At 35.3% G+C, this 144,179-nt stretch overlaps 2 protein-coding genes across 2 annotated transcripts; both read left to right on the top strand.

The window, feature by feature from the left end:
* Positions 1–5,879: 5,879 nt before the first annotated feature.
* On the top strand, positions 5,880–12,139 carry LOC132133199 (mitochondrial glutamate carrier 1-like). Its single transcript, XM_059545961.1, has 10 exons — positions 5,880–5,919; positions 6,062–6,187; positions 6,273–6,328; positions 6,416–6,506; positions 7,470–7,527; positions 9,061–9,121; positions 9,950–10,088; positions 10,165–10,319; positions 11,678–11,753; positions 11,860–12,139. The coding sequence occupies exons 1-10, from the start codon at positions 5,900–5,902 to the stop codon at positions 12,011–12,013; spliced, it is 936 nt and encodes a 311-aa protein (XP_059401944.1). The 5' UTR covers positions 5,880–5,899; the 3' UTR covers positions 12,014–12,139.
* A 12,336-nt stretch (positions 12,140–24,475) lies between these two features.
* On the top strand, positions 24,476–133,327 carry LOC132133358 (synaptotagmin-7-like). Its single transcript, XM_059546144.1, has 9 exons — positions 24,476–24,674; positions 66,114–66,217; positions 90,132–90,211; positions 128,077–128,188; positions 129,337–129,604; positions 129,742–129,911; positions 130,041–130,155; positions 130,247–130,446; positions 131,740–133,327. Exons 1-9 carry the CDS (start codon positions 24,641–24,643, stop codon positions 131,842–131,844), a joined length of 1,188 nt encoding a protein of 395 aa, XP_059402127.1. The 5' UTR covers positions 24,476–24,640; the 3' UTR covers positions 131,845–133,327.
* Positions 133,328–144,179: the final 10,852 nt, after the last annotated feature.

Below are 144,179 nucleotides of genomic sequence, written 5' to 3'. Positions count from 1 at the left end.
GGGACAAAGCTGCAGGATCCGGTATGTAGCGCGGTTACGCGCTTATTTCTTTGACTAGCATTTGTGTGTCATATTAATATTTAAATTTGTTTAGCAGAAAGCTGATACAATAGAATCATTATGATCTAAACGGTCTCCGTGTTAAAGATTATGTCAGTTCGCAGAATAAACGGAAATAACGGTAACGTTACAGTGGTTCTTACAATGTAATGCGACGGATCGTTTCTCTTTATGTGGCAAAATACGATTCCCCATCGCGAGAAGGCGTCTGAAATCAAACATGACTGATCAAACTGGCAAACGGTAACGTTATTTAGGACAGAAGCGAGAAAGAGCGTCTTTGACAGCTTCATTCATTCTAACGGTCGCGTTCCGCGCGCGAACATCTGTTTCGCGTAATACAGCGGCGCGCGTTTCGTCTGCGCGTTACTGTACCGTCCGTCCGTTATGCCCGCGGGATTAACCGGCCGCGGAATCCGCTCCAGGGCCATTAAAGACGGACGTTATGTCTTTGGGGATCTGCAGCGGATCATCAGCAGCCAGCAACATCAGGGCACCGCGGCGCGCGCGTTCTCGATGCGCCGTGCGCGCTCTCGAGCCTCTCGGGATTGACACAATCAGCGACCTCTTTAACATACTGCACATATTTCTTCTCTCTTCTACATATTCTAGCAGGTTTTCCCCCATGATTAAGTAATTGCGTCCTTGGACTAAAATAAAACAACCTTTACAGAAAAAGTGCTACAGAATCATGGTATTTTGGACATGTTACCCTGAAATACCATGTAAATACCGCAATACATGACTTTTAGGACTCTGGTGTATTTCAAAATAGATGTACAAATGAGTTTAATAAAACCATTACAAATTAGACATTAAGACCCCTGTATTAACTAACAATAGTCTTTATGTTATTAATATTTGTCCGCTCCTGATTCTTCTCGGTATCACTGTTATATTTGCTCACTGGGATTCTGAGACCAGCTGAATGCAGTATATGATTGTTCAATTTCACTCTCTGTCATGTGTGGTGATTATAAACACTCAACACTGATAATAATCAGAAATGTTTCTTGAGCAGCAAATCAGTATATTATCATGATTTCTGAAGATTATGTGACACTGAAGACTGGAGGAATGATGCTGAAAATACAGCTGCAGATCACAGACATAAATTATATTGTAAAATATATTTTAATAGAAAACAGTTATATTAGACTTTAATAATATGTCACATTATTACAGTTTTTACTGTATTTTTGATCAAAAAATGCAGCCTCAGTGAGCAGAAGATACTTATTTCAGAAACATTAAAAATTCTTAACAACCTGAAACCTTTGAACATTAGTGTATATTTTTTTTTAGAAACGAATAGTGTTTTTTAGAGCTTGATGCTGTAAATCAGTAAAATTATTATTTTTTGGACAAGAAATATTCTTCTAAACTCATGTGAAACGACATAAGGAATACAGGTAGCTCTGACTATCTTAACCCAGATGATCTTCCAGGTTGAAACCATTGGTAGATCAGCTGAAGATCATACATTTGGGAATAGAATTATTTTCCAGAATGAAACAGTGGCGTGTCCAGAGTGACTTGTGATTGTGAAGTTCTTGGCTTCATCAGCTGCTTGTGATCTCAGGTCGGCTTCACCTCCTCTTTCCCTCCCTCCCTCCATCTTCTCTCTCCTCCCACCCAGCTGTCTCCCTTTACAGCTCTCTCTTCTCTCTCTCTTTACACTCCTCCATCCTCACTGATTCTCTGCATCCCTCCATTTGGCAGCACAACAACATGTTAATGGATGTATTTTATAGTTGACATCTGTGTTTATATTTTGCTTAAAGAAAAGTACCAGTACCAGTTTTTTTTTTTTTTGGAGGGGGGGGGGGCAGTACTATAGTAATACAATGGAAACATGAGTTTTACTACACAAAAACACCCAATTTTTTTTTTTTTAATTAACTAATTCTTTAATTTTTATTTTTTGTGTGTAGTAAAATTAATGTTTGGGGTCTGTAAGAATTATTTAATTTTTAAAGAAGTCTATTCTACTCATCAAAGCTGCATTTATTTGAATGGTGAAATGTTAATTCAATTTTAAAGTGATGTTTATATTTTAATGCATTTTAAAATGTAATTTATTTCTGTGATGCAGCGCTGTATTTTCAGCATCATTCCTCCAGTCTTCAGTGTCACATGATCCTTCAGAAATCATTCTGATATACTGATTCTTATTATCATCAAATGTTGAAAAAAGTTGTGATGCTTCATATTTTTGTGAAAACTGCCATACATTTTCAGGATTCTTTGATGAATAGAATATTCAAAAGAACAGAATTTATTTGAAATAGAAATTTTGTAACATTATAAATCATTTTACTGATCACTTTAACGCATCCTTGCTGAATAAAAGTGTTAGATTCTTTAAAAAAAAAAAAATCCCCAAACCTTTGAACAGTAGCGTATGTAAGACAATACATGAGTGATGAATGTCTTACTATTGACTGTTAGTCAGCACAGGTGTGTGTATGAACACATGAGCGCTTTACGTTCAGTACTCACACACACACACACACACACAAACGACGGGGCTGAAATCTGCTGTAAGACATGTGGAAATCTCTGGCACTCAATCATAGGATTTCATAGCCTTTTCAGTCCATTTCCATGGAAACTATCTCATTTCTGTTGTGTAGAAATATTCAGACTCGCCCTTGCTGGAGAAGCTTGAAGATCAGAGCAGCTGGTGCATGCTGGGAGCACAAGACCAAACCACTGATAGCACAAAAACACCGTTCTCAGCTCCTGTTCCTCTGTGAACTGAAACAGAAAGCTGAACAGTAAACGTCCATCGCTCAGATGTTGCTCTTTCTTTGCTCGGAAGACTTGATTTACATCTACAGATGTTTCATGTGTTAAAGTTGAAGACGTGCACAAAAGTATAGAGCAGTGTTATTTTAGGATTATTTATATACTAATATAGCATTTATCAATAATTAGCTTTTTTATATTTTAATATTTCTTTTTGTTTTGTCATTTTTATTAGTTGTTTTTAGTATTTATTTTTAGCTTTAATTTATTAAACTTATTATTTGTAATTTTAGTACTTGAGCTTAAAGCGTAAATATTTCAGCTAGTTTCCAAGTCAACATTTAGAATTTGTACAAGTTTAAAGCTTCTTAATTTTTTTTAAAAAGTATTTCTATTTTATCTCAATGCTTTTTAAATGCAATATTCTATTATTTATTAATATTTTGAATGAGCTAAAAATAATTTTCATTTTCATTTTACCATATGTTTTTGTTGCATGCTTTTGCCATTTTATTAGTTTTTGTTGTTTGTTATTATTATTTAACTTTATTTTTTTAAGTTTATTATTATTTTTAGTTTTAGTAAATTTGGTAATCAAGCTTAAACTTAGTTACAAATGCAACATTTAACATTTTTAAACGTTTCTTAAAGGTTGTTTTTATTAAGTTTATTTTTTATTTGATATTTATATTTTATTTCAATTACCTAAATATATATCTATAATATTATATTATTTATTAATATATTTGATTAGTTAATTTTTTTAATTTAATTTAAGTTAAAGTTTTAGTAATTTTGTAATTGACATTTTATTAAGTTTATTAGCTTAATTTTATTTCAGTTTGTTATTGTTGTTACAGTCATTTTAATACTTCAGCTTATACTTCTGTTAGTTGCCATGTTATGTAGAATTTTTTTAAATACTATATCCATATTTTATTTTATTTCTTCTTTTTTTTAATGTTTTAGCTTCAGTTGTATTGTCCCATAAATTGAACAGAAATGTGGATAGCATCTCAGATCATTTGATCTTGTGGATTTAATGAGAAATGTCTGAGGTCATGTTGAGATCTTTGACTTTAAGTTGAGACTTTGGCACAATTTGAGACATTGAGATCTTTTCTGAAACTCTACAGGAGTCTTTTCTCAGGAGAAACATCTGCGAAGCAGGAGATCTCAGCAAAATCTCCAAGTGATTTATTCTTTTATCATTGTTGCTTGACCTTTATGAGCCTCAGAGACTTTGCAAAATATATCCCATATCTGTGTTTTTCATTGAGAGTAGGAACATTTTGCCAGTCTAAACAGACCTGATATTCTCTGGGATGAAGAGAAAGATGCAACAATAATAGTCCTGCTGAAAGAAAGCACCATGAGATTTCACGCTGGGTCTGTGCTAACTCTCCTGAGTGAAGGAGAAAGAGGAAACCAGACAGAGAAAGTGCAGAACTGAAGGTAGATGAGTTCAGTCCAGTCAGCAGAAATCAGGAAACGCATGAGTGGAGAGCAGGACGAAGAGAGGGAGGGGACAGAGCGAGAGAGACGTGCTGATTGGCTGATCCGAGGGGAGGAACGAGGGAGAAAATCGGACCGTCTTTAAATCGTTGAACTTAAAACACACACACATGTTCCTCTCGGACTCCTCCTGACCTTCTGTCTGTTTATCACCAAGATTACATGACCATCAAATCTGCTGATAAACACTTAAATATGAATATAGACAATGCTCTGGGTTGCTGGTCATGTGTTTCATGGCATAATTCTTGTAAAGTTTCAACAGCAACAAGTGCTGCCACCAAAGAGACCAGTGTCAACAAAACATTGTCATTATTTATCACTTTAATGATCATTTGTATAACATTATTAACATATTTCAGTTAGTTGTCAAATCATTTCTAGTTTTTTTCCCTAATTATTTATATTTCGTAATATTATTAATTATTAATAATAGTCTTGATAATATTTTACATTTTTATGTATTAATATTATTTATATGGAGCACAAAATATCAGTTGGAAAAAACAAATATCAGAGGCATGGCCGTGTTATTTTAGCATTATTTATACACGTTTACAGTATTTAATAACATTTTGAGTTAATATAATAATTATAATAATATTTTGAATGTTATTTTTATTTTCCAGATTTAATTAAAAATGTTAAAAGTATTTCTAGCTCCATTTTTTATTTGCGTTTTAGTTTTAGTTATCCTAGTACTTAATTTGAGTTTATTTTTTTTGTTTTTCACCTAATATATATATAGATATATAATATTATTACAGTATTTTTTATTATCTCAATAATTTATAATTTAGTGATAATTATATAATTTGTATTAATAATAATAATAACAATAATTGAATATTATTTCAGTTATATGTTAGCTTTTCCCGTTTTTCATTAGTTTTAAATAGTTTCTCTCTTAATCCATTTTTCTGTTCTTTTTGTAAACAGTATGTGCATCTTATTTCACATAAAGCAAATGTTCATCTTCATAATCTTTCAAAGTTGCTCTGAAATGACTTTCTTTTTTTTAAATACATATACGCTTGGCCTTATTTTTCTACCTCTTCTGGTTTAGAGATCATTTATTATCATCCGGTTAATTCCCAAATGATGAACTCAAGTTCTGCCCTGCATTTTGTGTTTCTAACAGAAGTTATATATTACAAAAGTAAATATAGAGTTGACACCAATTTTACAGAAAACAACTTATCTGTGACACATTCAAGTTAGGCGTGTGTCATCAATCAGACGGTATGAGCCCGTGGAACATCCGGCAACATGTGATAGGAATAAAAATAAGAGATGGAGAGATGAGGCGAGAGGAGCAGAGGAGGAAGGAAAGGAAAGAGTGAGTCCAGTGTGAGGAATTTCTAGAGTCAGTGAGAGATGACACCTTTATCAGAAACACACTAATGTCCTCTCTCTCTCTCTCTCTCTCTCTCTCTCTCTCTGTGCGTGTGTGTGTGTGTGTGTCTTTCAGAGATCTGCCAGAGGACGCTGAATGGACCGAGATCCCAAAACCAGTAAAAATCTGCACAGACGTGCACTCTGACGCCTTACACACACACACACACACTGAAAAATGGCTGACAAACAGATCAGGTGAGTTTGTAATTTCAACTATCACTACTTGGACTTGGTGTTGAACTCTTCTGACCCCAGAACACTTTAGCAACAGCATCCTAAAGCCCTAGCAGCCATGCGTCTTTTACCAGTCTCTTTCTCCTCTCATGCTTCGCTCCAGTTTGTCTGGCAAGCTAATAAACGGCGGTCTGGCGGGACTGATCGGCGTTACCTGCGTCTTTCCCATCGATCTGGCCAAAACCCGTCTCCAGAACCAGCAGAATGGATCGCGCCTCTATACCAGCATGTGAGTGCTCAAACAGTCGAGTCGAGTGCGTTCATATTAGCTCCACATCTGCATCATACTCTACTGTACATACTGTGCTCTGCAGGTCCGACTGCCTTGTGAAGACCATCCGGTCAGAAGGATACTTTGGCATGTACAGAGGTCTGTCAATCTTAGACTAGTTAACTGTCAGCTAAGAGATTATTATTTCCTGTGAAAACTGAGAATGTATGCTCTTCTCTCTCTCAGGTGCGGCGGTGAACTTAACTCTCGTCACTCCAGAAAAAGCCATCAAGCTTGCCGCAAATGATTTCTTCAGATTTCACCTCTCTAAGGACGGGTGAGACATAAACACACACACACACACACACAGATCAATATAAGCACGATGACTAGCTCTTTGAGCTCTTTGACACATCGTCTTGCCCGACACACTGCTTGGGTTCATTCCCGGCCACAAACATTTATAATATTTCGTTTTTCATCTAGTAATACACATTTCATACACATAAAATATAAAAAATAGAATATAATAAAATAATATGCTAATAAAATTGTATTGGTATGTTTTATGTTTTTATTTTATTTATGTTATTATAATTTTTTCAATATTTAAATGAAATTAATTATTATAAATTATAGTTAGGATATAATATTTATTTCTATATGCATTATATTATAGTATTATATTATACTTATATATATAGAACATATTTTGTTAAATTCCATATATTTTTGTCCTTTCGTACTCACACGTATATTTATTTATACTTTAATTTTTATTAATTTATTTTGTACTTTATAATTATATTGAATTGTATTATGTCATATATATATATATATATATATATATATATATATATATATATATATATATATATAATTTTTTTTTTTTCATATCCACACACACGCACACATATGTATATTTATTTATTTATTTATTTATTTATTTGATAAATACACACAGACACATGTCCTCTTACACACACACACACACACACACGCAGCTCATTACCAGACCGTGCTGTTATCATCTTATACAGCCACAGTAGTGACATACTGACACTATCAAACATCTCGATCAGTTCAGCACACAGTATCACGTTACCAGACCCACATTCATATTAAATGAGGGTGGAAGCACACAGACAATACCCACAATGCCTTGCCTGCCGCCGTTTCCATGGCAACCAGAAATAGCACCGGTGAGTTATTGCCCGCCGAGTCCAAGTGTGAATTATTATGGACCCTCGGTGTTTGTGCTGATCACACACTGATGACGCTTCACCTCTCGTTCCCTCAGGCAGAAGCTCACTCTGGTGCGAGAGATGCTGGCCGGCTGCGGCGCGGGGACCTGTCAGGTCAGTCTCCATTAATAATGCTCCACTATTATTTTATTCAAGTGGATTCAGCAGCAGACAGATCATTGTGTCTGTAATGGCCTAAGAGACAAAACACAGATGCATTAAGGGTACAAGCACACTCCCGTGAAACGTTCACATCACACATCACACAGGTGCTGCTTATTACACTGGAGCTGAGGGGTTTTGATGCAGGGCGATTTGTTAATGTGCATGTTCTTCCACAATACGATCCTAAAATAGCCCTTTTATACAGAAATCATCTGCAGAACTCCCACAATCTCCTTGGATTAATGAGGCAGATTCACAGATTTTGAGATGTTGCATTAAAATATGTTGGATGAAAAGCCAAAGATATAAAAAATAAAAAACACATATACTTGCTTTATTTACTAATATCTTGAATTAGCTTTTTTTTTAAGCTTCAATTCATTTTACTTATCTTTTATTCATTTTATCTTGTTGTGATTTTGTCAGTTTTATTTGTTTTATTTTATATATTTCTATTTAGCTGTCATTTATCTTTATGTAGTTTTAGTAACTTAGTACTTCATCTTAAACTTATGTTAGGTAATTGCCAATTTTCATTTAATATATTTATGTATGATCTTTATTTCATTACATATATGCATATATTAAAGCAATATAAAAAATGTATAAAGTTTTAGTAATAATACTTCATCTTAAACATTTTTCATGTAATGTATTTATATTTTATTATTTTATCTTTCTATTCTATATGTATATAATTTTATTTTATATATACATACATATACTGTATATATATACTGTATATATATATATATATATAGAGAGAGAGAGAATATAAAATATTTTTTTTTGTGTTATATATTTTTATATTTTCTATATAAATGTGTATATATGCAGTTTAAGTTACACTTATTATTATCAATATTTATACAATTTTTTTAATTTATTTGATGCATGTTTCTAAATAATTTGTTATGATTAATTTAATAATATATATATATATATATATATATATATGAAAATAAAAAAACATAAAATTAAAAAGTGAAATAATTAAAAAATACATTACTAAATAAATAAATTAAAACAAATTGAACGCAAAATTTATTTTAACATCTCACACAGTTTTTTCTCACACTAATTTAACATTTAGTTGAGGTAACCATGTAATTCTCAGAAGTTGTGTAAATATATATTAATTGTTGATCACAAAATCAATGAAAACACTATATTTATAAATAAAACCATTTTATTTCAGATGTAAAAAGAAAATAAAGTGGCCGGAGTAACACAACGACTTAATGCTCATCTGCAATACGTCTATGGGAAGTAGACATACGTGTGTGTTAGCATCAGTGTAAAATTACAAAACGAGAGTCTAAACTATCAGTTTAACCATCTGAAAACAGCTTTAGGCATCAATCCTGTGACTTCTTACTCGTCATAGTTTATTTAAACACGCGTGTGGCCCTTTAAATGAGCTTGTTCTCGTTTTTCATTGGTTCTGAGGTTTCCTCTAACCATGTTTCTGTTGTGTTGCAGGTCATCGTTACAACACCGATGGAGATGCTAAAGATTCAGCTGCAAGATGCAGGAAGAATCGGTAAGAATCTAGTCTAAAAAGAGGAAGGAATGAAGGGAGGTGAAGTGAGAAATCAAGACACAGGACAGAGAAGAGAGACCAAGCACTGACACCTTGTGGTCACATTTCTCTCTCTACATTACTGTCAGATGTGGCAGTTCTGTACATTGAACAGTTTATTAATTTGTGTACCACTTACACACACACACACACACACACATATATATATATATATATATATATATATATATATATATATATATATATATATATATATATATATATATATATATATATATATATATATGTGTGTGTTGAAGCCTGCAGTAAATGTTTTGCATTTAGCAGTCCACTCTGCTTATTGTTTTTGGAGAATGTTGCACTCCTGTTTGTCATTGAGCACGAAACTTCACGCCAATAAATCATCAGAAATATTGGTCTTTACCAATATATTGAATCTTTACATTTGTCCTGCCTGTTGTCCGTGGATTTACCTATATTTGGTGTTATTTGCCGTATAAAATGCATCTATACATGCAAAATCGATTTTACAGTTGATTCAATGAACACTTGTCTCTCAAATCAAACAGGATTTTTTTTAACACAAGTGACAAGTCTCTCATTTGTAGGTTGCATTGACACCTAGCGGTGGATGCAAGTAAAGCAGTATAACAGTACCTCATTTTTTTTCTTCAAATGAATGCACCTGAAATTTTTTTGACAAAGATTTCAATTTGTTTGTGGTCTATTTAGGATAAGGCCCTATCAGTATAGTTGAAATGCGAGGGCTCGTTTATGCTGGACACTGTAATGTGCTGTGTGTGTGTGTGTGTGTGTGTGTGTGTGTAGCGGCTCAGAGGAAGCTCATGCCGCAGGCTGTGACCCCCGTGGAGCTGAAGTCCCCCACAGCTGTGCAACTCACCAGACAATTACTGAAGGAAAAGGGCATCGCGGGTCTTTACAAGGGTCTGGGAGCCACGCTGCTCAGGTTGGGGAAATAACACCAGAGTCTTCAGACTGCAGACTCTCAGAGAATCTCAGCCTCGTGTTTTCTCTCCCTTCAGGGATGTCCCCTTCTCTATCATTTATTTCCCTCTGTTTGCTAATCTGAATGATCTGGGGAAGAGAGGAGGCGACGGTCCCGCTCCCTTCTACGTCTCCTTCATATCGGGCTGCATCGCGGGCAGCACAGCCGCCGTCGCCGTCAACCCTGTAGATGGTGGGTTTCTGCATCTTTAAACATCTCTGCTGTTCTGGGATCCTGATGCTTTAGTGAGCCGCCTACATACAACGCATTTTAAAGCATCCTAGAAATACTTCTGATGCAAATGCTGTACCACAAAATTAGCTTCGGTCTAATTTTGCAGGGAAGACAATCTAAAAATGAAGAGAAGTGACAAATACAATTTTAATCAGTGAGTAAAATATCAATAAAAACGGTTAAATTAATATTAATTAATCTAATTATAATCAATGTAATTCTTATCTAATTAAACATTTTCAACATTCGTTTGTTTTTCGGTTAAAAAACGAAATATTTAGTATGGAATGCTTTTTCTGATTTTTAATGCTAATTATTATTAATTCAGTATATTTAATAATTTATTGATTTGTATCTATTTTAAACAATACTAAATATTACATGTGGATTGATTTTGTCTATTTTTGTTACTGAAAATGAAAGATTAATCTTTTTTTTATTTTGTATTAAGTAGAATAGTAAATCAAATAGAAAGCTGAATAATAAATATTGAATATTTTTCCAATTTCTTTTTTCAGTTTTTAAAGTAGAAAATTTTATTTTTTTTGTCTACTTTTAATATTGAATATTAAATATTATACATTTTTCAGTATTTGTTTTGTCTATCATTTATTAATAAATATAAAATATTTCTCAATATTTAAATTTTCCATTTTTAGAATACTGAATATTATATTTTGTTTATGTATTACTGAATATTAAATGTTTTTTTAAATGTTTAATATGAAATATTGAATGTATTTCTTCAATATTATATTTTTATATATTTAAATGCTGAATGTGAAATATTAAATACAAAAAGTACAAAATTTAATTTTTTGTCTACTTTTATCATTTAATATTAACTATTAGACATTTTTCAGTATTTGTTTTGTCTATCATTTATTAATAAATCTGAAAAATATTTTTCAATATTTAATTTCTCAATTTTTAAAATACAGAATATTATATTTTGTTTATTTATTACTGAATATAAATTTTTTATCTTTAATATGAAATAATGAATTAAATTTTTTCAATAAAAATTTTCTATATTTAAATGCTGAATGTGAAATATTGAATATTTTGGGCATTTTATATAAAAAATACTGTCTGATACACATTCTAATGCAAACTCTGTTCAAAACAATAGCCCTTGATTTGCGTCTCTGCTCACGTTTCATCTCTGTCAGTTTGCTGAGGAGGCAGTATGCAGTGAAGCAGCTCGCTAGCTTTAGCAACAGAGCCTGTACGTTAGCAAAAACTGTTGTGCAATGCAAAAAGCAACATCTGTGCAGTTTCATAACTGACCATTGAACGGCTCGTGTGTGTTTCAGTGATAAAGACCAGGCTCCAGACGATAACACGAGGGACTCAAGAGGACACTTACAGCGGGGTGACCGACTGCATCAGGTCATTTCCTTTTAAGGTCATCAGGTGACCTTATTTCATTAAAAGAACCTTAGACTGGAGCTATAATACATTTTTGATCCATTGCCCATTTTTCGTGTGATCACAGGAAGATATTACGCCATGAAGGTCCCACTGCTTTCCTGAAGGGGGCGTACTGTCGGGCTCTCGTCATCGCGCCGCTCTTCGGCATCGCTCAGGTGGTCTACTTCTTCGGCATAGGCGAATACATCTTGAGCTATCTGCCCAAACGGAACAATTAACCACCCTTCCCATCATGCATTGCACCAGTCCTGGCCCCCTCTCACAGGTCGTCATTACCGAAGGATCAAAGCGTAACGTGGAGCAGTCTGACTGATTTGAATCGTTTGTAGTCGTGCCGTTTTCGTGTGTTTTTCTCTGAATGAGCTTGTGTTTGCCAAGCTGCCTGTATTTCGTCTCGTCCGGTCTCGCGCTGAGACAAACATGATGTCCTTTTACGAGCGTTTAATCGTTGAGCCATCGTCCAAGCACTGACATTTAAACCGTAAAATCAGTGATCGGTCATAACACGATCTCGTAGAGCTCTTGTTAATTATGTACTGAAATATCAAGCCAACATGAAGCTCTTTTTAATTGTTAATTTCCTGGAACATGAGGACACTTCATGTTGATTAGTTTGCCCTTTATAGTAGCTGTTTCCGTCTTTCTTACGACCAGCTCTGACTGCTTTCCCTCTGGGCTCAGAATGACTTTGAGGAAAAGTGGAAAGACTAAAGCGTAGTAAAGTCAAAGTGTCTGAGCCGAGAGCAGCTTGTCTTTGTGCACGGTCAAGGCTTTATTCAGCGTTTGTTTCATTACATGTCAGCTACGGAGGTGAATTCAATTCATATCTCATAGACATATCAGTGAATGGAAAACTGACTTGAAAGCATCTCTCAGATTTACCAAATCAGAATGGAAATGCCTCAAATCCGGGGCATTAAAACTTCTGTGAAGATCCCAGACTTTGGGAGATAATCATTATAGATTATGAGATTCGTTTTGCATGGTCACAACACAAAGAAAATAATGTAATTTTTTTTTTTTTGGCATTTCTGACTTAGATCTGTTCTGCTGTTTGTAGCCTGAACAGCAAAATTAGCATTAAATATGATCTTAAACCTAATTCAAACCACATTTGTAGGTAGTTTGAAGTCTAATGAAAACATTTTGGGTATGCCAAGAAGTTTTTTCCTCATTTAGGATGAGATGCGTATTTGTTAACTAAATTAAAATTAGACATTTTTTCCATTATTTTGAAATTATAAAATAAAAATAAAAAATTGACAATAGCACATACCAAAAATGACAAAAAAAAACTAAAATAAATAATTTTAAAAATAAAGTAAATTTATAAAAATGAAAGCTAATTAAAAATAATAATACAAACTATAAAAGTATGAGAAATGTTGCTTTGGGAACTAACTTGGGAACTAAATGATTAAATAAAAATAAATGAAAACTATTTGGAATTATTAAAAAAATAAACTAAAAAGAAAATGAAACCAACAGGAGTTTTATAAAAATAAAAAGCTAATTCCAAATATAAATAAAAAAGTATAATAGTTTATAAATAATTCTAATATATAATATCACTGGTCCTCTCTTGCATATTAATTCAAATCAATAGGGACTGGGCGAACATCATGTGATCTAATTAATATTCATGAGCAATGCTAATGAGTTTTATTTGGTGTCCCACCCACTGCAAACCGACTTTAGCTACTTAGATTTTCATATCAGTCAGATCAGATCTGAGAAAGAATACTAATATACTACATCAACAGAAAAATCTCTAATGATCTACATATGGATTGTAAGACCTGCCCTGTGAACCTATAATGGGTGGAGCTAATAATCATGAATATTAATGCACTGGGATGCTTTCCTATGGTGTACCGTTGCCCTGCAGTGCATCATGGGAGATTTTATTAGTCATTCCTGTCTGTTCGAGAAACCGAAAAGCACAGCCTTTGAATGGAAGTCATATTTATTGCTATTTCTGATGATATAGATGTAAACACACTTATAGTATATCTCACTATATATTTCTATGGATAGTTTTATCAGTGTCTGATTGTTTATGAGTACTGTACATAAGCAGAGGATATTATGTTACTAGATTATGTTTTAGTTTTGTATACGATGGCTTATTTGCACACCTCCCTATTCCTTCTCTTTATGTTTTTTTCAATACGTTAATATGCCAGTTTACATCGTTTGAGCCGGACCTGTAATGTATCAGTGTTGGATTCGTGAGCCGAACCGAACAAACCACAACGCTTTCCGGTTGAAGTTCTCATTTACTTGACGCTGTCTGTTTTTATTTCTCGGAGAGGCGTTCAGATTTATCAGGCAGAAAGAATAGGGCTGATAGATAAGCTCTGCATATATGTGCAATGTCTTTCATACTGCCAAACGATTCCTGACCAAATCCCTGCCTAGAATACCTCTGTGTCCTTTCCCAGTTCATGCATTAGTACACTGCTTCTCTAAACTCGTCCGGTTTATATCGTCCTGCAGTTGAATATACACTACCGTTCAAAAGATTGGGGATTTAATTGATGCATTAAATTGATCAAAAGTGACAGTGAAGACGTTTATAATGTTACAAAAGATTTCTGTTTCAATGCTGTTCTTTTAAACTTTCAAAGAATATTGAAGCAGAGAATCTTGAAAAAAACCCAATCTATCACAGATTTCAGAAAAATATTAAGCAGCATAACTGTTATCAACATTGACAATAATTTTGTCAAAAAAAACCTGCTCTTTTGAACTTTCAAAGAATCCTGAAAAAAATGCATGTTCCGCAAAAATATAAATCAGCATGTTTTCAACATTGATAATAATGCAAAATGTTTTTTTTTTGTGTGCAGCAAATGAGCATATTATCATGATTTCTGAAGATCATGTGACTCTGAAAATACAGCTTTGATCACAGGAATAAATTACATTTTAAAAAACATTAAAACGGAAAACTGTTATTTTAAATAGTAATAATATTTCACTATTTTTTACCATATTTATAATCAAACAAATGCTGTTTTTGTGCACATAAGATAATTTTTTCTAAATATTAATAATCTTACCAGCCCCAGTCTTTTGAACAGCAGTGCACTGTAACATGTCACTAATGAATATGACAATGACTCTAAATAGAAATTATCTTGAGCTTTACCCAGAGGGTTTATGGTGCTGTCTATCAAGTAAACATCTCTAGTCTCAGTGACAATGAACATAATGCCATTTGAAACTGTTCAGATGCTCTTATTAATTGTGTAAAGGTCATAGGTCAGATTTATCGAGGTCAGCGTGTGCACAACCCATCTGATCGATTACTTCATGTATCGTTAATTCTTTAAATGAGTGCAAATGGTATTAAAATTGAAGTATATTTCATGCTTAATATGAATCTGACCTTAATGATCTTGTTTTTGCTCACATTTTTTCCTAAACATTACAAAAAAACGAACATATCTTGTGATCGCTTCTGTTATTTTCTGTTGTTTTGCATTATGGTGTTTTGTGATGATTTATTCTTATTTAGACTGTTTTTGGGTTCCTCTGTTTTGCCTCGTGTTTTCTCAGCTGTGAACTCACAGTGTTTGTGAACGCTGGTGTATTGTGTGTGTGTGTGTGTGTGTGAGGGGTCAATCGTGCGCACAGGTTGTGTGTTTCTTTTTCGTCGTTTATCAACACTAAAGTGTGTTATTCACTTTCTCTCTCCTTTTCACCATCTGTCCTTCTTCCTTACGCTGTACTTGAAGGAATTAGACAGCAGGTGGCAAAAAATAAATAAAAACACAAACACCAAAAATAGCATTGATGATTTATAATCCAAGCACAAAAACAGATCTGCAATATTCAGACATGGCCCTCTGATATCATACAATATTCAGTATACTAGACTATAATATATTATAAGCAACATATTGCCTGTTTGATTCGACAAACCAGAGAATGTATCTTTGAATTGTATAATCGATGTAAATTGATAGTATTCAGTCTTATTTAGTAGTAAATTAGAAGTTAGATATTTGTGATTTCACCAAATATATATACAAGGACCAGCACATATTTATGCAATAATTAAGAAATAATTAACAGTTGAGTCTCATGAAAATATGCTCTGGTCATATTTCACCCCTTAAAAAAGTATAACAAATAATTTGAATGTATGAAGAAAGTCTACAATTTTAGGAACCTTACTACTTTTTCATTTTAACATTATTTTCATAACAGTAATGTTTTGCTTCATTGTCATGAAAATAATATTTTAAAAATTCTAAAAATAACTTTAAATAGGTTTGATTTTATTGAAAATTAAAGACTATTTGAAGGAACCTTTTATTTTGGTTATATTTGTTGCTTTGTAACATTCATTTCTTGACAGTTACTGTGATATAGGATACAATACAGTATATATTTTTGCTTTACTGTCATGAAAATAATGTCAATTTTTTTTTAATAACCTACAACATTTGTTCTTTTTTATATATATATATATATTTGTTTTACATAAAGAAAATTAACACTTTTTAGGAACCTTTAATATTTTTGCATTGAGACATTATTTATTTTTGCTTTATTGTCATGAAAATAATGTCAAACATTTTTCTTTATTTACCTAAAAGTTAGATATGTTAATTGATATTATTTTTATTTTATTTACTTATTTTTTGGGGTTGAAATATGGCCAAAACATGTTCTTTCTTGAGATGTTTCATGAGTTTGACCTGTTTTCTCCATGTGGTTGAATCATGCTGCTGTATAGTAATAGACAGATCATCCTTCCTCCACGACGCCTTTGCTTTCCTCCTCTGAGAGGAACAGTGCAAAAACGCACTTTAACTTCACACACAAGTAAAAATGCACAATGAGGCCCTTCTGGAAGAGAAATCAGTCTGTATGTGGAGTGCTGCTGAGAGTTTGTGTGTGTGCTGATACACAAACAGCCACACGTGTGAGACTGAAATATGGCAGTTGTTTTAATCGTGTTGATTGTTGTTCAATAAAATGTATTTGTTCATAACGGTACCTCGTCCCTGTAATGCTTCTGTCTGAACGATGCAGTATAGAGTTATAAAAGCTGAAAAGTTTATTATCACTGTGCAATTTAAGTATAAATGACTGTCTTACCTATATGATCTCTCACACTTTAGTTCATAAATACTAATTGCTTCCGTCAATCTAAAACGTTCTATGCTTTAAGAAATGAAGTGTTGCTAAATGTGTGTGCTTTCAGTCACGTCAGTAGTCCAGAAAAATCATTAATTCCCAGAAGAGTACGAATGCAAATATTAGAAGTGTTAGGAATTCGTTTTAGTCGATTTGTTGAGTTTAAGAGTCTTTCCTCAAGGTCGTTGAGTCTGTGCAGTGCTCAAAGCGGCCGCTGGGTGTCGCTGCGGTGCTCATCGAAATTACTTCTCCGCAGTTGATGAATTATGAATTAACTTACGTGATTCTGGGAGACACTGCAACCCGTGATATGTGCCTTTGTTAAACAACAAAGGATCTCAGGGTCAATCATCCAAAATGCATTAATTCTTCAACAACAACAGCAAAAAAACAACACCAAAAGCTCCCCAGAGTTTGTGACTGCTTTAATGTGACTTATAGGCCTACTTGAATTCCATTTTCATTTCCTTCTTCGTTTTCCACGGAGACTGGAAATTCAATCAGACACACACAAACCCAAAAGTGAAATTCAGTGTGCTTTAGGTTTCCTATTGACTGCAGACAGTGAATGACACGCCATTGTTTACTACGGATCTCATTCACTGCATGTTCACTATATAGTGACCTCAGATATGAGTCACTGCACATTTAGCCTACTATAAGTGCATTCTGGGTGAATACAAGTGAACATCACTGCTAAGTTTAGATTGATGCTTTAGGGCGAGAGGTGAGTATGAGCGAGCTCTTAAAAAGGACAGTTAAGCTAAAAATAACCTTTTTTGCCATTATTTCATCATGCTGATGTTCTACTCCTGTGCTGTGTGAAATGCAAAAGCTTTCATATTTTTGACGCTTCCAAATAATGTGGTTTCGAATGACACGAATGTAAGAAGACTCAATTATTATTTCAATAAATTCCTTTAAACGTCAAGAACATGAGAGAAGGAGCTCATATTAAACATATATTCTCTGAGCATCTACCCTGAGCTATTATTAGTCCATCTACCACTCAAACACACACACACACACACACACACACTCAGAGAGAGAAAGAGCAGTTAGCATAAGTGAAGGCAGAAGAGAAAAGAGCTAAAATAGATGGACAGAAGGATGACCATTGAAGCGAATGGGGGTTGTGGAAAAGAAAGAGAGAGAGAGAGAGAGAGACTGGTAATGTGTATATAGGCCACTAAATCAATGGGAATCAGGTTTTCTGAGAGGAGAAGACAGGGATATTTATATATATATATATATATATATATATATATAGAGAGAGAGAGAGAGAGAGAGAGAGAGAAGATGCATCTGTACTGACCAGATCACTAGAAAACCCATTAAACACACATTTTTAGACCCTTACTAATAATTTCTTAAATAAAGAGACAAAGCCACCTGACACCTTACAGCAGTAGCAGCAGAGATTACAGTAATGAGCCTCATGCATCACACACACACACACACACACACACACACACACACACACACACTCATCACCGGCTTAGCAAGCAGGGCCGGCCCGCGGTATAGGCGGTATAGGCAAATGCTAAGGGCGCCACTCATCCTTGGGGCGCCAGAATGAGTGAACGAGTGAATTTTTTTTTTTTTACATATTTCTTTTTATAACAGGATACTATTTAAAAACCATTAATTCGAAATACTACCAAATAAAGCAAAAAAAAAAAAAAAAAAAAAGTCCGGCTATTCAATCTTCCCCTATCCATCGAGTGCTTGAAGTGCGTCAGAAACAGAGCGCGCGCGATCAGTTGTTGGTAATTTGTTGTGTAGCGTGCCCGACGCCGCATCCAATGTAGACAGCACTGCTTTTGTTAACACACAGCTCGTAGAAACGGGCCTGGCAGCTCGCGCCAGTTCTAGACACGGTGAAAGTTTCCTGATTGTGACGGAAGGCCGAATTTACATGACACATTATAAATGAGCATAGTCTGCGATAGATACAGTGCCAAAAAGAAGAGAAGAGGATACAGACAGAGGTAAAGAGATGTAGTGAATGAACAATTTATTGGATAGGAGTAAGATACTATAATTCCATGGCAGTTATTTTTACCTTAAACTTAATGTTAGCAGTTGTTCTGAGTTCTGAGTCCCCAGACTGTGATTTTGTACAATCATGTCAGTTTTAAGACGCATTTTTTATTATCACTTTTTTATTAATGTTTTACTCTACAGTTGTGCAGTTTTGGGGGGATACAGTACAGGCCAAAAGTTTGGAAACATGACTATTTTTAATGTTTTTGAAAGAAGTTTCTTCTGCTCATAAAGCCTGCATTTATTTGATCAAAAATACAGAAAAAAATTAATATTGTGATATATTATTACAATTTAAAATAATTTGTTTTCAATTTATTATACTTTAAAGTATCGTTTATTTCTGTGATGCAAAGCTGAGTTTTCAGCATCATTACTCCATTCTTCAGTGTCACATGTGACATCCGGTCTATCACATGATCCTTTAGAAATCCATTCTTATATGATGATTTATTATGAGTGTTGGAAACAGTTCTGCTGTAATGTGTGTGTGTGTGTGTGTGTATATATATATATATATATATATATGCTAAATCATGAACACAATGACAGGGTGAAATGGGCTGTGATGCATGGGGCGCCAGGTAAAATCTTGCCTAGGGCAGCAAATTGGTCAGGGCCAGCCCTGTCAGCAAGCACCACATACATGTGAAATTCTGCCATTTTAACTTAAATGGCACATTATTCAGAGGTTTTAAGGTTATGTCAAATAAACTCAACTCAAATATCAGCACAGACGGCTCTGTCAGTGTGTGCAACAAACCATTAATCTTCATATACTGCTGTTTCTGACTTGAACATGTTGCATTTTTAAATGACCTCATGTAAATGCTGACTTTTGCATGAGATCAGCAGAATGAATTATGGGTAATTACTGGGATGGGGTTTAGCATCTCCTTTCTTTTTGGATCAGCACACAAGATTGCCGGAAGAAGCTGAATTCACATTATGAATACACGTCTGACTTGTATTTATTAGTAAAGTTTACAAAACACACATTTAAAAACAGAGTTCACCCACAAATAAAATAGGCTGAAAATGTGCTCACCCTCAGGCGATCCAAAATGTAGATGAGTTTGTTTCTTCATCAGATTTGGAGAAATATAGTTTTGCATCACTTGCTCACCAATGGATGTGAATGGGTGCCATCAGAATGAGAGTCCAAACAGCTGATAAAAACATCACAGGTAATCCACAGCACTCCAGTCCAGCAGTTAATGTCTTGAGTAGTGAAAAGCTGCATTTTTATTAGAAATAAAACTATATCATTAAAGCCTTTTTAACCTCAAAATGTTGCTTCTGCTCAAAATATGAGTCCATAATCCATAATAATGCTTCCTCCAGTGAAAAAGTCCGTCTCCTATTGTCCTCTCACATCAAAATATTTGTTTTGGACTGGTTATGTGCTTAATCTGTGCAGATTTCTCTCCTGATTCTGACAAAACATCTTTTACTGGAGGAAGCAATATTATGAATAGAGGACTTGTATTGTTTGAAATTAAAAACGTCTTGATGGATTTGTTTCTTACAAACACTCAGCCTTTTGCTTCACAAGATGTTAACTGCTGGACTGGAGTGCTGTGGATTACTGTGATGTTTTTATCAGCTGTTTGGACTCTCATTCTGACGGCACCCATTCACATCCACTGGTAAGCAAGTGATGCAATGCTAGATTTCTCCAAATCTGATGAAGAAACAAACTCAGCTACATCTTGAATGACCTGAGGGCAAGTACATTTCCAGCAATTGTAAATTTTTGGACTAACTATTCCTTTAAGACGAAAATATGCAACAAAACAGCCCTTTTTTCAGCATGTTTTTACATGCTCAGATGACAAGGTCGCCTTAAGAGCAGCACATGCCATCCGGACACACTTCATTGAGCATCAAGTCATCCTTACGGCAGTTTTATTAAAGACGTAACAGACGACCGTAAAGGTTATTATCTCTGCTCTGTTGACTGATGAGAAATCTGCTGGATTTATTCCCCGGCCCGTACAGTTAAATAAATCAAATAAGCGTTTACTGTTTCTTAATCAAAGCTAGTGGATCACACGTGAGCCAAACTAAACCGGTTTAATCTGTCTTTCTTACTTTAGCGTCAACCGCTTGTCTCAATCATTGACCTTTGCTCCGTCACTCCGGTACATTTTCAGTCCCAACAACCACCAAACTGCTCTCTAAATTAACTCAAGCGGTAGGGGGGTAGTTCTCAAAATCATTACGCTAAAAAAATGAACTAAAGCAGCATTAAAGATGAATGATTCCCTGCAGGAAGTGCTGCTCCTGTGAGAGGAAGCCATCAGGCCTGCGCTATGTGTCAGTGAGGCCTGCGGTGCAAGTCTGGAATTGACTAGAAATTCATTTCTATGGCCACCAATGATGTTCTCAGAAGGTCACCCGCTGGTTTTCTCCACTGCATGCTGCATAAATGATCCTCAGCACACTGCACACTGAGAGAAAGAAAGAGAGAGAGAGAGGGAAATAAGTGCCATCTTTATTTCAAAAGTCACTCGTTTAGAAGAGCATGACTTTATAGTACAAGACAATTAGCTTGGATCTCTGCTGAGTGTTATTATTGCAAGGATAAAGCCAATTAATCTAAGATTAAACACATGGCAGTATTGACATTTATTGACATTTATGAAACATCTGGAATAAACTGGAAACATGCACACAATACAAATAGATGTAGAACCAGTGTTGGGGTGATGCATTACAAGTGACGTGAGTTATGTATTTAGATAACTTTTTTTTTCAAGTAACTAGTAAAGTATTGCATTAGTATTAAATTGACAAGAAATATCTTTTATAAGTAAGTAACTTAAGTTACTTTGTTTTTCACCTGTACTGTACCTGTGTTGAAAGAAATTGGGAGTGAGATTTATTACTTTAACTTTTAGCTTGGAAGGGCCTTTAAAATGGCTAAAAATATAAAGTTTTTTATTTTTTTTATTAATAATAAATGAGCAAGTCCAGCCCAGGTGACAAAGAGTAACACAAAGGTAACATAATGCATTCCTTTCCATAAAAAGTAACTAATGCAATTATTATTTTTTATGGAGTAACACAATATTGTATTGCATTACTTTTAAAAGTAACTTTCCACAACACTATAACAGTATGCGATGACATTGAGTGATTACATGAAAATTACATTAAAACTTAGTTATTTCAAATCTCTTGTGTGCAAACATTTTTGAGTTATATACAATATGCAGTGCGTTTAATAAACATAAAAAAGGTAAATGCTTGATGTGCAACTGCCAAATTAACAAAAAGTAAATGTTACATATATTGTATTTTCTATATAACTTTGTATTTATTTAGACAATAAATAAATTGTATTTTTTAATATTATATTTATAATTATATATATATGTGTGTGTGTGTGTGTGTGTGTGTGCATTAATATTAATCGAGGACACAATAAATTTAAACATGTCTCATTGTTTCCACAAAAATATTAATAGGCACCATTGTTTTTAAAATATATAATAATTATAAATGTTTCTTGAGCAGCAAAGAATGATTTCTGAAGGGTCACGTGACATGATGTCATCAGGAATAAATGACCATTTATTTTAAATATATTCGAATCGAAAACTGTATTTTAAATTGTAATAATATTCACATAATATTTTACTGCGTCTTTATATATCATATGGACTGTGTTTTTGATACTTTTTTGCTGCTTTGTCGTTTTTGTACCTCGGCAGCACATTCTACATTTGGAACAAAATGAGGGTGAGCAAATAATGACCATTTTTAATTTTAGGGGGGGTAAACTGTTCCTTTTAGTGTAGGTCAGTTCTGCTTGTAATGACACAATCTAACCGCTAGACGTCGCCACTTCGACACGCAACTCCTCGGCTGTGAGAGGCGTGATTGGCGCTCGGCGCGCAATGAGTGAACGCACCGGTAACGCCGTACTCTCGTTCTGTTGCTCATCACGGGCCCGTCGAGGCAGCCGCCTGTGCGTGCGAACCGGGTAATGGGCGGAGAGGGTGGAAGCACCATCGGGATGGTGACCGAGCAGCTCCACCTGCGGAGCCTCATCTGTGCACCGGCGCACAAATTGGATGTTATGCAACAACAGGTTAATAAAGCAACGCTTCAGTTAGTGTTTCACTGACTGCTATGGTACCAGCTGCATATCAACACTCAAAGGATAGAAACAAGGTTGCGTTACGCTTTTTATTTCCCCAAGCGCGAGACAAATCATTCCCGGACTTGACATCCGTGTATTCGTTTAAACTTTGCTATTTTATATTACAAGTAGCCTACTAATTTCCTTTTAAATTACAAGTAGCGTATTAACCCTGAGACGTCTATCTGACATCTGCAAGACGTATTTTTTTAGAATGTTTGTTCATCTGCAATACACGTCTATATATGACGTTTTTCTATTAGATGTCAAATAGACATTTAGAAGATGTTTCTAAGATGTTTATGATTAAAATGAATGTAAAACTTACATCTTAAAGATGTTTGGACACGGCAGATGCTTTCCAGACCTGGAAACTGGTCTGGTTTGTAGCGTAAATAGTTTTATCATTTGCTGCACTTTATTGTGCATTATTGACAGAAAATAGCTCACTTCCGCTTTGCAAAGGCTCAAATAGTACTGGAAAAATATATATTAGTAACTATTTAAATGGTAAATAAGTACAAGTAGTAGAACTGAAACAGGTAACAAATAGACACACTAGTCAGAAACGAGTCCTATTTGATTGATACAAACCATTCAATGGCAAAAAAATCTTGAATTAGTTACCAATATCATGGGGATGGTTAGTTGTAACTAATGAGTTTGTGAGTATCAGCAAGCAATAGCCTACATGCTTTTATGTAATCTACTATAATTGATTAGATATTGCCTATTAGTATCTAAAACCTTATGAATATTTACCTATAAAAGACTTAAAATATACTAGTCATCCATTGTTTGGTATATATGTGTTCTGAATAAAAAAGAAGAAAAAGATGCTATAAAAAATAGCGTAGACACAATTTTCACTCAGAAATTTCTCGAGTTTCATAAACAATTACAAAGAAACAGTAAGTAACACACTCAACTCGGAATTTAGTAGGAAAAAAATGAAATAATAGTTAGTAGTTCAAACTCCTTTGTTTTACTTACAACTAGTACATACTTGTATTTGAAAATAAAGGATTTATAGAGACATAAAAATGCTGATGATAGGTGGTTTTAAGGAATAAATGTCAAAGCAACCTGGCACGGCATGCTCAATCCATTTAGCCTGCACGATCCAAGCAATAAAACATTTCAGTTTGACAAAGCATTGATGGATGTTATATATGTGCAATGCATATAGACACAATAGCAGCTCCGGAGCATCCTCCACCCAACCCCACCCGTGGGGCAATGTCTCAAAGCACGTCACCGTGAGTGTGTGTGTGTGTGTGTGTGTGAGGAAAGAGAAAGAGAGAGAGAGAGAGAGAGAGAGAGAGAGAGAGAAAGTAGATGTGTGGAGACAACCTGCTCGCGCGTAATTCTGGGAGGACTCTCCGCCGAGCAACGACACAATAAACACTCACCGAGCCGTGAGAGTTTCCCCCGGTGGAGTAACAATCAGCACTTGAATCACGTCACACCACCCAGCCAGCAGCAATCTGCAGCCATGTATCTGAACAGGGAGGAGGAGAACAGCAAAGGTAGGCGCTTTTATTTGATTAAACTTGTAGGAGTATCTTCTTCTCTCCTTGGACGGGCGCGTCTGGCACGGACGGGTCGCACGAGGGGGTTTGGGGGGGGGGGGGGGGGTGTTGTATTGTAGCTGGCTCGACCGCCTCGTAAGCACCTGTCGTGGGGTCATCACTTCTTCTTTGCCCCCTTGTTTGACATCGTTGTCCGAGCGCGCGCGCAAGCACAGCCAAGCGCGCACTAATGACTGTTTGACATTGTCACGCGCTCTCGGGGCACTTGCGTTGACAGCGATTACCGGATTAAAGAACTTTGATTCGAGGTCCCGTGAAGGTCTGCTGTTGCGTAATGAAGGGCTACCTGTTGTGCGCTTCGTCCTTGACAGATCTTCACGCGAAGAGACTCGAGGACAAACGAATAACACACAAGGTCAAAGCATCTCAGAGCGGTGCCTCGTCCCCGTTACCCGCACCATCAATGGTTCCGTGGGCGTTTTGCTGGGGTATACACGGTGGGCTGTTATTTGTGTCAGCTCTCCCATGTGTTTCCGAAGCGTGATTCCCCGTGAATTCACAGGGTGTCCACTACACTTTTTCCCGGTGTCCCTCCCACGGTAAACGAGCTCCGGGACAGAGGTGACCGGAATTAAGAGTGGAGGCGCGTTCGGGCTACTACGAATGGCCGTGAGGAGATAATAACCATGGCGTGAATCAATCTGTGTGGGTTTGGAAAGGAAAGGTGGTCACGGAAGAGCCCATACAGGACAAACCCGACACAGAAACTGGAACTGGTTAAAAAAAAAGGTGTTTTCAAATTCAAGTGAACTTGTATATCCTACAAACACGAATTTGTAAAGTTGGATATAATTGAATGCACATTCGTAATAAAACGAACCAAACGTTGAGAATCGGTTCCCTGAATTAACCAAACTGGAGTCACTCAAGGAATTATTCCATGCTTGCTTGGAAGGCTATCATAATTGCTGTTATGTCATTCTAATTAAGGCAATATTTACTAATTAAGACACCATTTAGTCCATTTATGAACAATTCCCTTGAGAAAGTTCAGTTAGGTTTGCTTTTTTCTCGGGTTAGCAGAACGTGCTTGGGACTTTTGACTCATCTCAGCAATTTGAATCTTTTAAACCTATTAAAGATTTGTTTGCTGATTCATTCTGTGACCTTTTTTACCAGACGCTGACAACCGACTCAGATACTGTAGCACATGTACGTCTGCAAGATGTCTGTTAAAGATTTCTTCATCTGGAAAGCATCTGCTGTGTATCTGATAGACGTCTTTAAGATGTCAGTTTTACATTCATTATAAACCATAAACATCTTAAAGACATCTTCTAAATGTCTATTTAACATCTGATAGGAAGCGTGGGGTTGAGTTTGTCTCTCAGTTTTATTTTAAAAGCTGATGTGTTTTTCTTTCATTATTTTATGAGTTAATTGATAAAGAATGAATGATCACAAGTGAGGGTTTATGACCCACTAATTGTGTTCGATTAATAAAAAAACTTGTTTTGAGGAACGAAAACCGAATCATGAACAGACTGGATGTTAAACACAATCTGGAGCTTCATCCCCTCTCTTACTGTTTCTATGAGACGTATTTAACTTTCATGCTTGTTACTCTTTCTTTAATGACTTGTTTTTATTAAATACAGATGATGAAGCAAATGTGATTTTAATATGCGCTTCAAATCAAGAAAACGTCTGATATGATGTGCTTGGGAGTCATGGATTGCCTCTGTATACATCCATAGGGTTTTTATTAATAGTTTAGAAAGTTAAGGCCTGTTATTGATTATTGCATCTCTCTCTGTGTGTGTGTTTCATCGATTTAAGTCTTTGATATATGAAGCTACTCACTAGAATTAACCAAATATTAAAGATTGAGGGACTGAATGTAAGGTTCAAGAATTGGTTTTCATTCATCAAGTCCATTTCTAGCCACTCATGCTTGATAGGTTTGTGTGTGTGTGTGTGTGTGTGTGTGATTGTATTGAGTGAAGAAGTGGACAGATTGTGGATGATAAGTGAAGGAATGGACCAAACGGTAAAAAAAAAGTGTATGTGTGTAAATATGGATGTGTCACCGAGGCACAGAAGATGACAGGAGGGTTATAATGTGGCGAAATGATTGACAGTTCATGTATTATTCATGCAATCCTGTTGATCTGAAAGAGAGAGAGAGAGATGGAGAGACACTGACAAACAGAGAAAGAAATAAAAAGAGACAAATTGCCTGCACCTCCATAGACTGTTCTTGCTGAATGGCTGTATTTAAACCATGAGTTACTGCAGTGTCAAATCAACAGTATTTTCTTATTAAGCTGCCACAGTACAAATGCTCCTTATCTATCTAGTACTAGATAAGTAGCCTTTTGGTTTTCGTTGTTCAAATTTGTTAAGAAGGTTGCATAAATGAGTTTCATTTCAGTGGATGATTCACCTGGATACTGCCATTTTTGATTAATGAGCGCACATTTTTGGAGCCAATAATTGAAGCTGTAAATGTCATGGAAAAGACATTGAAAAATCCATTTCATCCTGTTGAGTGCCATCTAAAAACATCTGGCACTGGTGAAAAGTCCAAAGTAGTACTTTAATTAATGTTTTTGCAGTTTAAAGGGACAGTTCACCCAAAAAAAAAAAAAAAAAAACATGATTTACTCACCCTCAATCCACCATAGGTGTATATGACTTTCTTCTTTTAGACGAATACAGTCAGAGTTATATTAAATATGTCCTGGCTCTTCCAAGCTTTATAATGGCAGTGAATGGGTGTTGAGATTATGAAGATTGAGAAGTCCAAAAAAAGTGCATCAATCCTTCACAAAAAGTGCTCCACGTGGCTCCGAGGGATTAATAAAGGTATTCTGAAGCAAAGCAATGCATTTGTGTAAGAAAAATATCCACATTTAAAATTTTATAAACAGTAATATCTAGTTTCTGCTCTGATTGAAATCATCTGAAAGAAGAAAGTCATATACCCATAGGATGGCTTCAGGGTGAGTAAACTGAGTAATGAAAATGAGGTAATTTTCATTTTTGGGTGTACTATCCCTTTAAATGTTGCTTAATTTGCAAGTCTTGAACAGCCATCAGTGAAGAAATCAGCCACTTTTTGGTCCACACCAATTTATTAACAAACAAAATGTCTTAATATTAATGAAAGTAAATTCCACTTAACTGTAGGGGACTCCCAAGTCCAAAAAACACACAAAACTACTGCATACAGCTGCTTTAAATTTACTTTGGATTTTCACTTTTTTATTTGGTTTGTCCAGCCAATGCAATCTGAGCTCATTCTGCAGTACAACACTATTTGCTTGTGTTACAATCAGTTTTTTGATAGCAGGATAAGGTCACCAAAGCAGTCAAGAACTTTACAAAGGAAGGATGATCTGTTCACTTAAAAGATTTGTTCAAAAACACAGAGTCATTCTCGATCGAAACACCTCTAGATAGTAATAATTAAGTCTCAACACCGTTCAGAGAGTTACAGAGCCATTGTTCCCCCTTAGATGCATTAATTCCAGCTTCAAGAGTTTCTAAGAGCCAGGTTGTAGAAGGCCGCTGAGCCCTTGGAGAGTCGCTCCTCTGACCCGTCATTCTTTACAATATTACTCACAGTACCTGAGCTCGGACAACAAGGGAGAGTAATTGGAAACCAGTACTGAGCTATTATACAGAGGATAAGTGAGAGGGAGAAGCATTGATTTTAAGCTCTGCTGGATCTTACCCTGCTCTTATGAGAAACAGGAAATTAATTGTGAGTTTGAACCTCTTCATCTTAATGAATATTAGATGCCAAAATAGTCAGCTAATGAATATGTCTGCATGTATCAAAGGTAAACCTATCACGATTCCTTAGAAATGATCTGTTGTGTTCTCTGTCTCAGGCCGGTCACGCGATTGATTTTTTTGGCAAATGGGAGTGCAGATGTGACCTTGAATGAAGTGCGAAGGACCCGAGGTTCATTTCCATGCTTCTTACAGTGCATTCTTCAGCAGTAAAATTCAATTATCGTCACAAATGGAGAGAAGCGTGTGACCTTATATTTCAGAGTCCCAGGTTTAACTTTTTCTATTCTATTAAACGTTTGCCATCACAATTGATTCACTGAAGGACACCGAGTCTTGAAGTCTTTAAAATGAGAAGTTTAAGTGCAGGTTTAATGGAGTAATTGTTCATAATTTGCCGCACTTAAAATGCCGGAAAGCGTCCGGTAGTCTGATGAGCGATTAAACGTTCGTCTGTCTCATTGATTAATGCTAATTTTGACCCTGGGGTCGGATTGAATCAAAACAGTGGCCCGAACGCCCCAGTGCACGATTACAAATATTCTGTGAAATAATATCTTCCCAGGCAATATTTATTAATGCACAAATTAGTGGCACTAGTGGCCATTAATGTAATTTGCAGCGATCTGGATTACAATTTAAGAGTCATCAAAGTGATTAGCAAGAAACGGAAAGGAGAGCATGCCAGACAGAGAAAGGAGGAGAAAGAGAGGTCTGACTTTGCAGAAAATCATTGTTGCATGATATCTACCTCCACCCTACATGAATCTCTGTCAAGGCATTTGAAGTTGCTTACCACTGAGTATAATTGCTAAGATGTTCTTCAGCTTGGTTTCATGGTTACAGTAAAGCACTTAGAATGGAAAAAAATGTTAAGTGTACTTACACTATACAAGTTAACATGAGACTTATATGGGAGAATAATTTACTAATCTTGTCTCAAAGTCATATGCAAGTCGTATTACAATCCACGCTATGATGCTTTAAACCCAGTAATTTTCTTATGATACCGTCGTGAAAGATTATCGAAAGCAAATTGCGCTCACAGGAATTACATTACCAGAAATTAATCTGCCTAGAGCAGTGATTCAGCCGCTAAAAAGGATGATTTAGACAATTAAATAAATATATTTATGTGCTTAAAAGCACATGCCTTTAGCAAAAATATGAGCCTAAAATATCTATCTTTAGTCCCTCAAAGTGCTCAGTTCTGTTTACTTCAATTTTAAGTGATTTACTGAAACCATGGCTAGTTTTTTAAGTTGGGAGATAATATTATACACTATATATCATCCTATGTGAGTATACTGGATTTATACAAATAAAGTTGGACATACTTATGTATTCATCTTTGTTTAAAGAGCAGGGAGTTACATACAATATAGTTACATTTTTAGACGATGCAAGCAATCAAGCCATTGAGATGTGCTATATATACTGTTTGTCGTCCTATAGGATTATACTGCATGTATACCAATAAAGTCAGATATGTACAACTTTATATATATTGTTAAATTTTGCGACAAAAATAAATCTGGCAGAGAGTTTCTATATAGCAGGGATCCTCAAATCTGGCTCAAAAGGTCCACTTTCCTGCAGAGTTTAGCTCTAACCCTAATCAAACACATCTGAGCATGCTAATCAGTGTCTTCAGGGTCATTAGAAAATCACAGGTAGTTGAGATTGATCAGGGTTGGTCAAGGTTGCTTTATAGCCTTATGTGTACTGTATGTATGCAACATTTGAGATTTGCTTTTTGTGTATATTGCTTTACAGGAGTGCACATATGGAGCTGTGTGATGATAATATAGTTTGCTTTGGATCAGAAAAATGCTGTAAAGTCCTCTGGTCTTCGTGTGGTCGTCATAATGCAGATGTAGCTTCTCCTGTGCAAAGTTATGGTGATGACCCTCTTGATTTCCCTCCAGCAGGTTTTTGGCTCAAACCCTCCATCTGACAAGAGCGAGTGTTTTAATTCAGTCTAAAAGAGGGATCGCAGCACTCCAGCGGAGTTCGGTCCAGACTCACTTTTCATTCAGAGAGGGACAGAAGACACTTGTCCAGTCGTCTCTTCTCTTCTCTTCTCTTCTCTTCTCTTCTCTTCTCTTCTCTTCTCTTCTCTTCTCTTCTCTTCTCTTCTCTTCTCTTCTCTTCGGAGAGATCGAGGTCATGTAGAGGAGAGCAGTGAATGTGTCTCTGAGCGAGAGCAGACAGTCAGATTGAGCAACTGTGTAAACTCAGAGGTGAGAGCAGGTTTACTGATGATGAGAGGAGCACAGGGAGTAACTGAGACATGAAAGGCTTTCGTCATACAGCTACATGATGCTGTATACGTGCCTGTGTGTGTGAACGCACACGACGTGGACTTTAATGCATGCACCGTGTTATGCAACCATGTCTTAGTTCAATACGAGCAGCATGAGACGACGTCTTTGCTCCATTCTCTTTCTTATGTTTAATCTGATCTCACATTGTATCATACCAGGGCTGCATGAAAAAAAATGAAATTGTAATAAAAAAAAACAAAAAAAAAACATATATTATCATTTTATAGTTTTGTTTTAAAAAAGTTTTTTTTATGCTTGTTTTTACAATTTTGACAAAACCTGTTATTATATATAAATATGGCTATATAATAATTATTCTAATTATATTAATAAATTAATATTATTATTATTATAAAATCTGATGTTAAGTATTTTTTTCTATAAAGAAAAAATTAAAATACGCACATCCCAAAAAAAAGTCTTGACCAGGTGCAAGATCAAAGGCTAAATCAAATTATAGAAAAAAGATCTGCACACTGTTATGCTCCCTTCATTCAAAAAGTTAAAAATAGCAACGTTTCGGTCAAAGAACTTCGTCAGGCAAACACTGTACAACGGTACAATTATACAAATACACTTCTGATATTTATAGCAATCTTAATTTTTTCATGTTCAAACGTTAAACCATCAAGCTTTTAGTGCAATCTGAACATAAAATAGTAATAATAATAATAATTACAATATTATTATTATAAAATCTGGTATTAAAAAAAACTATAATTTTATTGCACAATTGTACAAATGTAAAATTACACTTCATTTTCAACATTAGACCATCAAGATTTTATCTCAGTGGAAAACTGCAGAAAGACTTTAAAGCTTTTTTGTTGACAACTGCCAGTTTATAAGTGCTTCTTATTACACATTTGGGATGATGGTTGGCACATGTTGTGTTCCCAAATGCATGTTATAAGTGACTCAAGCCTAGAGCAGATGTAGAGATGAGTTTGTGTGGAGCAGCATTTACTGTGAACCGATTCGCACTGAGATGCTGAAAACACTGGATAATGAGCTGCTCACGTGTAAATGAACACAGCGGCATGCTTCACACTGAAACATGCAACACATATGTGTTTTCATTTAAATTGCAGCACTTGCCTTTTGATTTGATTTATCATGCAGCTGCATCTCATCTCATGATTCCATTTCCTTTTCCTTTCCACTCTTCTCATTCTCACCTTTCATCTTATCCCGATTCATCCTCTTGTTTTCTTTCTTTTTCATCTTATTTTCTTCTTCTTTTATTCTCTTCTTTGTTTTGAAGAACTCCAGCTATTGAGAAAAATAGAACTGTGGAATCATGGGGAGAGCGTAAAAGGAGACCAAATAATCACTAAGTATACAAAACCATGTTGTATTTAAAAATAAAAATAAAAACAAGCACAGCGACAACAACTAATGACTGAGGTATGACATCACAAACCACTCAGCGCTGCACACTGGTGTATATATGTGTGTGTGTGTGTGTGAAGGCTTGTCATGTTTTGCGCTGTGCTTTTGAGGAGCTGTGAAAGGAAAAACAGGGAAATATCTTTTAATCACTTTCCTCTCCGGAGAGCAGAGAATCTCTCCAGAGGGCAGGAGACAGAACGAAAGAGAGCGTGTGTGTGACTCACTATTCATGTTTGATATTTTTGTGCTAAGTGGTAAGAGACTGTTCTCTGTGTGTGTGTGTGTGTGTGTGTGTGTATGTGTGTGTGTGTGTGTTTGTGTGTGTGTTTCACTGAGGGAGTGACAAGAAGCTGAATATGTGTAAGGTTGTGCTTTCTCTGTAAGTTGATGCAACCATGTGTGTGTTTGTGTTTATTTATAGGACGCCATATATGTTTTGCACATGCTTAATATTTAATGCATCTTCCAGCTGTAGCAGCGGTTGAACTGTATCTGCAGAAGTCTGAGTGTAGATGAAGGCTAATGAACCGATAAACAAACACCATCAACAAAATAATGAAAACAACTATACAATACACAGCAACATACGAAAGCGGCATATAGAAATAAAAAGGCAAAAGATATTGTTCCATAACAAAAGAATCTCAAATGAATCTCGGACTGGAAATTAATGTGTTTAAAAGAGGTTGTTAGAAGAGATTCGTCTGTGTGTGTGTGTGTGTGTGTTAAAATCTGGCAATGTGTTGAGATGGACAGATTGTGCTTAACGTGTGCCATGTCTTCAGAGTCTGTTCATTCCTTCATTCCTCTTCTTCCACCACGTTGTAATTTTATCCTCATATCTTGATCTGTTTTTCCCAGTATCTGTCTTTGTCTGTCTGTCTGTTTGCCTTCTTTCCATCCAGTCATCTGTCTATCCATGTGTCTGTCCGGTCTGTCTTTCTTTCATACACCAGGCAATAAACCAGCCACATAAAGAGCCTGAGAGAGACAGCAGGGGGATCAAAAGAAAAGCACGCCGTTACACTCTTTAAACTTCCTGACAGATTCATTTCTCATTCCCCTTTGTACTCGTCCCCAGCGATCACCTGTTAAATGTTTATCAATAAGAATCAATTGAGGGGATCGTTAAATATTCATGATCTCGATGAATATTCGGAGGCGTTGGATGCATAATGAGCAGCAGGTGGAGGACAGAACACGACCAACATTCCGAATTCCATCATGTTTGTTTACTGACTGCTGTCAACTTTCCGTCGCTCTAAATTTCTCCTCCGGGTAGCTTGTTATAGTTAGATTTTCTTTGCGACGGCTGCCCTCAATGTCATTCCTTTCAAGAGGTGCCATGCACAAATATTCCCGCTCACATGTGGTAGGTTCCAACTTGCCTGTCGTTCATGCGATCTTGCATTTAAGTAATCTCACCTCGCTTTTCCCACCGGCCCGCGGTTAGCTCACTCTTGGGCCTCATACCTTCAGTTTGCTGGATGATTGCTTTCACAGGAGTCTATTCATAGATCTTCAGATGCAATAATGAGTCCTGACGTTAGAAATACATTTCGTGAACAGACTCAGTTAGCAAGTGATAATGATTTTCAGCACCCCTGCTTAAAGAATGGGGTTTGCTTATATATTTATTTAGTCAATTATCCATGCTCATTAACAGAAGCCATCTATCATAGGGCAAATGATAACGTGTAGTTTGCACTCACTAGCTTTTTGTTTATGTTGCACTGGAATTTTGGACATAATGTTAACACTGATGCAACATCACGGAAAATTTTACAATTATGCATTTGGCAGATGCAAATTAAATTGCATTAAAAGTTTGCATTCTATCAATAGATTCCTGGTATAACTAAACACATGACATTGGTGTTGCTAGCTCCATTTAAGCTACATTACCAAATGCGATATTTACAGTAAAGTTGTGATCAATGTATTACTTGAGTGAAAGTGTCTGATGTAAATCAGATTGCTGAGTTTAAGTGAATGGTGTTCAGATGGTCACGTGACCTCAAAATGGCGACTCTCATGAGGCGACCCACTTCATTTTGTAGCCCAATGATATGCCTGGAGTTCTAATGTCATGTGTGGGATGTATTCTTTTAAAGACTTTTCAGAAGTACTGTTCTTTTCTTCATTATGTTAAACTCATTGAAGTGCACTTGGGTTCCAAGTCCAAAACTCAGGCTTTTTCCTTAAATCCTTTGGTAAAGCATCCCAGATCAGAGAGATCTGGAAGCCTGGCATGAAGGTGATAGAAATCTGGTTCAAAGCAACCATCAACATGTGACCATTGCCACATGCTTTTTGTTTGTAAGTGCCTTTATTTATCATTATAGTAAATGCTGCTAGTTGTTTATTCTGAGATAGTGAGTGAAGTGAAGTGTGAAAAAGAAGAGTGAAGAATGATGTAAAGAGTGAGGAAGAATGTCATGTGAGGGATGTATGCTTTTAAAAACTTTTCAGAAGTACTATTAATTTCTTTTTACTGCGTAAAACATTTTAAAGTGCACTTTAAAGGGCTCTGAAGACACATTGACCCTTAAATGGACTTTGTTGCCCCCCTGTGGTCAGAACTAAAAGTAGAGGAGGAAAAAGCAGTGGAGTGAAGGACAGCTGACACAAACATATGATGCACATCAACACATTTCATAAAAAGAGATTTCACTTTCCAGCAAACACTTGGCGAGAGAGTATTTGGTTGTGTACTGTTTTCACGCACACTGCTGTTATCCTCCACATAATTAAAGTGAAAGATAAATGAACACACACAGATGTGAACACAGATAGGGAAAACCAGGAGAGCAGGCACAATATGGCCTAAACAGACCAAATCCAAGCGTCACTGTTGTTCCTTCTCTCGATCCAACACCAGTTGTGCAGCTCTGTTCTCAATCTCTTTTCATCCGTGTTTGGCACCATGGGGGTCTGTAATACCTGAAGGGAGGAATGCTTTTGCATTTACATTCATCCAAAGGGACGTTGCTAGGCTGGCACATACTTTAGAGCTGCAAAAAATGTCATTATGAGAATGCTAATGGCACCATAATGCCACTAGTGACTGTCACTTGTTCACTAGTGTTGATCACAAGTTCGGTATGGAATACCACAAGGCTCAGTACTAGGACCTAGGATTGCCTTTTACCCTATACATGCTACCTTTGGGAAATATCATTAAGAAACATTAGGAGTTAGCTATATTATATTATATTATATTATATTATATTATATTATATTATATTATATTATATTATATTATATTATATTATATTTATTATATTATATTATATTATATTATATTATATTATATTATATTATATTATATTATATTATATTATATTATATTATATTATATTATATTATATTACAGGTGGGCTAATTTCACCTGAATTGATACTGATCTGGTAAAGCAAATATAATGGGGTGAAGTCGTGGCCTAATGGATAGAGAGCTTGACTCCTAAGGTTGTGGGTTCAAGTCTGGGGCCGGCAATACCGCACAGAACACCCAAGTGCTTCCATTAGCATAAATGGCTGCCCACTGCTCCGACTGTGTGTTCACGGTGTGTGTGTGTTTTCACTGTGTGTGCACTTTGGATGGGTTAAATGCAGAGCACAAATTCTGAGTATGGGTCACCATACTTGGGTGTATATCACATCACTTATTATAATGTTATTTTGTAAACTTCCTGTTCAGCAGGGCACCAAATATAATGGAAACTGGGTGGGACAAGTGTTCTCAAACATGTATTCTTCCACAAAGCTCTCACTGTTGAGATGTATATTCAATAACACACCCTTATTGCTGAGTATATTTGCTCAAGCAATTGTTTTGCACACACTGGTACAGCTGACTAAAAAAGGATATTTACTCTTGACCTAGAATTACAGTCATAATACACATACATACAGTCACGTGCAAGCCTGGGGAAATCCTGATAAATACTATGAGATAGAGTTGATGCTAATGCAGAACATCAACAATCATGTACAAACTCTCGTTATTTCTTTTTTCTTTTTTTGTCTTCATTTGTCCTTAATCTTTATTTCATTAAATGACCACGTGTGTTTGTGTCTATATATATATATATACACACACACACACACACATATATATATATATATATATATATATATATATATATATATATATATATATATATATATATATATATATATATATATATATGATTTTTTAATATATATTAATTGATATGTAGTACTTTTGTGTGTATAATACGCATATGCAAAAGTCTGTCTGTTTGTATAATAATGCATTACATTTATTTATTAAATACTCTTGTATGTGCATGTGTGTAAAATATTTATATACATGTGTGTGTGTGTGTGTGTGTGTGTGTGTGTGTGTGTGTGTTCAATGTATATAAATAATTACGTAGATTTGTGATCATGTTCCTTTAGTGTGCTAAAACTGACAAATAATATAAAAATATATAATGATAATATTTAATAATTAAATGCACAGTTTTTTCTATGCATTGTTGTATGTGCATATTATTTGTACAGTAAGACTCCTGTAGGTGCAGATGGGATGGAGTGAGTGTGTTTAAGTATTTATAGAGTGAGAGACAACAGAAGATGAGAAAGATGGAGAACACAGAAAACTGTGAGTTTCTACAGTTGTACGAATGTAAAGTGAACACAGTTATTACATAACTGGTTAGCAAACACACACACACACACACCCACACACACACACAAACCAAGAGCGTATAATTGCACTTCTACTGTTGTCTGTGTCAGAGGGATGTTTGTGCTGTCATGATACAGCTCATGTGTCACATAATGGACCTGTGTGTTCAGATTATGGATATGCCGGTATCAAATTTTCCTGTTGCGGTTAATTGATAATGCTTTAATCACGGTATACGGTATTATCACGGTATTGAAAGTTTGTTTTAAAAAGTGATCATAATACAGTATAACAGGTTAAATAACTTTTTTTTTCTTATAACAAAAATAACTAAACATTTAAAACAATAAAGCAATACAGAAAAATATATAAAAGTTAAATGTTTTACACATTAAAGTGCAAAAGAACTATAAAGACCAATAGGTATCACTTTACAATAAGACCTCATTAGTTAACCTTACTTAATGCATTAACATTCAAGGCAAGTCAAGTTTATTTATATAGCACATTTCGTACACAATGGTAATTCAAAGTGCTTTACATAAAAGAAAGTAAAAAAAAGTCATGAAGAAAAATGATCACAAAAATAAAACAAGCAATTTAAGAACTTGAAAATGATTTAAAATTTGACTTAAAATGAATTTAAGACAGTTTAAAAATAGAAAATGATTTTACATAAAATAACAGTGCAATACATAAAATATAGTGTAATCAGTTCGGACATCGCATTGTGCTCATTCAATAAGTGCACAGCTAAACAATGAGCAATAACTACATTTACTATAGAAGTTATTAATCTTTGTTAAAAAATACAAGTCTTAGTTCACGTTAGCTCATTAAATAACACAGTTGCAACTTTCAATTTTAACAATGTGTAATTAAATATTGGAATACCTAAGATTAATGAATGTTCAGAATAATTTTTTCATTGGCAGTTTATGTTAACTAATGAAGCCATAATGCAAAGTGTGAATGAACAATAAAAGATCAAAACACTTTCAAACAATATCTAGGGCATTAGTAGTCCAGATAAAAAAAAAAAAAGATTGTTTGAGATAAATAGCCTATTAAGTCTAAATATTTCAGTAGTTGGCTCTGTAATAAACACCATATAGAAAACACAAATCTGAATGGTTATTTAAATATGGTTTACAAAGTAACAGCTGCTTTTTGTTTTACTGTGTTTATAGGGTAAGGGCTGCATTTAGCGCCCTCTGCTGGCAGAGAGTGAATGTGCTTTCATTCAACGCGTCTCTCACGTGTTCCTCCATGTGCTTCTCATGCGTGCTTGTTTACATCAGAGCACATGCGCTCTTTCAAGCAGCATACAGCCATGTTGTGCATTTTAAGCAGCTGATGGGAATTCTATTTTTAAAATGCATTCCAAATTCTGAATAATTTGTAATATATATTTATTCACGGTATTTAGAAGTGCCCACGATAACAATATCGTGCATATTAATCACCGCAATATATCGTATTACCGAATACCGGCACAAGTCTAGTTCAGATTAACCACCAGAATAGTAGAAGCTGAGATCACCTACTTTGTGCAGAACAGCCAACAGTCCCCTTGAGAAATATGGCTTAGACATGCTAAATAATGTTAATGGAAATGCAAAAATGTCCTCATGGTATGAAAGTGTGCATATTAGTAGAGCTTTAGCATCTCTTTCAGTTATCATGAATCCCTTGTGTGTAATGTCAAAGGTGAAAGAGCATCTTACTCTCTTTTATGATCCAGTCACTGACCAGTCCAGTCTTAGCAACCATTTTAAACCAATAAAGGTTTTAAATTAGCATCAGTGTGTGCGAGCGATAAGATCACATCAGCAGTGGTGAAGCCAGCTTTTCCCTGAATGGCAATTAGATTCACTTGTTTTGGATCGTCACATTTAAAGCAAAGTTCTGTCATGAAACTCTAGTTGGCGCGGGTTCTAACTCGATCTGAAATAATTGCATCATTGTTCACATGGCATAGCTGACTGGTTTCTTTTCACATCAGCAGCCAATGAGCTTGCTGCTCAACATTCAGATACTTGGCTGTAGCAGCTGCAGCACGCTTCAGAAACCCTCCACCCTCCCCAGCTCCACCTGTATAGATCTGCCATGGGGGGATTTGTGACCCTGGACCGCAAAACCAGTCTTAAGTGTCAATTTTTTGAAATTGAGATTTATACATCACATGAAAGGTGAATACATCATCTGTCCATTGATGTATGGTTTGATATGATAGGACAGTATTTGGACGATTCTTAGCAATGCATATTACTAATCAAAATTAAGTTTTGATATATTTACGGAAGGAAGTTTACAAAATATCTTCATGTAACATGATCTTTACTTAATATCCTAATGATTTTTGGCATAAAAGAAAAATCTATCATTTTGACCCATACAATTACATTTTTTGGCTATTGCTTAAAATATACCCCAGCGACTTAAGACTGGTTTTGTGGTCAAGGATCACATTTTATGTACGTTATATATGGGGGTAATTTCATATTTGTTATATGTGCAGCAGATGTATTTCCTACATGCTCACATGTTGTTATTATGAAATCAAGTAGCTCTTAAAGATTTCTAGATTTGTTACAGCTCTTTTGCTTTAAATAGGGATGCATGATATAGGGTTTTTGCTAATGTCCAATATGAGATATCCCTAGTAGGGCTGTACGATATGTCGAAAATATCACAAATGTATATATTGCAATATGCATATCGCAATGGCATGTGAAATCTGAATTATTTTAATAAAGTCTCATGCTATCTGCTGTCTGACACACACCTGAAGCGCCTCTCAGACAGCGTCTGATCCCTTCAGTTTTCTTTCACACCTTATTACACTCGAACTAAACATCCTATTAAAGAGATTTCATTTGTGATTTTCTTTCCTTTGAGGACACCTCTGTTTAAAGAGGGGGAGATGATCATATCTAAAAACAGATGAATCCATACGTACCAGTGAAACCTCATGAATATTTCAGGACAGATGGTGTCAATTCATGCTACATGTGGAGATCATCACTGATCCGCTGATCTGACTGCTTCACAGCCCGCCTGAGACCAAACACACACACACACACACACACACACACACACACACACACACACTTTTCACGAGGTTAAACACAAAGCTCAGAGAATAAGCTTCTGATTTATGAAGTGTTTACTAAGGCGTGCGCTACTCATCTTGTTCAAACCTTGGCATTTAACTCCTGTGAGTTTGCAATTTATCTTGCAATGTTTGTTCTGCAGACTCAAGTCATGTGTTTTGTTGAGAAGAAGTATTCTGTTTCTCTCCTTAAGCGTCTCAAAAAATCTACATTGGAGAGGAAGCAGAGATGATTACTTTAGCAATCACCCAAACAACTGCATAGAAACATTACCAGCATTACCAACAAAACAAGGAAAGTTCATCCAAAAATGTATGAATCACCTGTATGAGTTTCTTCTGTTGAACAGAAAGAAAGAATTATGTAAAGAATTGCTGGTAGCCATTGACTTCCATAATGGAAGTCAGTGGGTGCCAGCAGCTGTTAAGTTACTAACATTCTTCAAAATATCTTCTGTTTTCTTCAACAGAAGACAGAAACTCATACAGGTTTGGAACAGAGCTAACGCACATCCGTCACATACACACCCATGAAATATTGACACGCTCTAATATTACGTCTAAATATTTCATCTATCTTCTTATTTGCATTTCACAACGTCTCCGTCAGCAGCTGATCCTGCTCCGGAGGGGTTTTAAATCCTGCTGGAGAGAGAAAAAGAAAGACAGCAAGCTCCTGAACGCAAACCTAGTGCACTGCATACTTAGTACAGTACAACAGGTGAACTCGGCTTCAGATGGGAATGATTCCTCGAAGGCTGCTGCTCCACTTTTTTTATTATCTTCTTCCTGAAGTGGTGTCTGTCCGTAACTTGCTGTTTACAGCATTCCTGACATCTAATGTGCTTCACAGCTCATATGAGCCATAAAACTTACAGGAGGAGAGAACTAAAGAGAGCGACAGAGGAAATGTGTGAAGAGAGAGCTACTAACAATTCAGCCGTACTTTACTTTATGTATTTATTATTATATGTTTGCTAAGCCAAGCAGCACTATGAGTACCATTTATAGAAGTAATTTGATCATGTTGTTTTGCTTTGTAACTAAACAGCTATTTTATTGGTGATTTCTAGATAAATGCCAATTTACACATTGATGTTTATGAATGTTTCTTCATTCTCTGTTTAATCTTTCCATTTTCAGTTTCTTTAAAACATATAGTATTACATCAACCGAGATCACACACACACACAAATACACACATATTTCTATTACAAAATAACATTTTACATACATATGTAAAGTACAGTACATATAGCATTTAATAAATAAATAAAATAATACATTAAAATACTATATATATATTTATATATATATATATATATATATATATATATATATAAAATATATATATTTAAATGAAACCGCAGTCACATTTGCAGCAAAAAACACTCATTATTTTCTTCAGAAAATGTATAAATGTAGATGAAACAAGATTGAAATTTAGTTGAAATATTTACAGTTAATTTTCAGTCAAGACAAAAGAGCAGAATAAAAAACAGTGGTGGGTGGATAGTGAGAACAGATGGATGGATGGACGGATGGATAGAGCAAGAGAAAGCGAGTGACAGAAGTCTAATAGCGGTCTGGCAGCGTGGGCCATCCATCCAACAAGCATACAGACCACTGTTGATGTGAAACTAGCCAATCAGAGCACAGCTAACCTCAAATTCAACCAATCACAGCCACCGTCTGGAACAGTGTACAGGCAGAGCATTCGGTTATAATATATATACTGTATGAAATATGAATGTTTTGACAAGCTTGTCTGAAATACACCAAATTTTCTGCTGTAATGTACAACCCGAATTCCGGAAAAGTTGGGACGTTTTTTAAATTTTAATAAAATGAAAACTAAAGGAATTTCAAATCACATGAGCCAATATTTTATTCACAATAGAACATAGATAACTTAGCAAATGTTTTAACTGAGAAATTTTACACTTTTATCCACTTAATTAGCTCATTTAAAATTTAATGCCTGCTACAGGTCTCAAAAAAGTTGGCACGGGGGAAACAAATGGCTAAAAAAGCAAGCAGTTTTGAAAAGATTCAGCTGGGAGAACATCTAGTGATTAATTAAGTTAATTGATATCAGGTCTGTAACATGATTAGCTATAAAAGCTTTGTCTTAGAGAAGCAGAGTCTCTCAGAAGTAAAGATGGGCAGAGGCTCTCCAATCTGTGAAAGACTGCGTAAAAAAATTGTGAAAAACTTTAAAAACAATGTTCCTCAACGTCAAATTGCAAAGGCTTTGCAAATCTCATCATCTACAGTGCATAACATCATCAAAAGATTCAGAGAAACTGGAGAAATCTCTGTGCGTAAGGGACGAGGCCGGAGACCTTTATTGGATGCCCGTGGTCTTCGGGCTCTCAGACGACACTGCATCACTCATCGGCATGATTGTGTCAATGACATTACTAAATGGGCCCAGGAATACTTTCAGAAACCACTGTCGGTAAACACAATCCGCCGTGCCATCAGCAGATGCCAACTAAAGCTCTATCATGCAAAAAGGAAGCCATATGTGAACATGGTCCAGAAGCGCCGTCGTGTCCTGTGGGCCAAGGCTCATTTAAAATGGACTATTTCAAAGTGGAATAGTGTTTTATGGTCAGACGAGTCCAAATTTGACATTCTTGTTGGAAATCACGGACGCCGTGTCCTCCGGGCTAAAGAGGAGGGAGACCTTCCAGCATGTTATCAGCGTTCAGTTCAAAAGCCAGCATCTCTGATGGTATGGGGGTGCATAAGTGCATACGGTATGGGCAGCTTGCATGTTTTGGAAGGCTCTGTGAATGCTGAAAGGTATATAAAGGTTTTAGAGCAACATATGCTTCCCTCCAAACAACGTCTATTTCAGGGAAGGCCTTGTTTATTTCAGCAGGACAAAGCAAAACCACATACTGCAGCTATAACAACAGCATGGCTTCGTCGTAGAAGAGTCCGGGTGCTAACCTGGCCTGCCTGCAGTCCAGATCTTTCACCTATAGAGAACATTTGGCGCATCATTAAACGAAAAATACATCAAAGACGACCACGAACTCTTCAGCAGCTGGAAATCTATATAAGGCAAGAATGGGACCAAATTCCAACAGCAAAACTCCAGCAACTCATAGCCTCAATGCCCAGACGTCTTCAAACTGTTTTGAAAAGAAAAGGAGATGCTACACCATGGTAAACATGCCCCGTCCCAACTATTTTGAGACCTGTAGCAGAAATCAAAATTGAAATGAGCTCATTTTGTGCATAAAATTGTAAACTTTCTCAGTTTAAACATTTGCTATGTTATCTATGTTCTATTGTGAATAAAATATTGGCTCATGTGATTTGAAAGTCTTTTAGTTTTCATTTTATTAAAATTTAAAAAACGTCCCAACTTTTCCGGAATTCGGGTTGTACATGAAAAAGGTGAAGTGTGTAATTTTTAGGACTTAAAATACTTATTTTCTTCCGCTGGTTAGTTGACTTCCTGAAGATTATAAACACTCCAACAGAGTTCAAGCTAAAATCTCATTCATTTTCTCCCTAGGGGGAATTAATTTTGTATGAAAACTTATAAACCGCTGAAGACAGACCTACTGTGAGCTACAAGGCTGTTAATTGACAAGTGTTTGCTTTTGTTGAAGCCATCAGCCCATATTATTGACTTAGGTTTTAGATAATCGTACTCAGCAGCAGAATTCCTTGTGAAAAACTTTAACCATGTATAAATATTGTTATTATACCCATACCCATATATACAGTATATATATGTGTGTATGTGTGTGTGTGTGTTATATGTGTTATCTGATTAAATGAATCAATATGAATTAATATGAATTTAGCATTTTCATGAAATATATTGTTTTTATGTGTATAATCAACATCTTAAATTTTTGTATTTTTCCTTATTAAAGCTGCTAAACATGTTTCACCAAACAATGGTAGACAAGAGAAAACCTGTTTGAAAACCATTTGCTAGTTGACATAATGTCATTTACAATTGTTTTCCAACAAAAAAAGCAAAAAGCATGAAAAAAGCTGAAAAAAGTGTATAATATATGTATATTAGTGCTGTCAAAATTAATGTGTTAATGCATGTGATTAATTTTAAAAGATATTTAACGCAATTAACACGGGGCAGAACTAGGGTTGGTCACCCCACTCACAACTGCTGCTTCTGTCTCTTATATGTATAAATCAAGTTTGAATTGTTTTCTAAGAGACTACAGATGATTAGTTTGCACTAATGGTGCAGAATAACACATTTTCAACTTTAATTCAGTCCATAAGCTGATATTTTAAAAAACAGTGTGTAAAAATTATTTTGTAAATACTGTACATTATTTTTCATTGCCCTTCAGCGAGGATTGTTCCTCGGCTCTCCAGTATTGGTAACAGCCATGTGCTACCAAGCATAACTAATGCATTGCATTGCATTGTTGTGATGTGTGCCAGCCTCTTTCTCTGTTTGCTCAAGACTAGTGTGCTCCACTAGTGTGACCTTGTCATCCGATCCAACACAAGAAGGAGAGAATCTCCCATAATGTGTGAAGCATCACTTCATCCAGGAATATTCCCAGAGTCGCTGCACCTGTGATGCCATCGGCTGCCGAAGAGCCTCCATTCTTTCTTCTTCTGTTTCCTTTTCTGTTTGAAGTATCTCTCTACTTCTGCACTCCATTCAGTGTCCTTTGTCTTCACTTCCTCTTCACATTTCTCTCTGCACCATTATTGTCTCGCTCTTTAGTTCATTACCACTCATAAATCACTTCAGAATCGTTCAAAACAAATGTAAATTAGCCTCATTACCTGACTGAGCAATTAAACACAAGCATACAGAGTCATTTTAGGATAAACAGAAAAATCACTAGTTTCCATTGAAATTATATTTGATGCATTTCCTTTTGAAATAGGACGTTGGGGGTGAGGCATATTCTTTTTTATTATCAAACGACCTTATGTTTAACATCACAGCTGTTAACCGTGATCTCTTGCTTGATTCTGGTAATAATTTAATGAGATTAGTTGAAGTGACAGTATTTCATTAGACAAAAACGTACATATGCTTCGACAGATCCTCGAGTAATAAACAGCACTGCAGTCCATCAGTTAACGATTTGAGAAGCCAAAAGATGCATGATTGTAAGAAACAAATTCATCAAGAAAATTCATAATTTTTACATCAAACAGTTGCTTCCAGCTTAAATAGGAGTCCAAAATTCATTCACTTTCAGTGAAAAAGCTGTCTCATCTGAATCAGGAGAGAAATATGCTCAGATCAAGCAAAGCCAAAACTATTCAAGGTCGTTCAGATATGTTGGTTGATTTGGATGTGAGAGAATATCAGATTGTGATTTATTTTATCAGCTATTTGGACTCTCTTTCTGACGGCACCCATTCACTGCAGAGGATCCATTGCTGGGAAACTGATGCATACAATTGATCCATTATAAACGATGCATCAATACATGAAACCCAACAGCTCTACATCCCTGTCCGCATGTACGTCCTTTGTTTCGCACATAACATTATTTCACTCCTCTGTCTGGCAGTGAATCCTCTCTCTGTCCCCAGGCTGTGCCACCCTGAATACGGAAGAATTTTATCTGATCCAGATAGCAGCCAAACAGCTCTCCGTTGAGCTGCCGCGCCACACAGATAGCCTTCTCCTTCTCTCTCTCGCTTTCTCTCCGCCGCCAAAAGAGCACCTCTGAAGTGTTGGAAAGGTCAAGTCACCAACAAATCATTGTCAGCCGCACGTTTAGAGCCATTGTCTCGCTGTGACCAGGACAAGAGCCTCTCAGAGCCGTCCACTCTTCCTCTGTCTGGGAAGGAGATCTGTATTACCTGGAGAGAGCGATCCGTTAGCGTGTACTTTGAAGTACACACACATATATATATATAGACATTTTGCAGCTAGATGATATAGATACAGCTCTTTTTAGCTAAGCTGCCAAACACTGACACATTGGTTAGGGATACGTTGGGTTTCCACCAACAAGCTACTTCTTTTTAAACTAAACCTGGCTGAGTTTACCAGTGATTTATTCACAGTTGAATTGACATCATGAATCAAAGTTGAATTAATTTTGTTTCGACTGTTCAAATTGGATTAGTGTTGATATTGAGATGTTTCTTCATTGTCTTACTTTTCGTAAAGATCTTAATTTCAGCATTGATTTATATGTATTTTGTTAAAGGGATAGTCCACCCAAAAATAAAAATTCTGTATTGTTGAATCCCCCTGTTGTTGTTCCAATCCTGTATGAATTTCTGTCTTCTGTTGAACACAAAAGAAGACATTCTGAAGATTTTATTTGGGTAACCAAACAGTTGATGGTAGCCATTGACTTTTATAGTATTTTAACCCCATTCTGTTGCAATTTGGTTACCAATATTCTTCAGAATATCTTCATTTTTGTTAAGCGGAAGAAAGAAACTCATACAGGTTTGAGGGTAAGAAATAATAATGTTTGGGTGAACAGTCCCTTTAAGTTTTTTTTTCAGCATTTTCTGACATTATTTCAACCATATTTTAAGGTACTCAGAATATCCTTTAAAAAAGGAAACTAGCTACATTGAATCTACACTGAAATGGTGTAATTTCTTTATTAATATCTGAATATAGATGTAATTTATTGTAACAATCGGGGCTGTATCACAACTAGGGTGACGCATTTAACTTGAATAGATAAATTTACACTAAAAACGGCTAATGCTAGAAAACATCACAAACAATGACAACACTTAATCAAATATTTTCATACATTAAATAGAGAAGGACTTCTGTAATAGAACTCAAATGATTATCGAATCATTTACTCACATGAACCATCTGAACAAACTGATTCACGATTCATTTAAGTGAATCACTTTGTTTGGACGATTCTTGTAAATAAACTTTAGTGCGTAGGCGCCCTCTCCGTCCATGTCTCCTCCTGGAAAAGCATTTAGGCTTGAAAGTAGACTCGCTGTCCAAATTGTGGCTTTGAGGTCTCCGGTAACAGGAAAGGATTTAACATTTCAAATGAAGTCCCATTCGCCAAAATAAACTCAATTTCTGGAGCTTTGAAGTTGAATATTGCATGTACATGTGAGGCCACAATGGAAACTGGTGGCATTTAGGCTTAAAAACACTAAAATAATACTAAAAGAGTTAGTTTTAGTATTTTCAGTCATGTGGGATCAAGTAACGTTTTATGTGTGAACAGTAAAGATGATTCTCCTATAAAGCTGTGGACAGTTGACAGGCCTTCAAATATAATCTGAAGTAAATGGGTTTTAGGCAGGCTCTTTAAGCTACTAAGCTTGAAGGCCCTGACAAACCCATCTTCCATACATCCTTTGAATGTTTTGAAACCCTGTGCTGGTCTATAATCGACCTTCACCTGTGAATTCATCATCATAAATGTTGACAGTAATGAACATATTGTAAAGCTGCTCCGTTTTACCCAACCAGGTGTAATTACAAACGAGAGCCATATGGCCGTGTTTCATATTGATGTTCTAATCAAACCTGTCCTTACTTTCTTTAAAAGTCACAAAGAAAAATCTATCAATGGACTGCGGTAGAGGTCATATTTAATTTTACATTACAGCAGCAGAGCATTAAAGAGCATAAGAGCATTAAACTGCATTGAAAAATTGTGACTTGCCATGTTTTCTTTTCTTGTAAAAATCTATGTGCACAGATGGACGTTTTAAAATTTTGCATACAAAATATTGGGTTGCACACAAACTTGCAAACAAATAGTGGGTAAAATATTGGATGTTTTATCAAACTATATTAAAACCTTTCATTGATGTTTACAATTAATCACACTATTTTAGGAAATACAATTAATAATTCATTAAATTAATAAAATGTAATTTATATATATATATATATATATATATATATATATATTAAAATTAATTAATTATAATTACATATAATTATTAATTATATAATAATTATATGATTAATTTAAAAAAATATCGATATTGGTTTATTGCTTCACTTAAAAGAAAAAACATTAAATTGACAGTCCTTACTTTTTTCTCATATTAGCTCCTTTTTGTCCACATGAAATCTTTTCCACAATCATATTTTCAATGTTTTCTCAGCAGAACCATCATCACCAAAGCATACAGCAGTTTAACTCATCGAATAAACTGTACTTCCATCCCTCACAGTCTTATTTTCACTATGACATTAGCGCTGTCTCTGAGACACTGAACAAGAAGAACGGAGTTATCTTAATGTTCCTGTCATTAACTCTCATCTGTTTAAGCACCATCAACAATCATCCCGTTTTATGAGCACTGGTAGTGCCTTAATGCATTATAAGCACTCTGGATATTCACAGGGTGTTATTATAATTTGTCTTGTGGCCAGTCAGTCGCAAAAGAGCCATAATTATTTTACAAGCTTCGCAATCTCCTCCATACCATTGAAGAAATTATGTCTTTGCTGCTTTGGAACCACAATGCCTTTGTTTGTGTTCATATATTTCCCATTATTAACTTCTAGGAATGCCATTTAGAGCCATTTAGCCATCCGGAGGAGGTGGTTATTGTTCTGAGGTTGCTCTCTCATAGCTTCAGAGACTTCATGGAAACACATGTGAGATTACTGAGGGAGAATTGGAGGAGGAAGACACCTAAAACAAACATTTTGTGTCTTTTCAACAACACACACTCATGAATCATGCACTTTAAGACCAGGTATGTGTGTAAAGAAAGTAAATAAAGTCAGTTTGAAATGCTTGTTGACTTTGAACTCTAGTGTGTAATTTCTGCTCCATTAATGACACCAAACAAAATAAGCAAATCCCAACTCTCTTCTGCTTTCTATTGTTAGAGTGACAAGATAATCCCGCCCTAAACTCACGCCATTGGTCAAACCTCAGTTACAGTGTCAGGAACGCATCTGAAGCAAAAGTCTCCATTTGCTCTCCATTTCATCTCATTGTTGTCAAGAGAAACAACTGTTTGTTGAGACAGTGTTTTCAGCAGATAAACCTGAGGCTTCACACCACAAAATTTTTCTGTCTTCCTTTAGGCAATAAATCTGAAATTAATCTAGATATGCCTCTCTATAAAGACCTCTGTTTGAAATCAGTGAGCTTCCTTGCGGTCTTACTATCTAAATGTAGACAGCTGCCTTCTAAGTGCAGCGGAATGTAACTGCGGGAACTTAAGTGATGCTTTATATTGATAGAAAGAGCTCCTTACTTGATTTACAATTGATTCCAATGTATTTTGATATTAGCATGTTGCTAAGCTAACAACATGTTACTCCAAATATCAGAAAGATACATATATTACATTAATATATTGGGTAAAATAGCCTTTACTGTTGTTTAATTGTAATAATTTTTTGGTTCACTTGGTTGTCGCTGTATTGCACTAAGCTTGTTGCAGAGCATTCTCGGATTGCCTTGTTGCACTTGTCGCACAAATTTTACATGTCTCGCTTAGTTAACACACCTGATTCAGATGACCAACTCGTTAGATGTGAGCTAAGTGAATGAACTGTGTTTCGATCAATATGACAAAATTTCTTTGTTTAACTGTTCTATCTGATTATTAGACAGGCTTCAGTGTTAGACAGAACTGTTAACGACGACGACAAACAAGAGAGAGAGTGTGAGCACTGTGAGCACTCAGGTGTCTCCGCTCTCAGTGCCATCAGAATAAAAGTCCCGCCTCCAACACATCGGCCAAGCAGAAAAACCTATTGGCAGATGCGATATTTGAAAAATGACAAATATCGGCCGATATATCGGCCTTGGCGATATATCTGTCGACCACTAGAATCCACCACGAATGCACTGAATTTAAAACCACATACAGTACAAGCATACTACTTTACTATTTGTATCATAGTAAGTGTAGTATGCCAGTATGCAATTCTGAATTCAGTGTTTGTGTCTAGGTAGGGTGCTCACTAGGCATTGGGACAAAGCAAGTTCAGAAAAACTTTCAGGAGGTTTTCAGTTCATGGACTTTAAGCACATTAAAACGCATCAGCCATCTCTCGAACACTCAGTAGATTCTTCAAGGGCACTGTTGGGACACTCACTGTTAGGTGTATTTTAAGAAGTGTTTTCTCAAAGAGCCCTTTGCAGTGGAAATGTCTTGAGAAAAGTTTTGGGTATTTTAGTTTTTTATGACAAACACGTCAAAGAGCCTGTGAGCATGTAGTTGTTTGTGCACCAATTACTGCCAAATGTCAGATGTTAAAGAAAACCTAGCGCTGGAGAAAATGTCATACTCTGCCTGCCGGCCCTCAGACATGCCCTCGAAAGACTGAAGGAGAGAACAAGAAGAGGGGAGGCAAATCGTACCCTGCAACTAAGCAATCGTAAAACTTAAACAGGATTTTCTTTTTTTTTCAGTGTATGAAAGTCTTTTATTAAAGGGGTCATTGGATGCCCATTTTCCACAAGATGATATGATTCGTTAAGGTCTTAATGAAAAGTCTGTAACATAGTTTGGTTAAAATTTCTCAATGGTACTATAAACTATATACTATATACTCGGTCAAAAAACAGCTCTTTCCAGAGCAAGCCGTTTTGTAGCATTTTCCTTTAAATGCTAATGAGCTCTGCTGACCCTGCCCCTTACTTTATCTACATTCATTGTGAAACTTGCTAATTAGCTAATTATTAGGAAAGGTTATTTGCAAAGATTCTTTGAAAACTTTATACTCACTTCTGTAGAAGCTAGATCACAAATGATTTGCTCGAATATAGACACATTTAGATAGATAAGAGGCGCATTCTCTTCAAAAACAAACGTAATCCACTGGTTCTTCAGTGGCTCAGATGTCGGGAGTAAATGACGACTGCTTCGTTCATTATTACATCCAACAACAGAACACCTCAATCACTTAGGAGTCATTCTTGTGTACATCTGCTCCGGCGGTGAAACAATGGTGGACTGATGACAGTCAAGTCTGTGCTGAAACACTACTGTCAATCAAATTATCGTGGGAGGGGCCTGTTTTTGTGATGTCTCACAGACAGGCATCTGAGATCGGCTTGATTTAAGAAAGGGGTAAAGATTTTAGTAGATAAATAAGAAAACACTGCATGGATTTTTCTCATTATAGGGTGGTTGTGTTCGGTGAGAGTGATTTCACTAAGTACAACGTCAATCAGAATTTAAATTGTGGGTAGGGTTACGTTTAGGGGTAGGGATTGGGTTAAGTTTATATTTTTGGACAATAATGTTGATCCAGGATCATCGAAAGATTGTCTTACTTGGCAACATCCCGGCGACAGGTTGTGTTCACACACTGCCAACACAGATTTCAGTTTTAACAACTTGTAAAAGTGCATGTAGCATCCATGACCCCTTTAAATGAAAACAAAGAAAGGACTTCTAAAAGTTAGCTTGTTGATCTTTTATTGTCTCCCAACCTAGTTAGGGGCCGTTCATACAGAATGCATGTTTTCATCTGAAAACGTGAGACACAGCACTCAGGAATGGATTTTAAATAGTGCTGCGCAAAACATGAGGGTCTCGAAACGCTCTTTATTTCAATAAAGTAATGCAATAACAGAAATATTGCCCCGGTCGATGCTCTTGTGTCGAGGCCAGAGATGCAGAGATATCAGTCCCCTTCTGGAGTCCACCGAGCTCGACGTGCAAACTTATAAAACATGCTTTACAGGACACTTTAATTCAATGAATGGGCTGAGAGAGAGAGGGGAAGAGAAGAAGAGAGAGAGGACACCAGGTGCTCATTTATCTTCAGTAATTTGTTTATGGAAAGTGGAGTCTGGCTGGATCTGAGAGTGGACCTTGCGAACACACATCACTATGTGTGTGTGTGTGTGTGTGTGTGTAACCGGCAGCGGAGGGAATCTAGGACGTGGACCTGGAAATGTCTCTGTTTGTGGAGCAGATGAGTCCAAATGGGCTGCTGTCCCTGCTGGAAAATCCAGCCAAAGCCAGCTCAAGGTGGTTGGTGGTTTTACAGGGTTTATAGCTGGTCATAAGCTGGTTTAAGCTAATTAAGGTGGTTAGAAGAATAGTTAAACCAAAAATGAGTATTCTCTCATCATTTACTCACCCACTGAGTCATTTCTGTTATTCATGGGAAACATAAAATTGTTGTAGATAATTTCCAAGCTGCTCTTTTCCATTAATAACAATGGATGGGGACTACGGTTGTCAAGTGCCTAAAATAACAAAAGTGCATCATAAAATATTGTCTAAATGGTTGGACTATTATCTGAAATCACAATATATCTTTGTGTGAAATATAAGACATTATACAGAGAAAATCTTGCTTTTGGTCACCATTCACTTTTGCTTTAAGGAAAATAGCAGTTTTGACATTCTGCTATAAATCCTCTTTTTGATCAGAAAATTTAGCTCGTTGAGTAAATATAATTTATTTTATATTTTCCAGAAGGATTACCAGATTGAATGTGAGCGCTGTGTCAATATCTTTAGGACATGAGTTTAATTAGTTCTGTATTTGTGCATCTTCCTGACCAGCACAAAATGAGCTTCTTACTTTTCATTAAATCTCTAATTCCTCATTTAAACTTTCCGACGAGACCTCAACTTTTTAATTAAATCTGGAATGATTCTGTTGTCTTCTTCAGTAAAATAAGGACAGTATGGAGAGGGCTGCTTGTGATTGAGATGTCAGGCTAGATAATGATGATGTCAGAGACCAACTGTTTCCTGTTCAGAGCAGGATGACTGCATCTGCCTGTGATGTGACTGAACACTGTGTGTTTTCACATCATATGTTTCACAAAACCACATGAATCCTCAAAACTTAAACTAGAATGTCTTCACAAATCTAGTCGTTTAGGATTTCCAACATGTATTTTTTCACAATGGCTGATTTTACAGCTGTGAGTGTTTCTTCAGTTCAACCATTATTAACTAGGGTTTATTTCTTTTTTAGTATAACATTTTTATCAATTACTATTAAAGTCATGTGAAAACTTGGAATTTAATTAATTTATTCTTTTCTTTTTTTTTAAAGACTTTTAAATAGTTTAGGTTTACCCTTTTCCCAGACCTAGACTTTGAGTCATAAATTATACAATTCCACCCTACAAACTAGGATTGCAAAGAGGTGGAAAATTGGAAACATTCCAGGATTTTTTTTTTGAATATTCAAGGGATTTTGGAAATTTTCTAGAAATTTACTGAACTTTGAAACGCTACTACAAACATTATAAAATATTTTAGAACTTGAAACTATGGAAGACAGTTTCCACCATAAAAAATGAAATAGAATAGAATAAAAATAGAGTATATATAAAATAGAATAAAAAAATAATTATAATGATCTTACAATTCTGAATATTTTTTATTCTCAAAATTCTGAGTTTAAATTCCTTATTTATGGCTTTTTTTCCTCAGAATTACGAGAATCTTTTTTTTCTTTCAAAAGCAGTTATGAGACAATTTGAGTAAAATTAGCGAGACATAAACTTAGAATTCTGACTTTCCAAATTTACATCTCGCAATTTCTTCTGCGAATTCTGAGTTTATATCTTAAGATCCTTTTGTTTCCTCCACGATAAAACAAACAAACAAATAATTATGACAATTTTGGGTTTTTAACAATTGCGAGCCCATAAAGTGACAAAAAGTCCATAATATTTGTGATGAGGGTTGTGATGAACCCTCATCACAAATATTATGGACTTTTTGTGTGTGTGTGGCATTTCTAATCAAACTGTTATCTTGTAAAATTATGCAAAAATATGAAAATATGTTATTTATTTTTAATATACAGTACATAAAAAGCTCTCTTTGAAATTAGCCTCAGCGAGAAAAAGTAGTTGGCCATTTAGTTCCAAAAATGTTTAATGTCATTTCCACAACAGAAAATAGAAATGGTTATAAAGTTTCAAAATATTTACAAAGTATAAAAAATTCAAAATCTCCTGCAATGCATATACATTGTTAACTAACTAAAGAATCTGAAATGTTTATTTTCCAAAAGTTCATCCAAAAATGAAATTGTCATCATCTACTCACCCTCAAGTTGTTCCAAACCTCTGTGAGTTTCTTTCTTCCTTTACACACAAAAATGTTACTTTGAAGAATGTTGGTAAGACTTCCATAATATGGGAAAAAATACCAGAATTCTACAAAATATCTTCTTTAGTCTTCAACAGAAGAAAGAAACCCACACAGGTTTGGAACAAGTGGACGGTGAGTAAATGATGACAGAATTTGTGTGTTTGGGTGCACTGTCCCTTTAAGATGAATAAACCCACGTGTGTTTGTTTGCCTGCTCAACACATCATTCCTAAATAACATTACTGACAGCTTCTTACCGCTGAACGTATGTATCTCTCTTTCCAAGTCTACCGCTTTTCTCTTCCTCTGCTCCATCGTTCCACTCATTCCCACAGGGCAGGAGAGCAGGCCGGCAGTTGTTTATCTGTTGTCCTTCATCTTCATAACTTTATCAGGGAACAACAGAGCGAGACAGTGAGAGAGAGAGAAATTACAGGAGTAGATTATAGCAGATTGTTAAATGAATAGAAAATTGCACTGAGAGACAGGGAGAGACGGATAAAAAGATGGACATGGAACGAGCAAACATAGGGGAGAAATAAAAGACAGAGCAGGAAAGACTGAGAGAGAGTCTACAGCGGACGAACATGAGACGAACTCAAGCGTTTGTGAATATGACAGAAGAGCGTTTCTTGACCTTTAAGCCTTCATTAATCACTGCACTAATGGATAAACTGATAAAGAAGCGTTCACACTCACAGCGATTTAGAGACAAAACCACCTCAAGTCATAAATGCATTTGAATACACCGAATAATGCAGTGAAAGAATGCACTCAAAATGCACACGAGCCATGTGCACTAGTATGACTTCATCATGTAACTTTACATTAGCCTAGATGCGTGCACTTTTTAGGCACAATTTGTTTAGTTTTTGAATATACTTGATACTGTTAAAAGGCACATCATTAAAACAAAAAATACGAGTTCACATATCACACCTAAACACGCGTGGAAAACGTAATTAGAACTAGCTACTAAATGAGTTAAAAATGCCTATCCATATACAGCTATGATTCGCGAACCCCAAACTGACTCAAATGATTCGCGAACCCGCTTTGAACTCCCGAACTGATTCAAATGATTCGCGATCCCGCTCCGAACTATCAAACTGATTCAAATGATTTGCGAACCCCAAACTGACTCAAATGGTTCGCAAAGGCGCTCTGAACTCCCGAACTGATTCAAATGATTTGCGATCCCCAAACTAACTCAAATGATTCGCGATCCCGCTCCAGCTCCCGAACTGACTCAAATGATTCGCGAACCCGCTACGAACTCCCGAACTGATTCAAATGATTCGCGATCCCGCTCTGAACTCCCGAACTGATTCAAATGATTCGCGAACTCGCTCCGAACTCCCGAACTGACTCAAATGATTCGCGAAGGCGCTCCAAACTTCCAAACTGACTCAAATGATTCTCGCTCCGAAATCCCAAACTGACTCAAATGATTCGCGAAGCCGCTTTGAACTCCCAAACTGACTCAAATGATTCGCGAATTTACTACGAACTCCCGAACTGATTCAAATGATTCGCGATCCTTCAACTGACTCAAATGATTTGCGAACCCGCTTTGAACTCCCGAACTGATTCAAATGATTCGCGATCCCCAAACTGACTCAAATGATTCGCGAACCCGCTTTCTGCAGCAGACTGTAGTGCACTGTACATTATGAGCAGGTTATGGTGTGACGAGTAGCTTCCCCAACACTGATCAGAAGAAGCTCAAAAGCACATAATAGAAGCTTTTCATAAGCGTGACATAATAGCGAAGATATGACACAGAGAGTTAGCGCCTTTTGAATGTGATGACGGGTGCGATTGTTTCCGTTTAATAGTCTGATCGTCTCACGAATGAGTTTTAAGCATCAAGTTGACATTTTCAGAAGTAAAGAGAGAGAGACTGAGGTTTTCAGTTTCTTAGATCATGCAGTATAAATCTGTCTTTAGGCCGAGGCTAAAGCTTTTTTATCTACACTAAAGCACACTGTGTGTACTGTATGCCTGGACTTTGATCCCATGTTGCTGGATGAGGAAAACAGCAGAAGAAAGAATGACCTGTGACCCGCATATCGCCATCCTCACACCGACCAATGGAGGAAATGTGTAGAGATCATTCAGGACCCGTTAAAGGGCTTGTATCATAAGGAATCAAATGTTCCTTGATCTTTTGAGAACATACTGTAACCTAAAGAACTTACTACTTTCTTCCCAGTCCAAGAAGAGCATTTATTTAGACTAAGGTTTCACACAAACAGCATTTCTACCTCACAGCAGCTACAGCTTTATATGAAAACAGAGCGATGTCTCAGTTACATCATTCAGTTTTTCCTTTGATATACAGCCATAAATTGTGCAGTAGTTTCCGGGAGTGAGTTAAGAAAATTATAAAGAATTAATATAAATCTTATCATCATGTAATCTAATTTAAGAGAATCACATTTATATGCAGTTGATAATTAATTCACATGAAACCCAACCCAAATAGTGATAAACTGCTTAAATCATCTGGATTCAGTCGGTGAGCAAACAGGAAGTGCTTGTCACAGAATAATAATAATAAAATGGTAATAAATACCCTTTAAAAAATATATCAAATTTTGAAGTTGTAAATGAAGCAAAGGTGCTATTTCAGCGTTTCAACTTCAAAATTTTATATTTAATTCACTGTAATTAGCCTTCTTTTGTAATTTTCTGTGAAATTTACTAGCACCTTTTTAACATATTTTCATTTTTTGCCAAAATAAGCTGGAAATTAGACCTTTTATTTTTCCTTTATCAGGTGAAAATGAAAAATGATATGTTTAATTTTTTCTTGGACTGGACATTTTTTTTTGTGTATAGGCTAAACTAGTATTATTTTTATACTATTACAGTATTTATTACTATTTTGAATTATATTATTTATATAATTTGAATGTTTTCATTTCATTTTTAGTTTTATTGTTATGTACATTTGTCATTTTTGATAGATTTAATTATAAATATTTCTATTTAACTTGATATGTGTTTCAGTGTTAGTAATTTTAGTACTTCATCTTCAACTTATTTTATTTCATTTTATTTACCAAGGGAATAATTTTCACCCGTCAATTCTAATTTATATTTAGTGACATTTCTGCTTTATTTCAATTAACAATTTTTTTTATTATTAGTTTTAGTTACATATAACACTGGGCTAAATTATGCTCTAAAGACTAAAACTTTGACCTTCAGGTTTTTAAATCATCAGGACTTAATGTATCCATTCTTGTGATGTCACACCCATCTATAAATGGTAGTTTTGAACTGGGAAGGAAGTCATGAGTTTTGAAAGAAAGCATCAGTATGTTTTTGCACAATGTATAATAATGAACTTTTATTCAAGAAATTAAGGAACATTTGATTTCTTTCACTTCACAGAGCCTTAACACCACATTTAAAACAGTCAGAGAACAGATTAAATGACCATATCCATGAAAACCAAGCAGGCACATCACGGTCCTGAGCGGCCACAAGAGGAAACAAGTTTTAAAAGGCCAAATTAAAAAACGAGGTATTTGGACCCCGTCTGTTAAAGCTGATTAATTAATATTCCTGTGAGCCTGCAGCACAGTTCTAATTATGTCATTTAGGTGTTTTAATTTAAGATTATAGTGGTTTAATAACCAGTATCCGGTGTATGGTTACGTAAGTCTCTGGATGTGATGGTTTTGTCACATGAATTGTGTTTGTTCTGTCCTGAAGCAAGACTCTGTGTCGGCTCATGGACTCCAGCGTTACGGTTCAGCGAGTCGCCATCGTGATTCGTACATCAGAAGCTGCTGTTAAACGTGGAAAAAGAGGACGGTGGGCAAACGTACACAACTGTGCCGTCATGTTCATGTTGTTGAACAGGTCAAAGCGGTTGCCTTTTGGACTCATTCTGTTCTTGACGGTGTACAAGGGTGCTGAAATGCATTATGGGTGATGCACATAACATGACAACGGTTTCATTTGTTTGGTAAGCATTATTAGCTTAGCTAGGGTTAGGGTTTCAAACACACCTATACATCTGTTCAAAAGTTTGGTTTATAAGATTTTTGTAATGTTTTTGAAATATTTAATCTGGTCAACATGATTGAGAAAAAACAGTACTATTGTGAAATATCTATATTTATATATATTACAACTTTTTAAATTGATTATATATATATACACACACAGTACATATATAAAATTATGTGGTGGCAAAGCAAATTTTATTAATTAATTAATTAATTTATTAATTTATTTATTTAATTTTTTACATTTTTTAAGCATATTAAGCAGTTCCTATGGATGTATTTCTTAACTGTTGTGATTCATTTTATATATATATATATATATATATATATATATATATATATATATATATATATATATATATATATAAAATGAATATATATTTAATATATAATAATATATTTAATTATATATTTAAAATATAAAAATGTGATATTTAAAATGTAAAAATTTTTAAACTATTTTCCGAATTATATAATTCTTTTGTGTTTACTGTCACTTTTAATAGATATATATACTGTATAAAGAGAGAGAGAGAAACTGAATAGACTTTGAATTTTCACATACAGGAATTTTATAAAAAAAGATGAAAATATATCAAATAAATCTTTATTATTATTTTATTATTAAATCAAAGTAATATTATACAATTAATATTAACATATTTTTAAAGGTTTAATTTATTATAAAAATAAACGTTTGTGTGTGTGTGTGTGAATATAATAATACGTGTATATATATATATATATATAAATATATATATATATATATATAACAATAAATAATTGTTATATATGTGGTATTTGGTTAGGTAAAAATGTGGGATGATCTTTTGTGTATTTGTTTGTTATAATAATGATAGTAATGATATGCTGCCATTGTATCAAACATCTTTAGTATAACTGTCACTTTTGATCAATCTAATGCATCCTTGCTGAATAAAATTATTAATTCCTTTCAAAAAAAAGAAAAGAAAAGAAAAAATATAACGTTTTTGATAGGTAGTGTATATTACAGTGGATAATCAAACCTAGTTTGAAACCAAGTTCAAACCAAACACCTAGTATTTGTTGACGGCAATGTTTGCATGCATGATCACCACTCACATTTTGAACAAAAATACAAAAATCTGGTTTATTATTGTTTTATTTTTGGCCTTATTATGTTTAAGTGCTACAAGTGGTGCAGTTCAGTAAGTTGAAGCCTGTGCACTAACCGCTTTGAATATTTAAGAGGAACAAGTAGATTACATAAGAGCGCTGCTGCTAAGTGCTCTGGATACTTAGCGGAGTGGCTAACATCTGCTAGCATCAGGATGTTTTTAGCTCCTGACTACAGATGGACGGCTTCATCTTCTTACATCTCTGGCTTTCTTTTGCTCCATTATCAAATCTTTTAGTCAGATAAAATGAATTAGCACAGCAAATTGAAATATCATATGATCCACAAATGACAGAGAAAGAGAGAGAGAGGGACTCTTAAGTGCTTATATTATACATTTATTAATCATTTTAACCTCTGAGTTTTTTTTTTACAGTGTTACATTGCCATGGTAACAAGTTGTAAATATGGATATAACTTTAAATAGATAGAAACAAGAAAAATCTTGTTAACATGCATAGCCCATATGGCAAAAATAAATACTTTTCCTGACCAAAATAAATTTCAGTATCTTGTATTGTATATTTTTTAAAACTGAAAATATACTTTGTTTTATTTTGCCTCATATTTATATTGTACTAGAGGCATACCTAATGATGTACATACCGAATATTAAAATACATTTTCTGGAAATGCAATATATATATATATATATATATTGACATATATAAATATATTTAGATATTATATATTTACAACAGATAAAAATAGCAGAAAATATATTTGAATGCATGCCCAATCATAAAATATATTTTGGTCAAATGCAATATATATATTTATATATTTATGTAATATAGTTGCAGTAGGAAAAATTGCCAAAATATATGAATACATATCAAATCTAAAAAAACATTTGGGGGAAATCTAATATCTAAAGAAATATGTTATTTTGGATAATTTAATTGATATAATATATTTACTGATGATAAAAATAGCAAAAATAATATATATAATTTTTAAATAGATTATAATATATATATATTATGCCACAACTGCTGTCGATTGACTACTTATTTCCATATATATATATAAAAAAAGTGAAACCTTTTTTATTGTTAACACAATCGAGTAACTTATTCAGCATTATGAAGTATGTACTGCATAGTATGCATTATAATGCACACAACACTGAGTAAGGATGATGATGATGATGATGATCATAACGTCGGCCGTGCTGCATAATACGACTCTTATTTCAGTGACTGTAATTCAGTCGCATGTCATTAAACACATACATGACTGTCGTGTGGACAGTTGTCAGGATTCCTCTTCTGTGCTTTAGATCCGAGTGCAGCAGGTCACAGTTCAGCCTCAGAACGCCTTCATGAAGCTGTAACATGTCACCGCGCTTTAGTGTCGCCAGTTCACTGCCTACCCACAATCCCCAGCGCCCACAGCGCTGACGGTATTCACTCTGATCTTTGGGACGTACAAGATGTACTATTACTATTAATTATTAAATCAGAAATCATTCTAATATACTGATTTGAAACATTTCTGATTATTATCAATGTTGAAAACTGTTGTGTTGCTTCATATTTTTCTGCAAACCATGATGCTTTTAACAGGATTCTTTAAAGAATAAAAAAGATCAAAAGAACCGCATTTATTTAAAACAACTCTTTTGTAACATTATTGTCACTTTTGATCAATTTAATGCATCACCGCTGAAAAAAAGCTTTCCGACACAAACATTTATTTGTTTATTTACATTTACTATTTTTCAGAGGCTTTTTTTTTTCAAAAAGAGACTTACAATTGGGGAATACATAAAACGAATCTTAATGAAATTAGTACTTTTACTCAGTAAGTACGTATAAAATTGTTAAAAAGAAAATGAGAGTAAATACATTTATAATGTTACAAAAGATTTCTATTCAAATAAATATAATTTTTCTTTTTTCTATTGCAACTGTTTTCAATATTGATAATAATAATCAGAAATGTTTCTGATTTCTGAAGATCGTGTGACACTGAAGACTGGAGATATGCTGAAAATACAGCTGCACATCACAGAAATAAATTGCATTTTAATATATATTCCCATAGAAATCTGTTATTTTAAACTGTAATAATATTTCACAATATTACATTATTTTAATGCAGCCATGGTGAGCATAAGAGACTTATTTTAGAAACATTAAAAAAAATCATAAATATACATTTTCGTCCGTCAGTATATGTGAAAACTTACTGAACTTTCCCCCTATAGTCCATTAATACAATTTACTGAAACTAAACTGTAATGTCGACTCATTTACACGTCAACAAAGGCTATATGTCCAGTCATGGTGAGGTATTAAGAACAGATCATATTAATCCTAAAGAGCATAAAAGCAGAATGAGGTTGTTATCAGGAGCTTTAATGCAGCACTGTGAGCTCAGTAAATCATTAAGAGTCAATCAGGAGAGCTAATAGATGTTTGTATGTGTGTGACTCTAATGCACTCGAGCTCTAATCATCTTCTCGTACCTCTGATAAGACTCAAGAGCTCACGCAGAGACCAAACACACACACACACACTGAGAAACACACGCTGCTCAGAGGTGGATGCTTCTCCATCGCACTCACTCTCATGCTGTGTGCGATGTCAAGATCATGTATTTCATGAAAGATAAACACAGTCGGTATAGAGAGCTGTCAAATGAATGAGGACTGCAGTTCAGATAACTTGGTGTTAGGAGATTTCGATGAGAAGTGTTTGAGTTTATGACACTTGAGAGATCACTGAGCTCACGAGAAACACTGGGTGAATGTTATTAGAACCTGTCCAGGACACAGTTTATGCCAAAATCAAAAGACAAAAAGAGATAAGAAATCATACTTTGCATGAAAACTATTTTAGGATAATTTCATATGAAATTATGAATGTAAGACTTTCATAAACCATATTTATTTCTTTGTTATGCATGAAAAATAATATATTCCTAATTGTCAATATATACTATCAAAAAAAAAAAAAAATGCCTAAAATATAATTATTATTATTTTTATCATTAAGCTACCAATAAATATGAATTTCTTATATATATTGTTATATATTATTTATGTTAAATCTGCTACTAATTATTATTGTTATAATACTACCAATAAATATTATTGTTTTATATATTATTGTTAGTAAATCTGCGACTACTTAATATTGTTATTATTATTATTATTATACTAACAGTAAATATTGTTGTTTTATATATTATTGTTAGTAAATCTGTTACAACTGCTACTTTATTATTATTATTATTATACTACCAATACATATATTGTTATATATATTATTGTTTGTCAATCTGCTACTTCTACTAATTATTATTATTATTATTATTATTATTATTAATAATGATACAAAGCACTACAATTTATTTTCTTTATAGTTATGTGAATGTAGAGAACATTTTCCTAAATGACAGGAAAATAATGTCACAGAATATAAAATATCTGTTATATTTCTTTTGATTTTGGAGTGTAATATGACTTTGGCATGTTTGTGAGATGTGTTCTGTCGTTGTCTGGAAGAAAGAGTTGAGATATTAAAAAGATCTCGTTTGAGGTGTTTATTTCCCGCCAGCTTTTGGCATTTCTTGGAATGAGCTGTGAGCTTTGAGATATTTGTGTTCTTTAGAGGGTGGAGAGCGAGTTATTGTCTTTTTTATACGGTCCGTCTTTAAATAGTGCAGATTCACAATCTGTGTGGTTTCGGTATTATTAATATATCAGAAGTCTGGATCACTTAAAGCGGCTGAATGAACAATTACCAAACTTCTCCTTATCTGTCTGTGTCTGTCTGTGTCTGCTAACAGCACACTATTAAGGTGAACAAACATGGGCTCCAGTAGTGTGTGTGTGTGTGTGTGTGTGTGTGTGTGTGTGTGTCCTTCAGTGGGCACGCTTTCTCTCTCGTTTAGATTTCATCAGTCGTCCTCCTCCTCTGACCGGAGGCGCAGACGTACCTTCATCCTCTCGTTCCTCTCTTCTGCTCCCCGGGGTCAGCAGCGATTACACTGACACACACTCTGATAAAAGACCCAGATGTGTGTGTGTGTGTGTGTGTGTGAGAGAGAGAGAGTCACAAACATAATCTACTGCTCTGTGTCTTTCTCAGATAAAGTTGAAGGTTGTTTTGTTTTTAGTTTTTGTTTTTTTGATGGAGGCTAAAGACACAGTTTTACAGCCACATGAAAAATTATAATAAAACTATTTTTATTTAATGATTTCAATGAAACAAACAGAATTATTTTTCTGTGTGTGTAAATAATCAAATTCTTGTAAATTACTAAATATATTTGCATTGAATTACATGTGACAATACTTATAGTTTCTGCTTGTTTATTTCTAATTTATTTTCAATTATTTGTTTTCAATATAGTTTTTTTTTTATCAAGATTATTAGTGTTAGTTGTTTATTCTTATTACTTTAATGGCAAGACATTGTGATATTTTATATGAAAGATTTTAAATTAAGTCAAGTAAATATTTCAATTAGTAGTATGCACAGAAATAAATATAATAAATATTAATATTAGAAATATGTATTAGAAATATATTATTCTGTATAAAATACTGTATAAATATTTTAATTGTAATAATAATATATATATAATAATGAAAATCTAAATAATAAAGATATATATTTTAATAAATAGAAGAAGAAATTTTATTTTTGTGTAAATAAATATTGTTGCATTACTGTTATTGTGGAATATTGTTATAATTGATCAGTTTATCATGCTGAATTAAGTGACTTAAGCTGAATTAACTTTAAGGGCAACACACGTTTGTGTGAAATTTTTAGAATTCAGTCAAGTAAATTCTTAATGTGAACACTTTAGACAATTATTATTGATTTCTTATTTAAATTATAAATTTACATTTCTACTGGGCCTTTTTTCATCAGATACCTCTAAATAAAATTGCTTTGTGCATACTTAATTTTATTTGTGAACCAGTTTTCTATTTGTAAATCAATTTATTCATGAATATAACAGCAGAAACTCTTAAATCAGCTGTCAGCTGTCAGTGGAAATGAATGACTTCGCTTAGCTTTGTCTCTTACTTTAGATTAAACAGGTGTTTTATTGCCTGCTGCTTTATAGAGTCACGTCTGCTGTCGTCTGACCTCAGACCTGCTCTTGTGTCGAACACTGGCTCATTCAGGGCTTTTCTGGAGTGTTTCTGCTGTGCTCCAGACACTCGTCTCGTTCCTGTCAGAGTCTGTGTGTGACTCTGCTGAGAAACATTTAGCTGGTTTGTCAGAATACATGGATAGTTAAATGCTCGTCAGTGGAGAGAGATGCTTCTTGTGTCCATTTACACTATTTAGAGGCTAACAGGGTCATGCAAACTAAACAAACCTTGAGCTTAGGCTGCATATTACATACTGCATATTACTTTTAATACCAGTATGCAATATGCAATAGACATTTTTTTAAAGTACAAAAATAATAAATTATAATTTCAAATAAATTATATATATATATATATATATATATATATATATATATATATATATATATATTTGTTTTGTATGAAATATTTTAAGAGATATACATATCATGTTTCTCTTTAATTTTAGGTAAAGTTTTAGTAATTGTTTTATTGATTCTTTTTGCTTTTTTAAATTATTTATTAGTCTTAGTTGATTTACTTTCATTTTAGTACATTTAACTTGAATGAAATGAAAATAATAAATGTGTTGGCAACAAGCTTTTGTCATTTTTTAGTTTTAGTTTTTTATATATATATGTCTATATATTATAAATTGTTATTCATTAGTTGTTTGAAGTAACAATTTTTCTATAGTTTAAGATTGCAATAATAAACCTACACACACACATACACGTTTATTTTTGTGTAAAGTGGGTTCATCCCATAATGTAATGGTTTTTATACATGGGTTATGTCCTCATAAGTCACCGTCTCCTTGTAATACCTGTGTCATAACCATGTCATTATACAGAGATGTGTCCTGATATGACACAAAAACAAGAGCACACACACACACACACACACACACACACACACACACACACAAATATATAAAAGCTAGGAAATGTAAAAACAAGTAGTTGATGTTGCTTCTGATTCATTTACACCGAAACTGCAACGTGAAGTCAAAAGCATTGCTTTGTTTCATACAGTTTTTGTGCACTGCATTTTTGACAAAAGTAATATATTATTCCAAACACTTTATTTTACTGGAGCAGATATGGATAAGTATCAGAAAGCTTGTTTGTAGAGTAATGCAACTGGTGTTTCATAAGAGGTCAATCGTGTTTTGTACTATTTGTATGTGTGAGATAGAGAAAATGCAATCCCTTCCCCAGAACTACTTCTTCAGTGTCTGATTATGTAGTAACTGCGCTGAGGGACACAACGAAAGAAAGAGATAGAGCCACTTACAAAAGTATGTGGACCCCTCGAAATATCTGAATGTAGATAACAAAATATAAAAGCTGGTGACATTTATTCTGATGAATTAAAGGTTAAATGAAACATGTGATTAGAGAAGTGACGTGACGGTGTCCCATACTTGAAATTTGTGCATTTTAAAATAAATGCGAAATAATATTAAAATGTAAAATAATATGCAGACACATCTAGCTTAGCAAGCTTGATTTCATGTGTCATTTTAGCATGTACATTACGTTTCTACATGTTGATCTTGCATTTGTGAGTGTTTTTGGTATTGGCACATCTCAAATGTATATCTTAAATACTTAGTGACAGTGACATCTCTTTTTCCCTCTTTCCCTCTCCAACTCCTCCCGTTTTGATTTTGATCTCCAGTCACATTTGTTCCCATCATGACAAATATCGATCCATAGGACTTTAGAGACTTTATAAACTCCTAGCGTTCTCGTCAGAGTAAATGTCAGACTGTTCACCCTACGCTTGGATATGAACATTGTGTGTGTGTTTGACAGGCTCCGTCTCTTTGAGCGTGCTGCTGGTGTCGTTGGCTGTAACGGTGTGTGGAGTTTGGCTGGTGGCTCTCTGCGGCGTCTGCGGATGGTGTCAACGCAAGCTGGTGAGTTACACACACACCTAACAAAAATATTTACATTTTATTAGACATGCATTTGATTGTACAATGAGCTGGGATGCTTGCAATGCGTTAACTAAACGTTTGCATGTACGTTTGTGTAACTTAAATGTTTCTGACCTTTCTATAACATGACGGATTTAATATTTTATGGCTTAAAAGTTAATTAGGAAAATTAATTGAATTCTCAGTTTAGTATCAACTCCTCCAAAACAAATACATAAACGGAGGACTGACATATAAGTGAGTATTTGCATTTTCTATGTGTAGCTTCATATTTAGTGTTTTGTAGTAAAATATGAAATAGTAATGTGTTCTCCGTGCTGATCAATCAGTGTAAAGGGTGATTGATTTAGACGGTCCTGCAGTTCATTATATAGATGGAGTTTGTTTGGCTCGTGTTTGTGAGTCAAAGCGAATTGATTCCCGATGCTTGTCATAAATATATGATGGCACATGGACCCTAGAGAGCGAGTCATCTGTGTGTGTGTGTGTGCATGTGTTTTAGCATGTATAGAGTTTATACATGAGTCTACAGTTTTCAGTTTTGGTTATTTGTTTATTAGTTGTGTCTGTTATATTAAGAAGTATAAAGTGTGACATAATTTGACTTCTAACTTGGAATGGTATAAAAAAAACACATAGACCACCCAGAACACCAACTGCATAATTATGCTCTGGTGACAACCCACATCACCTCACCTAGCAACATCTTCTTCATTAAATGTAGTTTCTTTAGTTTTGTATGTGTTTTGTAAGTGCATTAGCGTGTGTCCTCAGAAAACAGTGACCTGTAATTTCAGCCTCAAGACAGCTGATTGGACTTTTACCTGAAAAGTGTTTTAAAGTAAAAGAGCTGTTTCCCATTTATACATCCAGAAGCCAAATACTGAGTTAAACATGCTGGCAGGAATCGTAAGTTGAGTCAGATATCCTCCACCACAGCTGTATGTGATATTTGACCTCAATCCTCCCAGATGATGACCACATGCGATCATGGTAGGTGTCATGAGCTCTTTGAGCTCATTCATGCCCTCTGAACCTCTGCGAGCATGTGTGTGTTTTAGTTAGTGAGGATGTGCACATGCATACTACTAAAGCATGCTTACGAGTGTGTGTGTTACTGTGTGGGAGGAAGTCTGTGTGTGTGTGTGTGTGTGTGTGTGTGTGCTTGAGGGAGAGAATGTCTGTGTGTTTACTTAATATACTTTAGAGACCTTCTTTTATGGATGCCCTCGAATTTAAAAATGAGAAAAAAATGAAGCAATATTTATTTGTCTAAATACCACAAGTGCTGCAATGTTGGTAATGCTTAATCTGTACGTCATTAACAATCTCTGAGTCTATAATATGATGAGAAAACATCTTAAAAGAATAGTTCACCCAAAAATAAAAATTTGCTGTTAATCTACTCACCCTCAGGGCATCCGATATACAGTAAAAGACTTACTGTTTTCTACAGTAGAAGAGTAAAGAAGATTTTTAGCTCAAACCGAGGTCCTTGGGGATTCATACATGGCAAGTCAGTGGCTGTCTGTGTTTGAGAATAAAAAAGCATATCAAGGAAAATCAGTTCACCAAATCGGTCTGAAACAGTTCCTCAATCAAAACTCACTTTCAGACATGCCTGACAGTCCAACTCTGAGTGAGCCAAAATACCAGTGTATGTCCAACTTAGGTGACTAAATTAACAGGAAATTTTCATTTTTGACTGAACTATCTTAAAACGGGTTTAAGAAGTGTGACGGTGGATTAAGGAAAGTCTGGAAGCAGATGCGAGTTCTCTGAGATCTCACAAACACAAGACGTGAGACAAGCCAATATATAATGGATGAGTAATGAGTGGCAGCTGTTGCTGATGACAATTAACGGAGCCCACAAGCTAATCAGTGCAGACGCGAAACACACAGATTTCACCACAAAGTGCAAACACCCCGAGATCACGGTTTACCAACCGTGACAGTACCCCGGGCGAGTTGGAGAGCCCAAACGGCATGACCAAGTACTCAAAGTGCCCTCTAGGGGTATTAAAGGCGGTTTTCCATTCATCCCCCCTCCTGATGCGGACCAAATGATAAGCATTGCATAAATCCAATTTTGTGAATATGGATGCTCCTTGCAACCTCTCGAAAGCTGAAGACATGAGTGGTAAAGGATAGATATTCTTAATAGTGATGTTGTTCAGCTTTCGGTAATCAATGCAAGGTCGCAGAGAACCATCCTTCTTACCCACAAAAAAGAACCCCGCCCCCGCTGGAGAAGAGGAAGGACGGATGAACCCAGAGGCTAAGGAATCAGAAATGTATTTCTCCATGGCCTCCCTCTCAGGAAGAGAAAGAGAGTATAACTTGCCCTTAGGCAGAGACTTACCTGACACTAAGTCTATGGCACAGTCGTAGGGACGATGCGGAGGGAGAGAAGCAGCACGGGACTTACTGAACACTTCCTTCAGGTCCAGATACTCAACGGGCACGTTTGTCAGAACCATGTTCTCCTTCTGAAAGACAGAAACAGGGACAACAGAACAAGCAGAAACCAGACAAGACTCATGACATCTTTCACTCCACAATGTGACAGTGTTAGAACCCCATTCCACTCGTGGATTATGCTTGGATAACCAGGGGTGACCTAAAACAATGGGAGCAACAGGGGAGTCCATGAGAAAAAAGGATATGGTTTCTTGATGGTTTCCAGACATGAGCAGTGTGATGGGTTCTGTATGGTGTGTGATGTGAGGCAGTTCCTGGCCGTTGAGTGCGGTGACATGGATGGGGAGAGACACAGGAAGCACAGGAATGTTCAGGTGATGTGCAAGTGAAGAATCAATGAAATTACCTTCGGCTCCGGAGTCCAGAAGGGCGTGACACTCGTGATGTTGATTCTTCCACCGCAGTTTCACCGGAAGGAGGGTCGATGATGTAGGTGAGGACTTCTCAGCGGAGATCCCACCCGGTAGTAGCCTCAAGTTTACTATCGGGCTGGCTCTTTTACCGGGCATGAGTAGGCGTTATGAGCAGAGCCTCCACAGTACAAACACAGTCCTTGGGACCTCTGCCGTTCCTTCTCCCTCCGGGACAGCCGAGCTCTACCCATCTGCATGGGCTTGTGGTCATCGACAGAACCGACCGTGTTCTCTCGACTCAAGTGCCCCCTAACAGGAGAGATGGTAGATCTTGAAGGACTGGGTTGGCAGCCCAAGCGATTAATCCGTGCGTCGACTCGTAGAGCCAGTTCAATGAGTCCGTTGAGAGTGGGGGCAGCTCGAGGAGGTAGATCTCTTGCTGAACACGGTCGGATAACCCATGCAGGAATATATCCCACTGCGCCGCCTCGTTCCACTGGCACGCGACCGCCAGGGTGAGGAACTCGATGGAGTAGTCGGTTACTGAGGAAGAGCCTTGACGGAGTTTCGAGAGTCGATGAGCGGCTTCCCTGCCGGTCGCGGCCCGGTCGAAAGACTCTCCTCATTTCCTCAGAGAGGGTGTGGAACGAGGCACAACACGGGTGTTGGTTTTTTCCACACCACCGTCCCCCATAAGGCCGCCTTGCCAGACAACAATGTGAGCGTGAACGCTACTTTAGAATTCTCAGTAGCGAAGGTGCGGGGCTGTAGGGCGAAATGCATTGAACACTTAGTTAAGAAAGTTCTACAAAACGCTGGCTCACCCACATAGTTCTCCGGCACCGGAAGTCGCGGCTCAGGCCGGAAGTGGTCCTGGGGAATCTCCCGGGGTGCGATGGGCGCAGTGGGAGACGTTAATTGATGGATCTGCTGGGTGAGCTCGGACACCTGTGCCACCAGCGATTTGACAGCGCGTCCGGTGTTCAAGAAGCTCTCCTGCTGCTGATCCATTCTTTTAACGCTGTGATGCATGAAATCCGTGAGTGTATTGGTGCTCGCTGCTTCCATGGTGGTGAGATCGTTATGTGACGGTGGATTAAGGAAAGTCTGGAAGCAGATGCGAGTTAACAGATTTAATGGGCTGAGAGGAATACAAATACACAAACAAACAAAGATGCTGAGGAGATGACACTTCGTGGTGGTGGGAAGGAGGTGAGGAATCCGGATGATGGCGGAGAGAAGGTGAGTAGTTTGGATGATGATGGCAAGTAGGCAGCAGGAGAGGATGGCACAGGAACTGCGGGGAATAGAGCCGAAGGTAACTGTCCGGGGCTGAGTGAGCGTGCGGAGAGTGGATGAGGTTCTAGGGAAAACACAGACATCCAACGCATACCACACTAAAGCCAGACGAACAGGGTAACCACATCAAACAAGTAACAACGATCTCACAAACACAAGACGTGAGACAAGCCAATATATAGTGAATGAGTAATGAGTGGCAGCTGTTGCTGATGACAATTAACGCAGACGCCCACAAGCTAATCAGTGCACAGTGTTGGGAAGGTTACTTTGGAAATGTAATAGGTTACAGATTACAAGTTACCCTATTTAAAATGTAATAGTAGTGTAACTTTTTTAATTACTTTAATAAAGTAATGTAACTAATTACTTTTGAGTACATTTTGATTACTTTTATAAATTTCTAATGAATGTTAATTTGCAACTGTTAATCATCTTCAACCATTTTACACCATGCAGGTTTAACCTTACAGTAGTGCTCAATACTGTCAGACTTTCACCATCCTTCATCACTTAAATTAAGATGATCACATTTGAACACATCCACCACACAATCAGACTTTAGTACTGCCTTTTACTTAGAGATTGATCTGAAGTTCAAAGCAGATTTTAAATCAAAAGAAATAGTTTATAGATACTGTTTTTGAAACCAAATCTTTGCATAACTTCAGGCATCTAACTGCATTTAACAATGGTTTGGGGAAAAATAGTTAATAAAAAAATAAAAGCATATACATCAACTCAAATACGGTTATCTAATAAGCATGTGTCCTATTTTGTGTACTAAACTCCTGAAACATTGGTGTCTTTCTGAAACACTGCTGTCTCTTTGTATATGATATGATGATTAATTTCCATGAGGGGCGGACTGGGAAAAAAAATAGGCTGGGAAATCTCACACTCATAAACCCACAACCCATTCTGAAACATGGACAACCCTATTTTTTTTTTGGACCTGACATGAAAAAGATTTGAATCCTTAGGTTGGGGACATGCAACGTAATTAAGAGTTCTCTCCTGAACTGCACCTTCACTTCCATTATCCACCCATCTCTCTCATGACTTTAATACTGAAGATTTTTATTTGACTTTTACCATGTTTTGTAAGTGCAATTTTGTTTTTTTGGCAAATGAATTACCACTTGTATTTATTTTTACTACAAATTCCATAGTTAAACCACGGTTAGTGCCATACCATAGGCTACATTAATTTTCCTAAGGGTTGTGTTTTTGTATCCACTAGCTCCCCCTTAAACCTATGATAAAATATGATGATTTGTCTGCTAACTTACTACTGTAACATTACAAAAGATAATAATGACGTCGTTTATACAGTATTTTGAGTGATTGCGAGCAATGTGCTGCTGCTGCTTGACTAAGTAAACAAAGACAAAACTACATTAGCATATTTACAGATGAAACTGACCTGCACCTGAAACCCTGAACAGAAGTGTCGCTTCTCTGCTCCAGCTGTGCCCTTACACAGTTCACTACGGTCTCTCTCTCTCGCATTGATTACTCTGAGTCTGATCCAAACCGTTCGGCGGAGGCGCGGAAAGCGCGCGAGCCCAACCATTGCCAGTCACGACTAACCGATTCATGATTTATTAGAGATTTAATTATCGAATGGCGGATTCGGAAATAATCGCTTTAGTATATTCGGCCTGCAATTATACAATAACAATATTAAAGTAGAAGGCCAAATCGTCTGCCAGGCCACCGGGAATAGTCCCGGTTCTCCCGATGTCCAGTCAGCGCCTGATTTCCACAGACACGCAGAACGTGCAGGATTCATATTCAGTCTTTTTGCGGCTTAATATTCACAGACATCAGTCCATATCGGGTTTTGATTCAAGTGTACTGACCTACTTTTGATTTATTCGTCCAAAATGTGGCATATTCCGTCCGCGTTTGGCTGAATTCCATTTTTATGACTGGATTCTACGAATGTGTTTTCCGCGTCTCGGAGATTATGGGCCATATGTCTTAGTGCAATTTGGGAAAGAAATAAGCTGTATGTGGATGTGTGTAAATATTCAAATGTAATCCTCTTTGTAATCGTTACAATTTTCATAAGTAACTGTAATTTAATTAATCATTTTTTCTTAGTAACTGTAACTGATTACTGTTACATTTATTTTGTAATTAAATTACGTAACGCCGTTACATGTAACTAGTTACTCCCCAACACTGTCAGTGCAGACGCGAAACACACAGATTTCACCACAAAGTGCAAACAGCCCGAGATCACGGTTTACCAACCGTGACAAGAAGTCTTTGACCTTCTGTTCGTCAGCTTCAGCAGGAAGTCGGGTCACCTATGCCAGTAAAATTAAGAGAAATTGAGCGGTTAGTTGGATAGGTGTTAAAGGAAGAGTAATAGTATTGTTTTGCTTTCTTTTGCTAATTAAATGTGTCAAAATCAATGTTATTTTAATTAATATTATTTATGTGCTGTTATAGTTTTTATTATTATTTTGCATTAGCTTTTTTTAGTATTAGTATAGTATATTTTAGTTTTCATTTTAATGTTTAGTACTTTGTGATGTACTTTAGACATTTTATTACTATTTAGGTTAAATTTATTTTTCAGTTGTGGTTTTAGTTGTATTTAATTTCCAAGGCAACATTTCTATTTTTTTTTTTCATTTAATTTCTGCTTTATTTCAATTAACATAATTTGTATTTAATGGTTTCAGTTTAGGTAATAACAACAACCCATGAACAAATAGAAAAAAATGCCAGTTGTTTTTGCTATCAACCATGTGTCGTCAGCTCTCGGGTTGATGACATTCCAAGTCAATGAAAAGCAATGAAATCAGACCGAGTCCACTTTAAGTCATCAACGCATCATAGAAGTGAAAGGAAAATAATGAGCACTGATTTACGTTCATGTTCCACAGATGATAGAAACACATAAGGGTGAGTAAATGATGACAAAGTGTCTTTTTTCAGTGTACTATCCCTTTAAGATAATCTCTGTGTTCCCGACCTCTGAGTTTTCCACTGAAGAGAACAAGCTTGTTCAGAAACGTGAAAGAATGGGTTCATTTGTACTGTGGGTCTGCTGGATGGATGGAGTTAAAGATCCATGTAAAGGGATCAGGTTGCATCTTGTCCACCACACAGGAACACATGCAGACTTTCAGACAGACGAGTGTAATGAGAGTGATACATGGATGCATCACCCTGTCCTCATTCAAGGACAAACGGGACAACAGTAGTTTTTGGTCTTATTATTTTCATATTCTGCTGTCTGTAGTTCATCGATCTGTTCTTCGATCTGTTTACACCAGCGTGACATTCCCGGAGAAGCATTTTATTACTCAAACGTTGCTCTTTAGAAGCTCAGGAGATGTAGTTATGTCTGATATTTCTGCTAAAAATAGTTTACAAAGTCAATAGTTGGCAAATAGTAAGAGAATGGAGGCATTACAGTAATGTGGATAGCATGTTGAGATCATGTTAACTTCATATTGAGAACTTTGACTTTAAAGATTCTATAAAGTTAATAGAGTTCTAGAATATTTTATGCATTTTAGTCTGTTATAATGACCTCAATGATTTACATTACAAGCTATCAGAATTTAATATTTTTGTGCCATATAAATATCGGCATCTGTACCAAATTGCATAGTTTTGATTATTTATTTATTTATTTTATTTTTGTTTAACCAGGAAGGTCCCATTGAGATACAATATCTCTTCTACCAGGGAGTCCTGGTCAAGATAGTCAGCACAAAACAAAAATACAAAGGAATACATACCACAACAGAATAAACATACAAAGAATTTCCAGATCTGAAAGACAACACAACCCACAATCAATTACTAAAACATTTACACCGTTCTATAAAAACAGACTTTTTTTTTTTAAAAGAAGTGAGAGATGGAACATATTTCATGTGTAATATACCTTGAAGCTCATTCCATGCATAAGGAGCATAATTAGAGAAGGCTGATCTACCTAGTTCTGTATGGAAAATTGAGTCCTTGAGTAAAAGTTTAACTGTTGATCTAGTATTACAGATACTAGTACAGCATGTCAATAGATTAGATATATACTGTGGTAATTTACCCAGTAAAGCTTTTAAAATAAAGATCAACATATGATGTTTCCTCCTCAAGCACAGTGAAGTCCAATTTGTCAACTCATATATATTACAGTGATGTGTACGCACACTTGAATCAGTCACAAATTGTAAAGCAGCGTGATAAACAACATCCAATTTTTTCAAAGTATTTAGGGGCGCATGCATGTATATTATATCACCATAGTCCAATACTGGCAAAAAGGTACTTTGCACTAATCGTTTTCTAGCAACAAAGGAAAAACATTTTTTCAAACGAAAATAAAAACCCAATCTTGGTCTCAATTTCTTTAAAAGTATATCAATATGAGAACTAAAAGTAAATTTAGCATCCAGCCAAATTCCAAGATATTTATAGGATGCGACTCTCTCAATCAGAGTACCATCAAAAGTTTTAATCATAAAATCATTTAGTGATAATCTGGAGCGTGTGAAGATCATGTATTTAGTTTTTTTTTTTTTATTCATCACCAATTTTAGATTATCAAGTGAAGTCTGAAATAAATTAAAAGCATTCTTTAAGGCAGGGGCGGACTGGCCATCTGTGTGATCTGGAGAATCACAGAACGGCCGGTACTCCAGGACGGCCGGCGGGCCGGCCCACCACCCGCCAATCATGCAGTCAGTCATCACCGTTTTTTTTCCCCCACTAATCTGTTTTTACACTCCAGTACTGTAGGTGGCAGCAATGCACCTTTAAGTTGGATGCCAGCTGCACTGGCCGTGGCCGCCAAGTAAGGAGAAGAAGAAGTGGAAGAGTAGGAAGAAACCAACAGCAAAGATGTTAACGTTAGATAGAAGAAGCATAGAAACAAACAAACACTATGCATAACGCGAACGCGGGTAAAAAAAAAAAAAAAGGAAAGAAAAGGGTGGGGCTGAGAAGGCTAGAGAAAAACAATGCGGAATGTAGATACTGAAGCCGCTAAATGTCCCAAACTAACTGAAATATATAGCAGTATTTTCCAGTAGCAGCACCTCGCAGTTAAATATTAGCAGCAGTGAAGAAGTGAGCCAGACAACTATGCAGCAACATGCCACCAGTGATGATGATGAGGGACAGAAAGATGAGCGGGTTCCACAAGCAGATCCAGATCCAAGTATGGAACATGAGAGGCGAAAGAGAGTTACTTGCTTTTAGCTACAGCTTTTAGCTGTAAAATGTCACATGCAGTAGCTAATATTAAGAAATATGTTGTGCTTTTACTTTTAAAAATGTTGGTAACATTACAGTTAATACAAATTTTGAAGATTTTTAATACAGAAGTTACATTTGCAATGGTGTATTTTCATTTAGATGTGGTATAATTATATGTGCAGTAAGATTAATTACTGCATAAATTAAGATTATTAAGTAATAAATTCATTTTAAGACAGCACGGAATAGATTGTATAATATACTGTCATAAAAGCATATTATATAAACTATTCCATGCTATCTTGGAATAAAACCTGTTTGTTTGTTTTTTTTGTTTTTTTAAATCCATTCCATTGTTTGTTTATTCAGATTGAGCTTAGACCAAGAGCAGAGAAAGACACCCACTCCAGCTCAACATCTAGTCAACATCAGTGCTATTGCTATAATTTAGATGGTATAGTATCATGAGCCACAATTAAAGTCTTGTGACACTCATGCGAGGCGTTATTTTTGTTGTTGTTGAGTTTACGTGTGCCGATTGCTTTGGGCCGGGCCTAGTCAAAGTCCAGGGCCGTTTTTTAGTCCCAGTCCATCCCTGCTGTAAGGAATCCATTGCCACTTTTATGGATGAAGCCATTGTATAAATGATAGTATCATCTGCATAAAAGTGTACTTTTACGGTCTCTAATCCTACACCAAGTTTATTTATGTAAATAGAAAATAAAATTGGTCCCAAAATTTAACCTTGAGGGACACCTGTCTTCACTATTAATGGATTAGAAGTATAATTATCTACAGACACACATTGAGTTCTTCCAGTCAAATAATTTGAAAACCACTTTAAAACTGTACTACTAAAACCTACACATTTAAGCCTTTGCAAAATAAGATCATGATCCACAGAAGCAAACGCTTTGGATAAATCAATAAAAAGTGCAACACATGATTTTTTTTTATCCAATCCAGTAATAATGTCATTTGTGACTGACATTGCAGCAGTAATAGTACTATGTCCTTGTCTAAAACCTGACTGAGTTTGACTTAAAATATTATTAATCGATAAATAGTGCTTTAACTGTTCATTTACCAGGGATTCAAACACTTTGGCTGTAACAGATAGTATGGAAATAGGGCGATAATTATCCAACAAAGTGCAATCTCCACCTTTCAGTAATGGACGAATTTCTGCTGACTTCCATGAACTTGGTATCAAACCACTACTTAGACTTAAATTAAAAATAGAAGCAATCGGTCTTGCTATCAAATCCGCAGATATTTTTAGAAAATAAGGCTCTATTTGATCAGGGCCAGCAGATTTTTTACAATCGAGAGTTAACAGAGCTTTACAAACCTGGGATGGAGAAATAGGAAGAACATTTAAATGGTTTCTTTTACTACTTAAAGGGATGGCCATATTATGTTTATCGTCTACAGGAATACTTGAATAAGTTGTTGAACTTGAGCCTACATTATTAAAGTGAAAATTAAAAGCTTCTGCTATATCACGTTTATCCTTAATTTCTTCATCTTTGACCTTTAGTAAATCAGGAACTGCTGGAGAGGGAAAAGATGATTAGTTGATGATTTGACCAGCTTCCAAAATTTACTAGGATCATTAAAAATTTTATTTATCATGTTAAGGTAATACTCACTTTTTGCATTTTTTATAATTTTTGTACTAATATTCCTTAATGCCCTATATTGTTCCCAGTCACTAGCATTATTAGTTTTTTTTTTGCCTTAGTCCAGGCAATGTTTCTTGCTCTAATGGAGGAGGATATTGATTTATTAAAACATGGATTATCTTTACCGCGGACTCTTAATTAATAAAATGAAATAGCATTTTTAACTCCTTGAGTACGAGCTCCATATTCTCACTATATCATCCTAATATATGAGCTTGATATATAAATGTCTGATATATGAAATATAATGCTCATCAAAAGTATATATGCATACTTTTTTATTTTTAAAAAGATTTTGTCTAAAGTTTCAATAAACTGTTGTTCAAATTTCAAAATATTATTTGATATGTCAGGCTTTATTGGGTTAATTGTTTTATATGCTAAACTGCAGTGTCACATAATTATCCAGCAATGGAAGGCATTCGTCTGAGACTTAACCGTTGCCCAACCTGTGACCTGCTTTTTATTTAATTTACACTTCCTCAAAAACTCATTAAGAACCTCTAAAGATTTACTAACCAGCAGTGGCCTTTAATTAGTGCATGTTTGAGAGCCAGACAGAATCCGGAGACGTTTTTTTCCAGATTTTCTGTCCTGATTTTTGAGCACTCGAAGGCTTGAAATCATCAGTAAGAATGTTTCAATTATGAAAACTAATTAGTTTTCTATAATTAATTAACTAATTAGCTATAATTTTTATTATATACATAATTTTCCAGCAAAATATTTAGTTAGTTATAATTTAGGCTTCCTAAATTGTTTATTATTTTGTAAAGAAAACAAATGTAAAAAAAATTAAAATGTTTTACAAAAAAATTATTATTAAAATATTATTATTATTATTATTATTATTATTTATTTAGCAATGCTTTTTTATATTTAAAATCACCCTTAACAGATAAAAGGATAGTACGACAAAGATATCGCTTTCCTCATTGGACAATCAAACTAATGTTTTATTGTGAATATGAGACTGAGCTGAAGAATGAATGTTGTATCAGATGCAGGTAATCTCACTCGCTCATTACATATCTCTCTCATAACACCCATCAGTGGTGGACTGGGACAGTAAATCAGGCCGGAAATTTGATTCCACACCAGGCCACCTCTGTTGCTGCAGTCACCACCACCCAATTCATGTGTCCACCAGACATTAGCTTAAACTTTACCTGAAGGTTCCTGCTCTGACTCAAAAGCTGAACTGTCGACCCTCTCTTGTTCAACAGCAGGAGCACTAGCAGCACTAGTACTACTGTTGCTTCCTTCATAATCTTTAAAATAAATAAGCATTGTACACTAGACTACATATTGTAGGCTAGAAATGGAAAATCAATTTCTGGTCAATTTTGGCACTAAAAAAATACTTTATCCATATGTAAAACAGTGTGCTAGTTTGTCATTAAGATGCTCTTTTAAAACACACACACACACATATATATATATATATATATATATATATATATATATATATATATATATATATATATATATATATATATATATATATATATATTATCATATTATTAAGAATATTCTAACTACAAGCAACAGCACAAATAAATACAATAGAGTAATGATACAAATAAAATACTGACTTTCAGGGTCAGAGTGAATGATTTGTAGAGGTTTTTTTCATCGCTGTTGTTGTAATGTCTGGGAATCCAGAATGCGCATGCATCAACAGAAACATATATTATTTGAACCCTGTTTGTTTTACGTGTTGTTTAAAGTAAACCATATTACAGATGCTTTGTCAGATTTAAGTTGAACAGCGGTCTCAGCGTGTGCCGAACCGTGTGGGGTGAACTGAACGGGTCGTTTTTTTCAGTGAACCATAGTAAATATAAATGCAATTCTGACCGACCTTCTCCTTAACTGGCGAACATGGCTGGGATTTGGCAGCAACTTGCTGCGTCTGTGGCTAGGGCTTTTCTCCTTTTTATACGTTCCCTCTCTGCTGCTCCTTTGCGTTTACGCTCCATTTTTTGCGCGATTTTCTAAGATAAAGCCTGCCTCTGGATATAGCCAATTAGGTAGTGCTTCACTGATGTTTGGTCATGTGGTGGTGTCATTTTCACTCCGTGATCGCCTGATTCGTAGATTCATAAGACCGTCAATTAATTCGCAGTTGCATACCAGCATGTCAGCCTGATCGACTGCACAGCGGCAGCCGGCAGGCCAGAATGACCGTCAGGCCACCGGGAAATGTCCCGGTGCTCCCAATGGCCAGTCCGCCCCTGACACCCATACACATAATACAGTGAGCTTTTAATACAGTGATACAACCAACATTACATAGCAACTCAACATTGTTTCGTTATTAGTTCTGAAGTGACGTTCTCAAATAAGCAGGATCTTGAGCTCAGTTGTTTAACTAAAACTTGATTTGATTTGAATCAATGGTGGAAGGAAGTAGTTCTGCACAAAACAGACAACACTCCTTTGTTGTCTGTTTTTTATTTACACATTTGTGCCGTCAAACTGTTGTATAAAAGCAATATCACACTTGTAGCCATGTGATATGGCTGTATATCAGCATGGCTGTGATTACCTACAGCAGTTGGCCTGTGGCATAGCCATGCGAGCTATTCGAGTAATATTGCTTATATATGAGTATATGTATAAATGAATATATATGTATATATTTACTGTATGTGTGTGTGTGTGTGTGTGTGCTGAATACTAATTGGTCATAAAATGCATTTTTTCATTGAATATTCCTCTCAGAAATATGTCCCATTACTAAAGTAAAATGGCTTGGGAACACGTTATTCAGTATTTTAGTTATTTAGTCAGTTTGTCTCTCTCTCTCTGTGAATCAGCTGGACTGTACGCTTCCCCTGAGTCATGAATAGGTGTCGTGAGGTCAAGCAGATTGGTATTAAATCCTTAATGAAGTCTGCTGAGACTCAGATTGCAGTATGTTTTTGTGAAGAGCTGTGATAATTACATCCTGTCTTGGGGTTGGAGAAGACCTCTTGTTCCGTACACTACTTTTTGATATAACAGCCGCTTCTCCCAGCATTGTTTCTCTAGTAATGAAGGGAAAAGGCATTTTGAGGAGCAACTGCTGATTTTTTTGACTGACTGGAATTGATTTGATAAAAATAGAATTTTCCTTCAGAAGCTGAACTGTGTTCCAATTCATATACTGTCCACCATGAGTATTGTGTGAGGCTAGAATCATAGGGTCATCTTCTGTTATTGCAGTCAGATGCAGTTATGTAGCACACACTTCATTTTGCTGTAGGATTTCCAATTATAATTGATTATTTTAAAAACTAGAGTGCGTAATAACTGGTACTAAGTTAAATGGGAATGTAACAAGTCACTTTTTCTAGGTATAATAGTCCTAACTGATCTTGAAAGTAGTGTACTATGCTGATCATATACTGTATATGCAATACTGTTTTTAAAAATATTGTACAAAACAGTAAGCATTATGTAATAAATATTTTTACTGTTTGATACATATTGTTTCATACATGCACATTCAATCAAAGGAATACACAGATGATACAGTATGTTTGAAATGGAAAGCTAGCTTGAGCACTGCATCTATCTATTTTATGCAAATGCATTATAAAAATGGAATGGACAGTTTTTATAAATTTACATTTATTCATTTGGCAGATGCTTTTATCCAAAGCGACTTACAGTTGAGGAATACTACAAGTGATGTATCATTAAATGGCAATAAACACGAGAAGTGTTCGTTATACAAGGTTTCGGTCATCGTTCAAAATACTAAGAAGCTAGGACAGGAGGATAATAAGTGAACAGAAAATGTAAAGGCTTAGATTTTTTTTGATATGGATTTTGACATATCGTATATATCGATATTGTTTATATTTAATTCTGATTCCGCCACTTTGCTTGTTTGCCTTCTCTGTGCTGTGCTCGCCCCCGCCTCCTTGATTTTGTTCCCCCTCCCCTCGCGTGTTGTCTCATTAAACATGGTGGCGTCCTCAACCAGACCGGAGGCTGCAGTACTAGTATCAAAAAAAGACAACTGGCTCCATTATATGGAGATACTTCGGGTTTAAGGCGTCGGGCGAACAGCAGGCAGATGTCTACTGTAGGGCCCTATGATTTCCGCGATGCAGAAAACGCGGACGGAATCGCGGAATTCAGTCATAAAAAACGGAATTTACAGTTTAACGTGGAATGTCACGGAATTTGTCAAATTGTAAATGAATTTATCAAAAGTAGGTCATTGCACTCACATCAAATCGCGATATGAATATCTGTAAATATTAGGCCGGAAAAGTCTATTTAAATATGAATCCTGCGTGTCTGTGTTAATGAATGGAGCAGAAGCGCTTCTTCGTTTTATTACACACTCGGAAGCGCGCGTGACGCTCGCGTTGATTTCAGCTTCTGTCCTCTCATTAAATGAGGATGTGAACACATGAGGAACATCTCCAGAACTGCACTGAGAGTCACTCCATGAGCATCTGACCGTTTGATTTGAGTAAAACTAGCGTCATATCACAGCATAGACTGTAGTATCACATACACAGAACTGTAACGGTAAACCCGTCAAAATAAAAGAATATGCCAGAAATCTATTACTAGCCTATTATTCAGCAAAATGTTCATAGCCTACTACTACTACTATTAAAATGAATAGTAGTCTAGTAATCTTCCATGTATTATTTTTCATAGTAAATCCCCTTTGTTTACCAAAAAAATTAAGTTTGCTTAATTTTCAATAATTAAAAGGTAAATTAAATGAATGTTTTATGCCTTCATTTGATAACCAGAAAAATGTGAATACACAGAATTTCAGAGGGGAAAAACATTTCACATAAGGCTGTCTTAAGAAAATAATTTAACAAATTAAGTTGTTTTTATGCATTTAAATAATTACACCTGCTTAAACACAGAATTAGATAACAATAAAACATATGGTGAAGAAAAAAATAAAACATTTCATAGGGTAATATTTGGCACATTTGTTTTTAAAGTCGTTTTTGGGGGGGTTATTTTTTCTGTAAAGATATTGAGATATATATCGTATATCGAGATATAGCAAAATATATCGAGATATATTTTTTGCTCCATATCGCCCAGCACTATCTTGTAACATATCCATACAGTGTCGAACACACTGCATACTCCACTTAAACAGTGTGTATTATCTGACACCCAATGTGCCCTGAGCTCTGCCTCTCTCTCCTCACAGCGCTCGTTAAGGCCTGATTGGTGCTTTGCTCTGACTAGCTACTGTTCAATCAATTGCTTCTTCCAGCAGTTGATGATAAATTGTGTGTATGAAGTCAGCTGAGTGTGAGTGTGTTGCTGGATGATTGTTATTGAGTCATTTATGTGCTATTAGGTTGACTGAAGTTGACATCAACACAAGCAAACGTCTCTCTCTCTCGCTTTATTCAAATGAAGTACATTAGAGCTCTATTTAAAACAACATTATATTATTATTTGTAAGGAATGTTCAGTAAACCTTCGGCTTAACGTTATGTTAAATCTTAGAACAGTTTAATGTTCTAACAATTATGTTAAACTGTTCTTATGGTGTCCTAACAAAACTTTAAGCTGAGCATGAATATTGCATGTTTTATTAAGACAACACACACACATGTGTTTAGTTGTCATTTGACTTCTTTACATGCTTCTCATTATGTTTAATTCAGCATGTGGCTCGTAACTAGATGTATCTGCATTTTGAATGTAGTTTCTGAACTCACAGGTGCTTAACTGTAAATCTTTGTGCTGATCTCAGATCTGTATAGCTAAACAATTTATTTCAATTTCAGCAAACAGCTGAAGTCTTTTATACAGCTGAAGTGCTCTGAACAGTCTCTGACACTGTTTTCTCAGGATATCATGAACTTGAAGAACAGATAAATTTACAGCTCTTGAAAAGCAAACAGCAGCCTTCGGAAAAGTACCATAGAGATTTTCTTTTCTTTTCTTTTTAATATCTAAATATATATATATTCATATTTCATTTTATAATTTATAATAAGTATTTGTTTTAATGTAATTTAATTATATTATTTAGAATTATATTTTATTTTTTATGAAGTAATTTTTTTAGCTTAGTTTACATGTCAGAAATTTTATATTTTATTTATATTATTTTTTATTATTCAATCATTGTTATATTATTTTTAATAATTTATTTCACAATTTATTTTATTAAATTTTTTCATAGAACATAAATCTTTGGTTTATTTAATTTTATTCTATTGTATGTAATTGTTAATATTGTAAATATAAAATTAATATAATTGTAAATATAAAATAATTGTTAATTATTTTTAAGTAATGTTTTTATATTTTATACATATTTCATGCATATTTTTATATAATTAATATATATAGTTAGTGATTTATAATTTTTTTTATTTTATTTATATAAAGTTTTTTCATTAAAATGTATAGATTTGATATAGATTTGTATAGTTTTTTTTTTCTTCTTTTTATTCTGTATTAGAAAGTACATTTATTTATTTATTTATTTATTTTTGGTCACCAATTTTATTTTGTGGTGTCTATATTAATGGTTTGGCAACGCTGTATACTGTCACTCCAATAAAGAACAATACTATAAAGTTAAAATGCACGCTTGAAGCCCAAGTCAGAGAGAGATGAATAAAGTTGGAGGAGACACATAATAGAAGAAACTGAGAATATATGAAGATACATGACAGCTCTGTCCTCTTGAGCAGACTGAGAGAGAGAGAGAGAGAGAGAAGTGTGTTTGTGTCTGTGGCCGCAGTGTGTCTGTTGGACTGAAGCTCTTTCTGAGCTCTTTGCCTGCAGTCATGTGTGTGTAGCAGCATTTGCATGTGTGTCTTTGCTCAGAGCTAGTCATGCTACTGAATGCACATTTCTGACTCTCTGCTTCTCCATTCTCGACACACACACACGCACACACACACACACACACACACACAGACCCGCGGGGATCGCTGTCACTCATTCCCCCTCCGAGCTTCACAGTTGGCGATCTGTCGCTTCCTCCACTCGTCTCAATCATCAGCGGCGTCCTCTCCTCCCTCTCTTTCATCCCCACTTCTCTCTCAGACCCCTCCTCCTCCCACACTCTTCCTCTCTCTCGCTCCGTTTAGTTTCGCTCTCATCTCTCTCTCTGTGAAAATTTCATGATACAGATGATGACAGATGAGTTTCCAGCTTTTTCTTGTTTGTCAAAAACTGCTACTACTTACCTAGAAACTGCAACCTGTAAGTACCCAGTGTGTGTGTGTGTGTGTGTGTGTGTGAGTGTTTTCAATCTCAGATATTTACAAATCACACACTATTCTCAGGCGAACGTGTCGTGTGTTGAAAGTAGTTGCGTTTGCATGCATGAACAAATGCAGGCTTGGCTGCGTATCAGGGACATGCTACATGTTCTTCAGCAGTGATTTTTCAAGATATTATGATATTTCAGAAACTTTTTGAATCAAATTTCTAATATGATTTACTTTTCAGAGAATATATGCATCTTAAATTATTTTTGCAAGTATTTTTTCTTGTTTTAAGCATTATTTGCTTAACTATTATTATTTGTTTTTGCAATATATAAGGAGCGTGTATGAATTTGAATATTAATTCAGTCTTTGAGGGTGTTCTCATACATGTTTAGGGTTTTTTGATTGCTAAACATCATGTTCTTCAGCTGTATTTTTGTCTGGTTTTGTATCTTTTAAAGCATATTTACTTGAAACTCAATTGCATAAGATATTAAGAGATTTCAGAGAATTTTACCTATTTGTAAAAATATTTTGTTAATATTTAAAAATAATTTTTAGTATAATTGCATTTATACTTCAGGGAAATATATGCATTTTACATTATTTTTAATTTTGTATATAATTAAAACATTATTATTTTAATACCAAAATTGCTAATATTTTCTTAGTTTTAATAATTAATTAATTTATATATATATATATATATATATATATATATATATATATATATGTTTTGCATTTTTTAAAAGCATATTTACTTGAAGCTCAGTTGCGTAAGATATTAACATATTTCATATATATATATATATATTTTTTTACTTTTTGTATTTTTAAATATATATTTATTAAATCATTCAATTTAATTTTTAGAGAAATGTATGCATCTTAAATTGTTATATATATATAAATAATCCTTTTTTTATTACTTTCAGTACCAAAATTGCAAATATTTATAACCATTTAAATTAAAATAAGCATTATTTTAATTTAAATGTATTTTTTATTTGCAGAATATATAAGCAACATGCATGTGTTTGAATATTTAATCAGTCTTTGAGGGCATCTCAAAAATCATGTCGTACATGTTTAGTGCTTTAATGTCTTATCATGCATTTCTGTGTCGCTCTTACATGCTGCTTAAAGGCCCATTTTTAATTAGCATATTGTTTTTAGTGTGGTTTAAATTGCTAATTAGTATTTTGCCTCAAGGTGAATCACAGAGTATTACCTTTATAGAGAAGTACCATGGTTTTAGCATGTTCTTCGGACATTGATGGTAAACCTACTGTATTTAAATACCACATTAGTTTATTATAAAGCTGAAAGTGAGGAATGAAAGATAGAGACATGCTACATATAAGCAATAACATGTATGTCTGTATTTGGCACGTGTACTCAGTCTTCTAGGGCATGTCGTGGTACACGCATCACGGCTAATAACGTGTTTGTAAGTGGCTCTGAACATGTCAGTGCATGTCCTGGATGTGTCTTTAGTGTCTCTTTTAATTGGTTTATTGATCCATGTGCTCTAAGTTGAGTGTTGGATTCTGTTTGAAGGTGAACTTGTGTTACTGTGGTGTTGAGATAATTGATAGCATGATGCTTATGCTTTATAATGGGATTCTCTGAAGATCCATGGACTGCAATGGAAAATAAAACGCTGGAACGAAAAGCTCGAGTTTTTATTTGGCTAAAAAGTTTGTAAGGTTAAATAAAACAAAACAAAGACAGTCATTGCTTCTCTCAAAAATTAACAAAATGTTTGATTCTCATAGCTGTGAGACAGGGCTTTTATTCCTACAGACACAATTATGTGTGTTCTGATTTTTTCCATTCATTTTTTTATGAGCATCCAGTCTTCTACTCCTCATATATTCTCTAGGGTTAGTCAGTAGTAATCATAATGTGTGTGTGTGTGTGTGTGTGTGTGTGTGTCGCTGCTGTCCCCTCCGGGGACTGACTCATGTGTGTGTAGTTGTGTGTGCTCTGCACATCTGGGTGATTCTTCGACTGTCCTTTTATGTTTAAATCAGTGTATCAGACTGAGATGTGACGATGAGAGTCGACGGAGATGTTTGGAAGATGAACATCTCGCTGCAAAATCCTGCTAACACCAGCTTTTCATTACCGTTAGCTTTACATTATGTGGTCAGGATGGTTGATCAGAAGGACTAACTCAAGATGGTCAAAGATGGTTAGAGTTGGTAGACCAGCTTGGATCAGCAAGAAGACGTCTTTAAAGTCAACACGAAGAGGTGCAAGATGTGTAAATATTATACAATTTAATAAATTATAAAAAAAATGTAAACATTATATAAAAAAGATCACATATAAACTATTTTATTATAAAAACCAAGTAAATAATAGTAATAAAATAAATGCTACAAAATATATTTATTATAGAATTTATATTATTATTTATTATATATGACATTGTTTTTATAGTATTATTATTATTATTGTTATATAAAAAGTAGTATTCAATAAAACATTTTTTTAATTAAGTCTTATTTTCACCAAGGCTGTATTTGTTTGATCAAATATCTATATACATATTTTTTTATAATTATTTTTATTATAATATTTTCTGTGGAAACTGTAATACATTTTTTATTCTGGATTCTTTAATGCACAGAAAATCTCTTTCTCAACATAATAAATACATTTACTGCCAATTTCAATCCATTTAATTATTCCTTGCTGAAGAATAAGAAAAGTATTAATTTCTTAAAAATAATTTTTCACTTTTTAAAATATTCAGTAATGTTCTGTATATACAGAATATAAAAAAAACTGAATTGGCTTTGATTTTGTAAATAATGGATTTTGACAAAAAAAAAAAGTTTCAATTATGTAATAATGTATTTAAATGGTTATTATTAAAACAAAGTACAATTATGAAATTTTCATATTTTTTTTACATTTTAATTAGAATTTCTATCTTTTTTTTTTTTTTTTTTACAAAAATTAAATATGTCAGATATAAATTAGTATTGAAACAAAGCAAGATAATGAAACTACTATAAAAATATTTTAAATAATGATGAATTGGTACACATTTTATAGTTATATTCAGTGAGGTGCAATGCAAGATGGGACTTTTATTTGTTTGTTTGTTGCATCCAGAAAAAGACCAAAAGCTCAGTGAATTCAGAGTTTGTCCTTGCTCAGGGAGTTTCCTGTAGCCTCGCAGCCCTCGACCAATCGCTGACCACGATTAGGCAGCGTGTCAAGCTCCTGTCCCTTCGCTGCACGCTCCTCTTGGCCAGCGCTAATGATACCCCTGACCTCTGACCCCATGATCTGCCCCGTGCCTCCGGCAACATCCGCAGAGACGAGCAGAACAAGCCGAACTAGAGCCAGAACCCCAGTCATCTCCTCAGACGAAAGCCGACGGGAGCGCGGGGACGAGATGGGATGAGACAGCGAGCTCTGCTGTGGGACAGATCTCGCTTGGAGGAGTTTTAACTTCGCCAAACCTGTCACCACGTTAAACGCACAGATGGGACGAGAGGAAAATGACGGACTGTACCTGTGTTTATTTTTCAGAGCAGATTTTGTTTGTTTGTGGTTTTAAGACTTATACTTTCGTAAAAAATACCTTCGTAATTGTGTTGCATCACTATAATAGCTGTACTGCTTCTATAGGGCTGGGTGATATGGTCAAAACAATTATCACGATAAAATACTTATTATCAGTCGATATCGATAATTAACACGATACATTTCACTTTTTTTTTTTTTAGTTTAAAGGCAGAATTTTGCTCCTAAGTCAAAGTCATAGAAGCCAGTATGTTCAGTTTGGATTTAAACAACTCTTTATGAATTCTTTACACTTTTCCCATCATTTTTTCCTTATTAAAATTAATGAATTTCTTAGTAACTGCATGCTGTAATGAATGATCTTGTTTTAAATCCTGAAACGGGGTTTGTGTTGCCTGACTATGACTGAATATTGACTGTAGCTTGAGTTGACTGTTAAAAGTAGCTGTTTCAAGCTCATTTTTTGTATGGTGAAGGTAAATTATTCAGACTGTTTTGAGTTTTATTAATATTAACCATTGGTCTTCCATTGTAGCATACATTAAGGTCATGAGATTCAGAGTTAAAACCACACATATTGCACCTCAATACCATGGTAAAAATGTGGTTTCTAAAAACAGCAGTCTAAATACATTTAGTATAAATGCACAAATGCAGATGATGTTGAGATGATGAGGTGAAATATATGAGGACACACTAAACTATGTCTTGAAGTCTCATACAATAATAATGCATAACAAAGAAAGAAATGCAGAAGCCTCTCAGCATTATATGAATCTCACCCCCATACTTTTTTCCCACTTCACTTTGGTAATAACTCTCAAACTCCTCTGCTATTCATATTATCTCAGAGACCATTAGATACAAAGATACACATTAAGAAAGAAAGAAAACTCCATTTGAAATCTGCATGACGCAAAACATGCTGTTCTAGTGTCTTTTTCTTAATCAAACCTGCCGAAAACCAGTTTAAGATGAACCAGGAAAGAATAGAGAAGCTGAAATCAAATAAAACTGAAAAATAAAATAGATGAAATATTTGATATGTAATTATTATATTATATTATGTAAATAGACAAATATATATATATATATATATATATATAAAATAAAAAATGTAAATGCTACATATAAAAAAATATCTAATAAAAATGACAAATGCACATAACAAAATTTCTAAGATAAAAAAAGATCAAAATAATAGTTCAAATAAAATTCTAAATATCAATAAATAGAATAATAATTTATTAAAACAATTTAAATTCCCCGTTTGAATACTTTATGGGTAATGTTTCACTTGCAAGTAACTAAAGTAAGACAAAACTGTATCTACTTCACTGTATCTATAAAACAGTATGGAAATATCAGTAGAAGGTACATTTTCAGATATATATATATATATATATATTTTTTTTTTTAAATGTATGAATGTATTTATTTTTCATATTAAAACACATTAAATGCACATGATTTTTTATTCTGTTCGCTCTTCTTTTTGCAACTGTTTTTAATCATCACATATACACCGTAAAGTCATGTTATCTGTTGGCTGTGCTTGAGAATAAATATAAGAAGCTGTTACCATGTGGCATTTAAAACGAAATAACATGCATTATGCACTCAGGTATTATGGTGTAAATTCAGAAGTGGATGACATAACTTCTGTAACTTATAACTCAGTCTGTCTACATCTAAACCTGAATGTGGGCTGTGTCACAGATCTCCTGTATAGAGCAGAGAGGCGGACAGCACTGACGTCTATGAAGGGTTTCCACATTTTCATCTACTCCCCTGAAGACACTCTCTGTCATTCTGTCTCTCCCACATGCTCTCCGACAGCCCATGACGCTGCCGAAAGCTAAATTGGCTATTTCCATCTAAATATGAGGCTTGTGTGTGGTTTAATTACTATTGAGATGACTTAGGACCGACCATGTGATTTGAGCAATCAGAACGAAGCATCAGGGAGGAGAGCGGGAACAGCGAATAATGCGAGACGTACAGAAGTTGGAGGCGGAGCTTGTGATCAATTAGGAGACTGGGAATGAACTTCCTTTATCCTTCTCTCTGTCTTTCAGGGGAAGAGGAATAAACCAGGAGTGGAGTCCGTCAGTTCTCCCGATTCAGGAAGAGGAAGAGGAGAGAAAAAAGCCATCAAGTAGGTGCAGGGACATTTGTTTCGTTCAGAGGGGTGTTTTGTAAGATCGTTGTGTTGGAATGATGCCTGAACATCTGAAATCAGCGCTGCAATCACAATACATCGCTGTTATCTCCACAGACCACAAACACGAGTGTTTTGAACATTTCAGAAGTCGCGGTCCATCAGAGTAAGCAAGAAAGGCTCAAAAATGTGTTTAAAATTACCCAATTAACCAATGTTTTAATTCATTTAGATACTAATGTGCCTTACTTAGATGCATATAATGTAAAGACAATTCTCAGGGATGAATGCGCTGGTAAAAGTTGGTGTGATGTCTCGCCTATGTTGTGTGCTTATGATTACTTTAGATTTGAAGCTTGCAGGAGCTTGTGGAAAAGGTATTTCTAAACTGAAAATGTTTTTTTTTTAAAGCTGTTGTTGAAATTAAAACTTGATGAGATCTTTTCACCAATATCAGGTTCCTCTGAGCCTTCATCTTTCTCTCCACCCTTGATATATTTTTTTTTTAGCCAAACTTGAATGGTTTTCACCCAAAAGAGCATCTAATGTTGGTTTTATGATGTTTAATAGTGTCAAGTGTGATGATCTCTCTCTTTCTCTCCTTTATGATTTTGATCAATCTGATGAATGCACAGGTATAATCTGGCTGGTTTCTGCTCTGCTGCTTTATGGATGCATTAGCTCTGTTTTTATTTCCCTTTTTGCTCATAACACTGTCTTTACACTATGGCGTATTCTCCTCCTCTTCCTTTTTTAACCACTTCTTGTCCCGGATAAGGAGACGCCTGGAGACTGGCTGTGTGTAGACTGATGGAGGAAATGGATGGCTGATGCTCTACTGACATGTATGTGTGTCTCTTCAGTGATTTAGACAGAGACTTTTGGAATAACAATGACAGCAGTTCAGTACAGCAGCGCTGGAGCTCATACCCGCCCAAGGAGTTTGTACTAAACATTTCTCCCTATGCCCCTTACGGAGATCCACGCCTCACACTCAAGTGAGTAAGAGACACAACGCCCTGATCCACAGCTCATAGCAAACCCTCAGCAGTCACACCCTCCATCTGTGTTACCAGACCTTTAACTAGCAACACTAAGTCTGCTCTGCTGTATTTGTTACTATTCAATTGTTTGCTTTGTTTTTTACGTGCCGGTTATATGCAAAAGCCAGAATAGGTTCTCCTGAAAATGCTTCATATGGTCTATAACATGAATATCGCATTTTAGTTTTGTTTTCAGAAATGAATGAGAAGCAAATTAAAAACTATACATCGTTGTTTTTGTGGTTTGCAGTGTTAGAGCTCATCCGTTAGCATCTAATTATGTTTTGGTGTGCAGTGAGTTATAGATAAATATACTTATTTTTATATGAATTATTAAGCATTAATTAGATAGAATAATATATTTTATAGATATTTAAATATTATATTTTTCCTTAAATCTAATTATATTTTAAGCTATAATATATTAAAATGTATTATTTATTATGTTTATTAAACGTATACATTACATATATATGTATATATATACAGATTAACCTATTACAGTATTTATTAAAATGTTGAAGTTACTTTGACTTTTTTTTATATTTTCCATTTTCATTTTAATTTTAGTTCGCTATGTGCTATTGTCATTTGATACATTTTTATTTCTATTTAGTTAGTGATTTTAGTACTTAATTTTGTTTTATATTTCATATGTTTTATTTATTTATTATAATTTCCTTCACATATTTATTTGGATATTGTTTAAGTTAAAGTTTTCATCGAGTATTTATATCTAATTTTTATTTCAGCTTTATCTCAGTTAACATAAATGATTTTTAATTGTTTGAATAGTATCGGCTCCCCTAGTGACACCAAATGGAATTACAATCAGTTTATTTATTTGTGCGGCGTCGCTCGTATTGCGGAAATTGCACACTTCGTGTTTCAGCTCGTAATATGAATGAAAGTCATTATGCAGATTTTATTCTTTAATGCCAGATTGACGTTTTGTACACTCTGCCGGACTGAAGGGACATTATTAATGTATTGCACGGTTATAGCCAGATATATAAATTCCACACCAGATGTGATATTCCTCTTCAAATCTATTTAGTTTTATCAAAAGTGCAAAAATTGGACATTAAAGGTCCCTCACTCCCTACAGCCCTGCTTTCTCTTCTTAGCTTATTCCCTTAACCCTTTCACCCCACCCCCCATGGGGTGTTATCACCCTTCAGCAAACAGCAACAATAACAGTAAACAAACAAACAAAAACTGCATCAGTGTTGTGTATCCCTCCTTGCTGTTGAGGGTTGACCGTTACAGTCTGATTGTGGTGTGGTCACCCACGTTTCACCTTGTTTTGAGACACTGTTGTTTTGGCTCTGTGCTCTCTGCCTCTCACCTTCCTCGGGCTCAATGTGTCCCTCTAGGTGTCCTGATTCTTCCAGCCTCTGTTTGGCAGCGGTAAACCCTCGCCGGCCTAATCCAGACAGGTTTCGCCCACCGCTTCCCATAAAGAGCCAAAGGGTTTAAACACGCTTGTCCATCAAAGCATCCAGCAGCAGATGCACAGAGGGGGTCAGATGGGGCGGCCGGTCCAGAAAATGAAAAATTTAATTAACATGTTAGCTGCGGAGGCTCAGGTGATTCAATTTTCCCGGCTCTCGACCGGTGAGCACCTGCTGGATTAAACGGCGTGGGGCGTTTGCAGACCGCTGCACTGAAGCTCTGCTATTTGAGACTATTTTGAGGCCACAGATTGAAACAAAACCGACCTGGAACAGCCAATTTGTCACACATGTAGTCTAGCATGCAGCATTTAATCTTGATTTATCCTTTAGAGCATCAATATGTCTTTATATCTCTATATTATATCACAATTATATTGTGATCCTTTTTGTAACAATAAGTTGATTGTATTTCGGGATGCACAATATATTTTGGCTAATATTAGAGATTTAACAAATATATGTTTTTGTATTATAAATTAAAATTTCAATATTTATTATTAGCTGCTTTTGTATATTTAATTGTGCAAACTCATTTCACCTTTTTTAATTTGTCTTCATTGTCTAACATTATTAATTACACTAATAATTTAGTAATTAAAATCTAATCTCTAGCAAATCTTAAAATTAATAAGCATTTTTCTTACTGTACATAATAATGTTGCGATGCATACATTTACTTGTAGCATTTAAAACAGTCGATTATAATTATACAAATTAATATAGGGACATAACATGAAAATAAATATTGTGATATTGTTATCTGCCAAAAGGTGCCTCCCTGGTAAATATCTAAATTATTGTTGTTATTATTACTACCATCATCATCTTTGTTAGTTGTTGACCATAACGCAAAAATAATTATTGGTTTATCGGTATCAGATAAAAAACATTATTTTTATATTTATATTTGTATATATATATATATATATATATATATATATATATATATATATACATACACACTGTATGTTATTATTATTATTATTACTAAATATTACTATATATGTGTTTTTATTTTAAGTGTGAAATCAGATCCCTCACCTTGGTTTTGTGGCAATCTGCGCCTCCCAGCTTTGTCAGTTAAACTCGTTTTGCTGTCCCTCTGTCGTTTTTTTTGTTGGTGTTGATGTTGCATTGTGTGTGTTTGAGCAGTGCAGCAGTGTTATAGATCTCTTAATAACTGCATGATGACTTTCACCAGGTTTACAAACCGGTCACCATGATTATAAATATTGATGGCAGAAGTAACCCTTGTCGAATTGTATGTGTCTGTGTGAAGTCTGCGACATCTCTGGGTGTCATTGATGCGAAGCACATCACTGGGAGAACAAATGTGGTTATTTAAGTCCATTTGTACACCAAAAACACCAAGTTATTATTCACTTATTAGTGGCAGAAGCTGCTTTAGATGTTTAAAATTTTCTTCACACTAAGAAAACAATTGCTCTTAGTTTCTTCTATGGCTTTTTTTTTAAACATACTTTTGGAGCCAATATTTTTAAGAGTGTATAGTGGGAAAACTTTCTTTAGATGCTTAAAATGTTCAAAAATGGCTCTTCTCCACTCTTAAAAATAAAGGTTCCAAAAGTGTTTGTATTCCACAGAAAAAAATATTCCATGTTCCATGGATGTTAAAGGCTCTTCACGGAACCTTCTTTATTGGCTTCTATGGTTTCATGCAGAACCTTTAACATCTATCCAACGATTCCATTGCACAAAGCTTCTTCAGATTATTAATAAAAATTGTTCTTTTAAAAACTGTTCACTTAAATGTTCTTTACATTATGAAAAATAAACAGTTTTGGAATCTCTATTTATAAGAGTGATTGAGAAATGATAAAACGAGGCTCTGTTGCGCCCCCTAGAGGAGAAGCTGCACTTGGTGAATCCCAGTGTTTGTAGGTAGTCGTGTAGTTCGCTGTGAGGTCACACATGCAACACTCTCATGGGAGAAAGGATTGTGATTTATCCAAACCTGTAACCATTTCTTCTCTCCCAATGTTTGTCTTTTTCCTTTTCTCTCGTTCCTTCTGGCTCTCTTTCTGGCGGCTCCCTCAGTGGGACGGTGCCCAGGGGCCAGAAAGGGGCCATGGGGGGTGGATTGGGGGACGGAGGGGGGCCGTCACGCAGCGACAGCGTGAGGAGCATGATGACGGGAGGCATTAAAGCCGGCAGATGGCAGACGGTACAAAGCCGCCTGCATTCAGGAGACTTCAAGAACGGCAAGTGAGTCGAGCCCACAGGGGACAAGAAAGAGAGATGTGATGTGTGTGTGTGTGAGAGATGTTTAAGAAAGTAAAAAATGCCTTTGTGTGGGTCTGCGCTGTGCTGAGATTTCAGGCCGCCCTGCAGTCTAATAATAGCAGGATCCGTACGTCTGACTCACACACACTTAGAAACACTCAAAAGCGGCGATAGCTCATTTCAGTCCATTATAAAACACAGCAGCCACAGCAATGACTCAAAAGGCGGCATAACTGGTGATATCATGCACCTGATTCAGTCTGCAAATACGATATGAGATGGATAATAAATATAATCTGAAAGCCGAAGGGTCTTGTATCGGCCTAAAGGGGGTTATTTTGCGATAAAGACCGGCTGACTGAACAATCTGGCGTATTATACAGCAAACAAATGGACAGGAAATATCAATATTTTATTGAGTTTTAAGAAGATATTCATATTTTCTCAGCAGTTTTCATAATAATAAATGTTTCTGTGACACTGAATACTGTAAAATTCAGAAATTTATGACATTTTACAGTATATTACAATAGAAAACAGTTATTTTAAATATATCTGTATATGTTAGATTTAAGTAATATTTCACAATATTACGTTTGTTTGGTTGTTTGTTTTTTTGATGAAATAAATGCAGCCTTGGTGAGCAGAAGAGAAAGTTTAGGTTCATGTGCTCTGTTCACAATTCGGTCAGCTCCTGATGGTGTATTTTGAAGTAAAATTGGCTGCAAATAGCATGCCATCTTGATATTGTAGTATTTTGGAAGGAGTAAGAATCTACATTATGATACTTGAAGCTAACATCCATCATAAGCACAGTATATTCGACTGCTGAAAGTCCCATGTTACTACAATTGAGAGTTAATCAGAATCAAGTATTCCAGTAAGCTGTAATAAACTGATGAGAAAATGTTATGTTGCAATGACAGATTTCCATAATTTGAGTTTCTGAACATCAGATTTTTCAGAGCTGTCAGCACATGGTTAAAGTTTTATAGAAGCCGTTTCAGTGACATGAGTGATAGCTGGAGGATATTAAACACAAATTTTCCATCTTTAATCGCTGGCAAGTGAAACCGTGTCGCACAAAATATTAATGCACTAAACGTCCTATAAATGTGCTTAATATCTCAGTGAATCGTAATCTGTCAGCAGTGTGAAGCAAAGGCTGGGAGTGGAGGAAATATTATAATTTTGGAGAAACCAGACAGTTTTATTTCAGTGTGACAACGTGACAAAATAAAGCTGTGGCCCTTTCCCAAATGATCCACTCATGCTGACTTTTGCATGTGTCCATGAAGTCCACGAGACCACAGCATGTCCCTTTGTAGCAGTAGATTTGGGAGGGGTTTTATGAGCACCTGCTCATTTTCTCTTTTAAGTGAGGACAGCAAAGGCTGAGGTCGGCATTTGAGACGGCCTACATAAACAACAATCCAAAAAACATGACTGGACATAAACGGACTCAAGAAAACAACAAGGAAAACTGTGAATAAAGCTCTTACAGTGTTACTAAAACTGCATCTTTAAAGTCGAAATGAAATGCAGTATTTGGTCCATTTTTGTTTATTGTACATCTTAACACATTTATATTGTCTATTTATTGCAACGTGGTCTTTAATGGTTTGAAAATACATTCTTTGATATTTGAAAAACATTTCATTAAGCTATGCTTAATGTATTGTAAATATATTTCACAATATATTTTTGTATATTATTGGCAATATAAATACATTTATACTGCCTACATATATTTTACAAGAAAAAAACAATTATTTTATGATTTGAAATGTATTTCTTGGCCCTTAAAGTATCATGTAATGCATTTTTTTAAAAGTTTAAAATAAATGTATTGTATATATTTATTTATTTCCATATCAGTTATTTTATCCATCATATTTGTGAAAAGGAATGTGAAAAACAGCTATTAAATAACAGAATTTAATCAATTGTGCAAAATAACACCAGCAACACACTTAGCAAGTAAGTTGGGATCATTTTGATTTCATGTTGACTATAACAAGACTAATTAATAAAACACACCAAGAGAATGAACAAATGAGACGTGAATGAGGAACCAAACCTCACAAAAGACCTCCGAAACAACCCCACCAAAGCAAAACAAAGCTAGAGCTGCAAGTGTTGCACACACATACACACAGGGGGCTCAATTTAAGTTTTCTTCACACCCTTCGCTATCACCTCCTCTCCTCCAGCACCTCTCATATTCTCTCTTTGTCTCACATCTCTCTTCTCACACTCCATCCAAACCACCAGTCCTCGTTCTTCTCTCGTTCTCTCTCAACACGCCCTCCATTTTTCTCCGTCAGTAATTGGATTCTATTTTCAGGCAGCTATATGTGTCTGTCTCTTGTGTTTGTGTCTCACACCCCCTTTTTATGGTCCCTCTCTTCCTCTTTCTATCTTTCTTGCCTACATCTTGTTCTCGACTATGCTTTTTTTGCCCCCTGGTGTCTGTCCGGCAACTACCTGATGCACTTTACTAGCTTAACCAGTTGAGCCGATACCTGTTAAGCCCCATGCCAACACATTAATGTCACCATCCATGAAATCAAATTTGGCCCTGTTTACCTAATTAATACATGCTCCTGCTTCTACTGTAAAGGATGATATATATATACTGAATAATGTTAATATTAAATAGTAGTAGTCAAATATTGTTTTAGACTACTGTTGCATGTAATTAGTATAATAAGTACATAGTATGTACACTTGGAACAGCACTGTAAAATAAAGCACTTAAGGTTTCATGTAGAAAGCATTAATTACACACTTTATGTGCATCCTTTGCATTACATGGCAGATCCATTAAAAATATCTTCTGTGAAGTGAAAGTGAGAAATTCTCAAATGTGTCTGTGGTTTTGCGACCAAAATCACTTGTGCGTCACATTTTTTTGAAGACAGGTTTTTCTCATTAAATATCCTGTTTCACATAAAAGCATGTCACATTACAGAATTAAAATGGGATGTGAATGCCTTTTCATGCTGATTTTAATATCAGGATGGTTTTCCTCCACTGGAGCAAGTTTATGTATGTCCCATAAACTGTGTTCTAAATTCAGCTTAAAAAACTTTAAAACGTGGTAAATGACTTTACTGAAGGGCACTGTCAGAAAAAAATTAGCAAAAATGTTATCTTTAGGGGTACATCAGCTTGACACGTGTCACCTAGCTAGTACTCTAAGGTAACAGTATTAACCTATTAAGGGTTAATAAAATTCAAAGATGTCCCTGTAAGGAAGGGGTGTCAAAATCTTCCCATTGGGACCAGTTTCCTGCAGTTTAGCTCTAACTTGCACCAAGACACCTGGCTTGAGTTTCTAGTATGCTTTGACAGTGGCCCTCCAGGAGCGGTACCCTGCTTTAAGAATACTGCTCCAGTGACAAGTTGTTGTACCCTAAAGTTAAAATTTTTGCACATTTTGTCTGAGATATTGGGTTTGCTGGGATTGGATAGAATAGCCAGGGAGTGTTTACAGGAATCATATTTGCAGCTCAGGTGAAACTCTTAGTGAAGTTTCCGAGGTGAATTTGACACAGTTTTGAGATCAGATTGAAACAGGGCTAATGAGAGAAACAGAGGGATGTAATCGCGAAGGGAGGGGAGGAGAGGACAAAAGAATGACGGATGAGCCAGAGTAGTTGGTTGGCTGCTGAGCGGACACAGGGGACCGTGGTGTTACTTAAAATGAGAGTCGCAAGTAACCACGGGCAAAGTTAAGAGAAGAAAGGGAGGAGAAGGATGCGTGAAGATTAGATAGAGATGGGAGGCTCTCAACAGACCAAAAAACAGTCTCCTGGAAGAACCGGTGGTGGGCGACTGACGCCACACACACCGCGGCACACACATGCGCACGGTCGTTCAGGGCAGACCCGACACACACCACGATCCAGTCTTACACGCACAGGAGTGGCCCGCAAACAGGCCGCACATTCCTCCCAGACGCATACGCATGCTCACCGCTCGCCGTCGGCTCAAGGCAGGCTCGCTCGGACCGGGAACGGACATGCGCACGCACATTTGCAGGCTCATGCAGACCAGGGCGGCTGTGGTCTCTTCTGTTACCTGTGTTACATTGGCTACTGCCTCTGTTTGATGCTTCTCTCGTTTTTTCTCCTTCTTCTTCTCTCCCCACCTACATCTCACCCTCCTCCTGCACCTCTGCCCCCTTCTACTTCTGACGACACCATCTTTTCCTCTCTGGCTGTTTCGTTCTGCCCCCATCCTTTCCTGAACCTCTCGTTCTCCTCTATGGCTCCATTATCTCCTCTCCTGTCTTCGTCCGACTCCCTGACTCTTGTACACCCGGATTCAAAACTCTTTCCTTTCAACCTGTCGTCTCCTCTTTCTCCATGCCCATCTGTGTCCCCTGCTCCTCCTCTGACCCCTTCCAAATCCTCCTCGGATCCTTCTTCTCGTCCCCGCTCCCCTTTTCTTCTTGTCCCACCTTCTCTCTTCCTCCTTCCTCGCCCCTCACTCTGTCGCTCCCGCCCTTCTTCGTCTCGCTCCTTGCCCTCCCTTCTGCTCTGCCCACACAGTTTGTCTGACCATGCCCTCTCCTCGGACGAGACTTTGGATAACATCCCATCAACAGGGGCGACACCTCGGCCCCGCACATTGCTGCGTCAGCAGAGCCTCCAGCAACCATTGATCCATGCTCCGGCGCCAAGTTTGACCAGTAGGCCACCCATTTCCCAGAGTCTGGGTCAGTTGCACACCCAGCCAGGTTGCGGAGGGGGTGGAGGGGCGGAGCCTGGGGGAGGAGGCGGGGCTAGCTCAAGGAACTCCAGGGGCGGACTGACAGGTGGCGGAGCTTCATGCTATAAGTCGGGAGTTTCCGGGGGGCGGGCCTCTCGTGGGAATGCTGGCAGCGTGGATCACATGATGGGTCAGATAAAGAGACGAGGCCTGGATGTTAAATCCTTCCTGTAAGTGCATTCCTGTGTGGGTGTGTCTTGTGCATTCTTTTTGTCGAGTATTTGCATGCATTCCTAACTTTTATTCCTAACAGCTTGCACTGTTTTCCAAATCTGTTTTATTTTTATGCTGTTTTCCAAATCTTTTAAAGCAAAATTATAACTTTGTGTCTGGAGCAGGCCAAATATACGTAGGTCAAAGGTTTGCCACAACTCTAAAATTTAATTTGTATTCTTGAATTCAAATATACCATATCAAGACATGTCTCACAGATTTCATACAATAAAATAAATTTTAGTCCGTTCTTTGTATAGAGACTTCATATATAGCACACAAGTCGTATGGACTACTTTTATGTTGCTTTTTGTCCTTTTCAAAGCTCAAAAGTGTGCATCGTCATTCATTTATATTGGAAAAGGAAAAGAACAATGATAAATCATAATTCTTCAAAACATCTTACTTTGTATTCCACAAAATAAATCATTAATTTTTTGGGTGAACCTAAAGGTAAAATTCTTTTCACATTTTTATGAGAGCTTGTGCATTATTTGAGAAATAACTCATTCTCTGGGATTCCTTATAAATACTAGCCCTGCTTTAGTATTGGTAATAATAGAGATAATACAAGTGTAAATCTCCCAGAGTTCAGCTGAAAACGATCGGCGTGCCTCTTCTTGTTTGTCCTTGCCTCTGTTCATGCACCTCTGTCTCTCTTTCTCTACACCTGTCCGTCTCCAGACCGTCGTTCATTCTGTCACACTATATTTCAGCCCTGCAGCAGAATATCTCCCCATTTCCCTCATCACTCTGCACTGATCTGATGTTTTGTGATGTTCTGTTTTATATGGCTCAATATTGCTTTGTGTGAACCAGCCCCAGCTGGTTTAAATATGTCACATTTTAGGACCTCAGGGGACCGCTGGAGATATGGTACCAGGACTAATTTTATATATGTGTGTCAGCACATATATAGTTTTTGTTTGGGCATGTGTTTGCCTATGCGTGTGTTCATGAATGTTTAATGTGTTTCTTCTGCGTTTAAAGGGACAGTTAACTCCAAAATTATAATTCAGTTTTTTCATGTACTGTAATTCCAAAATTTTTCAAACTTCTTTCACAACACCATAAAAGTAGTCCATACAACTTCTACACTACATTCAATGTCTTCTGAAGTCATATCAAAACTTCTAAAGACTTGAAATATTGTGGATTACTTCTTTTAGGGTGCTTTTTTGTAGTTTTCGAAGATTTATAGGTCACTGTATGACTTCATTTTATGGAAAAGAAGCTCACTGATATTCTGATTTTGTGTTTAATGGAGGAAAAAAACATCATATGGGGTTTAGAATGACATGAAAGTGAGTAAATTTATTTATGCATTTAGCAGACGCTTTTATCCAAAGCGACTTACACTGCATTCAGGCTATCAATTTTTACCTATCATGTGTTCCCGGGGAATCGAACCCCCAACCTTGCGCATGATAACGCAATGCTCTACGACTTGAACTACAGGCAAGATATTAATTTTTTTTGAGTCATCCACAACCATAACCTTCATTACATTTACATTTACATTTATTCATTTAGCAGACGCTTTTATACAAAACGACTTACAGATGAGGACACTGGAAGCAATCAAAAACAACAAAAAGAGCAATGATATATAAGTGCTATAACAAATCTCAGTTAGGTTAACACAGTACACATAGCATGGGATTTTAAATAATATAATAAATAAAAAGAAAAACAGATAGAATAAAAAAAGAATAGAGCAAGCTAGTGTTAGAGATCTTACACACACACACACACACACACAATTGCATAATAAATGAAAATAAAATAGAATACAAAAAGACTAGAAAGGTAGTTAGATTTTTTTAAGAATAGAATTAGAATAGTGAGTGTTAAAGTTAGAGGGTCAAATAAAGATGGAAGAGATGTGTTTTAAGCCGATTCTTGAAGATGGCTAAGGACTCAGCTGCTTGGATTGAGTTGGGGAGGTCATTCCACCAGGAGGGAACATTTAATTTAAAAGTCTGTAAAAGTGACTTTGTGCTTCTTTGGGATGGCACAATCAAGCGACGTTCACTTGCAGAACGCAAGCTTCTAGAGGGCACATAAGTCTGAAGTAACAATTTTAGGTAAATGGGTGCAGAGCCAGTGGTAGTTTTTTAGGCAAACATTAATAACTTGAATTTTATGCGAGCAGCTATTGGAAGCCAGTGCAAATTGATAAACAGAGGTGTGACGTGTATTCTTTTTGGCTCATTAAAAATTAATCTTGCTGCCGCATTCTGAATTAATTGTAAAGGTTTGATATAATTGGCTGGAAGACCTGCCAAGAGAGCATTGCAATAGTCCAGCCTGGACAGAACAAGAGCTTGAACAAGGAGTTGTACAGCATGTTCACAAAGAAAGGGCTTGATCTTCTTGATATTGAATAAAGAAAATCTGCAGGATCGGACAGTTTTAGCAATGTGGTCTGAGAAAGTCAGCTGATCATCAATCATAACTCCAAGGCTTCTAGCTGTTTTTGAAGGAGTTATGGTTGATGTGCCTAACTTGATGGTGAAATTGTGATGAAACGATGGGTTTGCTGGAATCATAAGCAGTTCTGTCTTGGCAAGGTTGAGTTGAAGGTGATGGTCCATCATCCAGGAAGAAATGTCTGTTAGACAAGCTGAGATGCGAATAGCTACCGTGGGATCATCAGGATGGAATGAGAGGTAGAGTTGAGTGTCATCAGCATAGCAGTGGTATGAAAAGCCATGTTTCTCAATGACAGAACCTAATGATGTCATGTAGACAGAGAAGAGAAGTGGTCCAAGAACTGAGCCCTGAGGCACCCCAGTAGTTACATGTTGTGACTTGGACACCTCACCTCTCCAAGATACTTAAAGAGTAGGTAACAGTAACTGAATGTGATTCAAAGGAGCTGTTGATACCCAAAGATGGTAAAGGATTAAATTTCCAATCATTAGAGATGAGCAGACCAGTACCTCCACCTCTTTCAGTCAAATGGGGGGAGTGGGAAAATAAGAAATTAATGGAGAGTGCTGCATCTGTAGCAGTGTCCTCTGGTTTGATCCAGGTCTCTGTTAGGGCCATGAGATTAAGCTTTGAATGCCTAATAATAGAAGTAATGAAATCGGCTTTGTTTACAGCAGACTGGCAATTCCAGAGACCAATAGAAAAAGAAAGTAGTGTATTCGCAGATATAGGCAAAGTGTGCAGATTGTTAAGATTGCGCTGTCTACATTGTGTTACATTCATAGCCTTCGTTACATTCATACTCCATTTATTCGAAGTCTGCAACATAATGCCCTAAAACAGCCGTGTCTTCTTGAGCGAACAGGACTGCAGACTATCAACCGACCATAGCACATAACAACTGCTTGACAGGGGCTACAGGTCTTCAAAAGGCTGGGTTTATATGACAGAGTCTCTGTAAATCTCTTTGCCTGCCACCGTGTGACCTGTGGAGGAAGGGAGGGCAGGTCTCAGCTCAAATGACAAACAATTAACGCGACTGAACATCATCTAATTTCCCAAGATTACCCACACGTGAACTCACAGCAAATCGGCATGATTGATGGATTTCATGGTTCTCAAGTGATGTAACACGGTTGAATTTGTAAGCTTGCCTCAGTTGTGAATACGCGACGTTTGGCTCTGTTGTGACGCAGTTAATTGATTTAAAATAGATGCTTTCCTGAATGGGGTCGGTGTGAGAGAAAGCCTGTAATTTTCACATTTAAGCACAGTGATTCAGTGATGAATAGCTAGGTGTCTTCACACGCTGCCAGATCAACAGCTTTTTATGACAAGTTTGAAAAAGGCTTTCTAGTGAAAGGCCGCTGGATATTTTCTACAAATGCCATTAACTCGTGCCACATGATATTTACATGCTCATATTTCAGATGCACATCTTATGCTTGATATGTATTCTTCATTCTGCTCTTAATCCTCTTAATCTAGTTCTTTTCAGTAATTAAAGGAGTAGTCAGTGTTATTTTAGTATTATTTATATACTATTATTATTTTAATAAACTACTTTTATATATATATATTTTTTTTTTCAGTTATCATTTTAGTTTAGCTCCAAACTTGTATAAAGTTGATGCTGTTCTTTGTACAAAATGGACAAAAAAAGTACTGCTTAAGTAGTCCAAAGAGTTCATGCAACTTCAGAAGACTTATAAAACAGTACACAAGTTGTATGGACAATTTTATGCACTTTAAATGCGCTTTTCTGCATTTTTGCAGCTTGTCTGTCTTTGGAGATGTAATGATTTATATAATTGTGTATTAGGAAAAAGCTACTTACAAATCAAATTGTAACATTTCTGTTAAGAACATCTGTCGCAGGGGTTTGTAACATTATGATTTTCATCATTTTTGGGTGAACTATTCCAATTAAATGTGTATGTTTGGTTATACCGTACGTGTTTGTTTCCACAGTTTGTTTGCAGCCAGGTGTTGAGGTGAAAGTCTTCGCTACAGATTCACATTAACCCTAAAGCATTGATTTTCTGTCCTCCGAATCATTTCTCTCAAAATTGATCGTTACCCCAGGACAGAGAAAGAAATAAGAAAGTGGGCAAATCGAGTCTGAGTCCAAGTTTAGAAATGCATGCTACCATACTACTGTTACTATTGATGCTGTACAGTATAGATACTCTGCACAGTACGCAGATTTTCTGTATGCATTTAATTCTCAGATGACCTATAACATTTGTCCTTGCATGTCCATTATTGCTAAATGGAAAATGTTTTATTGGATTTACCTGCACAAACCTTAAAATAATGCCATAGCCAAAGAGACTAAAAAGTAATATTGCTTTGAGTTCAAAATGTAAAGTTAAATTCATTGCATCCTGAAATACAGTAATCCTTAGATATTTGCATACTGTACTTTTGGCAAATGCACTAATTATTTTCATGCATACAGAGAATTCACGAACTGTGAACAATATGCAAACTGCAAAAAATAGAATGGAAGTATGCAATTCCCAAAACATCCTTGTTCCGCTTATGCTGGGAAGACTAAATATTGCATCTCCGCTGGTTAAAGGGGGATGTCATTGACATACATACACGGTCTTGGGTCTGACATAGAGACAAGAAAGGGAGGACGAAGAAAGAAAGAGAGGAAGGGGGAGGTGGGGTGTAATTGAGGGTTGTTGGTGTGTTATCGGTGGTCAGCGACAGTCCTGTGAACATCCCGAACATTCACCCATCCAGCTCTCACCAGAAAAGTGCCTCCTTTTATTGCCTTGACAATAATGATTCCTGTCTGTTGCGTGCACGAGTGTGTGTCTTATGTGTGCGAGTGTGTAGTCCCACCAGCCAGGAGCTATTTTTTGCAGCCATTAAATTGTGAAAGGTAAAAATAGCCAGAGAGAGCCAAAATGGAGGGAAGCCCAGGAGAATATGAAGGAGCGGATGGATTTACAGCGAGAGAGAGAAGAAAAATGGAAGATGGGGAAGTGGAAGGGGAGGGATGAAGAGTATTAAAACCACTTTAGATGGGAGGAGAAGTGAAGAACAAGAGATCATAATACCATATGACAAGGTTAGGACTGAAAGGAATAGCTCATCTGAAAATGAATACTGGCATTGTTAACTTCACATTCATGTTGTTTCAAACCTGTATGCTGTTTGGGATTTCTTTGGAAAATAAAGGGAGATATTTGGAAGAATGTTCACCATAAGGATGTAAAAAATTTGGCCCGGACATATTTTCATAAATAAGGTATTTAATTAATTAAAAATAAAACGCTAAAAACTAAAATGTTGTTTTAATTAAGAAAATTAATAAAATTGTGCCACTGAAAAAATAGTGCACAATATGATATGAATAACATGAAAAATACTATAATAGTAAAATAGTATAGAGTAGCATAAAAACTTCATACTCTTTGAGATTTGCTAAAGATGACATTTAATTGTATTAAGTATTTAAAGATGACAATAATTAACTTAAGAGATGCAGACAAAATATATAAAAGAATAACAGACTGTATATTCACATTTAATAAATTATATAAATTATTTTATATACTTTGTCTTCATTTCTTAAGGTAATTATTGTAAATATGTATATGCATATTTTAAACTATTTTTCCATATTTAAATTAAAATAATGCTAAAATAAATTGAATATTAAATTAAACTAAACAGAAATGTTGTCAAACTTTGGTTTAAGTTGAAGAACTAAATGTAATAAAAAATTAAATTACACTTAAGTAGTAATATTTAAAAAACTACCAAAGGCACAGCACAAAATTAAAAAGGAAAATTGAAAATAAAGCCCAATTAAAATATATATATATATATATATATATATACACAAAATAATAATTATAAATAATCTAATAAATGCTAAAATACAAGTAGGTGTGTGTATAAAACTAACTTTTTTTAACAATATGCGACTGGTAAACCTAAGAATTCATGTGAACTGTTCCTTTAAAATCAGGAGGGGGAGACGACAGCTTTCAAAATCTGTTTAAGAGGAGTTTAATAGCAGGATATTAGAGAGAGGTTGAGGCTCAGAGATGAGGGGGATTTGTAAGGAGAGAGAAAAATGAAGAAGAGGAGAGGAGAGGAGAGGAGAGGAGAGGAGAGGAGAGGAGAGGAGAGGAGAGGAGAGGAGAGGAGAGGAGAGGAGATAGAGGGTGAGCAGTGACCCAAAAAGCAGCAGCTCAGTGCTGACACCACACACACACACACACACACGGCACTCTCAAATAGAAACAATTAGTCCAGATCTTTCTAACGGCCCTCAATTAAGGCTGGAGAGAGAAAGAGAGGGATGAAAACAACAGTGAAGAGGGAAAGAGTGAGACAGGTGCAGAGAGAGGATCCAGACAATGTGTTGAGTGAAGAAGACTGTAAATCAATGTGTGTGTGTGTGTGTGCCAGAGAATGAGAGTTTGAGTGCTACAGGCCTGTTCAAACCAAGAGCTGCTCTAAATGCGACGGGGATGACTGGAGAATTAGTATTTGACTAAACTATTCACACAGAGTGCAACAAAATGTGCAACCTGAACGTCAGCGAAACACATTATTTTGCTTTACAGCAACGTACAACCTGACATTAAATAATATACAAATCTGACATGAAATTTGCAATGCAAAATGCTAAATTGCAATACCTGTTTGCTTTGATAAAAATACAAGTCTGACAAAGATGTTACTTGTTTTAACAGAACATTTAAATCAGAACAGAACATTATTAGTGTTTCTTTACAAAGTGACATCACCAACTACTGGCCTGACATGCGTAATGCAGCGTTTTTATTCATTATCGCAGATCCGTGTGAACATGGATCGTTTTAACAATGTTGTTGTCTGTTGTCAAAACATTTCAGTGTAAAGTACATTGTAATGTAAACTTTTTGTAAAGCATTTGTGCATGAAAAAAATGACTTGACAATACTAAAATGGAATCTATATTTACAAATAAATGTAAGAACAACTTGTATAATAATAAAGATACCATTCCAAATTTAATAAGATAGCAGAGTCCACAGTTATAATGATAATAACATTGACAGCCAATCAGATTCCACCTGAGCTCAATCATTTAAAACAACAGATAAACACAACGGCAGCATGCTTATAAAAAAACATTATTAGTGTACAGGATTATATAAATATATATATATATATATATATATATATATATATATATATATATAGTTATCGTTCTTGCTTCTTGGTGTGAACAAGCCTTAATTAAAGGCATAGTTCACCCAAAAATGCTAATTTACTGAAGCACAAGTTCAGAAACTCATACAGGTTTGAAACAATTAATTATTATTATTTTTTTTTTTTTGGTGTGAACTGTCCCTTTAAGAAAATCTGCATTATATCTTGAGCTGCAAAGTTTCATCATATAATCAACACAGATGCGCATGTACAACTGGTTAATGCAAAATCTACATTTCATTACCTTCTAGTTTTGAGGATGGCACATGTGGCATTTCATGAGGATCTAATGAGGTCTTTAAAGAGCATAAACATAAAAATAAGTGCATGTTTGTAAATCAGCTGCTGTAAAACAGAACATTATAAAGCAATAAAGCAGTATTTGTGCAGTGCTGTCTGAGGAACAGGGCAGATATCCCAAACTCAAATTAACATGAATAATATCTGCTGCCTACTAACGGTTTCTCCTTCCTGTTTCCTTTCATTCTCAACTCCTACTTTCTGCACTTTACTGCTCTCTCTTTCTGCACTTTCTTTGTTTTGTGTGTCTTTTTCTTGGTGAAGGGAAGGAAAAATGGTGGTTCTTTCTCTCGCGATCGGTTTGGCTGAGCAGGACGACTTTGCCCATCTGCCAGACCTCCAGGAAGAACCGGCCAGTCAAGAAACCCCCCCTGACAAGAGGTATCTGTCAGAGTGTGTGTGCGCATGTGTGTGTGTGTGGAGAGATGTGTTATATGTTTGACCAACCCACTGCAAGCGGATGAGCACCTGCCAGAGAGCACGGCATTGTGGGTAATACCCATCACAGCTTGGATTTGGTGGTGTGTTGTGTTGTCGTAATGAGAGCCAGTAGTTTCTCTCAAGTTTTTTCTGATGCACTAGTGAGCCGACATGGGCTGACAGATCTCATATGAGAGTTATTTGTAGTGCACTTCATAGGGAGCCTCACAAAAGAGCTCTACACATGAGAACCAACTCTTAATAGACTTTACATATTGCTAATCTAACAGTGTTATACTCTAACAAAGATTTGAAATACAAAGTGTGCACATGTTTTGGGTAAATATGTTGATCTAATAAGCATTAATACAAAATGATGCTAGAAAATAGCACACAAGAAGCAATTCTCATTTGATTACAATGGTTTGATGTTAGCATGTTGCTAATAGCGAAAATAATAAGAACTACATGAGAAAAAGTGCTTTCAATTGATTATTATAGTACTGTAGGACCTTAGCATGTTATCATGTTTACATATTCTAATAAGTCTTAAAAGTACGTTGTACGTGCAAAAGATGAGTAAAATATTAAAAGTTATCAAAATTATCCAATATTTCCGGTATCAATGCGAAATTGCTCTATTTACAAGAATACTAACAATGCATTAATAAAATTAGCATCAAAATACATAGAACAGACAAGTTCTGAATAAATAGTGCATTTATATTCCAATAGTTTGATGTTAGCGGCACATTATGGCACATTCAGTTGATTTTATTATAGCATGATGCTAGTGTGTTGTTGTGTTTACATTGCAATAGTAATAGCGAGTAAAATAGTCTGTTTTTAATTCTTTAATCAACACTTTTAGCATTGATGCAGAAAGTTCAATGAACGAGAACAAAGTCTGATAACATGCTACTAAACGAACAGCACAATAGTGCATAGTGCAGATTGATTTTATGTACTTAAGTATGTTCTTGACTGTTTATATTCATCATTTTCAATAAGTAATTACATACAGCTGCCATCTTAAATATTTTTTCACTTCATGAAGGATATAATGCTGCCTTTGTGTCTAAATGAGGTGTCTTCCTCGTAGAAGAGAGCTTCAAATTAACAAGCTGTACATTCGGTTGAATGTCGTTAATAAGTGCTGAGCTCATTAATCATGCTAATGAGAATCACCTGAGGCTAACGGCTGTTTGAACGCCATTGGTGGCTGTGGGCCAGAGCTCAGCCAATGAGGTGTGAGATACAGTGAGTTCCTTCACGCTGAGACCTGAACTGTTGTGATCTTGACTGAATGTCTTGTGTGTGCCTTGTTTATTTCTGTTATTGGCATTTTTATCCCTATTTGCTCTTCTTTCGTCGTCTGACTTTAGCATCAGATCCTTTTATCTCTGCTCTCCTTGAACTCAAGTTCTCCACAAGTTCACTCTTTTCTTTTATGCTTTATGTTGTATATTTGTGCTCTCTCACTAGGAGTCTCATTAGTTTTACTTTTCCCGCTCTGACATTTGCCCTGAATGAAAACTACTGTGCAGTATACAGTTGAAGTTGCATGTGAAACAGTGTTCAGACAGATTGCTGCATTGCTACGTGACCTCATTAAAATGAATAAATTATTTACATAAATACTTAACAGTGTATACTTTTTTTTTTGTTTTTTTACTTTACTTTTACTTTTTTTACTAATTTATTTCTAATTAAAATTTAATGGTGAAAAAATACTTAACAAAATAACTATTTACATGTATTATTATATTATTATAAATAACAATAATATAAACATATAATTATTAATAATTATAATTATTTATATTATGAATACATTTATAAAAAACAGTATGAACAGTTAAATAATGACAAGTTAAATAAATGAACAAACATTAAACATTAATAAAACATTAAACATTAATAATATATACATAAATTTAATATAGAATAAGTATATATTTAAATATATAAGTATTTATGCATGTACATATGTGTGTGTGTATATATATATATATATATATATATATATATATATATAATCTTTATTAAAATTAAATATGTATTATATATAATATTCTATATTATAAATAATATACTTTTTATTTTATTTATAATTTTTTGATTACAGTTTACATATAATATATAAACAAATAACAAAATAAATGTAAATATTGTTTTGTAAACTGGACAATTTTTCAATATTCCCAAATTATGATTAAAAATAACTAAAAAATATAACTTTTTATCAGAATTTGAAAATGTAAAGCATTTTTACGCAATATCGGATTAAATAATAAATCAAATTTACAAAATAACAATATTTACAGGTATTATTTTGAAAGTAGGTATGTGCAAATAAATATGTATTTAAAAAATTATGCAAATATGGATATTTCATTAGTTACAAATAAAATAAAATAAAAATCACAGGTTAAATTAGCTTCTGCATCTTTTGTCACTGTAAGTGAACGCTTGAGCGCATTGCATTGTGGGATATCTTATACTGCAAATTTACTTTCATATTTTGTACTCGGTATAGTATGAGTGTATGGTATTTTGAACACAGCTAGTGCATTTGTTTTCCTGTGTGTCTCTGTGTGTGTGTGTGTGCGTGTGTGTGTGTGTGTCTGTGTGTGTGTGTGTGTGTGTGTGTGTGTGCGTGTGTGTGTGTGTGTCTGTGTGTCTGTGTGTGTGTGTGTGTGTGTGTGTGTGTGTGTGTGTGTGTGTGTGTGTGTGTGTGTCTCTGTGTGTGTGTGTGTGTGTGTGTGTGTGTGTGTGTATGTGTGTGTGTGTGTGTGTGTGTGTGTGTGTGTGTGTGTGTGTGTGTGTGTGTCTGTCTGTGTGTGTGTGTCTGTGTGTGTGTGTGTGTGTGTGTATGAATTTGGTGAATTGCTCTGAGAGGGTTTTTTATTGTTTCTGTCACTTACATAAACATTCATATATTAAAAAGCATTGCTCTCTATATAACACACAGCACACACTCTCCAGGGAAATCCTCTCTGGTTAACCAGCGATCATCACACAATGTTTTTGCACTGGATAATGGCACTGAGTCACAGGCTGAATTAGATGTTGATCATTTAGAGGGCCGACGAGTGATCGCAGCTAAATGTGAGAACGCAGACCTGAGTGTCTCTCTCTCGGTGTCTGTCACCTGGAGAGTCGAGGCTCTTTTACAGGCCTCTGACTGAAGTGGTGTAAGTCTCCTGAGATTGGTGCTGACACACACTCGGATGCTTCTTTAAACACCAAGAAAAGCATTAGGGGTTGCCCTGATCGACATTACTATTATACAGACTGATGCAGTCTGTATAATACTTTTTTATGACGCAAACACCTGTAGTTCCTGTGCTGCTAGCGCCTCCTTTGGTGAAGCCAAGTATTGTTGCTCTCAACCTGAAAAAATACAAAACACATTATACACAGTGCTGTTCAGTTTTAGGAATCAGGATGTGTGTGTGTTTTAAATAATATATGTGACCCTGGACAACAAAATCAGTCTTAAGTGTCAATTTTTCAAAATTGAGATGTATACATTAGGATCGGGCATTATTTGGCCGAGATACAACTATTTGATGCAAAAAAATCTAAATAGTGAGAATATCACCTTAAAAGTTGTCCAAATGAATTCTTAGCAATGCATATTACTATATATTTACGGTAGGACATTTTTCTAAATATCTTCATGGAGCATGATCTTTACTTAATATCTTTACTTAATATCCTAATGACATAAAATCCTTTTTGGCATAAAAGAAAAATCAATAATTTTGACACGTATAATGTTTTTTTGAGCTTTTGCTAAAATTATACCCCAAAGACTTAAGCCTGGTTTTGTGCTTCAGGGTCACATATATTACATTTTCAATTTTATATATTATGTATTTGAATATTATAATAAAAACACACAAACACACACACACACACACACACACATATTAAACATTAATTATTATTTTATTAATAATTATTTGTTATGTAATTATATGTATCTGTATTTTAAAGTATGAATAATTATTTGTTGTTTTTAATAATTATTATTTATATGAACATGATTTTTTTTCAGCTTTAAACATCAAAATGTATATATTAAAGTACAGTCATTTATTGCCATTTTATGTGAATTAGTTTGTGTGCATAATGAATATTTAATACATACATATTAAATATGAATAAATGAATATGTAATAAATATATACATATAATACCAAATATATAAATTTTCACATATGAATGGCACTTTTTGCATTATAATACAATATGGGAATATATATATATATTTTTTTTTAAGTCAAAATATGTGTTTTATCACTTTTCATTCAAGTATGTAACTTTTGTATCAGTTCGTTAATGTGTTCTATTTGAGATTTCTTAGTTTGTATAAAGTAGCTTCCCCAGTTCATTCGTCTTTGGTGAACTTTCTCCTGAAACCCCGCTTGACTCTTTCAATATTTTTCAGATGTTCTGGGTGGTTTATTCAGTCTTTCTCTCTCTCTTTCACCTCAAATGTGTTTTTTCTTTTCTCTCTTTTCCTGGTTAATTAGGGCTGGAGATAAATTCAGTGCTCGCCAAACACACACACATGCAATTAACTGATCCAGGAAGAGCTAGCAGGCTAATAAGGAGAAGACACAGAGTGAAAGAGAGAGACTGTGTGTGAATGGCCAAGACTTCTAGCTGTTGGCACGTTGCTCTGGCCCATTTGCGGCTGCTCTGAAGGCTTGTGATTACATTACCCAGAATGCCCAGTGAATGAGAATCAAACAGGACTGGAGAAGCAACATAGCAGCGCTCAGATATTACAGCAGTGGGATGTATAATGTGGAAACCAAATGATCTCGGAGATAATGTATTCACACACACACACACACACACATGAACGCATGCTTTGAAGAGAGATCTGATGGTTTAATCTGTATGAAGTGTTTGAATCAGCATGAGCGAGATTACCCGGGTCATAATTCACTCCAACATCACAACAACACAAATCAAATAATATTGGGGCTGTGAACTTAATGTATTAATTTAGTAAAATGAATTATACAATTATAATTATTTTATATTTTACAGAATAATTGAATAAATGACCTACTTAAAAGAAAGAGTATCTTTTTAAATGTTGAACACTTATATATAATTATACTAATATATTTTTTAATTACTATAATATATAATGACTAATGAATATAAATAACAATATAATTACTAATTATATTTATAAATCAATTATTAGTCCTAGAAAATATCTACGTGTCTATCCTGATTAAAAAAAAAATTGCATAATGAAAATAAAGCATATTTTAATACTGTTAATGGTTAACATTATCTTCATGACAATTAAAGGTGAAGTGAATATTTTATTTCATTTCATTTCTTATATTTTTTAAATGGCACTAATTTTGATTCAGTACAACATGCTGTCTGTATTTATTGATTTGTATAATAAAAAACAAATCATAAAGCATTTTTTATTGTTTACATAATTTTCATGACAATTAAACGTGAAATGAAAACAAATGATTGGTTCCAAATAGGTTTCATTCATTGATTCATTCACAACACACAGTACAAATAATACTTTTTTGCCATATTTAATTAGCAAATATTAGTAAATAAATAATATTATTTATTTTAGCAGGGATTATTATTTTTCAAATTACAGTATGCCATTGAGAAATGGGATTAAACATGCTTTAATTAACATGAAAATAATATCATAGTACAGAAAATAACAATGGTTTTACAGCAGATGAAGTTTCCTCATGCACATATATTTGAGTTGATGGCGGGCTGAAGTGTGAGGTGCTCATGTGCCCTGTGCAGCCCTGTGACGTCCCCTTCGTCACATTAAGACTCGTCACACATACTAACACACACAGCTCTTCTCTTCCATTCCTCTGTTGATTCAAGCGTGCAGCACCTTTATAGGGAGGCTTTGCTGTGGATCAGGGCTGAAGCTCCCGCTGCGATCATGGCATTAAGATTGAATAGATTTAAAACACATGTGAGACTCTCGACTGTGTTGTGTCAGAGAGAGGATCTTTCTGATGGAAACCCGGCCGGAGGCTCTCACACTCTTTATACTTTATAGTTTGAGTCTATGAATGTTGTGTATGTATATGCTGTTGACATTTACACTATTCACAATGGAATACTGCGTGATATACACTGCATGCTGCATAATGTTGACATATACTGCGTATTTTGAAATTTGCACATTATATAAAGTAAAATAAGTTACATGTTATTGTACGATTTAAAGAAAAAAAGCATTTTCATTTAGTTTATCTTGCCACAATAAAACAACTGAAACTAAAACTGAAATAAATATTAAAAAAAACTATATAGACATATACATATACTGTATATAAAAATAACAAAAAACACTTAAACAAAAATGAAACTGAAAAAGGAGGATAAAACAACATCAAGCTATTATTAAAAACTGTAACCTAAACGATACTAATTATATATACTCTAACTGAGTAATTTAAATGAAACATAATACTGTTTAATATCTTGAACAGTATCATCCAACAACTTCTGATGTTCACTGATATTTATCTTGTGCCATAACTTGTATTAAAGTGGAAATACTCGCGCTCCACAATCTAAAGAGTGCCAAAACAGCATCTATTGTTTGAGTTTTGTGATAAAATACGCAGAATTTGAAAGCTGAGACTTTGTTTTTATCAGAAGTAACAAACCACAAAGCTTGTTGCATGAGAGTCGCATTACAAATAATGTTTGGTGAGGAGAAAACTGTAGATCTGGCAACCCAGGCTAGAACTACAGGGGAGTCATATAGGGTCAAACGAAATGATTGCTTGATCAGTCCTAAATTGGTCAAATGGAACATGTTATTCATGCAAATTGCTGTCTGACTCCCTTTTGATTGACAGGATACAACTGGCCCTGATGCTTTTATCGACCGAAACTGATTATTGGCATATCACTGTGCAGTCGTATATGTATATTGCATACAGCTAAGGTAGTATAGTAAAAGTATGTTGTTAAGAGCACATCCCTACACACACACACACACACACACACACACTGATGTGCTGCATGTTGTTGGTGTTCTCAGTGGGTGTGATCTGGATTATAGTATCAGCAGGAATTAAAACCCCAGTGACAAAAGCTTGTTTCTTTTTTGACTGTGTTCAAACGTACACACTCGTGGCCTTACACACACACACACACACACACACTCAGTATGTGGGTGGCTTGTGTTAGACACGTCTAGTGTTAAGCTGATAAAGGGACGCTGTGATTTGTGGCTGTGAATACACATATTGTTGCGACCATGTATTTGCATAAAAATGCATATAATTGAAATGATTATATAATGTGGTTATTTATGCAACTCTGTCGCAACCCACACACAACAATTCTGCGTTTGAATGTGGTTTACAGGCTTAAACTTACATAGCACCCTATTTCGATTCGTACAAAGGTTTTTCCCTGGAGCTGCTTATAAAGTTAGTCAAAGCTTCTTGCAAGATCGTTATAATAATTTAGCTGACACTTTCTTTCAATGTTGGATGTGTGAAGATAGAAGGATGGATGGATAGAATATGAATAGAGTTATATATTATATACAGTATTATACAAAATTAATTATGTTTGTTGTGTGTGTGTGTGTGTGTGTGCATAATATACTTTGTAGAAATATATAATAAAATATAAATATAAATAAAAATCAAATATTTTAATGAAAAAAATCTATATGTGTGTGACAAATGTATTATTTTACAATGTATATTACACATTTCTGTGTATAATTTATATATGATATTTTTGTTTACATGTTGTTTTATATAAATATTGTATACCAAATTATATATTTCTGTATATATGTACACACACACAAATATACATACCTGTATATAAAATATTTTTAGTTATAATAAATATTAATGTAAATATATAAATACATACATTCTGTTTATGCATATACAGTATAATACAATATATTAATAAAGTAGTTAATATAATGAGATTAAAAATAATCAAATTAATAAATTAATTAAAAAACAGATTATATATACTGTATATTCAGTATTTTGATGAAATGTTAATGTTCGACTAATGATGTGCATGTCTACCTGAACGCTTAGTTACTCCAGACAGCCGTCTGTAGCATCAGTGTGACTAAAGAAGAAACAACTACTAGTGACAAATAGCCCCTGTGCCCCGGACAAACGCCTGCAGAATAATGGAGCTGTGTGTGTGTGTGTCTGTGTGTGTGTGTGTGTGTGTGTGTGTGTGTGTGTGTGTGTGTGTGTGTGTGTGTGTGTGTGTGTGTGTGTGTGTGTGAGCTCCTAGCACTTCACTCCAGTAGATAATCTTCTGTAATAAGCTGTAGATAAAGAGAGAGCGCAGTGTGTGTTTAAAAGCAGAGGGAACCAGTGGCTGAAGCAAAAGGAACAGGCTTCGTTTGGACGAGCAGGATTTAACAGGCTGACTCTGCAGAAAGACTCGTACAGTTTCATGATTCACATGGCCTGCGGTCACGCTCTGGCCCTCGATGGTGGAGTTAGTCTGACCACTTTCTCACTGTTTGCTAATGCAGGTGTTGTGAGAGGCTTCTTGAGCACTTTCTTTCTGCTCCAAGTCTCTATATATGCCTTGAAGCCCTCATACAATTTAGATTTCTCAGTTCATGACCTCTTTATGCTATATGAGCAATATTAGTAATGCTTAACTGAATAGAGAAGCTGTTTAAACTTATGGGATTTTACTGTATTTTATTTAATTAATTTTTTTTTCTCTATGCAGTGCATTCATGAATGTGCATGTGTCTATTAAAAGGTGAGTTCACCCAAAAATGAAAATTCTGAACAATCAGTAATTTGGATAGTTTACTTCGAGTTAAATTTATATAAATTAATAAATTATATAACATGATTTTTGGATTTGAATATATAGCATGTTTATGTAAATTTGTGTGTGTGTGTATATATATATATATATATACAAATTAAACTGTTAAATTCACATTAAATAGTTTTTAATATAATAATTTTATATAGTTTTGATTAATTGATAAGCTTTCATTTTAAGATAGCAGGTTTTTTTTACATTTGCCATGCATCTCTAATAGGTTAAAATTGATAGCCTGAATGCACTGTAAGTCGCTTTGGATAAAAGCGTCTGCTAAATGCATACATACATACATCTCTAATTTTAAGGTAATTGTGATAACTTTTATGGTTTAATGTAGTTAAAAATATATGTACTATGTTTAACAATATAATAATAGATGTACAGTTATACGTTTTTTTTTATATATATATTTTCTCCTTTTGAAGAAAAATAAAACAAAAATAGAAGACGAAACAAAACATAGTGCATTTCCAAAGAAATAAAATGTACATCCTTCAGTGAAAATCGAAAGTAGGAAAAAGAGCTGCTTGGACATTCTGCTAAACATCTTCTTTTGTTTTCCACAGTACATCAAAAGGGTTTGGAACAACGTTTTTGAGTAGATGATTTTTATTGGTAGATGAACTATTCCTTAAAGGATTTTTATGGTAAACTTGGTCTGTCTTGCCCAAGAGAATCAGATCTTTAATTGAGCTGTTCTGCTGTGCTCGAGCACACATCTGTGTGTGTGTGTGTGTGTGTGTGTGAGTTTGTTTATAGTGTGTGTGTGTGTGTGGGTGTGTGTGTGTTCAGCATGGAGGGCTGCTGTATGAGACGCTTTAAATGAAATGAATGAACTAACAGCAATGTGTGTGTGTGTGTGTGTGTTGTATTGGACAGGCTTTCACTTTTGTCTCGAAAGGTCCGTTGCATCTCACACACACATGAAGTAATGAGTTATTGTGTTCGCTCTTATGCCGCTGTGCATTGTGGGTTGGTTATGTAAGCATCTCTAGTACGTTGTGTGGATGTGCGATCAGCATGACTTTGTGTTGTGTGTTTCTAATGGGAATCTGTATAGAGGGGAGGGCAATCTCTCTCCAGCCTGGACGCTTCGAGGTGCGTGCCTTGCTCCCCGGGCCAGGTAAATGCAGGATAGTATCACAGGTCACGGTGAACCCCAAAGCGGCCCGCCTCTGAATGTGTGTGTGTGTGTGTGTCAGTGAGGCGCTCACCTGTACCTGTCATATATCCTTCTCCTCGTCTGATGTTTGTGCACTATGGTGTCCTGTTTGCTGCCTCTCCATCCCTCACACATTCTCACCTCCCCTCGGTTGCCATGCCAACAGCCCACTTTAGAGGCGAGAGCGCTTGGAAGAGCACATTGCAGATGTCAGGAGAATTCGGGCTCTGTGCGCCTCATACTGGCCGCTCCACACACCTGCAGGCTGCCTCTACATGCATTAATAATCATATATGCATTCATCATGAATACATAACATCTACTCCATGGCGGGAGATGTTTATACACCTCAGCTCAAGAAAAATCTTCTGTTTCTCTCTGTCTTGTTTCTCCTCACATGCTGGTTTGTGAAAGAGGAGTGTTCAAATACAGCCATGTGAGTCTTAAAGTCATGCATTACTGAAAATACTGAAGTGCACAGGCTAGTGCAGTGCGAGTGCGTCGCAGACTATTTTACTTCTGTAATGTGATGCATTTACATATATAATTACACAGAAATAAAAGAAAGAAAGAAAGAAAGAAAGAAAGAAAGAAAGAAAGAAAGAAAGAAAGAAAGAGTAAAATTAAGGGAAGCTCTACAAAGATTTTATTTATTAATTATTTTCTAATTATTTTAGTAAATATTATATAAAACATTTAATAACATTTTATGTAATATCTATACATATTTATTCATATTTTATTATTTTAAATAATACTTTATTTGTTTTTTTATTGTGTTTCATTATAGCAACAAAAATAAACATCAGCTTATTGCTTTTATAAATGGCAATAACATCAACATGATACAAAAGTGTTCAATAATTTTACTAAATATATAAAATATATATTTTAATTAATTAATATTTATAATTTATAATGAAAAATTATTTAATTTAATAAAATTTAATTTAAAATAAAATAAACATTATTTATATATCTATATACATATTGTTTTATTTTATTTAATTTGTTTAATGAAAAAATATATCATTTTTAATTATGAATTACATGCTACTGCATTTATAAAATGGCAACATCAACATAATATAAGACAAATCAACATCAACATAATATAAGACAAAAGTGTTCAATACCTACATGTATATATATTTTTAACTGACACTTTAACTTTAATCAGTCCATCAGATTAAAGACGTTAAAGGCTCATTAATATAACATTTAAGTAATGCACATGCATCATATGTGTTCTGCGGTTTAACAATGACTTAAGTGGATCAGATGCAAAATTATGCATCTTATAAATAAGATTTGCATCCTGTACTGATAAAAGTTTATGAAGAAGATATTTATGTTGGCAAGTACATGAGAGCTACTGTATAAAGTTAAACAGGTTACTGAGCAAAACATAGCCAAGGACAGACGGAGAGATCCAGAACCAGGCTCTTCAAGGCTCTTCAAGGCTTATCAATGATCAAGACTCGTTTAGGTCACTTGGCATGTGTAAATCTACAATGTAGTGATAAATAATGTCAGTATTAATATTTCTTCAATTGTTCAATTGTTGCTTTGGGAATTTTATTTCTTTTAAATATCAGCTTGGGCACTTTATATTCAAACATTTATGGTAATAAGTATGTTTATGATGAATTTTGAAAACTGCTGGACTGGAGTGGTTTGGGTTATCATGATGTTTTTATCAGCTGTTTGGACTCGCATTCTGACGGCACCCATTCACATCCATTTGTGAGCAAGTGATGCGATGCAACATTTCTCCAAATCTGCTCTGATGAAGAAACAAACATATCTACACTTTGCATATTTTCATTTCTGGGTGAACTATTAATTACGCTTCATAGGGTTCAAACCTTAAATGTGCTTTCAGACACTAAAATTCACTCCCTGCTTTCTGTCATTATCATTTCTCCATCTGTTTTCATTTCTTCACCGTTCACACCATCTTCATGGCAGCTGAATGTGTGTGAGTTCAATAAGATCGAACTAACAAAGACACTAATTCATTAACAGATTCAGCCAATCAGTGCTGCATTCAGTTCACAATTAACCAATTACTGACACTGCTCATGAATATTAATGAGTTTCTGAAGATTTATAGCCCCTGTCTCTCTCCCCTCCCGAGCTGACCTCGTGTGTGTCTGCCTGTCTGTCTGTCGGTCGTGCTTTGCCTGCTCAGTGCTACGTCTGTGTGTCTTCATCAACACAGCCACAATGTTTCCGCTATCGGTGTGGCAGCTTTTGAGAAAATGAACCAAGAACAGAAGTGACACCATTGAGAGGATGTTTTCCTGAAGCAGATGTGTTGACAGACAGACGTTTCATGGTTTGTGCGTCAAGCTCCTGCTCGACTCAGCGCCGTACCCTCGGGCCTCAGACGCTCTCCTTAGACTGGTGGGGATCCAGCTCGGAATATGATTGATTTAAAGGCACAGTTCACCCAAAATTACACTCCTGTCCTGATCGACTCACTCTTGTGTTGTTTTCTGTTGGACATAGAGTTAGTTAGCAGAATGTGTTTTTGTTTTTGTTTTTTTTACTATCTATCTATCTATCTATCTATCTATCTATCTATCTATCTATCTATCTATCTATCTATCTATCTATCTATCTATCTATCTATCTATCTATCCATCTATCTATCTATCTATCTATCTACTGTATATATCTATCTACTGTATCTATATCTATCTATCTATTAGGGGTGTAACGGTACGTGTATTCGGTACAGGGCTTTCGGTACGGTGCACGTGTGTACCGAAAGACCGAATGCAATATTTTGTATGCGGAACATATACATTTTCGTGTTTCCAAACGAACATATTAACTGGCGGAAGTCTCCGCGTTCAGCGCAAATCCCGCCCTGCAGCTGATTCTAAGGCCGGTGACACACTGACTGCGTGGCGTGAGAGTGGCGTTTCTGCTGCTTCGCGTTTTCTGTGTCTTTACACACCAGAATCGTGCCTGACGCGAATATCTATTCTTCATGTTGAGCATAAATATAAAGCCTACTGATAAAGGACACCGTCAACAGTATTGACGGCAAAATAGACTATGTTTGACATCTATCTATCTATCTATCTATCTATCTATCTATCTATCTATCTATCTATCTATCTATCTATCTATCTATCTATCTATCTACTGTATCTATATCTATCTATCTATCTATCTATCTATCTATCTATCTATCTATCTATCTATCTATCTATCTATCTATCTATCTATCTATCTATCTACTGTATCTATATCTATCTATCTATCTATCTACTGTATCTCTATCTATCTATCTACTGTATCTATCTACTGTATCTATCTATCTATCTATCGATCTATCTATCTACTGTATCTATATCTATCCATCTATCTATCTACTGTATCTATCTACTGTATCTATCTACTGTATCTATATCTATCTATCTATCTATCTATCTATCTATCTATCTATCTATCTATCTATCTATCTATCTATCTATCTATCTATCTATCTATCTATCTACTGTATCTATATCTATCTATCTATCTATCTACTGTATCTCTATCTATCTATCTACTGTATCTATCTACTGTATCTATCTATCTATCTATCTATCTATCTACTGTATCTATATCTATCCATCTATCTATCTATCTATCCACTGTATCTATCTACTAGATCTATATCTATCTATCTATCTATCTATCTATCTATCTATCTATCTATCTATCTATCTATCTATCTATCTATCTATCTATCTATCTATCTACTGTATCTATTGATCTATCTATCTACTGTATCTATATCTATCTATCTATCTATCTATCTATCTATCTATCTACTGTATCTATATCTATCTATCTATCTATCTATCTATCTATCTATCTATCTATCTATCTATCTATCTATCTATCTATCTACTGTATCTATATCTATCTATCTATCTATCTATCTATCTATCTATCTATCTATCTATCTATCTATCTATCTATCTATCTATCTATCTACTGTATCTATATCTATCTATCTATCTATCTATCTATCTATCTATCTATCTATCTATCTATCTATCTATCTATCTATCTATCTACTGTATTTATATCTATCCATCTATCTATCTACTGTATCTATATCTATCTATCTATCTATCTATCTATCTATCTATCTATCTATCTATCTATCTATCTATCTATCTATCTATCTATCTATCTATCTACTGTATCTATCGATCTATCTATCTACTGTATCTATCTATCTATCTATCTATCTATCTATCTATCTATCTATCTATCTATCTATCTATCTACTGTATCTATATCTATCTATCTATCTATCTATCTATCTATCTACTGTATCTCTATCTATCTATCTACTGTATCTATCTACTGTATCTATCTATCTATCTATCGATCTATCTATCTACTGTATCTATATCTATCCATCTATCTATCTATCTACTGTATCTATCTACTGTATCTATCTATCTATCTATCTATCTATCTATCTATCTATCTATCTACTGTATCTATATATATCTATCTATCTATCTATCTACTGTATCTCTATCTATCTATCTACTGTATCTATCTACTGTATCTATCTATCTATCTATCGATCTATCTATCTACTGTATCTATATCTATCCATCTATCTATCTATCTACTGTATCTATCTACTGTATCTATATCTATCTATCTATTTATCTATCTATCTATCTATCTATCTATCTATCTATCTATCTATCTATCTATCTATCTATCTATCTATCTACTGTATCTATTGATCTATCTATCTACTGTATCTATCTATCTATCTATCTATCTATCTATCTATCTATCTATCTATCTATCTATCTATCTATCTATCTATCTATCTATCTATCTATCTATCTATCTACTGTATCTATATCTATCTATCTATCTATCTATCTATCTATCTATCTATCTATCTACTGTATCTATCTATCTATCTATCTATCTATCTATCTATCTATCTATCTATCTATCTATCTATCTACCTACTGTATCTATATCTATCCATCTATCTATCTACTGTATCTATATCTATCTATCTATCTATCTATCTATCTATCTATCTATCTATCTATCTATCTATCTATCTATCTATCTATCTATCTATCTATCTATCTATCTATCTTTTTATCTACTGTATCTCTATCTATCTATCTATCTATCTATCTATCTATCTATCTATCTATCTATCTATCTATCTATCTATCTACTGTATCTCTATCTATCTACTGTATCTCTATCTATCTATCTATCTATCTATCTATCTATCTATCTATCTATCTATCTATCTACTGTATCTATATCTATCTATCTATCTATCTATCTATCTATCTACTGTATCTATATCTATCTATCTATCTATCTATCTATCTATCTATCTATCTATCTATCTATCTATCTATCTATCTATCTATCTATCTATCTATCTATCTACTGTATCTATCTATCTATCTATCTATCTATCTATCTATCTATCTATCTATCTATCTATCTATCTATCTATCTACTGTATCTATATCTATCTATCTATCTATCTATCTATCTATCTACTGTATCTATATCTATCTATCTATCTATCTATCTATCTATCTATCTATCTATCTATCTATCTATCTACTGTATCTATCTATCTATCTATCTATCTATCTATCTATCTATCTATCTATCTATCTATCTATCTATCTATCTATCTATCTATCTACTGTATCTATATCTATCTATCTATCTATCTATCTATCTATCTATCTATCTATCTATCTATCTATCTATCTACTGTATCTATATCTATCTATCTATCTATCTATCTATCTATCTATCTATCTATCTATCTATCTATCTATCTATCTATCTACTGTATCTCTATCTATCTATCTATCTATCTATCTATCTATCTATCTATCTATCTATCTACTGTATCTATATCTATCTATCTATCTATCTATCTATCTATCTACTGTATCTATATCTATCTATCTATCTATCTATCTATCTATCTATCTATCTATCTATCTATCTACTGTATCTATATCTATCTATCTATCTATCTACTGTATCTATATCTATCTATCTATCTATCTATCTATCTATCTATCTATCTATCTATCTATCTATCTATCTATCTACTGTATCTATTGATCTATCTATCTATCTATCTATCTACTGTATCTATCTATCTATCTATCTATCTATCTATCTATCTATCTATCTATCTATCTATCTATCTATCTATCTACTGTATCTATATCTATCTATCTATCTATCTATCTATCTATCTATCTATCTATCTATCTATCTATCTACTGTATCTATATCTATCTATCTATCTATCTATCTATCTATCTATCTATCTATCTATCTACCTACTGTATCTATATCTATCCATCTATCTATCTACTGTATCTATATCTATCTATCTATCTATCTATCTATCTATCTTTTTATCTACTGTATCTCTATCTATCTATCTATCTATCTATCTATCTATCTATCTATCTATCTATCTATCTACTGTATCTATATCTATCTATCTATCTATCTATCTATCTACTGTATCTATCTATCTATCTATCTATCTATCTATCTATCTATCTATCTATCTATCTATCTATCTATCTATCTATCTATCTATCTACTGTATCTCTATCTATCTATCTATCTATCTATCTATCTATCTATCTATCTACTGTATCTATATCTATCTATCTATCTATCTATCTATCTATCTATCTATCTATCTATCTATCTATCTACTGTATCTATCTATCTATCTATCTATCTATCTATCTATCTATCTATCTATCTACTGTATCTCTATCTATCTATCTATCTATCTATCTATCTATCTATCTATCTATCTATCTATCTATCTACTGTATCTATATCTATCTATCTATCTATCTATCTATCTATCTATCTATCTATCTATCTATCTATCTATCTACTGTATCTATCTATCTATCTATCTATCTATCTATCTATCTATCTATCTATCTATCTATCTACTGTATCTATATCTATCTATCTACTTCTGGCTGTAAGAGATTCATTGAATAGTGATTCAGTGTTGTATTTTTTATTTTATTTTTATGTTTCATGTCGGACTATATGCAAACTGAATATTTTTACTTATTTCTTTTTTTTACATTTTATTTTAAATTTTATTTAAATGTACATTTTCACAATGTCCATCTGGCTTTTCCTGCAAAAGGATTTTCACTAAAAATTGCTTTAAATTTCAGCGTTTTTATGTGTGTGTATATTTAATATTTCATTTAATAGTGCACTTTTAGCTGTATGTGAGAAGATTTTCAATGAATGGTGATTTAAATTTCAGTTTCTATATTTGTTTATTTATTCAAGCCTCGCGATATGTGAAAAAATACATAAAATGAAAAAATTTAATTTAATTTTTTTTTTTTTTTTTTGTGGTTCACTTCTGGCTTGCGTGCAAAATGTCTCAGTGAACAGTGATTTAAATTTCAGACTTTTTCTCAATTCAGTTCTTTGAACACAGCACATACAAAACATCTTATTTTACGTCCTGCAGGTTTGGAATGACATGAGGGCGAGTCGTTTGCCATTTTTAATTGAACTATCCCTTTATATGAAGACAAAAGCCTGCCATTGGCTGTCCCTGCCAGTCTAAAGACAGTCCGATCCTCCTGAATGTCTCTCTTTACCCTCCTGCTCTCTGTGTTCGACTGTATGTGTCATTTGCTGTGCTCTTTACACTATTTGTTTACTCCTTCTCTCTCTTTTGTCTTTCCAGTGCCCATTTTTTCTCTTTCCCTTCAAAGCTTCACCTCACTGGAAACCAAACGCTTCCTTCCTGATCTCTTTGTCTTTCTTTTCCGTCGTTTTTTTACTTTCTGTAGAACTAATGTCCAGCGTTTCTGGCTCTGTATGTGTTTTAGTTTAACTCTCCTTTCTTTCTCTCTTTCTCTCTGACCGACTGACTGCAGGGTTTCTTGTCTTTCCAGACGTCTCTCTCTCGCTCTCTCTCTCCTGCAGCTGTGCTGGTTTGGTTGACGTCTCTCTCGTGGTTTTGTTTGATAATCTTCTGCCTTTCCATCACAGAAAAAGCGTCTCTCTTTCTCTCCTTTTACACTTTCTGAAGTCTCCTTTTCTCCCTCCAGCTGTTACTGTGTCTCTGTTTCGTCTTTATCTGTGTGCCGCCTTCATAGCTTTTCTATCTTCATCCTGTAGTCGTCTTGTCTCTCTCTCAGTCTTTCTGTTTGTATGTGAACGGTGTCTGATCACTCAGTTTCATTCAGATGTCAGCATTTGTCCTGTTCACTTTCTCTGTCTGTCTCTCCTCTGTCTCTGTGCTCTTTTGGCCCCTGCTCTTCTTTAGTTTGCTCCTGTTAACTAGTTCAGTAGTTTAGTCAAACATTAAAGGAATGTGTATGGGTTCAGGACAGGTTACGCTCCATTGGCAGCATTTGTGGAAAAATGTTACTTACCACAAAAAATGACTTTAACTTTTACTGTCATGACCACAAGTTATCTACTAGGTAAAAATACTCTATGACCTTGCATTCAACCTTTAAACCCACCGTTTTATTTTATTTTATTTTTATTTTATTTTTTTCTGCTCTTTTTTTAAAGCCAGAATATTTAATAGTCCAATTTCTTTCCTTGAAGTAAAACATTTATTTATTTATGAGTGAGTGAGTTTTTTCTTTTATTTTATTTTTTTAAGTGGCAAGATTAATCAAAATAATTTCTGTGGAAGTACACATTTTATTCTATTTAATTTTATTTTTAATTAAGCAATGAGTCCAAATTAATTTCAGTGGCATTAAACCCTTATTTTATTTGTTTTTGGTAATAGAGCAATTAGTCACAATTATTACTGTGGCAATACAAAAAAAAAAATGTTTGTTTGTTTGTTTTGTTAGAGTGGTTGGTCAAAATAATATTTTGTGGCAATACACAATGATTTAAATTATTCCTTAAACTAAGTAAAACATTTTTGTTTAACAGTAAACATTATTTATAACGGATGCATAAGTTAATGTAATAATTATATTCTGTGGTAATAAACATTAAATCAGAAATGCCTATCAACCATCTTAGCTTGTCCTAAACCCATAGTATTCCTTCTTGTAGATTTTCCCGCCCAGGTTATCCATCCCAATCCGACTTCGGACAGCAGACCTTGGGAAACACAACGGACCACATCGTGACGTGATGAACTGACAGATTTTAATGTTTGCTGAGACATTAATAACCCTGAATATCTGTCCGTTAATTGTGTCTTTTGTATGTTTTGATTTCATTTTTTTATGGCTGTGCTACAGCATAAACTGAAGTTTCATTTTGTCTCACGATGTTTTTATGTTTTGTAAAAGCAAATGTGTAAAAGTTTGAACAACTGTATGTGATTTTTCTTTTTTATTACTCTGTTGTGGCTTTATTTCATTGTGTTCGAGCGATTGAAAGTTATACGCATTCTCATGCTTGTTATTAAATTGTCTTCTTCATATTCTTGTCTGTTTCTAAACTTTGCGACAAAGCCGGTCAGAATAACACGAGTTAACGCTTTTAAAGGTCATCGGGGTTTGAAGGTTTGGTTCTGTGGCAAAGAGAAAGAAACGCAGAGCAAGACACACATGACTGGGATGTTTAGTGACCTCTGTTTGTCTCTGTTTGTCTCTAACCCTGCAGTAGGAACATGGGGAATAAGCCAGCTAACAGTCCTAAGGGTCAGCCGCCAGACGCCGACGGCCATTCCTCAGTGTCTGACCTTGCCAACTCGCTCACTGGAGACATGGTGATGGTAGGACAGTGTGTTTGCATGTAGCATCCTGGTCTCATAACGTCTGAATCACATTGCAGTTCATTCAGCCCACTTAGACAGGAAGAAGTAGTCTGAACGACATGTAAAGTAGCCAGGGGAATATGTAATTATTATTATTTACTAATGGAAAGACACTGATAAATAGATGCTTTTTTAGCCTTTAAATACCTGCTGAGTGTCTCAAGGCAAGATACTACAGGATTTGTTTTTTATGCACTGGTCAGTTTTGTATGTACTGTAAGTCTGTTTACACCACAGAAAAAAAAAGAAAAGAAAAAAGGGGGGAAAAGGAAAGTGGTGAATTTATATCTCGCAGTTCTGAGAAGAAAAGTAAGAATTGTGATTTAAAATTTTCAAAAGTACCTTTTTAAGTTTTTCTTCTGTGGTGGAAACAAACAAACAGTAAATCAAATAGATACATCTGATGCAAACTCTCAATTGTGGGAAAAACGTCAGTATTCTGAATTTATATCATCATTCTTTTTTTTTTTTCAAAATTCGGAGTTTAGATTCTGATGTTTCTAAACTCGCAATTGCAAGAAATTTTTTTATAAATGTATAATTCCTTAAGTGGTAAAAAAACAGAATTTTGAGATGTAAATTCAGAATTCTAAGAAAAAAAGTCTTAATTCCGAGTTTTTTTTTTTTTTTTTTTAGAATTGATCTTAATTAACATTTTATTCCTAAAAACATTCAATTACTTTTTTTTCTGATTAATTTGATTGAATGCTAAAAATACATATGCAGATCCCCGGTTTAAAAACCTTTAACGCTAATATATGAACAAAATGAAAGAAGAATTTTTAATCTGGCTGTATCCAGTGTTCAGATTTCTGTTCTGGAAATGTTTGCAAATTAGTGCATATTTAATAAGATAATGCATTCATTAACATATTTAAAACTAACATGTCAGAAAACATGTAATACAAAAGATATGTGCAATTCTTAGTTCAATCAATCGAAGTATAGTGATATCTGTTAGCTCATTTTTTCCTTTAGTCACCTGTGGTGTCTTGCCCTAGATATCTTAAGACGTGTCTGTGTGTGTTTGTGTTTCTCCATTAATAATTACAGCAGGCATCTTCAGTTCTTCACATTCATCTTTCTCTCTCTCACACTCTCTTTAGTTGTCTCCGGGGTCGGAAGACGATGATCACGAAGGTCCAGTGAGCGAGAAACTGGGCAGGATTCAGTTCAGCTTGGGCTACAGCTTCCAAGACACGACTCTGACGGTGAAGATACTCAAAGGTCAAGACCTGCCCGCTAAAGACTTCTCTGGGACGTCCGACCCCTTCGTCAAGATCTACCTACTTCCCGACAGAAAGCACAAACTAGAGACCAAAATCAAGAGGAAAAATCTCAACCCTCACTGGAACGAAACCTTTCTGTTTGAAGGTCAGTTTTTCATTTTTAATTGTCAGGAAAAGAGTGTTGCAATACATAAATGTTCTGGTTTTATTATGCAAAAAATTTTCTTTTGAATTTGGGATGAAGTATGTCTTGTGGATGAATCTAATCTCACACATCTTCAGGATTCCCGTACGAGAAGGTACGGGAGAGGACGCTGTATCTGCAGGTGCTGGATTACGATCGATTCAGTCGTAACGATCCGATCGGAGAAGTCTCGATTCCTCTGAATAAAGTGGAGCTCGGCCAGCTGAAGACGTTCTGGAAGGATCTCAAACCCTGCAGTGACGGCAGCGTGAGTCACATTTGTTTCACACAAGGAAAGCAAAAGCTAGGACTAGTGCACTATATTACTTTATAATAGCTTGGTGTGAAATTGATTTCAAATCTCTCAAATTCGTGTCTGTTTACATGTGTGTTGTAGGGAAGTCGTGGAGATCTGCTGTTGTCTCTCTGTTATAACCCCACTGCCAACACCATCACTGTTAACATCATAAAAGCTCGCAACCTCAAAGCCATGGACATCGGGGGCACCTCAGGTACACGTATAATAACAAACACATGTCGTAATCAATGAACACATGCCTCATTTGCATAACTCACAGGCTCTCGTTCTCTGATTGGCTGCAGACCCGTATGTAAAAGTATGGCTAATGCACAAAGACAAGCGAGTGGAGAAGAAGAAGACAGTGACCATCAAACGCTGCCTGAACCCCGTTTTTAACGAATCCTTCCCTTTTGATGTGCCCGCACATGTTCTCCGAGAGACGACCATCATCATCACCGTCATGGATAAGGATCGACTGAGCCGCAACGATGTCATTGGAAAGGTATATATATATATATATATATATATATATATATATATATATATATATATATATATATAAATAATCTTAAAAGTAGTGCTGTAAAATGATTAATCGCGATTAATTGCATACGCAACATTTTTTTTTTGTTTACATAATATTTATATTGTTAATAATAAATACACACACATGCATGTATATATTTCAGAAAATTATGTTATGTTTGTTTATATATTAAATATATTTATTTATAATATACATTTTATGAATATAAACATAAACATGTAAATACATGTTTTCCAAATTTATATTGTATGTGTGTGTACTAATACTGTATATACATAATAAATATGCAAACAAAAACGTATATTTTGGATGCGATTAATCATGATTAATCGTTTGACAGCACTAATTAAAATATATATTTATTATCAAATTATTTTAGATATTATGACATGTACTGTATACAATCAATATAATTGAATATATTATTGTCAAAATTATATTTATTTTTACAATCAGAACAGCATTTATTTTGGCCAAAAATACTCAAAAACATGTATTAATTAATAACATTATGTAATACTAAATTATATAATTTCAATAGAAACATAGTCAAAAATGACAGCATTTAACTACATTCTTTGCAACAAAAAGATGACGTAAAATGCAGTGCTTTAATCAATTAATTGATTAATTGGTTCATTTAAAAATGAATCAGAGATCCCAGTGCCTTTTGGAACAGACTATTGAAGATCTTTATAATTTGATTTCAATTTTTTGGAGAAGCTTGAAATGCTATGACTATAATATATTTATTTGAGTAAATAAATCATACATATTGTATATTAAATAATAAATACATATAATTAAATTATTAAAATAATACTTGTATGTAATAATAATACTAAAATATATTAATAAATAATATTTATATCATTGATTACATCTTTGGTTACAGTAGGGTTGGGACTCAGTTCGGTTTTAATTACTTGTACTAAATTATTTTCTTAAAATTCGATTCTATTAGCGATTTTTGAATATCAGCATTTGTTCACTGTTACATAACGTTGCACTAAAGTCCTTCAACCATGTGTTCACTCCACAATTCAGCAGTCATACTGAGCCAAGAGCAGCACGACAACCCAAAACAGGGTTTTTCAAAAGTACTTATGGAATTGTTTGGGAACCTGAATCATTTGGTGTAATTGGAAACAAATTGGAAACCCTTCCTGGTTTAGAAAAGAGCGGGAACCCTGCTGTGTCCTTCAATCTTGTTTACCATCATCTCCTCTCTTTCGTTCTCTCTCTTAGATCTACTTGTCATGGAAGAGCGGTCCTGCTGAGGTCAAACACTGGAAGGACATGTTGAGCCGGCCGCGCACAAATGTGGCGCAGTGGCACGCCCTCAAAGCCTGATTCGCCCTCTCCATTTCCAATTTTTGCCCCCTGAACCCCATTTGATATTTGACCCAAAACCCCGTCCTTATGCACAAGACAAACTTGCTGCCAGGCGGCACAACACGGGTACTTTTAGCCATCAACTCTTGTAACCTTTAACCTTTGAGCGTCTCTCTCCTCCACTTTGGGCTTTACTCTGGTAACGTTGTACAAATCCTGCTTGTTCACTAATTACGCCAACGGTTTTTTTGCGCATTAGCATCCGCTCTGGACTCTGGGATAGTCGCGGAATCCAACAAAGCCATTTAAAGATGCTCTGAAAGCATTCGCGCTGCAACTACACGTTACCAGGATGTTGTTTCCTTCCTGTTTAGATTTTTCCCTAGTGTTCCTCAGGCTGGAGAGGTCTGACATCTTTGGGATGTGTGAAGGCTTCACCTCGGCCCAAACCCTCATCTCATACAACCAACCCTGCGTCTAGACCCAGAGGCTCATGGGAGCTCATTGGCAGCCTTTAAATTGGCCACTGCTGAAACAGATCGAGTCGCAGGAACTCTTGGAGATGTATTTTTCCAGGTCTCAGACGTCCCATGTGAGTCCAACAGCCCCGGAGGGCCGCGGTAATTAAAGCCATGAGGGGAAACGAGACGCCCTCTTTCCATTAGCAGCCTCTCGTTCCTTTTAGTCTCCATTTATAGTTGTTTTTCTCACAATCCCTGACCTCTCCAAGCCATTTTCCACATCTATCCCACTTGACCTGATTTTCTGTACCTTCGTTCCTTCTCTCTTTCCGATTGGTTCAGCTGAAACCCGTAGACATTGAAAACCTTATGCCATCTGGAGACTTACAGACAGCAAATGGACTTCATCCTCGTCCTTTTTGCTTTTTTCTCTCTGTGGTTTCTCTTTATTGCTGGCACAATAGTAGTGAAGTCCCTCTTTTTCTCGGGATCCCTTGTCGTCCGTGTGCTGTGAGTGATGTGTTGTAGATCCAACCGAAATATCGTTAAAAAACATTAACCACCAGGGCGGAAAATAAAACTACTTTCTCAAAGAAGCGTTCCAGGTTTTCTGGGACTTTTGGATGGAATCCTGATGGAAGAAAAAAAACACTCGATGTCATCTTTTTTTCATCAACAGGACCTTTAAAGAAACCAATCAGAATTGTTCTTCCAGATTTGCTGTGAAATATAGAAGAAAAGTTGATTTAGCGTCGCGTGCGCCGGATAGTTCTCGCCACACTTTGCTCTAGTGACATGTTTCTTTGTCCATGTGTGTTTGTGTTCTGATAGGGGCTCATCCTTTACAGAAACCCTCCAGTTAATGGGTAAAAACCTGTCTTTGCCCGCGTAGGTGTGCGTATGAGACTGTTTCAGGAGGTAGATGGGGTTGAATCTCACCGAAACATGACCTGGTCACATTTTATTCCAGAAATCAAAAGAAAAAAATACTAAATGATAATTTGAATAAAGAAAATGAAGACTGATTGTAAGCACAATTACATTTTTTTCATTAAAAAACACATTTACCCCATAAATTCTCATTACCATAAATAACTAATAATTTATATTAAATTTGAACAAGTATCAATTAAAGCTGTACCTTGCTACCATGATGTATAAATATTTGACAATTAATTTACAATTTATATATATATATATATATATATATATATATATATATATATATATATATATATATATATATATATATAAATTGTATATATGCAAACACAACTGTAATTAAAATGACAATACTTATAACAGATTTTTTTCAAAAATAAAATAATTGGTATTACACATTCTAACCCAAATTTTCATTAAATGATTTAATTTCTTCTGTAATTCTTGCTATTCTAAATGGTGATTCTGATTACTCTAACACGTTTTTTTTTTCTGCCTACATTAAAGTTGTGCAGTCAATATTACTGCACACCATGTCTGAATATTTTACAATTTAAATATCCAATGGTAATAGGCTAAATGTGCTTAAAGGGGTCATATGATGCAATTTCAGTTTGTCCTTTCTCTTTGGAGTGTTACAAGCTCTTGGTGCATAAAGAAGATCTGAAAAGTTACAAAGACTAAAGTCTCAAATCCAAAGAGATATTCTTTATAAAAGTTTAGACTCCCAGTAAAACAGCTTGTTTAAACACGCCGCACATGTCTACATCACTATGTGGAAATATTTGCGTGATGCCGCCCAAATGTTCACGAAAAGAAAGAAGGTGTGGTTTCAGTAACACAGTTAGTGTTGAAGCAGCCATGTCAGAGAGATGTGTGTGTATCTAGGAGAAAGAAAAAGCACTTTAATTGTCCTTTCCGAAAGTAGATGCATTTAGGAATGTCTAAGATTACAACAGAGCAGCAATGCATTTTATGAACGACTGTTTCGTGAACCTAGGAGAGGAGGCCATTCTGACTTTGCTACGACAATCTGGCCCTTTTTTTGCATGTTGTGTGTGTGTGTGTGAGAGAGAGAGATGGTCACACAGTGGAGTCAGCTGTCTAAACCGTCTGTGGCTTGTGTTCTGCAAACACTGTGTGTCACGCGACTCTGTTCCTCTTTCAGGCTTGAACTGATGGTAAAACTAAGGACAACTGTATTTACATTTATTTTGAAAGATGAAGCTCGTGATTATAGAAAGGGGCATTACATTTCTGATGAGCGCTTGTGGTGTTCGGCCAATCACAGTGCACTGGCTCAGCTGGCCAATCAGAGCAGACTGCGCTTGTCAGAAGGAGGGGCTTTGTAGAAAACGACGCATTTGAGAGAGACCTACAATAATGTACAGTATTTGAAAAATAATGTTTTTTGAACATTGAAGCGTGTCAACATATTCTGTTCCACCAAATACACAAAATAATGATCTTTAAAAAATAATCATATGACCCCTTTAATTGTCATGAAAATAATTGCATAAAATGTAAATGGCCTGAAAAACAGGTTTTATTTTCTTAATGGAAAAAAATATTATATATATGCATTTATTTATTTTCTCATTTATTTCTTTTGATTATGATGTGAAATATGACCCAGACATGTTCTTGACAGATTTTGCGAGATTCACCTGTGTGTTTATTACATTAGTAATGTGTATCTTCATTGATGTTAAAAATAATCAAAGTGTGTGAATATGCTGCTCTATTTTCCCATGGCTTCCTTCCGTCTTATAATGACACTCTTTTTCTCTTTTCTCCTCTGAAAAGAGTTGGAGAAATGTGAGCTGCACTTTTTTAACGATGTAACACCGAGAAATATATTAGCAATTGTTAATACAATAATAAATAGTTTTTGTATTTTAGGGGGAGGAGGATTTGAAAAAGCAAACGGTGAATTCGGGGAGGCTGGACTGGGCTGGACAGACGATCTCTGTCTTTCTCTTTCTATCAAAAGATTTGTTTTTCTGTATGTGAGATTGGTGTATGTGCATGCTTGTCATGATTGTGTCATTTATGCCGACCGGCTGCTCGTGGCATGATGAGGCATGTGTTAGCGTGAGGTGTGGCGTTTCCATGGGTTTGCTATGGGGACGGAGTGAGTGTGCAGTTGTGTAGAGACACAGAAGCTGTCCGATTTCTCACTCCTGCTCAAGAACTAGTTATTCTGGGATGAGACTGTGAAAAGGACAGACTATTTTACACCTAAATGTCAGGAGCTTTGTCAAGTTTTTGTAACACTCAGTAACAATAGCAATAGCAAGGTATGATCCAGAACAGACGAAAATACTTTCTAGCCAATAGCAAAATATCTGCATTTATCGCTGTCAAATTTGATTTGAAGCTAATATGTTTAACATCAAATTTATTTTGCATAGTTAATGCATTTAATCTGTTGAATTCATATTTTTAATATTAGTTTCAATAATATTGATATACTGTATATCACTAATCTGTAGATGCATGCTACTTTTTATGTACAGTACAGTGTATTTATTTATATTTTTATTTTATCTTTGTGTCTTTTTATTATTATTATTTATTATTGTTGTTTTTTAAATTTATTTAACAATAATAGTTAAGTCATCAAAGTTTTGAATAACACAAATAAAAATATAGGAATGTGTAGCCAAAATATATGCCATAAAGGAACACTCTTGGATTTGAGCTTCTTCTTTTATTATTATTACGATTATAATTTGTGTACATAAGTTTGTTTTAGCACCATTTATATTTGTCTACAAAACATACAAGTAGAAGCTTTTGGACCAAAAGCATCATGAGAAACACAAATTCACTCGAATTTGTTTGTATATTGACACCTACTGGTGTGGATGTAGCATGACAGAGACCATTGTCAAAATATTCGAATCACATGCAGATTTGTCACCCGTTATTAATTGTTTCCCCAATCAAAAGTGTTCGAGAATGCTCAGATGATATTTGTGTACTTTTCCTTTTTTGTTTTAGGTGTTAAAGTTTTATTATTGGTGTTAAACAGTAAACTGCAAGCTGAATAAAATCACCAGAAGGCCTTGTAATGATTTTCAGCCCCTTGATTCTGGCATCCTCATAGACTGTCCATGCCGAGGCGGATCTTTGGCAGATCGGAGGCAGTGATGCAGCGCTTCTTCCAGACTGTATTTAAGGGTCTGCTTTCAGCCAAGAGCCATCGCAGATAAGTGGAGCGTTTAATAGAGTGCTCTAATGTGTTCAATGTAATCAGATAATAGTACAGCTTAAATTGTGTGTGTTTGTGTTCGTTCTCCATATCCTTCTCCTTTAGTGCACACAAGCGTTGTGATGCAACATCTGCTGAGTGTGCGCACGTTTGAGCCAAACTTGAGCACATTTTCAGTGTGTGCAGAGTTACATGCAGGCAGGTGCCGTCGGGGTCACCTTGTTTTTTGCTTCACCAATTAAAGCTAGTTGACCGAAGTACGTGTGTGTTTGTGCATGCATACATGGGTTAGCTGTGTTGCTGTCACTTTTACGCTGAAGAAAACAAATATTGAGTCAGTGGATCAGGAGTGTTTTTGAGTGCTGGACAGTTTAATCCTCTGTAATGTGTGTCAGACAACAAACCACGTCCAGAAACAATCTTTACTAATCATATGTTAACTTGTTTAATGTTCAGAGTCAATTTTTAAGTAAGCCATTAGCCTTCCTGTACATTGTGAGTCTGTTCTCGGAATTCATCAAAAATACTTTCATTTGTTTTCGATCAAAGGTCTTACTTAATTAAATTCAGTTTGGACCTTTTTGGGGGAAACTGAGCTAAAGTCTCTCTCTCTCTCACACACACACACACACACACACACACACACTTGTCCAAGGCATCACAAACTCCTGCAATTGTTTTTCAGCTCATTAGCCAGCAATAATAATTTCAGTTCTTCATGTTACCGCATTACTGATTTAAAAAAACAATTCATGCGTCTCCCACACACACACAGCGGCAGTTTCTGTGTTCACTCCTACACACACATAAAACACAAACTTTATCAGAAAGGCAAATTCACAAGCTGATGCCGTACATCGGTCATTCCTCCTCCTCAGAAATAAGAGTGAGAAAGAAAAAAGAATTAAAAATGAGTTGAGCACATGTTTGCAGTGAGTTGCATCATGCAGGTCTCTGTCGGAGGTGTTCAACTGAGCAGCTGTTAAACTGCACATTTTATTGCTCAGCAGTTGCTCATTGCTCAGTTTTCAATTGTTGGCCATGTTTTTTCAACTTTGTCTCAGCTGTTTCTCCTTAAAACTAATTTGGAAAGATAATAATAAACACAAATCAGGTTTCATGTAAGAGTATAGAGCAGGGTTGCTCAAATCTTGCCCTGGAGGGCCAATGCCCTGCAGAATTGAGCTCCAACCCTGATCAAACTCACCTGAGCAAGCTCATTAAGGTCTTCAGGATCACTAGAAAATCAGAGGGAAGTGAGTTGGATTAGGGTTTGAGGAGCTCTGGTATAGAGAAATGAATGTGGACAGCAGCTCTGATCACTCGCTCTTGAGAGAACAGGATGAGAAATGTTTGAGTTCATAATGAGATCTGGGACTTTTTGTTAGCAGACTTCAGAGCTCAGTTTGAGACTCTGCTAAAACTCTGAAGAGATGCATGTGCAATTACCAGGGATGTTTTCTCAGAGATTAGCATGAATCTCCATTTAATCTAATTTCTGTCTCTGAGAAATTAGTGAGATAATATCTAATTTGTGATTATGTAGAACACAATGTAAGCCTGAGGAGATGCATGTGCGATTACTGGAGTCGTTTCCTCAGGAGGAAAATCTGCGCAAATGGCCAATCTACAGTAATTTCCATCTCTGAGAAATAATTGAGATAAAAAGGAGATCTAATTGGTGATCTTCCAAGCACACAAGGTGAAAACTAGTCACCCTTTATCATTTGTTAGCTCATTTTTGACCAGCAGGCTTCATGTTGTTGTTGTTTTTTAACCAGTTTGGGATAGTAGCTCCAGAAAAGATGTTTAGTAGAGATCTAAATGCTCTCTTCAGATCTGTGAAACTTTCTGTGTCTCTCTGGTGACAGAAGAGCTTTACTAGAGCGGGTTTGGTTCTGTGGTGTGTGTGATGGTCAGTCACAGGACGATGGTGACATATTCCGACTCTTCTGACCGTTTGCTGTCCAAATTGTGTTTGTCGGTTTCTGTCTCTCTCTCTCTTTATCCGTCTCTCTCACCTCCGTTCTGTCATTCCAGCTCCAGCTCCCCGTGCACTTCTCTTGAATGATTTGAAGAGCTGTCGGTCACGAAGTGTGACTCCTCCCTGTCAGGGTTTTAGTGCGACTTCTTCTGAATGACGTTAAAAATGACGCGACAAGTAATAATTCTTCTTATCTTTCTGTTTCTCTTCGACTCTTTGTATCTGTATGTGTGTGCGCGCTCTGTGTTTTTCCAATTTCTTGATCATAAATACAGGAGAAGTCTCCTGATTTCATGTTTTAAAAAACATTTTTTTTGTAAATAACTGAGCAAAAGTGGAAGAGAATAATTGTATGTTTCTGTTCATCGCTTGTACTGAAAACAGATGTGTTGATGACGAGGCCGATCGCCATTCTCGAATGAGGGATTTCCACATCCGTCATTTTTTTATTTATTTGAGGTTTAGGGGGAACGAAGGAGCAAGAAAGCGACTGTCAATCATCTATGACATCACACCTGCCAAACCCTGAGCATAAATTACCCACAATTCCACCAGATGCCCTCCAGACCTAATCAGATGTGATTTTTTCTCTCCAAACAGGCTGAATCACAGCCTTCTGATGTTTAATAAGAAAGAAAGTATGGATGGTGCAACGCAATAATAATAGAAACCAAGCGACAGATGAAATATCTTAAAGCCATACCTCAAATTAAAAGAGGGTTCTTGAATAATAGCATATGTTAACAATAAAAAAAGTCCCTCAAGTTTGTAAAATGAAAACATAAATATCTTGACAGATACATAAATATTAAAAAGTTTATGCATTTCTATCACCATATATTTTTGAGGAAGCCAAAAATATATTTACCAATAATCAAAAACATGTATTTTACATCTTCTTCTTTTTTTAACATTGGAGGGAAAGTGACTGATTGCATGTCATTTTATTTTGCACACCTGGTTGTCCAAACACTGGTGAAAATCGACGTTTAAAAAAGTTAGTTTTATAACACACATATGCATGCATACAATCTCTGATAAGTTTCTTAGCGGCATCCTATTGTTATAGTTTGATGTGGGTTGCATCTGTTTTCCAATATTAGCACAGCTAGCGCTCAGAGCTGCATCAAAACGGCATGATGACGGCCAGCTGAGACAGATCCACGCTCACTGCGGTCCAGCATGTGTAGAACAAGCACACACAGCCTGTCTGCGTCCCATATGCTGCTGACTGGTGTGTTTGGCAGGGCTTGTCGATATCTGCCGCCCCATCTCTCTCTACACAGAAAATTACAGCCAAAACCCTAAAAACCCTCAGCCCTCTGGCCAAACTTCCAATCCAAGCCCTGATGAGCTGCTCATATGGTACTTGATAAGGCAAGTGTCATCACTTTTGTTCAAACTTAAAATTGGTGATTCGAACAAACCTCTTATTTAAAGGAACAGCACACATGGTGCAATTTTAGCTTGTCATGTGAGCTTCTGCACAAAAAATAAATTAATTCATTAGCAGAACTTCAAATCCTAACTCAAAAAACTTAACAGCTCCAAATTGTTTTTTCAAAAGCAACTAATCCAAATAAATAAATACAAAAACAGGAAAAAGGCAGAAAATGTTGGCTTTTGGGCTCTTGTTCTCTGAACAACTGCTCAGGAAAACTTATTTAAAAAAATACTTTTTTTGTTTAAATTGTGCGGTAAAATGAAGACAAATAATCCGAAACTAAAATAAGAAAAAAACATATTGGCTTATGATCTTTGTGGATCTGCTCATGAAATTTTGAAAATTTTTATTGAAAATGTTTTACTTTTTTATTTGAATTGTACTGCAAAATTAAGACAAATATTCCAACATTCAATGGAATGGCTTTTGAGCTCTTGATTTTTGAAAAAATATCTTTCTGTTTTTTTCACAAAGTAATGATTTTGTGATGTTTATGCATTTAAACAAGCTAAAATTGAGCAAAAATGTATGCAACTGCTGTTTAATTTTAACATTTCCACCTGCTGTCCCACAAAAAAATAAATAAAACAATAATAACAATAAAATATGTCGAGGTCCTGACCATATTTCAATACAAAACAATATTCTAGAGATGTTAGAAATGTTTTAAATTGCCAGGCTAACATGCATAGACAAGTTTTTCACGAGCGTGAGAAATCCAGTCGCAACACATCTAATAATCTACAGCCAATAATATCTGTTTCACTCACACTCAGCATTTTGAGTTTAATGTGCATCACAGCCTTCAAGCCATATTTAATTATGAGGTTTAACCGCATGTTGATTACGTTACATTGAGGAGTACTCGGCGATAAAAGACGACTCTAGTAATGAAACTCTCACAGACTCAAGCCTTTGTTCTGAATAAACTGAGAACATGATTTTTTTTCTTCTTGCTCGCTCTCGTTCCTCCTGAAACACCTCTCTGGCGAAGAACGCTTGAAGTCTCAACACACTCTTGATGTGTACAATCTGACTCAATGTATTTATTCATGACTTTTTTTGTCACCTTTGTACAGTGTAAAAAAGCAACCTATAAATCTATGAAGAATAGCAGTACTGTATTAGCTGCCAGTGAGCGACTCACAGAATAGTGTCGATAGAGGTTAACAGCATAGAAGCAATCCAAGCCAGTTAAATATGCTTTCTGTAAATGCAGAGAGATGCCACATGTTTTTATATTTATATCCTCGCTTTCTTTCCTCGCTGTCATTCATTTCTTTCAATGTTTTTGTAAATGACCTAGTGGCTATTGGTTGTTCGTTTGTTGCTCGTTGTTGAACACAGCATGGTTCAGGCGTCCGGGAGAGTGCTTGGGAACACACATCGGTTGGCCATGGATTTGCATCCGTCTTCTCCGTGTGAACACAAGTCGTACGTTAGTGTGTCAGAACTTAGCACTGGTTCAAACGATGATGTCTAGATGTTAAAGCACTAATGTAGTTCACACCTACATTTCTTTTGTTCTACATTGTTCTATGACTACATGTTTCAAGTTTTCCCTTCCTCTTTATTTTCACACTTCATGACCTGAGGTAATGATAACGTTAAGTTGACTAGCGATCAGTCCTATTGTTTTTTACAGTGTTTAGTTGTAATCTGTGCTTGTCTTCAGTGTTTGTTTATTCATGATGAGATGCTATATACACTTGTGCAATGAAGTGTTGAAGCCGGACAAGTGTTTCAGACGCCTCGCCTCAAACTTCAAACATTCCATGAACGCTTGGACAGAATTAGAGTTTTAAAAAATGTACACTCTTAAAAATAAAGGTTCTTTATTGGTGTTAATGTTTCAGTGATTCCACAAAAGGTTCTTTGTGGTGAAAAGTGCTTAATGTTCCTCACACTAAGAAAAAAATATTATTTCGAGAACTGTTCGCCGAAAGGTTTTTGGGGAAACAAAAATGGTTCTCCAATGGCATCACACACACAAAAAAAGTGTAGCGCACAGGTGTACAACATGCGATCAGATTTATTCTGAAAACTCCTGAAAATGCTCCTGATGTTGTGTCTAGGGTACAAAAGGAAGTTTGTGACCAATTGTGCATTTTCCCAGAGCTGGCGAATTTGTAGGAATTTGTTCCTGTAGTGGGCAGTAGAGAGTTTGTTTTCTGGGGGGGCGTGGCTTGAGTTTGAGGCGTCTGTGACATTCGTCCGGCGATGTGACAGTAAAGCGTTCCCAATTTTGAGCCTCTCCTGTTTTTTTTTGGCCGAGCGGACTGTGATCTTATTGGTTGGATTATTCTTTTTCGTTTTTTTTTCCGTCCCACCCAAACCCTTCCATGTGACTGGATGTGAGGGTGGGCGGAGCTAAGGAGCACAGTTCTTACTATGTTCCCTAATAAACTAAATCATTTATACACCAGCTGGCGTGGAGTCTTTATTCAAGGTTACTTTATCACTGCTTCAAGCTTGTCAAGAATATATGACAATATGCATATTGAACTATTCCTTCATAGTTTGCTGCTAAATCCTGTTTTATCTTTTTGTAATCTTAATGTAATTGTCTATAAATAGAAACAACAATGAATCATTTGCATGTCAGTACTATTGAATTTATCACCACACAATGTAATGCATTTGTCATGCTCAAATAATATTGAATCTTGAGTGTGTTATTAATTTTGGTATGGCATATCCATTTGCCACAGTTTGATTGCACTCTGAGTGCATGTCGTATATTTCTGTAATTGTAGTTTTACTAAGAATAGCAATCGTAAGGAAATAATAAATTCTAGTTTGGATTCCACTTAACGATTCTTCAAAAGCCTCTGGACATTTTTCAGAAATGGACTTTCTCTGTTTCATGGAGGAAAGAAAGTCTGGTTTGGAACAACATGTGGGTGAGTAAATTATGACGTTATGTGTTCATTTGGGTTGAACTACCTCTTTAATGGCATCCTTATTGATCTTTTTTTTATTACTTTATGGTGAAATGAATAGACAATGTATGGAAAACACTTGTCATTGCATTTACCATACTGCCTTTAAAAATATGTTGCCAGATATGATAATTTCAGAAGAACGGTGATAGCACATGCAAAATAAACAGTTCTTAAAAAACTATAACATTCCAGATCTGTTAATGGAAACAAATGTCATGAAAACTGTTCGGTTCTGGTCTTTTGAATAAGAACCAGTTCTTGGTTCTGAAGTGTGTTTGGTTGGGTGAAGTCAGGCGGTGCACAGCTGAACAGTTGTAATTATCAAGCTGAGGCCTGTCAAAACAGCTGAACGACTGTCCGTGTGCGGAGAAGCACGGAGTAAGAGCAGGCTGCAAGAGAACGAAGCAGGACAGAGGAGTCGGAGAAGGGTTTTAAAATAGAACGGGAGGCTAAAGTACATCCAGGAGTGAACAAACACAGTGTTCCAGGATCCTGCGGCCTAGATGCTGAGCTCTCGACTCTCTGAATCACAGCACACTCTCAAACCCACCGACACGGCTGGAGCTCAGCTCTGACATCACTGCGGTCTAATATTAGACACCCTCCATCCACACCTTTATCCCACACCTCACTCTCATGCCTTCTGTCTCTACCGACTGTTTTCTCTGGCCACGTTCACAAAACCATGTATTTTGGCATGCTAAATATAGTTTGATTATGAAACACAGTGACAGTCTCATGCTCATTACTGTAATCTGTCGATTATTTCTGTAGTTTATCATAGTATATATTTTTCATTTTACATTGAAAGATATAAAATATATCTATACTGTATTTAAAATAATCATTTTTTGAATGTTTAAATTTAATTAAGTGCTTTGCTAACAAAGCAGGTGAACTCATGACTTCGCTTGTTTGATTATAAGTAACTTTGGTATTTATAACAAATATAAAAGTTTTTTTGCATTTTTGTTATGTGCTTGTGTAATTGTTTACAATTTTCTATTTAACTGCACTTTATTTTAATTTAAGGTTTAGTCAGTCATTTTAGTGCTTTACCTTAAACTTACTTTATTTCAGTTACTTGCCAAGGCAATGTTTCTAGTTATGTTTTTTCATCATATATTTATATTTTGTTTTATTTCGGCTATATTTTAATTAACAAACATTTAAATAGTTTTAGTTGATGATGACACTGTGTTTCGAAGGTGATTATTTAACCATAATGTTTGGCTGACTGTACAACTTCTAATATGAATAGATATAAAATACCAATTTGATCTGAAATAAATGTTGTGGCTATGTCTAAGATGGTTAAATACAGTTTAGCATCATTACACACAAACATTTGGCTGCAGAA

This window comes from Carassius carassius, chromosome 50 (genome assembly GCF_963082965.1).
Source record: "Carassius carassius chromosome 50, fCarCar2.1, whole genome shotgun sequence".
NCBI lineage: Eukaryota > Metazoa > Chordata > Actinopteri > Cypriniformes > Cyprinidae > Carassius > Carassius carassius.
Note: the sequence above shows the minus strand (reverse complement) of the source record. Positions and strands in the feature narration are given on the sequence as shown.

Excerpts from the sequence above, each read along its gene's own strand:
- LOC132133199 (XM_059545961.1), top strand. The coding sequence starts at position 5,900 with ATGGCTGACAAACAGATCAG. Across the intron at positions 7,528-9,060 it reads GCGGCGCGGGGACCTGTCAG|GTCATCGTTACAACACCGAT; the intron begins GTCAGTCTCCAT and ends GTTGTGTTGCAG. Across the intron at positions 10,089-10,164 it reads CTGGGAGCCACGCTGCTCAG|GGATGTCCCCTTCTCTATCA; the intron begins GTTGGGGAAATA and ends CTCTCCCTTCAG.
- LOC132133358 (XM_059546144.1), top strand. The coding sequence starts at position 24,641 with ATGTATCTGAACAGGGAGGAGGAGAACAGCAAAG. Across the intron at positions 90,212-128,076 it reads GGAGAGAAAAAAGCCATCAA|TAGGAACATGGGGAATAAGC; the intron begins GTAGGTGCAGGG and ends CTAACCCTGCAG. Across the intron at positions 129,605-129,741 it reads CGAAACCTTTCTGTTTGAAG|GATTCCCGTACGAGAAGGTA; the intron begins GTCAGTTTTTCA and ends ACACATCTTCAG.